This window comes from Balearica regulorum, chromosome 12 (genome assembly GCF_011004875.1).
Source record: "Balearica regulorum gibbericeps isolate bBalReg1 chromosome 12, bBalReg1.pri, whole genome shotgun sequence".
Taxonomy (NCBI): Eukaryota; Metazoa; Chordata; class Aves; order Gruiformes; family Gruidae; genus Balearica; species Balearica regulorum.
The window spans coordinates 10413905-10537125 of record NC_046195.1 but is presented as its reverse complement, the minus strand read 5'-3'; the positions used below and the strand labels follow the sequence as shown (position 1 = coordinate 10537125).

The 123221-nt window shown below is 41.5% G+C and overlaps 4 protein-coding genes across 9 annotated transcripts; 2 read left to right on the top strand and 2 right to left on the bottom strand.

Moving 5' to 3' along the window:
• Positions 1-3887: 3887 nt before the first annotated feature.
• On the bottom strand, positions 3888-16855 carry LYSMD2 (LysM domain containing 2). Its single transcript, XM_075764170.1, is given in 4 exon segments — positions 3888-4656; positions 11044-11381; positions 16506-16789; positions 16792-16855. Coding segments are annotated over 4 exon segments (738 nt in total). The 3' UTR covers positions 3888-4604.
• Positions 16856-40512: 23657 nt separating this feature from the next.
• On the bottom strand, positions 40513-75726 carry LOC104639094 (tropomodulin-2). Its single transcript, XM_075764441.1, has 10 exons — positions 75590-75726; positions 65000-65208; positions 63314-63470; positions 52847-52969; positions 50514-50600; positions 47718-47848; positions 46988-47095; positions 46578-46721; positions 46117-46261; positions 40513-44043 (listed from the first exon to the last, which is right to left on the bottom strand). The coding sequence occupies exons 2-10, from the start codon at positions 65123-65125 to the stop codon at positions 44009-44011; spliced, it is 1056 nt and encodes a 351-aa protein (XP_075620556.1). The 5' UTR covers positions 65126-65208; positions 75590-75726; the 3' UTR covers positions 40513-44008.
• Positions 75727-82452: 6726 nt separating this feature from the next.
• On the top strand, positions 82453-109006 carry TMOD3 (tropomodulin 3). Of its 5 annotated transcripts, XM_075765074.1 has the most exons (11): positions 82469-82530; positions 88359-88519; positions 89782-89968; positions 91433-91589; positions 98747-98869; positions 99474-99563; positions 100089-100219; positions 101315-101422; positions 102886-103029; positions 103379-103523; positions 105918-109006. In XM_075765074.1, exons 3-11 carry the CDS (start codon positions 89843-89845, stop codon positions 105947-105949), a joined length of 1056 nt encoding a protein of 351 aa, XP_075621189.1. In that variant the 5' UTR covers positions 82469-82530; positions 88359-88519; positions 89782-89842; the 3' UTR covers positions 105950-109006. The 5 variants fall into 5 exon arrangements, with proteins under 5 accessions (XP_075621187.1, XP_075621189.1, XP_075621188.1 ...); XM_075765072.1 differs by lacking the exon at positions 88359-88519 and having other exon boundaries at positions 82453-82530; XM_075765073.1 differs by lacking the exons at positions 82469-82530; positions 88359-88519 and adding an exon at positions 82703-82807.
• Positions 109007-109684: 678 nt separating this feature from the next.
• LEO1 (LEO1 component of Paf1/RNA polymerase II complex) lies at positions 109685-121107 on the top strand. 2 transcript variants are annotated; one of them, XM_075764168.1, is made up of 12 exons: positions 109685-109833; positions 110982-111707; positions 111960-112067; positions 112798-112892; positions 113568-113713; positions 115141-115225; positions 115564-115658; positions 115943-116077; positions 116669-116804; positions 117097-117283; positions 117553-117650; positions 120816-121107. In XM_075764168.1, the coding sequence occupies exons 1-12, from the start codon at positions 109776-109778 to the stop codon at positions 120918-120920; spliced, it is 1974 nt and encodes a 657-aa protein (XP_075620283.1). In that variant the 5' UTR covers positions 109685-109775; the 3' UTR covers positions 120921-121107. The 2 variants fall into 2 exon arrangements, with proteins under 2 accessions (XP_075620283.1, XP_075620284.1); XM_075764169.1 differs by having other exon boundaries at positions 120820-121038.
• Positions 121108-123221: the final 2114 nt, after the last annotated feature.

Here is a 123221-nt window from a genome sequence, read left to right as displayed (position 1 = left end):
TAAAGAGAATTTGTCTTTTCTATCTATTGCCCAGCTTTGTGAGGATGTCCTGCACCACAGAGCAATAGGGGTTCACAGCCAATGTCTGCAGGAAGGGGGATGCCCTGCTGAGAACGTTAGACGCAACTACAGCACCTGATGGCTGAGTTAGAGGCACATACGGGGGTTAAGTAGCCTCCAGACACATTGCAAATGAATCCCAAACAAAAACTTTTTATTGTTTATGGCCCACATTCATTTAAAAAGATTCTAGTCCAAGCCTGCCTGGGTTTTGACTTTTGAAGCTTTGATTGAAGAAATATTATAGAATCATAGAATCACAGAATGGCCTGGATTGGAAGGGACCTTAAAGCCCATCTAGTTCCAACCCCCTTGTCATGGGCAGGGACACCCTCCACTAGATCAGGTTGCCCAAAGCCCCATCCAGCCTGGCCTTGAACACTTCCAGGGATGAGGCATCCACAGCTTCTCTGGGCAACCTGTTCCAGTGCCTCACCACCCTCACAGGAAATAATTTCTTCCTAATCTCTAATCTAAATCTCCCCTCCATCAGCTTAAGGCCATTCCCCCTTGTCCTGTCACATGCCCTTGTAAACAGCCCCTTTCTCACCTCCCTCGACCTGCTGGTCACATAGTTCTTTTGATGCAGCCCAGGACATGGTTGGCTTTCTGGGCTACAAGCGCACACTGCCGGCTCATGTTGAGCTTCTCATCAATCAACACCCCCAAGTCCTTCTTCTCAGGGCTGCTTTCAATCCATTCCCTGCCCAACCTATAGCTGTGCTTGGGATTGCGCCGACCCACGTGCAGGACCTTGCACTTGGCCTTGTTGAACTTCATGCGGTTCACACAGGCCCACCTCTGAAGCCTGTCAAGGTCCTTCTGGATGGCATCCCTTCCCTCCAGCGTGTTGACCACACCACACAGCTTGGTGTCGTCAGCAAACTTGCTGAGAGTGCACTCGATCCCACTGTCCATGTCACTGTCAAAGATGTCAAAGAGCGCCGGTCCCAGTACCAACCCCTGAGGAATACCACTCGTCACTGCTCTCCACTTGGACATTGAGCCCTTGACCACAACTCTTTGAGTGAGACCATCCAGCCAATTCCTTGCCCACCGAGTGGTCCATCAGTCAAATCCATGTCTCTCTGATTTAGAGACAAGGATGATGTGCAGGACAGTGTCAAATGCTTTGCACAAGTCCAGGTAGATGACATCAGTTCCTCTTCCCTTACCCACCAATGCCGTAGCCCCATCACAGAAGGGCACCACATTTGTCAGGCACGATTTGCCCTTAGTGAAGCCATGTTGGTTGCCACCAATCACCTCCTTAGTTTCCATGTGCCTGAGCAGTTTCCAGGAGGATCTGCTCCATGATCTTGCTGGGCACAGAGGTGAGATTGTTCTGTAAAATCACAACTACAAACGTGCAGGTTTCCCACCACAGAGTAGCTGCAAAACATGGAATTTTACATGCACTGTGTGCTTCACACCTGCCTGAAATTGCCCTATTCTGGCCCTAAACCGCACCTTGTAGGACTGGTAGAAATATATGAACAAAGAATGAAGTTAAAAGTGTAGGAAGAATAAAGACAGAGTGAGAAGCAAAATATACAAGACAAAGTATAAAAATACATATAAAATATACAGGAAAAACTTATTTTATTGAGTAACAATATGACAATATGGATTAAGATATCAAAACATTAGTTGTTTCAGAGTCTCAGGAACTCCTTTTTTACAGAGTAGGAAAACTCCATCTTGAATTACTCTGAATGTATTATGGACTCGCTATTTCCACGCACCATTTTCTCCCATCTGTCCCGTTTCCCCTGGTGCTGAGCAGAGCCGGGCTGCGTCAGACGCCTGCCGGGACGTGCACAGGGTGTGCAGCCCAGCCGTGCAGCAGCGGTGCGGGGTCACGGGACCTCCGGACAATGCAGGCATGCGAGAAACCCGCAGAGACACAGTAAAGCAATTGTAAAAATATTTTACCTATACGTAAAAATGGGCATTAATTTGCCCTAGGGATTATGAAACACCACAGCTATCTACCTGAAAACCAGGAACAGGCATTAATTAAACACAAAATCTAATTTTTTGTCACACTGCAATAGGCTGCCAGGACAAAGAGAATCCTGTTTAATTAGCGCTCTGATAGAAGCCAGGCTGGCTGCAGCTGCCGCCGGAGCACCTCAGGGCCCAGGTGTGCCTGGAGCTCGTCAGGCCCAGCAGCCCTGCGGCCATAAAGAGCAGCCTCGGCCCAGGGCAGGGGAGAGCTGCTGCTGCTGCTTGTGGTAAACAGGACTGCAGAGCTAAAGGAGGTGGAGGGGAAGCATAAAGCAAGGGGCCTCTCTGGCCTGGGGCCCTGTGAAGTGTCTGGCAATAGGCAAGGAGTGGGGACCTGCGCCAGGGCCAGCAAGGTAGGGCCTTGTACGGGCACCTTTGTTGTGGTTAATGGCGGCATTGAAATCTTCCCTGGGGCTGCTTGTGTGGAACAGGTGGGTTGGGTGTCTCTGCTGGGTTGTGAATGGTTTTGCAAAGGATGCCGTGGTGGTGTGGTGGGCTTCCAGAGATGCTGTGGGTTCACTGAGGTGCTGCGTGCAGTGTGGGTCTCTGCCCAGCCATGTCTCTGGGCTGGCACAGCTGCTTCTTCCCTTGTGCTTCTGTGTGGCTTTCTGAGGAGAAGTAGATGCAAATGGTGTCACCGGTCTTCTGTTGCTTGTCCTGAACGTCCTCCAGCCCAGGAACAAAGCAGTGCCCTTGGGAAGGGGGGAGTGGAACATGGCTGTCAGGGGCTGGGTCAGCTGGTGTGGTGGGCGAAAGCTGTGCAAGGAAAGCTGTGCAAGGAAAGCTGTGCAAGGAAAGCTGTGCAAGGAAAGCTGTGCTCCTGGCCTGCTCAGCACCCCAGCCTCCATTGCCTGGTAGGTGAGACTATTACAGCAGCAGGTCTCTAGTAGAAAAGGATTGAATTTTTCTGTAGGATTATAAAATGTAACTGGGCTTAGAGCTAGGGTTGCGTTCAGAAAAGTAGTTTATTCTGGCTCTGGCAATGTCCTACTGAAATTAACTGACAATAGAAATTACTGTGCTGTAAGGAATAGATACAAATCCCAATTTAAGAAAGATACAAGACCTAAAACTAATTCACCAGTCTTTTCAAGAAAAATCAATGCTTCCTTTTATTCACTCTAAGCTTTCCCTGTTCTTCTTAATTAGTGTGTCACTGCAGACCTCTTTAGAATTGGAGCTAGAGATGATTTGAATGAGCCTGTTGCTCTGAGTTCCTGCAAGCTCTAGGGAAATACCAATTCCTGTCTAGCTTTGAATTTTTATTTCTAGTTTTAGTAAATTAAGATGGAAGCAATATAGAAAGTTACATTAACATACTGCAGAGAGCTTTTGCTTTGAGGGAGCAATAAACTATATAAATGAGTTGATATATAGGAAACAGCATGGGTCACAGTAGGGACCCAGCAATTCTTTACTGACAAGCTTTTTGTGAAGCCCCTTGAATCCTTGAGGAAAAAGTGCAGGATGCTTAACAAGAAGTTGCTAGTATGTTAACTTCAGGGCAAAGAGCAAATGCAGTCTGCACTCCACCTTCCTGAGCTTCAGTGGGGTCCATGTGCAGACTTCAATACTGGCATCTCTCCTCAAAACAGCAAAGGCTTACCAGTGTGGCTCTTATTAATCTTGACGCAGTTTTCTTGAAGGCACAACTAGATCAAGTACTTTTTTTCAGGTCTCATTCAGGAGGATGAGCTATATGGTAAAGGACATTATTTGCCTTGAAATTAGCAGTAATAATAGCTCATGTAACTAGACAAACAGTTCTTCACAAAAACCAGACTAGAACCAAGCTGACTTCATTATGAATGGACACATTGGTATTTTTGTATTTATTAAATTAAAACAACACAAAATATAACTGCACACAAGAACACACATCTGATATTCCAATGTAGTATCTCACAAAGAAAAATCTCTTGCTGTAACTCTTCCCTTTTATTAGCAGGAATTCAAGCTGCAAACAGTTGTTTAACCATAAAGGCTTTAACTAATAAAAACAAGTTGAATTCCCCTTTCTAGGAATACATCATAACCACACACAGAGTTCAGAGGCAAGTTCTACAGCCCTGAAATAGACAAAACCTCCACAGCAAACTTGCCTGTGTTTGCAGAATACGTAAATGTCTTATTATTTTCATACTTTGTCATTTACAAGCAAACTGAATTAATATTTTTAAATACTTAAAACAAATTTCACTTTAACAAGTATTTACAAAATCTTTACTAAAGATCATCTTCCTGCATAAAGGTGACCTCAAGGATATATTGTTGCTACCATGCTACAGTTTGCACAGAAGGGGTATAAAGGCCATTGCTAGTTTTGGAAGGCTTAAACCTGTTGTCGATATAGCACAAGGACGTTAACCTATGGAAGGCAGAAGAGGTCATAATTTCAGTGCAATTACCCATTCACGACTTGTTTTAAGTACATAAAGACAATGAGTCCAAAAGATTTGGGTTTTGAGTTATTGACCATTTAGTTCTTTAAGAACTGATTTCATGGAAAGTTTTCAGGCCATCACATCTGTCTTCTACTGGTGATACGAAGAAGTTGCATAGGGACCTTCCTCATTGTCCTCCTCTCTAAAAAGAAAATGATCATAATCATTAGATCAGGAGCATGCCATGTCTAAATAGTAAAACTGCAATGCAGATAACCAGTTTTCCTAATGAATCAAAGCAGGTAAGACTGACACTGCCATGCAGGAATACTACTTGCAGTATGCTACTGTTCATTATACATCTCTGGAGTTCTCATTATGCTGATGACCAGTAAGGCTTTAAGTTCAACAACACTGGAACATATTTAGAGTTTAATGAACTATTCGTGACACTATAGTGCCAAATCAATTGCTATTGTTAATGCAATGACTGGATAAACCAAAGTAGGGTTGCTATTAAAAATCCTCAGGAAAAACTAGTCTGCCTACTGTGTACTTGACAACATTGCCTTTAAAAAATGGTGGTTATGTAAATCTATTGCAGTGCAGCATCATGTACTAATTCAAGTTCTCCAAAGATCACTGTTTCCTACTACTGTAGCTTCAAAATTATGTTCCTGAGAGCCTATTCTTAAAGCTGCTGACAATTTCAGTGTTTTGGTGAGAATAGAAAGACTGAACAGTTGCTACATTGAGCTTGAAAGGATTTTCAGTACTCTCACATATATGCTCCATACAAAGGTACCATTATTCAAATAGTCTAATAATGGTATAAGGTAAAAACCTATATATTTCAATAGTATCCCAAACTGCAGTCATGTAGACTCCTCCCTACTCACTTCTAAACATGATTAATTCTACAATTTAAACTTCATATAACCTTCTTTAAGGGCAAAGAACCCTATAAACTAACCAAGTAGCTGAGTAACTTGTACGCACTTTCCCAGCCCTTTCCTGTTCTTGGGTAGTCCAGCAAAATTATCTTAAACCAAAGACATTTCTCTTGCCTTGAACCAATTTTGTCAAAAAAAAACCCTAAAAAAACCCAGGTTTTGTGTAAAAGTGGTAGTTATTCACAGATGTGTGCTTACCGTAGTACTGAAAACAGATTTTAGCCTTTCTTACAAATACTACATCTATTTACATTAGTGATCCTACAGACCCAGTACCAAGTATGACTTTAGTATCTTTCCTTGTATCATCAATTTTTTTAGTGCAAAACATGGAATACTATTAATTTGCAGATGCTGTTCATAGTACCTGGCATGACAGTGAAGTCAGGGAGCAAACAATTCATGCTTAGTTGAATAACCACTAAAACACTTTTGATCTGTAAATTGTCTCAAGACAATACAATTTTAAAACTCTTTTTCAGAATTGAAAGCTATCAATGTACTAAGCTTGCAAGACTGGATTGTAGGACAGTAAAATTCAACTGTAACTACTTGGCTGAAGCTAAATATTTCCAAAAGTATATTCCGAAGCTCTGATATATGCCCTTCTGGGGCATTGGGCTTCTAGCCATGTGTGCCTGGAACATCATTGCAAATAGTGATCTCCTGTTAAGTTTGTGAGGATGAAAACTTCTGTATCTTCAGAGCTAGACTGTCCAGTAGGGGAGAAGCTTACTTCATATGCTGTACATTGAAAATAACTGTATTTCTTAGTTGTGTTGTTTCCCCTTTTAGGAGAATAAATGTGGTAGTCACAGCAAAAAGACCTTCCTTCTAATCAGAGGCTGCCAGAATCAGCCTTTCAGTCTTTTCTTGAAAGCCTTAATACAGAAATAACATCTATCATGAGATGACAACAGCCAAACACTGGACTGAAATTAGCTGCAGTTATTGTGGTAAACAGTGGGGGTGAATATGGAGAACCAAAGAGTTGAAATAGTGGTGTTATTACTAGGTCTTCAGACAGCAAAGTAACAAAACAGCTAGTCTAGGGTGTTTGTCTCCATTTCCCTTGTGAAATATGCACCTGGACTATGGGCTTTTGCTTTGGCTCTGTCAGCAAAGGGCAGAAGGCTGGCACCTGAGTCGCAGCCAGCTGTGAGGGGTCTCCCTATGTGGCAGGGGCTTAAGAACTGTGTAGTGGGTCACTACGTTTGAACCTAAGCAAAGCAGTGACTGGCTATAATATGCAAAATAAATTCCTGACCAAGGCTCAGGCATGTTGTAGTTGGCAGTAAAGCCTGGCAAGAACAGCTTCTAACCTTCTGTCCCAAGGTGCAGCACTGGGCTATGTGGTAAGAGCTACACCACTTATTTCCTGGCTGTGGCCTTGTTTTGGAGTATTACTAATCTACATGCTCAGAACTGTACATAGCAAGTACAAGTCTGTTCCAGTGGCTTAAAAGCAAGCTGAGCTTTTTATGAAATAAAATAGTGTAGTAGTAGCTCCAGCCCATGGCACACAAGAAACATGGCAGTGTGTGTATGTTTAATGACCAAACAATTTTCTTCACTTTTAAGATGCTTAAAAGAGCAAAGCGGTAAGTCACTGCAACATTCTCCTTCAGGCAAAGGAAAAGTAACAGCACAGCATTACAATGCTTTGTAGTGCTGTCTCTTCCAGTTTGCTGTTCCTACTTTGCTGAGCTGAAAGACATTTACTGCAAGCTACTGCATGCATCAGGCCACAATGAAAAAGGCTAATAGCCACTTCTGTAACACCAAGTGCACCTGAGTGTGAACAAGTAAACTTGAATCCAATACTTGGATGCTTCTAGAATCCACAATTAAACAAGACAGCAATCTCAGTTCATGAGTTAATTGCTTTTGGAAGTCTGAAAATGGGATTCTCCACAGGCAGCCTCCTTTATTGAGGTATGTGTCTTCTTAGCTGATAGCCCATGATGGTGAACAATTATTGACCAAATTAATTCAATTAGTTACCAGTTTCAAATGCTTCAACACCTTACTCTTTCCTAGGTTCAGGTCAAAGCAACTGAGCAGGTGACAATATATAGTTCTGTTCCAGTGCTGTGGACCAGTTATTATATTGGCTCACATAAGCAACAATAATTAGAGTGGCTCTATTCAATTACAAGGTTTTCAAAATGAGTCACTAAAAGAGAAATGCAGAAGGATGTGACCTGTCCCACAAGCACAGTATATGGCCTCTGTGTTCTAGCCTACCACAGTATCACCCTAAAATATTAAGGACTCTATGAAGACCTTGCATTAGACCTCTGGTGTTCAATTACCTGATATAAAAAGCATCGCTAAACTTAATTTCAGTTTTGGCATTCCAAAACATGCATAGCAGTAGTTTGAGCAAGATGAAGCACTACTGTACTTTCTCAAACTATTACAAGCTGCTTTTCCATGTGTGGATAAAACTAATAATAGGTATTCTTCCCTAATATGCAAATAGATGAGTTTACAACACATGCTACAAACAACTATATTAATACTTTTGCATTTCTTTTGGCCTGTTATAAAAATATTGCTCAAAACAAAAGCAGATCTTATTCTTTAGAGCTGCATCCTGGGCAAATCTGCCTGATTGGTGGATTCATTAACATATGATTTCTTGCTCAATGAAACTCTCCAGTAAAAGTAATACTAATGTAGATCTGGCCATATACTTGCATAAACTCTTATACCGGAAGGCAGCTGGCACAAACTGAGTCGATAACATTCTACAGTTGTTAATGCTTGTCTACTTGCATGGCTATTAAAGTTTAATATCTAGACTAAATCTGCACCTATGTGCTCCTGAATTCTTCTACCTAACAGCAAGGTGCTTTAGCTGGGAAGAAGCTGACTTTAGAGATTAATATGCTTTATTCCTCTGAGTGTGTAAGGAGGTGACTTCAAGAGCTATGATTAAACTATGTAATTTGCCTCAAGCTGGTTTTGTAGCACAGGGCAGTTTCTGACTATGAAACTACCTGTAGTTTGATTGGAACCGGCACATGTATGTGCATGTGTTCTTGGCAACTTTAAGGGAGACCAAAGTAAAGAGCAATTTAAGATGTCAGGATTCTCTCTATCTGTCAAATTGACCCCATAGGTATGGTGAGAAGTTATGACTCTTCAAGTTCTGGAACTGATAATCTGCTTCTGCTTGCAGTTTTCTTAGTTCCAATGTCCCTTTTGGTGGTAGTAGATATAACTCTAGGTGTTCCTTTCTTACACTCAAACAGACACTTAAGTACACTGCTGTGTTGGTGCATGTCACATCCTAAATAGGCCTTGACAAGGCAATCTGAATACAGAAGGCCAGAGTAGCTGGAAACAGCACTCAATTTCATTAATGGCTTTCACTCTAAGAATTGAAAATTCATGAGGCTGGCTTACTATCATGATGGCTGTCCAGTTTTCAAGGTCTCCTGCTCCAAGGAAGGGACAAGAAATGTACAGGCATGAAGGAGAACAGCTGCCTCCTGGGGAGCTGCTGGAGCAGAGTAAGGAATATTGCCACCTCCCAGTGTAGGCCCAGAAATACCATTGATGGTACATCTAAGTGTCTCTATGGGTTTTAACAATGATCTCCCTCTATTCCTGCAAGGAGTAAACATCATGCAAACTCTCTGTAAACATTGACTTTGGTCCTCTGGCACTTCCTGTTAGACTGTAAAGAGGTGAACACAGTTGGAGAAGATAAGGATGGCTTTTGTGTGCCATGACAAAGCCAGAGGCAGTGGGGTGGAAGGTGACATTAAGAAGACATTCAGACATACAGGAAGCTTTTATCTTCAGAAGCTTTGGATAACATCCCACTCAGCAGACAGCCTGCAGCTCTACACTTTGTGATTCCTGTAGCATCATGACCATGCATAACTAACAAAAATACCTGCTAAATCTGAACAGGAGATGGGGAAAAACTCATCCTTCTGTATCCTTTATTCCTTGGGATGAAATTTGGCGCCAGGCCCCCATTTACCAAGTTGCAACTTAAGCAATACAAGAAATAGATATTAGTAGTAGCAGTGTACTATTTGTGTGGTGTCACTCTTACCATATTGGTGCTCATGGTGTAGCAGGGTCTAAGTGAATTTCTTTCTGCAAATTAGCATGTTATTTTGCTGAAGGGATGTTAAAATAATTGGCTTCCTCTGGCAGGGACTGTGGTTTCCTGTCATGCACTTAACCATTGGGTCAACACCTAAACTAATCTGTTAGATACGTATGTCTAATGATCAGAGAGTCAGCAGTGGCACATTTTGATAGATGCTCTGCATTCTTTCAAATATAACAATGCAAGCAAATGAGTTTCACTAGAGAAGGATCCAAGTTCTAACAGCTGTTCTTCTTTCATGTAATCAATTCAAAAGAAACTTATTGACAAGTGTGTTAACAAGATGTGAAAGCATTCCAGCCTTCCCTGAGACAGTACCTATAAACCAGTGTCCTTCTGGCAACGGAGAGTCGTATGTGGAGCGCAATAGGTAATGAATTATCATCTTTAGCTGTCTTGGGGGATATTTCCCCAAATGAGGCTTGTCCAACTGCTAAATGCAATATACTGTTCTCCTCAGATTTTTGTTTATTGAACTAAGATTTTTAAGTTGCTGAAATAATCCCTTAACTTCTTAAAGAAATGGTGGGACTCTATGCTCAATAGATTTGGACTTGAAAGATTACTTTCTTAATGTGAAAAGTATGTTGCTTGCACTCAAAATCAGTGTATGTGAAGTGAACCAGGATGATAGAAGTTTTGCATTAAATAAATTTGCAAAAGCAAAGTACATATCTGCAGGTATAACCTCTCCCCAGCTTTCTGTGGTAAGAGGTGACACCAGTCCCCTGCAGCCATACCTTTTATTGTCATGAAAGGCCACCTTTGCATCAGCCACTGAGGCAATTTCTGCAGAGAATAAACAGGCCAGACAACCAGCCAAAGAGACTGCTTGTGAACAAGCTGAGGAAGCTTGTCCCAAAGACATGGGAAAACAAACACTACTGAAGCCCATTCCTGCTCTCTTTCTGTACTCTCCATGGGATGCCTGTGTATGTGAGGGGATAACCACTGTGGCAGAGGTCAAACAGTGGTGCTTTCTCTGAGTAATGTGTGGGGCAGCTCCTGGTTGTAGAAGAAATACTAAAAAAAGTCTATGCAGGTGGATCCACAAAAGGAGGGACTGCATAGGGAAAGGAGATAGGATAGCTTAACTGAAACTACAGCATGAAGAATACTTACACAATTGAGGCAACAGAGGAAAAAGGCAATTGTGCCTTGCTGTAAGCAGTGAGCTTCAACATAGGCCTTGGCTTAGTACTCTATTGAAAACTATGGCTTTGCTTAGTTGCCCACTTACATAGCAAGACATCTTGGAGAAGACTGGCCTGCTAGCTTTCACAGAATATTATTGCTATTCTACAAACAATGTATTGTGAGGCAGCCTTTGTAACTGCCATATCAAGTCATCTGCTAATGGTGTGATCTGAATGTACCTGGTGCATGATAATAGCATTAAAACTACAGATGCTGTTTGAGATGCCCCACAGAGAGGGTTCAGCTTAGACTAAAAAGTCTTCAGGATGAGATTACGATGCTAAATACTAAAAGTGGCATTTACCTGACATTGTCATCTTTTAGTTTTCTGGCTGCTTGTTTGGATAACTTAATCTGCAAGTCCAACCTCTGTAGGAAATCTTTGGCAGATAGTTCTTCTGGTGCAGTGGGCTGATTGTCAGGCTCTTGAGGACTCGGAGAAGAACTACTTTCTTCCTGAACTGTCACTAGTCCTTCATCACAAGAAGGGGAGCTGTCAACAGTTTCATTCTCAGGAGACTCCAGTGAATTAAGTCCATTGAAAAGTAATGGTTTCTCTGATATAACGGGAATATTCAGGGTTTTCCTCAGAAATATACAGTCATTAGTGAACAGTTTATTTGCCCTCTTTATTTGTTCCATCTGAAAAAGACAGGAAAAATTTATTAGGTTTTGGCAAAATAAAGTACTAACTTTCTGAAGTAGTACAGTAACCTTTAGTTAAAATAAATCTTAAAATAAATCTATACTATCTTTGTAGCGGCAATGACTTCAGGAAAGGATTTCTGTATTCAAAGTGATTTCAGAGTGTATGTTTTGTCTTAGCCTTGTTAACACCCTAGCCTCTTCCTTTTATGTAGACTTAACTCAAATGTTGGTCTTTCTGAAGACTTGTATTACCTAGAGATGCTTTTCTTGAACAGAGTTCCAATCTCTATACAGGTTCACATGAACAACTTGCCAAAGAATACACATTATATTGCAAAAATGCTGATGGTTTGGATTTATATTAGAGTAAGGCTCAGAACTGCTAGCAGCTGCTGTAGATGAACCACTCTGGTAAAAAACATGCATAATATAAAGGGGTGATAAAAGCTGCCTTGAGCTTTTTAGGACATGCTAGTTGTAAACAGTGAGCACCACAAGTCTTGGAAGAGCAGTATATGCCTCACCCATAGCATTTTGCCCTGGCTGATGTAACAAATTCAGGCTTCAGATGAAGTCCCAACTTTCAGTGAGAAGTTGGGCAATGAAAAGAATGGGGACTCTTTAAGCACTTTGTAATCAGCTGCATAGACTAGTGGCTGTATCTGTCCAGTAAACCCAATCTACAGCATGATCAACAGCTACCTTATGTATGTAATAATGCATGGTAACAGGCACTACATAACTCTTAAATACTTTGAATGCAATTTTTACCCAAAGTACTTCTTACAACCTACTCATCAGTACAATTTCATGACAGAAACTGGAAGACCCCATCTTTCTCAGAGTACTAATGCATAAAGACCCACTTATTCTATACTTCATGGAATTTATAATAGCTTCTCAGGGTGCTTTACAGGTGAAGAAAAGCTCCCAGTAAATGTTTATTATTATCTCCCTACTAATAATGTTTAAGCTTTTACTCATCAAAGTTTCCCTTCCAAGTCAACACAAGTTAAGCTAGCTTCCTATTTCTCAATTGTAAGCTTTAAAAAAAGTACAGAAATCAGTATCCATGATCATGTGACTTTAACCTTTAGGTATAACCTGGACTTGTGATTTTATTAGGAAAAGTCCTAAATGAAAGAATTACCATTTTGGTCCCCTGGTGACTGCAATAAGCAGAAATCCCTAATCACTACAGTACTGCAATGATAAATGCACTCTACTTGTTTTCAAGCAGGCTTTATTTAAAGAGAACTGAAAATACCCCTTGCCTGCATTAGAAGTGCTATTCATGTTTATTAAACTAAGTAGAGCTAAACTGAGTACAAATAAAGACTGTAAGTCCTGTAATAATAGGAGTCTTACTGCTAGTATAATAGCCCAGAAAAAGCTGAGTCCTCCAAGCACTAGCCACTCACTACTTCAAAGTCTGAAGTACCTTGAGTTCAGTGCTCAGATGATGAAAAAATTGCTCTGCCATCTTATACTTGTCAGTCTTAAACTCTTAAACTTTGCTCTGCCATTACTTGAGTCCTTCCCAATTGCAGAAGAGAAGACCACTGTTAACAGATACACAGGCATGCTACCCCAGTTAGTTCTTACACTGAACATACTAGCAGGTGAAGCTGTCTAAAACCAAAGGAAAGCAGCAGAGGTGTTTGTCTTATCTGTGCAGGTGTGAGACTGTGTGGCCACTTGCAGAACTAGAATAAACTACTGCATGCAGTGTAGACCTGTACTGTGTGGTAAGAGTATCTGCTGCAGTGCTGTTATAGATCTGGTGTGATGTATTTGCTTGGGTCCTGGAAGCCTCATGAAATCTTTCTCCCTAAAAATATATAGGAGATTCTCTCTAGAAAGGCTAGGTGTATGGGGAAGTAGTGAAAACAGTGCAGTAAAGCTCAACAGTAAGCTACTTACAACCATTAAATATACAAAAATGGTATTCTCTAGTTAAAGACAACCCCAATGTGTTGATGCAGATGGCTATGATGATGAAATGGTTAGATTTAATAATACCTTCCAAAAACTGAATAACTAACATCCAGTGTCAGACAGGAAGCTACTAGTAGTAAAAGAAGCTCATTGCTCTTCAGCTCCTGAAGCCTGGAAACTATTTTTAGTTAGCCTTACACAGTATAGGGTGTAAGTTCTCTCTGAGGCTGAGTACCATCTGAAGGGCATAAAGGAAGCTTCACCTGACTTAGTAGAGACCTGTAGTGGCCATCAGATGCTAGTGTAAACATCAATTGTCAAAATCTCTACAAGTTGTTCGTCTTGATGGGTATCAAAAAATGTTTAAAATGCTAGCTGGAGCTTTTATCTAAAAATACAATACAAAAGCTGAAAACTGAGATCGCTACTACAGGGGAGTTGGAAGGTGATGCTTCAGTAGCTGATAAATAATGCACTGTATTGCTGTTCCCTATCCTACTTGACTGTAATGCTACCTTGGGTTATTTCTTCCTAAAATACCTTTTAAATACCATCCTGTGGCATTTGGAAGACAGTACCTCTGCAGTGAGTAATAATGAAATGGGAAACACTTGGTTCTAAAAAGAACAACCTTCAGCCTTGAGCAGGTTACTTGATATGTGCAATATATACTGCTCCTTCTACAAGCCAGTATGACTCTACATTCATAGGTGTATGGAGAGTGGGATTTAACATTAGTTTTTTAGTGTTAGGAAAACAAAGTAGTTTGTTAGCTACAGACCTATAATAGTGAAAGCATGTCCTAAAGCCTTTCCTAATACTTTAACTGAAGCAGCCCTAATGCATAAACTGGTGCTGAACTGATCCATCAAGATTGCCTCTACTGACAATGAAACAAAGTCCTCTTTTTTTTTTTCTCCCCTCAAAAGGGATACCTTTGTACGATGGAAAACAGCACTCAAACTGAACCACAAATATGACACTAAACATTAATTCCCAGTGTTAATTTACCCAACAGTGTTCAAAGGAAGACCTAATGAACCCAAGCCATACAAGATTAATAGACAGTATGTGGGGGAGAGGCGTGAAGGGTAGAAGATGAGACCAAAGCACTCCGATCTGTTCCCAAACACTGTCATCCATCTTAAACTGCTTATGCTATGTCATGCCAAGGCAGGCACTGGACAGGATGTCTCTTACTGCAAAGTAACTCCCAGTGGGGAAACCACAGGGGGGGAAACTTCTAAAAACAGTAATACTGGAGGCAATGGCAGCCAAAGATAATTCTGATGTTCCCATTACAGCAACTCTCACTTCTAGCCAAGTATACAGGAAGCAGATGTAATGACTCTTCTGAGGAAGTCAGTCCTTGTCACTGTGTGAACACATGAAGAATCTTCATTTTGCTAAAAGTAAACATATTTGCATACATTCCTACCCTGGGCTGAAACCCATTAAAGCAGAAACATAATGGCTGATTCCAGCCAACTTCGGACATTTCATGTCAGTTTCCCAACTGAACTCTGTAATGATGCAGCTCCGGTTTCTTATGCAGAATACTTGTAACACTGAATGACAAATGAGATGTTTAAAAACCCAGTATTTATACTTTAAATGCATCATTGGCACAGCAAAAGCCTACTAAACTCACTATGAGAAAAGTTTATGGTTTATAAGTTAACCTATTTTTTCAGACTGTACATGTTTGATCCACAACTTTAGCTGAAAGGGACTTGTAAACTGTTTAGAAATGCCTTTTTTCTAGAAAACTACTATTTCAGTAATCTGTTTGTATTTTTTACTTATTGCAGTGAGCAAATACACTTAATGAAGAATAACACAGCTAAATCATTTAGGCCAGAGACTTTATCCATTATGGAGAATGCTGTCAAAAATAAATTCATAGAAATCCAATGAGCAGTTAGGTCCCTCTTGGTCCACATTAAAACAAAGTTTTGCTTGCTACAGGGGCCAAGCAATGTAAATCCAAAATGCCATTAGTTCTCTTGTCAACAAGACTTGGTAAAAAGTGGCTTAATATTTCTTAAGGGAAGAGAAATAGACTTTAACTCTCTTCACAACAAAGGCTGAATGTTGTTGAAGTTGCTGGAAGGCTTTAGTAAGTCTGTAAGAACCACAGAAGGAAAGGAACCTATTCTGGTCAGAACCTATTAACTTAGGACTGCATTGTACCTCTTCCGGAAAGAGCCCAATGTAAGGTGCTCTTTGTAGCTGGCATGAAAGTGACACCAACTGTGTTCCTAGTGCCATGCTGTTAGCTAGGCTCATCAGGTGCTTGGCCCCAGATAATTCTGTATGTTGGGACTACTGAAGCTTCATATAAAGATGGGCCCCAAATAAGCTGGAATGAAGGTAGCTCTGCCCTGCAGGGAATGGTAGTGTGTTAGGGCCTGTTAGTAGACCCCACTGGCCTCTGCATGTCTTAAAGGCATAACCCTTTCAACATTTTCCAGAGAAGTAAACTTTTTCCTATAGGAAGGGAGCAGAAAAGCAGCACCACTTTCAAATCAGCTGTAAATCGCTGGTAGGTAGATGACAACAGAAGAATTGTTTGCCATGAAAGTACTGGAAGAAACTCTTTCTTCTTGTCATAGTCTGTGTCAACCTCAAAATAATGATTCTTTAAGGTAAATTTAATTACATTGGTGTTTTTTTTTAATCTGAAGTGAGTGTAGTGGTGAATTGTCATGTGGGCACAGGTTTAGTCTGTGGGAAGAAGTGCACTGGCCAGTCCTGCCAACCCAGCACCTGTCTCTTCAAAGCCTGTGCTGGAAAAGGCCCCGTGCCCTGTCTCAGGCAGTGCCAGCTTCAGCCGTCTACCACCAGAACCGGGTGCTGACCCCTCCAAGCTGGTCCTAAGGTTCAGATGCCAGCATTGTAAATACCGAAACTACATCGATCACAGTATCCACGGTATGAGCTGAATCTCCTGCCCGCTATGGGTAGGAAATGTACCAGGGCACAACTTCTACGGTAATCCCTCGGCTGTTTTTTCACTTCCAGTGCCTCTTCCCCTTCGGCTCCGTTACTTCCCGGGCCTAACAACTGCGTGCCGCTGTTACGGGAGCCAGCCGGCCCTGCAGCCCCAGGGCCGAGCCCCTCCCCGGTGCCCTTCTGGCACCCCGGGCCGGCAGGCCGCCCCGACGGCGCTCGCCTTACCGTGACGCCGTACTTGAGGGCGATGCCCTGCAGCGTGTCCCCGGCGCTGAGCCGGTGCTCTACGTAGCGCTCGGCCAGCGGCGCCGCCACGCTTGCCGTGCTGCCGTATGAGCGGGCCTTGGTGCGGGCCAGACGCTGCGACAGCTCGGCCTCCGACTCCGGCCCGCCCGGCGGCTCCTCCCGCAGCGACTCGGCCATGCTCCCGCCTGGCCTTAGCGACCGCGGCTCCGCGCCGGCTCCGCAGCCGCCGCCGCCCCCCCGGGCATGGGGCGCCGCCCCCGCCCCTCAGGCGCCGCCCGCCCGGCGGCGGCAACGGTGGAGGCTCCGCTCGCGGCAGGCCCGTTGCGCATGCGCCGGCGGCAGCGGGAGAGGCCGCATGCGCGGGGGGGGGGGGGGGGCAGCGCACATGCCCACTGGCGTCCTGACGCCGCGGCTGCGCAGTCGCGGGGCTGCGCGCCCACAGGGCTGGAGGTGGCCGGGCGGTGCCGGCAGGCGCGGCCGGCCTTTACCGCGTCTGGCTGATACTCGGGCCGATAGAATTCACGTTTTCGTAGGAGAAGTTACCAAGCGAAGGTGTTATCTCTTTGCGTGCACGGCGTTTTGTGAGGTGGCTTACCTGCAGACCGTGGGCCTCTGCCTTGTGGTTCCCTAAAACCAGCCCTGCCTCGGCGGTGCGCCTGGGGCCCCCAGGCCCTCACGGCTGGGTTGGGAGTTCGGAGCAGGGGGGAGGCCGTAAACACCGGAGTCTCATCTGTTCATGCGGGTTTGTTAGCCGCTTGCCAAGAAAAAAGGATATGTTTTTTGTGTTGGGTCCCAAAACTGTGTCACTGGAGTAGAGCCTTATGGTCTCTCCTGCCAGTTGCAAAGGAGCAAGCGCAGAACACCAGTGGCTGTTGAGACTTCAACGCGTTTGTCAGCTGGGAGTCTTGGCAATGCACGATTTGTCATTGAGACCAAGAAGCAGTTTTTAAAAAAACCATAAAATTGGGTGTAAGTGCACAAATGTAAAAGTGTAGCAATTATGCCAGATTTACTGGAATAACAGAAGTAGGAAAATGTCTTTGAGGAAAAACTAGTAGATTTCATGACTAATAACTTAGGGTTTAGAATATCTATGTTATTTTTAAATGAATATAATAACTGAGTGTTTTAAGTGAGTACTTACCAAGAAACCTGTGCATAGGCTGCCTCTGAAAGCTGAACCATTATTACTTAACTGGGGCTTTATAACAAAAACTTACGTGTACATGATATGCATCCTGTGCAGGCACAATATGTACCAAAATACCGAGGAGTGTCCAGCGAAGCCTGTGCTAGGAGACTCTGCTTGAGCAGGGGTATTGGACAAGATGCCCTTCAGAGGTCACTTCTAACCTCAGCCATGCTGATTCTGGGAAGTGGTGTATGTGTAACAAACGCCTAGTTTGTTGGGGTTTTGTTTTGGTTTTTTTCCTGAGAAGTCCTAGAAAGATAGACCTCTGGCTTAAACTTAAGCAAGAAAGATAGGGAAGAGACCTTAATTGGTTTATGTGATAACTTCAGCATTCCTCAGCGCATATTCACGTAATTATTTGGAAAACCGAAATACATCAGTTGACATAATATCTAGTTGTGGGTTTTAGATTAATGATGTTCAGTGAGTGGATCATGGAGTCTCTCCAAGGAATACAGCACAAAATTCAAGGCAGATGTGACAAAGGTTGCTAATTTGGCTACAAGTTTCCAGGCATATGTTAGGAAAATGTAAAAGCTGCCCTGCAAGATGCATGAGCTACTGATAAGGAATGACACATCAGCACCCCATCATCACATGAGAGAAGCCAATGTGACAGTCCTAGAGTGTCCATGGAGGAATTGTAGGCAATGAGTAGATAGATCAGAACTGTACAAGACATCATATAAATTGATGGCAAGAAAAGGTTCACTTTAATTTTGTAGTTCTACAGTATATTTGGGAAGTTGGAGGCTCCCCTGGGCATGTCCAATTGAGGTTATACTGGGTGTAGAAAGAGAACACTGAACTGTGACATCTCTGTGCTTTCAATTTCCGTGAAGCCCCTCAATCTGTGGGCTGCATGAGCAAGTCAGCTGTGACCCACCTAGCAAAAGAGATGAACCACAGGTCAGTGTTTATTAAAAACATCTGCTGTGTGTGGAGTCATGGCTCAGCTTCAGCCTCTTAAGGCTCACCATGGAAATCACAAACATCTGGACACTGCCTAGAGCTGGAATTACTCAGACCAGTTCAGCTGAAGTGGTTTTTAGTAAAGGGGAGTTGCAGTTCAATAAAATGGCAGTGTTGTTTAATGTTACTGATACAATGAGCTGAACATACAATATCAATTAGTTTGAAAATGTTTGACAGGTGCACTAATATTAGACAGTATTATTCCTTCTAATGTTATTTTAAACTCTATTTATATGCAAAGTGTGTGCAATACACTTTAAACCAGCTGTCACAACTCTGAGAACAGCAGCAGCAACCCCTGCATTAATATAAAGATACCACAGATACTTTAATGTTGAAAGCTTTATTTTAATAATAAACCTTTTTCAAGGATGTGTATGAGTTTTGTTTCTTCTGGAGTTGCTGGATTATCCTGTCTTTGCATCAGCAATTTGTGGAGATGCTTGTTTTTTTCCGCAAAATCTGTATTATAGCCAGAGGAACATTTGGATCTGGGATGTTGCCAAGATACTTGATCTGATTAGCCGTCTGCCTTTTCTCTGCATAAAGTGAATACCCTCTGAACCAAAAATTGAGTTAAAAATTTGAGCCAGGGCTTAAATTAGGTAACTCATTTTTACCTGTATTTTTAATACGCATTCAAAATGAGTTACAGAAGAAACTAGAAGTGTCTTGCTAATGAGACTTCATTTTTAAGGAAGAAAATTGTGTTAGCAGTGAGACTGTGGTATCCATGCTACTGAAATATCTTCACAGAGTGTTCTATGATCTTGTGAAAGCTAAGGGAAATACCAGCTTGCCTGGGGTTTCTTCATTTTAAGTTTAAGCTGAGAAGCTCTGAGAGGTTGTTACTGGTCTGTCTACCTGTCTGACCTTGGTAGAAGTTGGAGCTCACTTGCTTCACAGTGTCACAGTAACCTGGGCTTGAGTCGGCGCTGTAGTGCGATGTGGCGTTGTGCTTGCAGTGCCTGCCTGTTGGGCTGCCCCAGACCAGCTGACAAGTTCCTCTGGCGGGCTGCAGGAAGGAACAGCTCGCACTGGTTACCTGCCCCTCAAGATGCATGTATTCAGTGTAGGGACGTCAAACTTGCCCCGTTAGAAAGTCCCTGCCATAGCTTTGGAATTCTTGCTTCCCCATAGCAATATTGTCCCTCCTGACCTCTAAACAGCGGCTTATTGACATATGTGGGTATTTCCTGATGGGCAGGGTCTACATGGCAGTTACTTGTAACTTCTGGGTTACTGCCTGATCAGGATGTTCCCTGTTGAGCAAGGGAGTCTTTTGGCACTACTGACTCGACTTCCTTCCTCCCTGTTCTCTTCTGTCCTTCCTGCTTCCCTGTTACTGCTTCTGTGACTTTTCTCCACAACAGCTTCCAGTTCCAAGAAGCTGTACTTGCCCAAACCTGTTTCTTGCATTAAAATCAGGAATTCTTTAGGTAATGCTAGCACTGAAGTCAGGTAACTGGGGATTGGACTTGACACTCTCATCAGACTTACACAGGCAAGAGAAGTTCACTCCTCTGAATCACTGTTCCAAGGCTGGCTGCAGACCTTGTTACATTTATTACTCATTTCACCTCTGGGAGTTTATTGTTGTGACTATAGCAGATAGAAACATAGTTTTAAAAATGAGACTTTGATTTCAGAGACCTCAACTAACCATTGTGGAGTGCCTGCCTGACCTAAGGGTTCCTTAGAGCTGAGTCTGAAGATGGGGAAACCCCTTTCTGCATTTTTTTTTTTTCTCAGGGACATGTTCAGAGCTGGGTAATGCTAGCTTTGCATTCTTACATAAACCCCTTGTACAGGAATTGGATAAGGACAGAAAAGATGTATGGGTGTTAATATTACAATACTTATGAAGCAGTAGTTAAAGGTAATTTTAATGAATCATTTGGTTTAGGAACTGTTGCTGCTTCTGTCTTTCTGAATTTGTTCTGAGGACAAGAGTTTTCTTTTTAGTAGAGCTTCGTGATGAATAAATAACCAACAGTATTTAAGTTTATGCAGTCCATTGACTTCCAGTTAGTAATGGGTACTTAGCTGCAGTTTTATCATTGACGATCATCCATATCTAGATCAGTAAGTGCACAGTGGTCTTGATTTATTTTAAATATTATATAGGTTGACCAACCAATCTTCTAAAATAGAGATCAGTATCAACTGAGTCTAGTTAAGATGGCCCATATGATTTAATGGCAAAGTAAGTAGAGAATGCCTTCTAGCTAGGTAATTGTTCAGCTAATGATCAGATATTCATCAGCTACTTTGTCAGTAAAGAAACCCAAAGTCACTTAGTAAAGGTTAAATGAAACAGCGAGCATTTCCTAACTTTGATGTTTATGATGCAAGCCAGGGACATTACCATTTATAACAGCTGTACTGAGGTAGAACAGGGATGTTTTAATTTCAGGAACAATAAAAAAAACCCTGTCCTTGTGGGCTGTATATGTGGGCAGATTCACAGTAATTAGGACAGAATAGACAGAAAGAAGGTTGCCCCGTGGTAATGAGTGGTGAATCAAGCTATGCCGTCCACCTCTGCTCATGTTGCAACCTCTGATTAAAAAAAAAAAAAGTAATGTAGGACAAAGATCAGAGACAAATCCTGCCTTTTAAGAGTAATAGCCCTGGGTTGTGCAATTAATTGGCAGCAAGGAGAGAGGGTCCTGCATGAATTTCAAAAAGAAAGTAGGTTTGTCTGAATTGATGCACATTACTTAAGCTGTGCACATATTCCTCATCAAAATAAGCCCATTATGTAGCAGTAGCAGCTGTGAGCCATTATTAATATTTAACACTCTTAGCAGGGGTTACTATGAGTTTCTGTAATAAGGTTACAAGACAGTGTTGCAATATCACGTGCTGTGGGTTTGCATTCTCAGAGCTTTTTTGGCTTTGTATGAAGTGCCAGTGAAGTTTTACTTATTCCCCTTTCCTACCATTTGCAGAGGCTGAATATCTTTGTAAGCTGCGTTGTAGTGCATGAATATCCATTCTTCATTGCCTCTAGCTTTACTTATACATCACCTGCGACTTAGTAGTGTCAGTGTTGCAAGTCCCATCCTGGTAGGAGCAGCCTTGCATGAGGAAGGATGCAAATGGTTTGGGTGCCGTGGCAAGGGCTGGCTTGTGCTGTCACAGATGTGTTCTGTTTCCTCCCACTGCGTGGCATTTGGTGCGAGCTGCTGGAGAGTGATGGTGCTGGTCAGCCTCTCCTTCCTAACTATGTCTTTTGACTGATATTTCCTACTTTTGCGTGCGGAAAGGGCAGGCAGTTGTCAGACAATTGAGAGTTGTTTCCACTGAAAATAGGTGGGCTGAACATGCAAGATGGAATCACCATGTTTTGCACATCTGCATCTGAGAGGGGCCCATCCATTAGACCTTGGGCCATGGGGCGGGCAGGCAGTGCACAGCACAGGGACATGGCAGGCAGGGAGTTCCTGCTGCTTGGGAGGAGTGTGGGTCAAGCTGTCCCGTTGCTCTTCAGGGGCAGCCTCTGGCCTTTAGGCTCTCTTTTTGCTTAGGTCTTTTCTTTAGCCTTTTATTGTTTGTTAACTTTTCCTTTAAGACATAAAATCCTTGAAATCAAACTGTTTACAGCTCTGGTTAATAAGTTACAGACAGTGAAGTCAACAGTTCATAAAGAGGAAGCATTTGGAGCAGCAGCATATATAGCCATTAACATAGACTGCACAAAATGCTGCTCTAAACAAAGAATCAATTTTTAGGAAGGTACCCTGGGACAGTATCTGCTGTCCTTCAATCACTTCTGAGTTAAATGTATTCAATTTACAACTGAAACGTCGGGCTATAGCCTTCCTTAAATTCATGCCTTGCTGCTGATCTATGCAGCCTCGAATTATGTGCAGCAGATGGATGTGTGTTGACTAACTTTGTAATGTGTCGATAGCGTGGTCCCTTTTACACTGTTTAGTCAGTGTATTAGTGACAGGAGATACTAGTAACATACTTTTCACCTCCCAGGATGGCTTATAGATTTGCAGGTGGTGGTGCCTTGTGTTGCTTCTCTGTTGCTGTCCATGTAAACCCTGCTGCAAGACAGCGGCAGCACATCATCCCCACTTCAGAAGGGGAGGAGTACAGAGAGGGATGCCAAAAATAGCATTGAAAACACGGAAGTAGAAATGTGTGAAGAACAGGCAACTTTTTGAGTGACTTCTGGACAGCTGACTGTTTATCTTTGGACCTCATGACACCACGTTTGATTTCAATTTCCAAAGTGAAGTCAATGTGAAAATCAGTTATTGCGTATTGCATTAAAATATTAATCATTGCAGAATACTTCTGAGTTTAAGCATTTTTGTTACTTAGCTTCTGTATGTTTCTATTCACACTGCCTCGCCTGTCCCTGCTAACTGCTGCTCCCCACAAGCTTCCTCTGTTTACGTGCACCGGCACCCCAGCTGAGGGGTCCTCAATACTCAGGATCCTCGCCATTATCCCACTCTGCCAGCGCAGCTGAGCCTTCTGGTGCTGAGTTAACAATAATGTCTTCCTTTCCCTGCTGAATTCAAATTCAGTGCAATTAACCCCTGCTTTAGCCTCTTTTAATTAAAAAGCAACGAATGCAATAGATCTGGATGTAATATGATAGTTAATGGCATCTCCACTGATGTGTAAACCCAACAATGAGCATAAGAAAAGACAGCTCTGTCATGTGGGAGAGCTGTGCAAAATAGCCAGCGGGATGATAATAAGGAAGTGTCTTGTCCTCACCCCATTACTTCTGTGAGTGGCTTTTTCACTTTCAACATTCTCGGTTGGAGAACATTTTATTGGAAAACCTTGAGACAGGTGATTCACCACTAGAAATGGTTTATTCATACAGCTATTAAAAAAAACACCTCAATATTCATTTGTCAGTGGGTGGGTTTGAAGTGTCATTATGCACCTCACTTTGCCAAAGTGGTTCCAGTCACAGCTCCTTCTAGAGCCAAAGGGAACTTTCTCAATTAAATGAAGAACCACAGAGGAAAAGACTGCTTTGCTTGTATATGTTATTACAATTCCTTTTTTAAGGCTTATTTTTACCAACAGTTTTGTATAACCTGTTCTAACAGATCAGGAATAATTTGTTTATTTTATACATGCTTTTAGATTTGTTTTAGGTCAGGAAGGCTTAAAAAATAGTAAACAAACAGCCCTTTTAACCCTTCCCTCAACTTAGGGTTCTTTACAGGAGCAATCAACTACTGATTTTAAAGAGGTTTGTCCTTTGTCAAAGTGTACCTCAAACTGCTTCATCAGGGAATCCAAAGAAGCTGTCCAGAAATTTCCCAAGAGCATGAATGAAGGCAGCAGGCATGCAAAAATCCAGATCAAAATATCAAGCTTTTCATCTCTGTGCTATATACTAAACTATGTTTATTCTTTCTTATGCCTGCTCACTGACCCTATTTCTCTTAACTGTCCATCCTCACCCTACATTTCCATCTTTTTGTTGCCCTTTCTCCTTCAGGTTGGATCTGGCTTCAGCTATGGAGCTGAAGTGGTCCAAGACCGAATCTGAATTGCCAGTAGACTTAGTCTGTCCTCTAGACTCGGATTTGCTTCAATCTGTGGAGTCACTTAGGTGATTGAGTGTGACTTTGAAATTCAAGCTGTAGATCTTCAGCTGCCTGCAGATATCCTGACGGTCCCCTGCCTCCTCGAAAGAAGAGCTAGGAGAGGCATACAGATGCTTGCTCTTGCTATGTATGTTTGCAGGCTATAAATCTATCTGGGGAGGAAAAGTGCTGAGGCAGAGCAGCGGTTGAAAATAAAGGGGAGGGGTTCTGTTTGTGATATTTTCCTTCAAGGAAAAACAAAGTGTAACTCTGACCTTGGAAAGAGCAACTCCAATTAGGTTTTTGATGCGAGTCACTTCCAAAATTACCTGTCTTCATTGAGTGCAGAGGATGCCTCAAATTACAGCTTCCCAGGCCTGAAGGTGGCCCTTGTGATGCTCCTCTGAGAGCAGCCTGTCACTGGTAAGAAGGAAAGCAACTCCTTGAATAAGATGACAAAACAGTGACCAGGGTACATTGAAGCTGTGCAGCAAGCTTCTATTCCAAGAGCTCTCTTTGTTCCAGGATGTTTACTAGTGTATAGTTTCTTCCTGTGGGAATATTTTAATTTGGTTTAATTGGCCTTATAGTTCATGTTGTCATTCAGTGTCCAAAACTGGAGTATGTTTTTGGCCTGGGACTGCTTATAGCTGGTGTCAATAGGGCAGTAAACCAGCAGCATTCATGCTTTCTATTACAGGCTTCTCACTTTGTTTTGTATCCTGGCAGCTTCTGGGTGCTGTTCCTTAGCTGTAAGTCACAATTGTACAACAACTTTCTGTGATCTGGTAGAAGATAGCTGATCTGAGTGAGAACTAACTTTCCATCTCCCTTGGGTAAATTGTTTCCGCTGGGGAGGAGGGCGAGAGGCTAGGATGTGGGTGCATCTGCCTTTCCTTCTGGGAGCATATGCAGATTAAAGTGGCCATAGAGTCTCTGCTCTTATTTATCTGGTATTGACCTCTTATTCTTTCATTGCTTACACTTCAGAACTCTGCTTATGTTGCCACCCTGTTTATACAGATACAGAAAGCTCTGAGATCAACCACAAAATCTTCGTGGTCAGCTAAGACAGTGCGGCAGTTTGGTGTCCTTCACTTTTGTTGCCACGTTTTTTACTGAAATGCTGCCCTCGAGTGGCGACCAGCTGATCCATCCCACCCGGGAGCCAGCTGTTGGTGCCGCCTGGCCGGTGCCCTGTGCGCCCCTTTGGGCGGTCAATGTTCCGGCTGCCCAGGGAGCCCCCCCAGCGCAGCGAGGCTCCGGACTCGCGTTCAGCTGAAGCCCGCTGGTCAGCCCGCTCTGCGCAGTAGCTGATGCGAAGTTTCCAGCGATGTTATAGCAGCTTGAACTCCCTGGCACCAAGAGTCCTCAGGTTTTGCAAGAAAATGCACAACTGTAATTCTGAAGGAAATGTCATGATTTGAGATGCTACTCTGACCACAAGCCCTCTAAATTTAATTTATATGAATGCTTCTTCCAGTAACTGTCCGTTGTGCTGTCTCTGGACTTTAGTTCAGGGTTTTAACATAGAAACTGTAACTTTGTAGAGTGATTTTTCTGTGACAGGATAAAGATCTCTGAGTTTGTCTAAGCAGTGCTTCCAGTGTGCTCTCTGGGTCTTCCCATGGTATTTTATAACTTTATGTTAAATTCTGAGCAGGCTTGAGGGAGGCTCTGACAATGTGACACCTATGGAGGAAATGTCATGTAGTGAAGGTCCTGTATGAAGGTAGCCTCTGAGCGAGCTCCAGAGCACCCCAACAGCTTATTAAATCAGAATATGAGATGAAGAGTTAATAAAGGGATAAAGTTGGCTCGTGGGAAAGCAACTTGAGGCATTACTGCTTTCAGTTTTATATTATGCCTCTTTGCCAGAGGTTACAGTCTTCACAGCGGTTTTGCTAGAAGCATTAGGACGCTGGCTCCTCAGTAAGTCATGGCTTAGTGTACTGGTTTAACTTGGAGATGCTTGTTTTTCTGGGCCACTGAAAAGTGTGTCATTATGTGACTTGTTTTGCCTGCAAGTTAAAAAGCAGAAACCAATATAAGAAAGGGTTTTTATGTGAAAGGAGTTATGTCTGTTGGGAGAACCTTGGTTTTGGCGTTCCCAGGGTATTTGAAGAATACTCCATGTTTCCATGCTTCATTGTAGACCAATGAAGACAGAGGATAGTGCTTTTCTTAGGTACAGTAAACTTCTATCATCCTGCACAATGTGCAAATACCATGCTTTCTTTCTGCGTTAACACATCTAATTAGGGATAGGCTTGTTTGTTCAAGCATCAGTATGGTTTGTGGAGTCAGATATAAGATCATCATAATTAGAATAGTTTCCTCCTCAAAGAATTCCAGCTGCAGAGTCCTTCAGGACTAGTTATTTAAGTGCCTGAGTCTTCTCTTCTCTACTTCCCCATTCTTGCTGAACCTTTAGGTGTCAGACTGACTTTTTTTTTTCCAGCTAGTTTCCCCCCTCACTGCTCAGCCCTCACCCCATAAAGAACTTGCTGCAATGACCAGCTAATTCTTGCTCACCGTCCTTTGGGTGATTAGTCTTTGCAATAGTTGTGGCTATGTGTGTATGAATGTCACGTATGAGTACATAAAAGCCTCTGTGTGAAATATCTATGTCAAATATTGCCAGTAATCTCCTTGATGATTTGGCTCAGCTGAAGACTGCCTATACTGAAGAGCGCTCTCAGAAATGATTTACATCTCTATTTCTAGTTGCTGAGAGCTCCTTAATTAAGACTCTGGTACTGGCCATAAAATGTGATTTTTTAAAATTTTTTTTAAGTTATTGTATTGGCACTTCATGTGCTTTTACCCAGCACTATCTGAAGTCCCATAAAAACAGTATATGGGAAGACTGTCTGGGGCATTATTACCACAGGCAAGAATATAGAAAGGAAATGCCCAGAATGTTACGGTAGTAAAGCAGGTACATACTAGTTAATGCTCTGAATTTGCAAACATGAATGGCAGACTTGCACACAGATGTTATGGACAACTAATTCTAGAGCTAAAGTTAGTAAGTTGGAGTGCTTGAGGGAGTGGCTATCTCTAACATTAAACCAGAGATCGGTCAGGGGGTGAATCTCAATGGCTAGGCTGTATGTGTGTGGAGGTTTGGACGATGGTGGTTCCTGGAAGCAGTTAACTTTCACTGGACTTGCAAGTGAAAGTACTTAGCTACCCAGAGCTGCAATGAGAGGAGGCAGATTCTCAGGTAGACTGTACCAGTTAATGGACTTCACATTTGTTTATAATAAATGTAAATACATTTTGATACATTTAATGCATTACTTAAATGTAATTTGATGCATTTAATTTTGATACATTAACATTTTGTGATAAATGTGAATGAATTAAATGTATTCAAATGGAAAGCCAATGCATGAAACAAAAAAAATTAAAGAAAATTTCTTGTCACTATGAGAAGATGCAAAGAATCCCCACTTGTTTCTATTGCCTGGTTCTGTAAAAGAAATGAGATCAAAGAAAATAGTGTTTTGCTTGGTGGGTGGGGTGAATTGGGGATTTTTGTATCAAAGCTTTCTGAAGTGCTTACTCTTTTCTACAGAGTTTAGATGCAGCATGGTGGCTGAAGATTATGTGAAATGGTGAAACCTGAATTGGAATAGGGACCCGTTGATTTGCTTGCTGCTTACACCAAATAATCTTTGCTTCCATTGAATTTCAAATTTGGTTGTGCATCATTTGGTATGGCATCATCTGTGCTAGTGTCTTGTGTCCTTAAAAAGATAACTTGAAAAGAAATGAAGGGGGCAAAATGGAGAACACTAGTAAAAATAGAACATTAGTAAAATAGGAACGCTTGCTCCCTGCAATTCAATGCAGAAAAACATTTTTACTTCCCTTTCCTGGCTAAAATCCTCAATATACTTTTGGCTTTAGTTTCCAAGCTCAGTCCAGCATCCATTTGTTACTGTGCAGCGAGTCTGTGTATGACATTAACTAGATGTGGCAGCTCTTTTCTAAAATAGACTGTTCCAATCTGTCACTTTATTCTTTGGCAGCAGGGATGTTCATTTTCCTGAGATGAACTCCACTGCTGGCCATCCAACCTGGTGGAGTGGAAGAACTGCAGAACAAGCTGCTGCCATCAGCTAATTCACCTGAACAGAGCAGTGTGTGAGACCTACCTCATCCTGTGAGGGTCCTGTCATTCCCAGCAGCTGAACAAATATTTTCAAGATGGCAAGTGAGCCAATGGGAGGAAGTACCTGAAAGAGCCCAAACACTTTGTGCAAACACCTGTGCTGTTCTTAGTCTTATGAGTTTGCTGGAACTTGCCTCCCATCTTTTCCTGTTAGGCGATTCTTTCAAACTGCTCTGAATCATTTCCTAACTTCATGTCATGTGAAGAGCCTGAAAAGGTATCTTCAGTTTCTCAGAATTAGTCTTCTGCTGTTTCCTGGTGAGCATCCCTGGTAGATTTGTTTCATTAGGAAGTAATCATGGAATTTATTAGCACTTAGTATCACGATTGACTTTCTTGTAAAATTATATAAAACCCTTGAGACCTACCAGTCTGTTGCATTGGTTATGGCTGCCAGAATATTTTTCTCCATCAAAAAATGCAGCTTGATCACAAACATTGCACGACTATAATGCCTTTGTTCACTACGTGTATTGTTTGGTATCTTGCCTCTAGAAGAGCATGCCACATAAAAAAAGGAAAGAGAAGGTGAAGGAGATGGAGCAAGGGATAAAGGAATCCATCAGAAGAGCAAAGTGGTCAGGAGCTGTGTCTTGACCTTGCATGTACAAAACATGAAGCTTAATTCTGCAGCTCCATAGCTGGGAACAAAAGCTCAATGGCTTCAAGCACATGTCAGGAGTAAAGTCAGAGCAGAGCTAGTGTCTCTGTAAGGCTGTGTCTGTGCCTCTCCTGTGACACTGTGTCAGGAAAAAAATATTAAACAATGGTTGTATGATACAGTTCTCATCTTGCGCAGAACCTGAGGGATTAGGGTGGCATTGTGGGATGGGTATTCAGACCCTTCTGTTGCTTCTGGCCTCTTCTGCAGCATAATGTGAGATAACAACTTCGCAAAAAGAGCCGACTAGACTTTTTTTGTCCTCACCCTACTTCTGTGTATTTAGTCATATAGATTAAACTCGGCAAGCTGACCACCAGCATTTAATGCATGAATTGAGAAACAAGAAGTACTGAATATATTAATCTCTTAAGTGTTGTGATCTAGTTGCCATCTGCTTTCATTAATTACTGTTTTAATTGTCAGGGTAAGAGGTTAACTTTCCTTCATTAAACGTAGCGTTTCATGGTATTGGTATATTTCTGCTCACTCATATGACTGATTAGTATGAAATGGAAATTGAGTACAAAATATGCGAGGAAAAAACTTTTTTCAAGTAAAGTATTACATATTAATTGCTTTTCTGGTTGAGGGAGAGGTCTGTTCGTGGAATTAGTCCAAGTTAGTGCTGAGAAATACATGAAAAATCCAGAGAGTCTGCTAAAATCATCTTTCTTACAGAAAGATATGACCATGGATATCAAGTGGCTCTGAGGGCATAATTTCTGTGAAGTTGCAGGGTTTTTCACTTCCTATCAAGTGCACTTACTCATCTCAGTGAATATTTGTACAAATGGCTGAAACAGCATGGGAACTCTTATAGTAAACAATTATATGCCTCCTAGGGCAATAATGAGTGCCTCAAAATTAGCAGGCAGAAGGATAATGTTTAGCAGTAGTTCTGAGATGCTGGCTCTGAATTAGATACTAAAATTGCAATCTTATTTCACAGCTTTGGATAGGAAAAAGCTGGGTTTGAAAAAAAAAAAAAACACCCTAGGTTTTTTGTTTTAACTGGCAAAATTAACTTCCTTGAAGGAAAAGGGGTTGTGAACTGCGCTTCAGCTAGCTTGGTTATACAAAGACTCTTCAGCCTGTTCTACTGAAGTAAAATTAAGATGTGTTTAATCGTCCTGTGAATTGGGATCATTATTTTAGTATAGTCATAACTACAAAGGAAAATGTTAATCACTGAGATTGGATTATGCAGTGACCTTTTAAATCCATGGTGTTTGCAGCTATTAGACTTCCTTCAAAGTAGGAGTTGGAAAGCACTTCCAGCAGTGGGCCTTTTGGAAATAGTTGAAATGTTCCTGTCCAAAAAATAACAATTGAATTAAAGAAATGCTACTTTCCAGTTAGTGATTTTTGAATTCTTTATATAATCCACGCTGTGAATACGCATGATGTTCTCCAGTGCCTCAGTGTCCTGAAAAAACAGCAGTTTTCAACTTTTGCTTATACACTTGTAAACTTCTTTTCCTTTTTTTCTTGATGTTTTGGTTTGGTTTTTACATTAAATCTGAAAGTGGAAACAAGAAACCCAAGTTCTTTCAGGCAGATCTTTCTCCCCAGTAGGACTGCAGCTGCTGATGGCACTGGTCACCTGTCTGGGGTTTCTGTGAGAGCAAAAAACAGAGGGTTTCTGTGGAGAGCAGTGGGTAAGGACCAGGAGGTGAGGAGTCCTTGCTCTGCTGCAGAGGCTGAGCAGGGTCCCTGGGCACAGTCGTGCCTGGGCTGGTCCTGCCTGACTGCAGGTGCCTGGGCTTGAGGTCACCAGAGAGCAGAATACGTGAAGGTAAATGCAGCCGGGCTTCTATACGTTAGGCACAATGGAGTCAGACATGTGTTTGTAATTTTGAACTCTAAAATAGAAATAACGAAAATGCTGGTTTAGTTTCTAATCTCTTTGCAATGGTTACTACACTTTTGCTAGATATTTGGGCTCTGCACGACACAATGGGGCCTCCCACTCAGCTGAGGTGGCTGGGTTCTGTAAAACATAAATACCTGTTACAAATGCATATCCAATCTTTAGAGCTAGTTTTGTAGCTTTTCATTGACCCGAGCAATTATCTAAGCTACAGTGAGAGTACTACCTGAGCTGTTCCAGTGTGGGGCTTAGACTCATCTTCTTAAAAGCCTCTTTATGAATCATAACTCTTTCTGTCCTTGAAGAACTTAAAATCTAACAGCATTGCAAATCTTAAGATTAACAGTCCCAACCTCTTAATGAGGGTTAGTTTTGACGCACATCTGAAGAAGAAGGTACAATTACTCATCCTCACTTGGACTATATCCCTACGTCCATTTTGTAACATCCTGTAGTGCTGTTTCTTCATCACTAACTCCTGACCTGGCTCTGTAAAGAGGCAGGCTTCTATTGTTGAATGTTAAATCTGGCAAATGAGTAAATCAAGTACAATGTGTATTCAGAGCTGACATTTCAGAGGTGAAGCCTATGAGGATTAGAGTCGGATTGAATTTATTTTTCCAAAAGTGATTACACTAAAACACTTCAGTGGACAACAGCATGCCATACTGGTAATTCAGTCACTCTTCTAACTACATCCACTAATCAGGAATTCTCTTAGCAAATATTTTTGCTTGCAAGGATTTCTGCTCATTGTCTCTATTGCAAACATATCACCTGTGCACAAAATCTACCTTGGCTTCACTGACAGTCTGTAAAGTTTTGTTTTAAGGTATATCAGCTATTGCATTAGTATATCCACATTGGTCTCCTGAGTTGTCTGTTTTTGCTCAGGCTCTCTAGTCCTTCTCATAAACCCAGATCTCAGCAGAGTAGGAGCATTTCCTTAGAGTGGCTTCTGTCTCCCTCGCTCTTCCCTGCATGTGGCTTTGTTTTGGGTGGCTACATCTGGTTTGGGGATGAGGCTGCTATTGTTTCAGCTGTGCCATTACACAGAACAGCTTAGTTGCTCCTTGTAGCTGAATGGCAGTTACTGTTTACGCTGACTTTCAGGAGACTAAGGCCAGTCTATCACCATGAACAACATCAATTTCTACCTACTTTTATATTTTGTTTCCTAACAAAAGCATGAACTCTGATTAGTCTGTGGTGTGACATACAACAAATTTTTCAAGTCAGGCTGAACTGGGTTCGAATTTAAATCATGATTCTCCCAGTTTGCATATGTACATAGGATGAGATCAAAACAACAAAAGCTCAATGTTCTGTATTACAACTGGACTGTCATTTTGGAAAAATAAGTCTGATCTTCCACGTCTTCCTGGCAACAACTCCTGTAAATAAGTTAGTTCTACCTTGTTGACATCAAACCCCGCTGTGTCTCAGGTATGAAGTGCAGGACAAGAAAATCTCGCCTCATTAGAGAGAACATTTTGTTAGTCATGTTTTTCATCTGCACCCAGACAGGTTTTTCTCTGTAACTCTCATTCAAGAGGAAGTGATGTTCTGGAGAAAGAATGTGTCCCTGCTCCTCCCTGAGCCACAGTAAGTCCTCAGCACTGTAGACTATCCTGAGGAATTTCTTCTGGGCAGTTCAGTCATTTGGCCCTAGTAAGGCAAGTTCAGCAGGAGCCCTGAACCTTGGGCGAGTGTTTTCTGGGAGACAGAGTCAATGGCATCTGGGGAGTGGGGTAGAGGGGTGATTTATGTCACTCTGTGCTGAGATTAAAATAGGGAGCTCTCCACAAGCCAGAGCTTTTAGCTGAAGGCTTGGCTGTATCTGGAGGTGTTTTGTGCTATCTACATTAAGGAAAAAAGCACTTCAGACTTTGAACCTTGAAGTCAATTTGTGAAGTCTTGAAAGAACAGAGCTGTAGTTGTGTCCCCCACACTGCAGATCCTTTCTTGCTGTGGACATCAGGCAATTAGGACAATGCTGGTCTCATTCTCCTGCTTCCTATTGCATACTTTGTATGTATTAGCAGTACCGCTTATTTTTAAACTTATTTTATACATGTAAAGTGGGGATCAACTTGAGTGGTATTAGTTAAAGGGAAAATGGAGATTCTCGATGCAGTGCTATTTACTGCTGCTAGTAGATCTGCAGCCCTTTCCCTAGCAGCATGAGGATGGGAGGAGAATGGACAAACCCTGACCTCTTCCTCCCATGATCAGCAATACAACCAAGGGCACGCGTGCTTGGGAGCTTCTGATTCCAAGTATATCTCCTCCTGCCTTGCTCTGATGCTGAAGGGACTTGCTGAATGTTAGAGGCTGACAGGTGCTGGCAGTGAATCTCAGGTCTTTTAGTGATGAGCACACAGGCTCTAGGCAGATCTGCTTGGTGTCCATCACCTTGGCACTGCCCTTCCTTGCAGCAGTGGTCACGCCAGCAGCTGTACCCAGCCCCGCTTCATCAGTGCTCCTTGAAGCTCAGGGCTTTTTCCCATATGCTGTTTGGACTGGCTGTAGTCTGCTGTGTTTGAAGTCTTTCAGTGGCTTGCCTAGGGAATGCAGTAAATATTACAACTGTGAGAGAAAGGAAGAAGTGAGAATCAAGCCATTAATTAAAGGCTGCCAGTTTTGAGTAACCCAATGGTTAAAGCACAGTTGCCATGACAGCACTGCCCCTGGATGCTCCAGCCTGAGTCATGTTCCTTCTGCTCCCCTCCGCTGCGCCGGGGTGCCCGGCTGCCTGCGTGCAGAGAGAGGGTGACGCTGCTCTCGCGTCTACCCAGACAGTGAGCAAAGGCTTCAGTGACTCACAGCAGAGATCAGAGGGGAAGGAGAAGTATTACTGCAGCCCCAATGAGCTCCATGGGAAGACAAATGCATGACTAATAGATAAATCTTCATTGACAGGGTAGTGCATCAGGCTCTGTAGGGGCTGCTACAGGAAATGTCAAGGGGACTTCTATTTTTAACACTTTGGGTGAATGTGAAAAAAGTATTGAATGTGTCTGTGCCTCAGTTTCCACCTCTGCATTGTGTTAAGGATGCATACAGTACTTGCTGTTTGAGTACTTTTAAATGTTTGCATCAAAACTGTTTGGCAAAATGCAGCAAACTGGTTTATTCATGATTTGAAGATGGTCCAAATATTGAAATGTCACCTTTGCCAGTCAAATGGTGAGTGCAATTGATAGCCACCCCTTCTGAAGCCAGCTTGTTTCTAAGCGTAAAGTTGGCAATGGAGATGTTCTGAGGATCAGTAACCTGAGGTAGCCATTAATGCCCAGTTTAGAAATGTCTAAAGATGCATCATGCCAAAAGTATTTGTGCACTATGTATTCCTTAGCTTTGCAAAGATCTCGGCGCAGCGAGGCCCACGCATTCAGCCCAAATCTAGTCCTGCCTCCCCTCCCTCTTCAGTTAACCATAAGTAACTTGTCTGTCATCCTGTGACTTCTTTGTTACTGGAGGCAAACCTGCTGTACTCTCTGTACCAAGCAGCCGCTGGTACTAACTTACCCAAAGCCACAGCGGGAGAGTGGGGAGCTGTACCGTGCGGGGCACCCCACTGAATGCCAGCACTTTGTTTCGGACCTGGCTTTCTCACTCATGCTGCTTGTAAAACTTGCTGAGGGTAATGTATTTGCCTTTGCAATAAGTTGATGTTAGTTAATAGTAGATGACTGTGGCATTTCCAACAGAGTACATGTGCGTTCCCTGTTAAAAGCCAGTGAACTAAACCCTGCTTTGTGACCATGAGCAGGCAAGGGCGGGCAGTAACTTGCTGCTTGCTTTGGCTTTCCTTCACAGTGTAGGAATACTGTTCATGTCCTATGCAGCAGATAGGAGAGAATTTCCAAATATAGGTCAGCCTAGCAGCAGTGTTTATTCTGAACCCCTCCAAGGTGGCTGCAGTCTGCTTAGGCGCCATCAGCACCCTGATGGTTACTGCAGGTGCTGGGCATGGTGTGAGGGAAAGCAGTTAAAAGGTGCCTGCTGATGTGGGTGGTGATGAGGTTAAGCTCTGGTTGTGCAGTGCTAGATTCCGCAGAGCTGGGATGAGAGTTTTACTGTACGAACCCTTTGTGGTATCTAAATTCTATTGGGGGTAAATGTCTCTTTAATTTCAGAGCAGCTTTACTCAGGGGAGGAGATTCAGTGGGTCATCCAGAGGGCTGATTCATCTTGGCACTGGTTTAACCATTTTCAAGTAAATTAGCCTGCTGAGGTCTCCTTTGTTAAGTTCCAAGCAGAGCGAATGATTGGGCTTAATGTGAACATCCGGAAAAGGATCCAGAAAGTTGGTGCCAATGCTTTTTTAGTATCTCTGGTGGGTCTTGTGTACCAAACTGCTCATGTGTCCAGAGGTAAACTTAATCACCAGCTCTGAGCTGACAGCCCTCCACCCAGCTTAGCTGACAGACCTTCAGCTTTTCACTTCCTCTGTAGCAGGTGGATTTTACTTTGAGCACATGGAAATATCTGCATGAGTATGAATGAGTACCTCATTCATTTTTGCCATTGCATCACTTATTCTCTGGAACACAGTTCTAGTGTCAACTTTTTTCTTTTATTCTAAATGATGCAAGTATTTGACTTGATTAAATTATAGGCTGGGTGCTGGCATGTAATTTAAGGATATCGGACACAGAAGAGGCCTGACTAGGTGGCCCCATAGTCCCTCTTATGGAAAAATGAGACCCAATAGGATCATTATTATAAGTAACAAGCAGTTTCAAAGCAACAGGAGCTGACAGTAACTCATGGGCAGAGCCGTGACCTGTACCACCAGGGTGGTTAAGTGCACAGGTGGCCTTTGCCATAGCTTATCTGACACCGATCTGAGTGGCGTAGCTGGATGCTACAAGGACTGTGTGCATCAGTGGAAAAATGACAAACAAAACCTTTTGGAAGTCTCCTCCTCAGCACCCAGATCTTCTCCTTGGATATTCTTGCAGTGGTTCATTCCGACCCCAAGCTAGCAGGACAGCCTGGCAGGTACTGCACCCAGAGTCTCTGGAGATTGCTGCTCTTCTCAGCACCTGCTGTATGCAGGTTTGAGTCCCAGCTGACTTCAGGGCATGTGGGATCATGCCCCTTCTCCTTGGAAACAGTGTGTTTTCTGTTGTGCAAATAATAAAAGTAACTTGTTCTGACTGGTTCATTTAATTATGGAGTCACTTTGAAAGCTTAGAAGAGCGAAGGGAAATCATATGTCTAATTGGATTTTCTCATTGATATAAAAATAGAATAGTAAATAACTAGAAGATAGTAAGTACAACTGTCTCATTTTAATGAAAAATGTGGTTTTATTTAAACGTCATCACACATCTTTGTTTAAACCTTCTGTCTTTCTCATTGTGGAAATGAGAACTTTCAAACTCTATGAATCTCTAATGCTGGAAGGGAATCCAGCTCTTGGCAGGTGGCATAACTGCTTATGTCCCTGCTGGCTGGGCTTGTCACAGCTGCTGAGCACTTCTGTTCGCTTATGACCATCAAACTTCCATTCCCCTTCTGTCAGGCACTCTGGTTTTTCTCCACAAATGCATATATGAGAAGTACTCTGCAAAAAAGCATGATACGGGGAGCAACTTAAACATGAGGTGACTAAGTTCAGCTTCATAAGTGCTCTTGACCTTATTCCAGGCTCAGAAGAGATGCCATAAACTTCCCTGCGGTGCATTTAAGATGTCACAGTAGCTAACCTGGATCAACCAGCGCACTTGGAGTGTAAAGGTGGGGAGAGCTTAACTGGAGCTTTAATCAGCTGCCACAGAGCAATCAGTTCTGAAGACCAAAATTTAAAGGAGATCATTTTGAGGGGATATCCTTATTTTCTAGTGAGCTTGACACATTTAATGACACTCCCCCCAAAGCAGCCTAAAAGCATGCAGGAAAAAGTACAGACATGGAACAGGGTGACTGTGCCGCCTAGTGGGGCCAGGCAGCTGGGGGGGGCAGGCTGCAGGGGAAGCCTGGCTAGCAGCTCCTGCCAACGTCTTCATTTTTTGTTCCTGAATGCAGAGTTAAGTGAACTGTTATAATGACAACAAAATGGATTCGACCTCTAAGCAACCTAGTTAATGTGGCTGATGAACACCAGTGCATGCAGTGTGCTGACCCTGCTGGAGGACAAACTAAGTGAGGATGCCAGCACCCTGGTTCACCACTTGTACACAGTGATCTCTTTATCCATTATCATCGTCTGAAAGCACGTAATGCTGATTTAGAGAGATAATGAGTATATAACCTTTTCACGGACAAGTGGCAGAACTAATGCAAGATTCTCTGATTTGGGGAGTTCTTTATATGTAGTGTTCACCAACACAGATTGAGAGTCCAGGTGACCTATACCTGTGGTGACAGCTGGGAAACAAACAATTTGCAAGTACGAAACATTGCTTCCAGATTCTGTTCAATATATTATCAATGCAGTCATGATCAGAAAAGATGGAGAGTGAAACAATACATGCAATTGCTTTATGACAGCCTTGTTTTCTCCTCCCTTGCTCACTGAACGAGTCTACCTAATGCCAGACTCAATAAAGTCAGGCAGCTGGCTATAAGAGACAAACAGAGCCTCATTAAGGGAGGCCCCTTGTGCTGCTTTTGTTTGTGCTCATCTGCTTTACTGGAATGGACAAGAAAAGCATGAATATTTAAAGCACTTAACTGTGGTTGGGAACCAGCTGAACACAATTCTGCTGGGCTTTTTTTCCACTCCTGCTCTTCCTCACAAAGGAAACATCAAATGCCACTGATCATTCTGTTCCGTTCAGTCAGACAAATATTTGATATAGCTGAAACAGATTAGAATGACGGATTCCTTGGTGGTGGTGGTTTTTAATGTGCAAATGCTGTCCTGTATTAAAATAGTTAAAAAGTTTATTTGAGCTGCATGGTGTAGTGGTTGCTGTCCAACACGCTCACACCCAGCAGAGTACTCGCCCTGTGGTTTCTCTCTCCAGCAGTCAGTGCTTTCCACGAGCTGCATTTGGATGCTGGCCTTCTGCAGATTTGGCAGCAGCTTCACACTGGGCACGGAGTGCAGAGCTCCTGGCTGCAGCTACAGAAACATGCAGACAGATCAGAGCTACTGCAGTATGGCAGAACACTTAGTCAGCTTGCACCTCTTTCTTTGATCTTGTATTAAAACTCCCTGGAGTCTCTCCAGGGACGTTCTGCGCGGCAGCACCAGGAGGTGGATGGCCAGTGGTAAATGCAGCTTGCTGCAGTTCAGATTGTCGCTCCGTATCATGTTCACAGGGAGACTGACCCAGCATTCCTTGTAGAAAATGAAGCACCTGGGGCTTGCACTGCTGTTGCTCAGGCTTGGGAAAGGAGTGAACAGATTGGAATAGCAAAGACATGAAGATGCATGCTCAGAGACTCTAAGAATAGTATCAGTCCTTTTTTTTTGTAAATGAGTTATTTTTCAACTGTTTGTAAATGAAATCTTCATTCTGCAAAGAAGCAGGTGCAAGGGAAGAAGCTGATACCTAAAACAAAGGTTCAGAATGAGAAGGTGGGATACGGTGTCTGTGTTCCTTGGCATGTGTTGCATTCATAGTCAAAATCCCAAGGGACTTCAACACAACCCCTGTAAAGAAAGGGATGCAGGACCAAAACCAGTCTTTTTGCAAAAGCTATGAAGTATGTAGAAATAAAATCCTATCTTGGAGATAGGAAATGGGGTGTATGACCCCGTAAGCTTCTCTGTGGCTGTATTCTCTGATTCCCTTACAACTGAGGATCTCAGAATTGCACTGCGTAGTTCCCGTGAGTGCTCCTGCTGATGTTGGGCCCTGCAAGTCCCAGCAGAACCATGTCCTGGGACACAGATACCTCTTCTTCTTTCACTATGAGATTTCCTTATTTTCCTAAAGCCTCATTCATTTTTTGGCATGCAACAGAGGAAAAGCAGAAAGATACTGTGAGATTTCAGAGTATTGACGTAAGTAAAGGCAGTTTTTATATGGGTAGGGAAGATGTTTTGTTTCTCTGTGGGCAAACGGAACCTCCCTGGGATTGCAGAGAGCATGTTGTTTGTTGGGAGATGTTCTGAGGGTTTTTCAACTGTCTTTATGCAGGTATAATTATGTGTGTTTTGCAGTGTGTTTTAACATGCAGCATAGGTTCTAAGGGTCAGCTTAACAATTCATTAACTTTGTAGAGTGTCTAAAGGCATAGACTGTGTGCTTGATTCCCTTGAAGCTTAGAGCTGCGTATACCCTGGAAGAAATCAGTGTATGTTCTTTGTGTCAAATTCTAATGAGGTGCCATATGGAAAATTACGGAGACACTGTGTGGAGAAGAGAGGGCAGGAAACAAGTGCCTCTCCACATGATGCGCATGGAAAGCCCACTTTGCAGGCTTTCTGAGTAGAAGCTATCTGAAGGAGGGATAACTTGATATAGTGGTTCTCCTATTTTTTTGATGCAAAATCCTGATCAGAGAATAGTGATTTTATGCATACAACTTCACACAGTTGAATTGGATTCTAAATTTTGCAAAACAGTGAAATCTCTCTTCCCTGAGTTAGTGATAAAGGGAACATAAAATCTAGTCTCTGCAGCTCCAATGGCAGCAACCTTTTATAAATTGACTCATTTTTTACTTAAAAGAACAACAGCCTTCAGAGATCTATTTGCTTTGTCACATAATTTCAGAGCTGTAAAAATTGAAACCGGAGCTAAAGAAAATATTAAGCATTGTAGAATGAGTTCTGCTTTTCTGTTGTCTTTATTTTTTACTCTGCACTTATTTTTAGAGCCATGACACATATTTAAAAAAAAAAAAAAAAAAAAAGAATGCTAGTAATACAATCTAGTCTTGGGATATGGGGCATAATTTTCAAAAGCATGTAAGTTCCCAAAAAGGGGGTTGGGCACCTGGGCCAGATTCTCATGGTATGTAGCTGTCTAAGGACAGGAACCACTGTCTTGTATATCTAACCTTACATTGCAGCTGGTGAGAGCTGGTAGCTGGTCACGCCTGAAAATCCCAGGGGTTTTCATGTGCAGATTTAGATACATCACAGAAATCTGATCCAAAGTATTTCAGATAGTGACACATTTTGAACATGGGAATTTTTAACTTCCCATTTATTTCCTTTAGAGAGATGTGCATTTCTCTATTTCTTGCTGCACCTTCCTCTGAGAATCTGAGTTGCACAAGCATTCACTGAGTTGGGAGGCAGGAAAGTATTGGGTTGATGCCAGAGTTGTGCAAGCCGAGGCATGAACAGGTATGATGAACTTGCTTTAAATCTGGGAGGTCTGTTATACCTGGGAGGAGAATCCAGGCTTCTCTGCTCCCAGTCCTGGTTCTGAGCACCCAGCCATCATTTGCAGAGCTCCAGCCCAGTGCGTGTAATGGGAGGGGAAGAGATAATCCAGAGGAGTGAAAACTGCAAGAGCCACAGTGGAGAAAGCTGCTTAATCTGATGTCAGAGCATCAAGGGGGAGGCTTGATTCAATGCATAAAGCCACAAGAAATTGCAAAAGCCAAATCCTTTATGAAGATTTATTTAGAAAAAACACAATGCTGGGGAGTCACTGGTACATAGCATGGCAATTCCCTTCCTCTTGAGTAATATGCACCACACTGTGCGCATGCAATTACTTTTGTTCCAGAGATAACATCTTCATCTAGTTATACATGTACACATATGGTCCTTAGTGCACGCTACAATTCACATATATGTTAGGACATGCACAAAGTTGAGCTTTTCCATGAAAAAACTGTATAAAAAATACAAACCAAACCGAAGCTGTCAACATGAGAAGCAATGTGCAAAAATTGACAAAGTTACTCCTGAATGTTTGCTTAAGAAAGTCTTCTGTCCCTGTTCCCCATTCAGCATTGCATATGCCAGGTGTTGTTTGAAAGTAGAATTTAAAATAACTAGTCACATCCTGACCCCCTTTCACGTTGGTTGCAGAGACTTTAATCAGCTAAATAATCCTATATTGATATGAAAAATCTGCCTCCAAGCATCACCATTGTGTGCCATTGTTGTATTGAACAGATCCTTGTATTGTTGCAGTGTTTGGCTTGTGATGCTCAAGGCCAGGTGACAACCAAGCCCTTGTGTGGAGCACACAGAGAAGGCAGGACAGAGATGTCCCTGGTCACCGAGCCCCCCGGCAGGGGCTGGAAGCAGCTGCCTGGAGAAAATGGCTGGGGCTTAGGAGTTCTCCTCAGGCATGCTGCAAGGAGCCAGACCTCCCAGGTCCCTGCCACGGGCTGTGCGGCTCCAGGCACTGTCTGCTAGTGCGTGGTGGGGCTGGTGTTTGAGATGACACTCTGGGTGCCTGAGGAATCCTCCCTTCAGAGGAAAGGTGCCTGTGCAAAGAGCGTGGCAGGCACAGGGACAGAGAGCCCACGGCGCATTCCCCAGCCAGGTCCCCTGGTCCATGATGCAAACTGTAGCTGACATGAATGGAGCCACCTGACTGTATAATCACTTGTGTGGCGCTGAGCAAAGCTGTACAGCATGACATGCTGCAGACATCACGAAGCAGCCAGACCAATCCATCCTTGTAAAACTGCTGCATGCAAATACCAACACCTTAAATGGCAATTAAGACTAGAAATGGATTGCACTTGTTTCCCTTAAACTTATATGCGTACCAGCCTTTAAAAAAAAGTAACCAATAAAAAAAAAAATCTTTAAAATACATTAAAAAAAAAAAAAAGATTGATGGTTGGGATTCCCTTGGTTGGATCAAAGGAAAAGAAGAAAATAGGGGCAGTGTGATTCTAACCACTGAAGTTTCAGTAACCATAATCTTCTGGTTTTGGGGATGGGGATTCTTCCTACCCATGAGACTAGATGCTGCAAAGCCCAGTATCCCCCTGGTAATCCACATGTTTTTTAAAGACTGTTTATTTAAGCCCATGCAGAGTTATGACTGTTATAGAACTTGTCAATTTTTTTAATGGGATATCAAAGTTTTTCACAGTAAATCCTGCATGGATCTAGGGAAAAATCTCAGCAAGGCTCCCCTGTGTGTTATGTTTTTTACTTGCAAAGCAAAGGTTTCAGTCTTATTTTGAGGAAGGGAGGGAGAGATGGAAATTGTGAAGACTGAGAGCTCTCTAGGGAAGTAAGCCTGGATACTACACTTTAGATCCCATCTCAGCAGACTACTTTAGCAAACTATTTTAAGTGGGATTTAAGTGTATGTTATTCAGTTTGGACCCCAGTATGAAGACCAGTATCCAAAAGGAAGAGTGTTGCCTTGGACCTACTAATTTCCTTTGTAAAAGGCACAGAGGGAGGGTTCATCCAGTTAGCTTGCACTCCAGCTCTGGTCACGAAAACATCACTCAGGGAAGTATGTCAGACATGTACCGGCTGCTCTGGGGGCTCCCCAGTTTCTAATCCCTGGATGCCCAGCTGCACAGTGGGTCACAGCTCTCCCCCGGGTCAGGAGCATGCTGCAGTGACCATGACCTCCAGCATTGTCCCATCACCTGGGTGAAGGAAGCAGCGCTTCATCCCTGTTGTGCTGAAGGAGCTCTTGGAGGAGAGGCTGGTGTTTCCCAGGTAGCAGTGTTTGCCCCAGGTGTGTTTCTGCAGCTTTCTGAAAGCATTGGTATGCGTGACACACCTAACCTGAGTCTCCCTGAGCTCTCACAGCATGTGTGTGTGCAACCAAAATGAACCTCTGGCTGTTAGAGACAACTGTTGGCAATGATAAAACAGTGGTAGAGAATAGTTTTAGACTGTAATATACACAAAATGAAACCTCAGACCGAATTCTTACTAAAACTTTGGTGCTGTTGAGCATTGGGGTTAGCTGCTTCTTCACAAGTGTTTTCCACTGGGTTAAGATTATGTCCAGTGTCTGAGTTAAGGCCCTGATTTAGCAAAGCTTTTGTGCATATGCTTAAATCTGCCCTTATTCAGCTAAGCACTGACACAAATATCTAAGTGCCTTGTGACACAGGGACAAACCTGAACTGGAGCTTTTAAATGTGAATTATGTAGTTGTCACAACTACTCTTTTAATATGTTTTCCTGGTAGCACAGCTGCTCTCCTGGATTAACTATTTAATTAATCTTTATCTAAAAGGTCCTGAGAACAGTTCTATAATACTACCAAATGTACATAAATACCAGAACTAAAAAGTCAAACACATGGCTCAAAGCAAAACAAATATTGCTCAGAATACTTGTTTAGATTAATAGCTGTAAACTGTGCATTCTAGTAGCAAATCAAAACCTGTTGGCCTAGGAAAAAATCCAAAACATTCAGTCTATAGGATTGGCAGCACTAACATTACAAGGTGGAGTAAGGATAACAAATATCAGTGTAGCATTGCGAAACAATCCACCTAAGCTTATGTAAACAAATAGGCTTTGACAATGTTTATATGTCTAGGCGTGATCCTGCACTTGGACCTGGATGGGTGGAGACCCAAGAAGGTAGAAGGGCGCTGTTCCAGTGTGGGTCCAGGTGCCCAGACCCCACTGCAGGACAGAGGCTCAAAGGTGTGATCCTGCAAACCTCTACTGGCATTACTAGTTCTACTCCTGGGAGCATCCCGGTGCAGGATTCAGTTCGGCAGGACTATAAGTAAGGATTACTCACATAAGGCATTGCAGAACTTGGCCCTAATATTTCTATTTTCAGCAGAGAATCCCTTATCCATACACAAGATCATATTTTAAGATCTCAAAAAGTCTGTAAAATAAGGGTAGGAGTCACTATATGTTATGCTCAGTAACACACTTAAGATTCTGCATATTGACCTCAGATATTGCAAAACATTTTTTTCATTAAAATCAAACCAACTATGAAACTTTCTCATAAAAATTAAATTAACTGCGAAAGTTAAAAATGAACAGGCTATGTTTTCAAGGTTAAAAGGAGACATTAACAGAAATGAGCAACTCCCATTGTAATGGTTTTCCAGTGCATTCCCTTCTGACCAGTGAACACTCTGAGACTGCGGTTGTTGGCTTCCAATCTTGCCTCACATCCTCTGTGGTGTGGCTACTGCCGCTCTCCTTCCACCCGCTTTTTACGAACTAGACCAATAAAATAAGAGAAGAGCAGTCGTTATTGCTTTCCTGAGAGCCTAAGGACTTTTCTCACTGACACACTCCCTTCCCAGTAACATGAATAGGAGGGAAGGAGCTTCTAAGAAATACTCAGCTGGATTATGTCCATAAATGCTGTATTAACACATTTTAATGCTAAATAAAACCATTCTATCAAAACTGTACTTTTCTGTATCACAGACTGTAGAATTTCACCAAGTATTCACATCAATACATTTTCTATAAAAATCAGATTCTGAGCTAAAGGTTTTAGATGATGAAGAAATCACCCTTTCAGTGCTTCCTCCCAATGGTTCCATTTAGATTTTTGTTACAGTTTTATTGTTCTTTTAAAAGGCACTGTGTTCCAGCTAAGTTGACACTGGTCTGCTCTAGTCTGCATGGCAGTGCTCTGCATTATTTAAACATTATGCATCAAAAATTAGTAACTCTTGTAATTGCACAAGTGTATACTATAGATAAGCAATAATCATACCCTTTTAGAAAATAATTTGAAGCACTCTTAAGTAGTGATATCAGTGAGTATTGGCAACAAGGAAAACATTACATTGGACCTTAAATTTGCTGTTTAAACGTCACATGGTCCAATTGCGTCAACCATCTGGTAGTATATTAATTAACTCTGGATTCTCGCTAGAAACCAAGTAGGTTGAAGTTGCCACTTAGCAAAGCAGAGAGTGATGAGCTTTGTGTTATGGGCAGGATTATTTTGACAAGCAGCCCCATGTGAATTTTTACAGCACTTAGGATACGTTACAGCTGGTATAGAGTAGGCTTAGTTGGGCAGCATTTGCTACTCCATACTCTAATAAAAATGTATTGACTCTTCTCGGTCTTGGCCAGAGAGGATTACTGAGGTTCTTCTGTTTGTGTGATACAAAACTTGGGGTTGCATCAAACTCTCATGTCCTGTTTCTGATATTGAACTGCTGAAGTACAGAACAAAAGCAGTAAAACTGGATGGATGAATGAATGCTTTTTACTACAGAAAGTCAATAAAAACAGTATGTTACTATCAGGGGGGTTTACTTCTTAGTGCTTTCTTGGCAAACAGACTGCATTATTCCAAAGCCTACAGTGTAGCATCAGTCATTTGTGTCTGCTTTCAGTGTTTTGTTGCTTCCTTTATTTTATTGAATTCTGTCCTACTAAATCTTGAACAAAACCATGCAATATAAAAGCAGGGAAATGAAGATTAGGTGCAGGACATACGTCTAATGGCAACTGGTTTAAACAGTGGAAAAAAAGCGGTCTTTCTCTCTTTGTTGGTGGGATGTTTCCAATACCATTCTGGGACACTAACAGGTTCAGAACCAATAGTATATCACTGGAATGCTTAGGTACTGCTAAAAATTAAAACTGGAAAAAAAAAGCATGCGTGAAAGAAATAGGTTCTAGCTGAACTTTTATCTTAGTTCTCACAGAGAGAAACCCAAGCTGAAGCCAGCAAAGGCATCGTGGTTTGACACCCCTCTTTGAAGCAGAATTGATTAAAAAACATAGTTAATTTTTTTTCCCTTCTTGCTGTAAACTACTGCCTAATCATCTTCTTGTTCTGTGTATTGAGTGCAGAGCATGTCACACTCAGGTAAAACTTGCAAAGCTTTGTCTTTGCCTGTACTTGGTCACACAGGCAGGAAAGTCTTTTTCTGTTCCCTTGGTCGGGCGGGCTTGGTCTGTCATGGGTAGGGCAAAGAGGCGAGGACTTCTGTGTTCACTGAACAAACAGGATGGGTTTGGCTCTCTATTTACTGGCCAGAACAGCTGACAGGGCAGCCAGAAATCCAGGGTGCTCCATGGAAAGGGCTGAAGTAACTCCCCTTCCCAGGAGTGGGAGAAGGAGAAGAATAATAGTGGCTCCTAATCACAGTAAGATCTTTGCTGTTGTCTACCCTGGAGTCCACGGAGCTGTGCATCACCCCTCACGTATAGCAGATTGAACATTTAGAGTTAAAAGTCAATCTCAGGAAGAGTTGTGTCTAGGAAAGTCAGGGCTTGGCTCGCATAAACAAGTGATGAGTAGATGTAGTAGCATCTTACCCAAATCGTTGTTCTTAGTGATAGCTGCTGCTACCCTGGTTCTTGGACCTTGCTTTGTGAACTGGTATCCAAACTTGAGAATCTTGGAGTTCTCCTCCAGCATCTTGGCAATCTCCATCTCTACAGCTGTCCCAAGCTGCTGCCTCTGTTGGTTATGTGGTGAAATGTCCCCAAAAGAAAAGAAAATATTTGTTTTCATATGAGAGAGAAGTGGTGGTTATATTTCAGTACTGTGCTGCAAACTACAGAGAGAATCCTATCCCTAGAGATTTTGCTCTGGGTTTTATATTTGGCTTTGACTGGGTTTATTTGGAAGTTTTCCACTGTTTGGTTGCACATGAGCTGCAAAACGACTGAGCCACAGAGGCTGCCTTGACTTTGCCAGAGCCCTCTAGGAGAACCCTCTGGGAATCCATATGGAAGGGAAACAAAAGTGGACTCACTCAGTGCTCTCTCTTTACCTGGTTGTCAATTTTAATCTCTGTCAGGGATTCATTCTCTTTCAGTGCATCAATCAGTGCCAAAATACCCGTCCCAGTGATGAAGTTGGATTCTACATTCAGACTCTTCAGTGTTTTGTTCACTTTCAACATATCTGCAAATGCCTGAGGGGTCAGAAAGAGGGAATATGAGACAATGTCTTGAGAGCTTCAGGGAATAACAGAGAAACTGCAAAACATGGCTTAGTACCTACAAAGAAATAAAACACAAATAGGCTTAGAAGAACATAAAGGTAGATCAGAAGAGGTTACACTTCTACTTTGTACATTCACAGGGAAATTCTGCAAGGGAAAATGAAGAATGCATCCTGAAGCGGACATAGACCTATTTAAAATTTGTGGGGGTTTTTCTAAATAGTGTTTAAACTTACAATAGCTACGGGGTCATTGCTTCGAGTGGCTGCAAGGCTGAATGTCTTCACATATGTATTGCTTTCCAAAGCTTTTGCAAATTCCTTCAGTGTTGGAATAGGAATATTCTGCATTAAGAAGATAAAGCCAGTAATTAGGAAAGCCAGTCACATAACTAGACACTGACTTTAATTATTATCAAACTGATTGATTAATAGTCACAATCTATGCAATTTAAACATACCCAGTGCTTTTAAGAGTATCTTGGAATACACAATGCATACTCTGCTCACAGTGGCCTTCAGAGACCCGTGCTAGGATGTGATGTCAGCACTGCCGTTAATTGGGTCAGGCCAATGCAAGCACGTGACCGATCTCTGAGCTACTTTCCTATTTTGCTGCTGGTTGTTCAGTCTCTGCATGCTAGCTCCTCCTCCATTTGCATGTGTGGGCTAATTGAATTTGGCCAGTGATGATTATATAGTGCCCATGAGATATCTTGCTTTACAATCTGCTCAAGGCAGGCAGCCAGAGGGAGTCACCCCTTGGGCTCTTCATTGGCATCTAATTCAGTATCAGGCATTGACAACCTTGGAGCCTCTATAACAGTTCCCTCCACACCCTTCTTCCTGTGTCCCCTGCTTTTTCTGAACGGGAGAGAGAGACAAAATTTGAAGATAAAAGGCAAGGGCTTTGGAAATATTTGAATAAACCCTCCTATGATGACATAAATGAAATCATAGCATCTACCTTTATGTTGTTGAGATTAATTTCTATGAGACTAGGATCGTTTGCTTTTATCCTTTGTAAACTTGCTTCCACGTTGGTCGGATTAGGTGGCTCCTCAAAGATGGGCTTGACTTTTTCACCTTTCACCACATCTGCAACACAAGATCTCATGAAATGTTGATGTGAGGAATAGGCATCATCAGTAACGATCTGGCTTTTCAATTTCCATTTAGGTTTGTACTGTAGCAGTCAAGAAAGGATTTATGAACCACAAAACTTGGAAATAGGAGAATTAGCCCTGTTACCGCTGCCGCGCCCTTTGCACCTTCTGGGCATCCAGAAGTGTCACTGGCTGGAGGCTGCAGTCACAGCGGCTGGGCAGTATCGTCACGAGCAAATTCCTCTTTTCTGTACAGAAGTCCTAGTACAATTAATCTGAGCCAAAGGAGCTTTAAAGACTAATGTATAGGATGTAATATACTCTAAGGGCTGCTTTGTTCTTTGTGTAACACCTGTAAAAGAAGGTGTGCTCAGAACTTGCCCACTACATTAGCGAGAAAATGTCCCTGCACCTGTGTGTAGACTTTGTGAACATAAAGGAATGCCATCAGGAGGTCCCTCAGTTTCCTTCTCTAAGCTGATGCTATCAGCCTTACTATAAATTCAATTAGCTCTTGTAAAATTGCAACATCTGCACTTTCTAAATAATAAAGCTATCAAAGCATGAAAAGCAAGTCTGCCTGCCAGCACCAAGATTTATGAAGTCTTTGAGTATTCATGCTCCAAAGAGATACAGTTTTTAATGTTGGCAGCTACGAGCTATAAATATTCTTAGAGATGCATAAAAATCAAAGTTCAGAACACAATTAGTATTTCTAATTCCCACGCATATAGTTGTGGAGATTAATTTATAAGCCCTGACCACCCAAGCCACTAGAGGCAAGAAAGGAATATGTTACTGACCACAAGTATGTTTTAAACCCTTTTACTTCATGCTGCAGTGAGTTATTTTGAAGATTTGTGCTCAAGTTTCAATGTACTACGCATTTCTGTTCAGTGCAATGGGTAAAGTTCATGCCATATCATAGGCCAAAAGAAAAATATTTTTTAGAACTCGTACTCTTAGCAGAGATGAAGTCATACACAAACCTCGAGCTGGTTTTCACTCTGCTCCCTTTTACCCTGAACTCTTTTTGTTCGCTAATTCCCTGAGAGACCTCACGTATGCCTGAATAACACCCCAGCCTTCCTAGGGAGCAGGAAATTGAAAACTACTGGTAAATGTATATAGAGAATTCACTCGATCTTGGAGGCAAGGATGGAAAGTGAAGGAGAAAAAAAAAAAAGGCAGCAAAGCATTTTTTTCACTTGTGGGGACACCCTGCCAAGCTGGGAGCTAGAGAGAGACTTGCTCCCTGTCCTGAGGTTAGATCCCACAGTATACTCAGTCCAGAGTTAGCAGTATTTTTCACTTTCTACTTCTTGTTGCTTCCCATGAATTTTATCTTGTTTTTTTAATAATGGAGCTGTTTTGCCACATTGATGGGCAATTTTGAGATGTCTCCCTCTTTTACTGAAGCATTTCACTTGGCTAAGAAAAGGTATTGCTTTTGGACCAAAGAAAAAAGTGATGTGACAGTGATTTTCTGGTTCTTAAGTCTGTGATTGGAGCATAGTTTAGCTGACTCACATAGCTGACATTTTGACTCTGTACAACAAAAATAATCTGAAATCTATGTGGATTAGTAATGCATGCAGTTGCCTGTTATGAGATAGATGGCAGCTTGGACAGGGCCCCACTGGGGAGGCTTGCAGAACAGTCTTAATCCTGAGAAAAATGAAGTGACACAGTGTCCTGTCTACTTTCCCACCTCCCCTTTAGTAAAGAAGGATGGAAATGAAAGTCCTCGGTAAAAATAGCTGCTGTTCTTACGGCCTTACAAGAAGAAAACATTTTTTGAGTACTACTTCCCTGGAAAAGAGCATTCCACAATTTTGTCTTAAAAAGCAAAGTTTAGCCCACTTGATATCCCAGAGCTTGGAAGTGATGAACTCTGGATCAAGGCTTGGCAGCTCTCAAGAAAAGCTTGGAATTCAGATGTACTGATTGCCTGCCCCATCCAGCCTCCTGTCGGTTGCTGAGCTAAGACCTGATTCACCAAAGGTCCACTTATTCAGTGCAAACATTTCTGGATTTGTTTTTAATAACTACAGCTGTTTCTGCTGGGGGATTTCCTAAACGATTACTCTTCCCATATACCTAAGGAGCCGTATAACAGACAATGTTTAAACACGCTGCCGCGGGACTAAGCTGGAGGTTGTAGATCAGAGAGAGTAGCCAGGGCAGGAGCACATCCACACGGTCCTTGCGTCGCTGTGAACACGGCTTGATGTGACTCCGCCAGGGATTCTGCCACGTCCAAACCCCGTGGTCAGATGTCGTTCTGTGCTGTGGCCACCTCTTAGCTACAGCTCGCTGCTTTCTGTCCACTGCCTGCACTGAAGTGGGATAAAAATACATATGTCTTGGCTTCTCAAATACTCCTATCTTTTCAAGCACCTCTGCAGAGCCAGATAGATATTGCTCTCCAGGAAAACAAAGGTCCTCAGGAATGATTTATTTGCATAGTGCTGCTGTTATCATACATAATGAATTTTAAGAGTGTATTTACTTTAAAGAGCTCCCCTCATGATTAATTATATCAATCAACACAAGGCCCTGTTACATTACACTAAATTAGACCAATACACCCAACCTATAGGTGTACAAGTCCCTAAAGATGACATATAGCCCACAAGAGAAATCTGCTTGCTTACTTCTCACGGTGCCTTTTCCATCTTTACTGCGGGCTCCTCCTTCATCAAATTTTGGGTTGTTGACCATGTTGTGCACTCCAAGAACAGCTAAAATGTGTAAATACCAGCAACAGGATACAATGTTAATGGTAGGTGCAGACACTGCAGAAAAAAAATCTGCTATGAATTCTAGTTTAGTTCCCCAAACAAAAGCCTCTTTACAAAATGTTAACTCTGAGTCATGCTTGCTTGTAGGGAGAGTCTTTAGAGGCCTAAACACTGCAGATAGACAGTTTTAATATAGGTTTTTGAACAGCTGAATCAATGTAGTATGCATATCACAGAAGTGCCAGCTGGAAGGAACGGCTGCGGGTCATCTTGTCCAGCCTCCCTCTCAAGCAGGAGTGTTGCCAGCATTAACCAGGTCAGCCATGGCTTTGTTCAGCTGGATCCTCAAAACATCCGGGGATGGAAATCCCACGGTCTCTTGGGGTAACTAGTTTCAGTGCTACGCTCCTAATTATTATTATTTTTTTCCCCTAATATACAACCTGAACCTCTTACTGCTCTTTGTTGTATTGTTTGGCATATTCAAGAAGAATTTGACTGTACATGTGGTTAGCTTAATAAATTGGTTTTCACACAGGGGTTTCTTATAGAAGCATATGGATGCTGGTGTGCTTGGAAAATAAAATATATATTCCAGGACTTTAAAATAAATAGTGAGGATATAAACTATTATGAGAGAAATGACAAAAGAAACCAAAACTCCATAAAAGAAGCTGCAAAGTTATCTTTTGTGCAAATGAACTTCCATAGCGTCAGAGAATAAATTGTTCGCTGTATTCGCTGATACTTCTCCCATAAATTATCTAATTGGATTTTATTCTATAGGATCATGCATTAATTAAAAGTTGCTAACTTGATGTAGATTTTTACTTTCAGCATCAGTTTTTTCTTATGGAAAATAGTCTGTTCTTTAAGCAAATGACTCTTTAGCTGCTGTTACAGACTGTTTTCAGAACTCTGGGCAGTAGGTGTGCTACTCGCTGTTTTTCATTAGACTTCGATACCTACAAATTCTGTCATGAATGGCTGGATACTGACCAGAGCTGAGCAAAACTTGGAACCTCATCCCATGAACTTCAGATTTCCTGAGAAGTGCCAGCTGCATTATAACCCTGTGATACACCACATTTCAGTCAGAGCCAAGGCTAATGTATCTAGAAATGGTGGTGTAGCCAAGAATTACAGAAGATAATGGGAAGATCATATCCTTCAATAGGACAATATAGTAGCTACAAGAGTTTTGAGTTTAATGTTGATCTAACCCAGATTCAGATTAATCTAATATGCTGAAATATTTCATTTAGATTTTCCTAGTGAAAACAAAAAAAAATTGTCAATATAGTTGCAATTCTCGTACCAAAAGTTTTGTATACATGAGGGCCCAAAAAGGTAGACCATGGACCTCAGAGAGCCCAGGGTAGGATAGGATCCACTCTGAACTGGGTGGACAAGGCAGGAGATGTCAGCAGTCCCATAGGGAGGTCTCAACACTAGCTTGAGCAGGGTTTTAGGATGAGGACCCATTGACATTAATCTCACTAGCCTGGTTTGCTGGTTCCTAAATTAGGGATTCAGATGATCTTCTACTAGCATAAACATATGACATATCCGTGATACTAACTGCTTGAAAGTCACAGGCAGCTCAAGAACTACAGATTAGTCTTTGTTATGCTGTAGGTTCAAATGTTATTTCTGCAAGTGGGTACTCTTCAAAATGATTTCCTTTGTGCACACTCTAGAACATGAGGTTATACTCTGGATTCAAGGAAAAGAATTAAAAGTGGTGAAGATACCCAGGTCTAATCAGCTGGCAACCAATTTTCTGGTTCAAGGGGTTAGATTCCAAATTTCCTCATGGATGCAGAATCTCCATCCATTGCATCCTGTAGCACATTCATCCTGCCATTTGGGGTGTCAGAGTTGAGGAGGTAGCAATGGTACGCTACAAACAATGCAGATACAGTAAGATGAGTGGTCTCCACTACAATGCAAACACCCCAGCCTGCAGTCTACCATCTACCCTTCCTTTGCCCAAATCATATTAGTGGGTTCAGCTTCTCCCCTTGCCTGCCACATCAATCATAAGTAGATGAGGGAAGTCTAAAACACAGCAGCTGTCGAGTCACACTTGAAGTCATCATGGGCAGTGTGTGGCCCATAGGTAGGCCACCTGTCTGTATAGTGAAATAGCAGGTACTTGAGATGATCGTGAGACACTCCTGGGGGCAGGTCCAGGCAGAGAAGGACTGGATGTGTAGGGGGATCGCAGCTATATGTTAACTAACCTGCAAGGTCATAGAGCTCAGTATCTGAAGCGCTGGCCAGGGCTTCTTCTAGTTCCGGATCCAGGGTCACTTTTTCTTCTGTACGCGTTTCTATGGGCTTTTCTTTAGGGATAAATATTTTTCCTAAGAGAAGAAAAAAGCCACAGTGAGTAATGAATTATTGGAACAACTCCTCTGCCTCCTGGCAGTAGGGGAATAGGTCTGTGACAGTGGAACTGCCTGGAAATACCAAGTGTGTGTTTTCCTCTTTCTTTCTTGATGCTGTCCTCCATACCAGGATCTTAACAGAATTTAAAAATAAAAGGTGCAGACTTCTGCTCTGTGTTGGTGATTGTTAATGTGGAAACAAATTTCCTAAAATAAATCCCCAGGAGCAGTCACAGCTAGAATTTTTCTGAAGTTCCTGTGGCCTTAAATAGGCAGAATCAGGTCTATACAAAAAGCTTGCAGAAATTTCATCCTTTCATTTAAATGAGGTACCAGAAGCAGTTAAAACTATCCTACTGCAGGAACCTCTCAGTTTACCAAATTCCATACCAGAGCCTGAAAGCTCAGCAAACCTGTTCTCTTCCGGTCACTCAGTTTAATTCCCAGCCTCTCCATGAGCGTTTCCCCTCTGTGTCTCCTCACGCTCATTCACATAAATAGCTTTATCCTGATCATCTGAGCAGGCCTGAAAAGTCTGAACTGAACTGAACCAGATGTTCCCCAAGAAAGACTCCTGACCTATTTGTCCCTCCTTGTATACTGCTGTTACATTGGGGTTAGCAGGTGTGTGTTTCCATGCGATATTCCCCAAGACAGATCATCAGCCCTTCTGCTGCAATGAGCAAACTGTAGGATAAATCCAGAAACACCACAAAATGTCCCATTCCTCCTTTAGCCTGCTATTACAGTTACCCTCAGCAGTGTGATGATGTAACTGCAAATGCTTGGAGCAAGAGCCTTGAAATCAGAGCTGGGGCTGCACATCAGTCACCAGCGCTGCTCGGGCTTTTCTCCTGCTCATCACCGTCCTGTACCAAACCCATACAGTCAGTAATATATTAGATGATGCCACATGCAACAGACGGTGTCATTGCTCCAGTAATTCTGTGAATTCCCATCTTGTACTGTCCGCTGCAGACACCTTGTCCCTAACAACTAGTTCTCAAGCAGGCTTTAGTTAATCCCATTGTAATGAAGCTGTGATGACCTTTGGATGCAGGTGGCTTTGGCCCACTGTCAACTTTAAATTGTCTTCTAGTGCAGCTTTGTACACTCTAGATGTAATGCTTGAAGCATCCTGTCGCTTTCTGAAATGTCTCTAAAATAGTTTCATTTTAACTGTATTAGCGGTATTACTTTGTTACCATGAATAAATGCAGTTCTGCTATTTAGTGTTGAACTATAGATGCTTTGCCTCTGGTTTTGCAACACTGTCATCCTTTTGTGGCTTAATTTTTCCCCATTATGGTCCAAAGTATCATTTCCATGTACACAATAATACCCAATTCATTGATCACTTTCATACAAGTTTGCCTACAGCAATTTCTATACTATCAGCTTCCATGAGTGAGGTTACTGAATAAGGTCAGAAAACAATTTTAATGGTAATTTCTGAAACTCTGGCATCGTTTACTAATGCAAGATTTGAATTATTTACTCTAGAGATATTTGTACTAAGGCGAAATAATTTCTGAGTACAAAACTGGACAGAAGGTTATGTAGAAAGACAAAGTAGTATCACATTATGATTCATTTTCCAAGCCTTTGCGGGCCAAAGGTAGGAATCATTTCACTTTCACCATGCACTGGGTGATAGGAATCAGAGACAGCCATCTCAGCAACATCAAACAAAAGTCAAGTTGGAAATGTGGGCTAGAAATACTCTCTGAATATAGATTAGTCACACTCTCCAGATTTCATAACAGGACAGGTGCTAGGATTTCAGACTCTCTCTGTACTACCACCTAATCTGAAGCGTTGGATGGCAACTTCCAGACACCACTGGCCAAGATTTAACTTGATGCCAGCTTGACTGGTAAGGATAACACTTAAGAGAAAAAAATCATGACTATGTTGGAAGCTAGAAGAACAAAATTAATCAGAATATCTCAGTAAACACTCAATAGTGAGGACTACTGTTCATAAAATATTTCCTTTCAGATCACTGGTGATTCCACATGAGTTTCAAGTAATCAGTAGGTCGTCTGAGATCTTGAGGGAATCCTACTTATCTTTAATCCTGACTGATAATACTATCCCCTCACAGCTATACTCCACAGAGCCATAGCTCACACAAAACATCTCCATCAGGCAATGTGTGATTCTTCGCAGACCCAAACCCCAGCCAGACTGTTGACAAATACTGACGGAAGTCTGTACTTTCACGTATAACGTTGTAAGGGTACACAGGACCTGGAGTCTTGTGTAAACTGGACATGCTATGTACTACAGTTGGTCCTTCTCTAGGGACTTTGGATGTGGGTAGGCCAAGTATCTTGTGTAGCAAGAAATCCAGGGGTAATGGAAACCAGTTCAGGCTTATACTTTTTCCGTGCAGTTCACATACATAGGAATACAATTTTTAAGCATTTGTTTCAGGCATATGTAATTCTTGGATGGCAGCCCAAATCTTTTAAAATGTGTATATGACTCCCAATGATAGTTTCATTTAAAACATTCTTGGCAAATGTTGTAGAAAAAAATTCTATTACTGGTTATATGAAATATTTAAAGGAGCAAGGTCATGTCAAAGATGGTAATATATATCTTTAATAAATGTGGGCCTTGCTGTTGTCCAGTGGCATGTTAAAAATATTCTTTTTTTCTGCTATCTAGATAAGAACATTCTTTTGCATTATCCCACTGTGAAGAGATGCTGTAGCATAGCAGATGGAGGTTAGAAGAGCTTATACGTTTAGCACGTTATTAGGAATTTGTTACCTGTCCACCGACAGTAAAACTGTCTGTCTGTACTTACAGATGGCTGTCAACAAGTTTTCCTTCATTATTTTAAGGACAGACTTTAAAGATCCAGGAGCTCCCTCCTAGTCCCCCATCCGTACATTGTGAATTCATTATACAGTGCCATCATGGAATTCACTGACAAAATAAAATATGGGTTGTGGTTTGCTTGTTTCGATGGCCCAGCTTAAATTTAAAATTTATGATTTGGAAGAAGCCTCGGAAGAATAGCGACGTTTTATTACTTTAAAGTGAGATTTATGACGGAAGGCTGCTGCTCTTGGTGTTCTTTATATTCACACTGTATCTTAGAAGGTACTTTATTATAACATTCTACGTGGTATGATTAATGGTGGCTGTGTTACATTTTGCCTCCAGAATATACTAATGTCCTGTGCTAAGTCTTAATAGTAATAGCTTATCTTTCTACCAATGAAAAACAGAGTGACAAAAGTTATGTTTATACATACCATACTTGAGCTACATCAGTGTTAACAACAGTAAGAGAACCACATTTGTGTACACTTGTAATATATTATTGTGTTTAACTGCAAAACAAAATTCAATTCCAGTTAAAAAAATAAGTAACCATTAAAATGTAATGTTATTTTTACACAGGCATATAAACCCAAAATATCTGGAATCCAAAGAGCTTTTTTTTCAACATGAAACTTTAAGTGCAAATCAATGCAATTCTCCCCTTCTTTCTGTCGAACTGGGAAAACTGCCTGGGGTGACCTGGATGACGACCCCGGGGATTTTCTGACTGTGAGTGGAGCGAGTAGAGATTTGTCCAGGCTCAGTCTAACAGCAGACCTACACCTTTTCGCACGCTGCAAAACTGAAAGATGATATGGTTCATCTTTTACTCAAAAGAGGCTCGGGGGGGAAATCCATTGAAAACCAGGGAAGAAGGATTCAGTAAAAAAAGACTACAGAGACACATAGAAATGCAGAGTGAGATAAAAGGAAAGCCAATTCTGTGAGAAAAAGAAATACCCTGGGTACTGTCATGAAAACCATAGACCTAATTTTGCCACTTGGTTTCAGCAAGCTCTGATCTCCTGCATTACGCAAATGCCCCCATTAAAGCAATGTCAAAGTAAAGCAAGGAAATGAGACGTATCACTAACTTCAGCTCCTTACACAAGCATAGTTACCTACATAACCACGTATGCACATCCATAGGAAATGCATTCATTGAGAGGGAACTACTTCAAGTGTATTTTCCTGAAGTAAGTTTATTTGTTTATTGTTATTGGGGGAGGGGGGGAGATTTTAATAGCACAGTTGCTAGGATCTTACTAATGTAGCCAAAACCAGCACACCAATCTAAAAAACATTTTGAGGATTTATCTTCATTTATACTTTACAGCATTTGGAACGTAATTTCTGGTGTGTCTTCTCTCTGTCTTCCTTCTTATGTCATTAGACTTTTGTGAATAAATATAAATTGCCACCATTTTTATTTACTATAAATATTTAGTATTTATTCCCACTTTGTACAAGTCAAAATTGAACAAGCCAAAACTCAACAAAGCACAGAGCAATGGGAAATAAGCCCATTTATACTAGCTGTAAAAATGTCCTTTTATTTAAAAATCAGTTTTATTAAGGATAGTTACTTAATTTTATAATACAAATGCATTTTTTGTCATAATTGTAAAAGAATAACATACTTTCTTTTCCTATAAACTGTAGTTCATACTATTGTACTTTCAAGAAAATATCTGGTTACACTTATTACTTCTTACTTTTCAGTGAATCACTGACTACAGTGAGTGCCTGTTTATTCTCAATTGCAAAATGCTACACTGACCTTAGAAGTGAAATTCAATAATCTTGGAAATCTGCCTTGCATAAATCACAGGCACCTGATTCACTTTTTCCATTTTGCACTACTCTTTTTTTGAAGCTTACTTAAACTTCTCTACAGAGTTCTATGAAAAAGGAGCTAAATTAGTTCTTATCAGGAAGAAATTTGTATTATGAAGAAGAAAACAGGCCAAATTCAAATAAGCGTGAGGCTGAAAGCTAGCAGTAATTAAAATGCAGTATCATAATTGCTGCTGTACTGTTACTCTTGGATTAGTGTCTGCATATTCTATGCCTTAAAAATTATGATAATGGCATAGGAAGGCTGCAGAGTTAAGCTTTCCAAAGTTATTAAATCCATTGTGCGCGTACACAAAGAGCGAAGTTAAATTGCACCAGCATCTTTGGCAGCATGCTGTGATTCTGCCACCTTAGCGATACCCTTTAAAGAATTCTTCTGAAAAGTATACTTTCTCAAATAAAAATAAACAAAAGCCAACCTATAATCTTTAAAACAGAAGGAAGCCCAGAACTTCTTCAGACCCTCACGTGGATTATCACAACAGTTAGGATCCCTGGAGTCCTACAGAGGTCCTCTGGATTGCCACCTGGGCTAACCTGCTTCACCAACAGTAGCAGAAAGCTCTTTCTTCTGTCTGACGTGGAATGGCAGCAGGGGAGAAAGAGGGTCAAGCTGTGCTGCTGGGCTTCAGGTTCTCGGGGACATCAAAGAGCCCTGAAACTTAGGCAGAGCTAGATGCCACACTAGTGCTGTTCCCCTCTGGCCTCTTTTCTCCCATCTCACCTATCCTTCTCCTCTGTTCCTATCCTCATTGCCCCCTGTGCCTTCCTCATCCCCTGTGTCTCCTGGTCCTGTTCATCTTTGAATCCGACCCTTCCCACCACCTCCTTTCCCTCTGCCCTCTCTTCCTTTCCACTGCTCTCTCCTACTACAGCTCCTTTCCCCAGAGCTGCCACATCTAGTCCTTCATCCTGACCATATTCACACAGCTCCTCAACAACAGATCCCTCCACCTCTCTGCCCTAGGCTCTCTGCTGGCCATTTACTCTTTTTTCTCCTTTACAGTGCCCTCACAAAGTGAGGGGGAACACTGTCAGAGCAGGAGAAAGGCTCCCTGCCGTGGTTCTGGTGTGACAGGAATTTCCAAGAGCATCCAGCCCAGCCCACGCACCCTCCAGCCGGCCACGCCAGGTCTCTCCGGGCGCTGCTCTGCTGTCTGCACACGCAGGCGAAGCGCTGAGGACATGACCAATACTCACTGCAGGGGGAATGTTTGGAGAACACTATAACAAACGGGATGTACAAGAAAGTACAATATTTTGAAGATGCCAAATTCAAGTGTATTTCCCTGGGGATTGCAAAAGGCATACGTTTCAAGTCCCCTCTTCAAAGCATGGAGGCACTGCAGCTCATAAAAAAGCAGCTGGAAAAATTTACTTTAGATGGCTAAAACAATGTGTTTTCTCCTAATCTTGTTCTTGGAAACAGCTGAGTCCTTTTTGCTGACACTTTCCAAAAATTCAGCTCGAGGCAGACTCTCAGCATGGGAAATTTCAGTGTGAACTGTGTGAGTTTGGCAAAGTCACGAGCAACTAAAACAGGGTCTTACAAAAGCAAGCAGTGAAAGGCACTGGCTAGAGGCACTGCTGTCAGCAACTGCAGCAGTTTCAATGCTTTGAAAGACAAACATCGGTTCTGAATTTAAGACTTGAAGAACAGGGAGAAGGTGGCAAAAATTTAAACAAACCGTTTCAGCGTTGGAGTGAAAAGACTGCCTTTGTCAATCCAAGAAAGATTCCGTGTCTCTGAACTAACTCTTAACTTTTTTACATAGAGTCAGTTAGAGAAACTGGAATTGGAACTCATTAGCATCTACTCTAATACTCTGACCTTCTGAAAATGACTGTCGTTATTACTAGCGCTGCGTATTGATACTCTGCTTGGCACAGCACAACATGCGAGATAGATGGTCTCTGCCAGAGCAACTGAAAACAGCAGTTTGGCCAAAAGGTCTCTGGTTTAATCATCCTTATTTTCTTTCTTTTCCCTTCTATCAGTTGGCTAAAAATGTTAGCATTTAATCACATACAAGCGTGTTCCCCTTCCCTTTCCAGCCACAAATAATAATAGCCTGGTCCACTGGAGTGTTTCCATGACTTTGATGAGAACTGAATTGGATCCAAAATGAAATGGTTTGGCAAGGAGTGGAAGACCTTGCAGAAAACAGGGATAGTGGTGAAGGGTTGAAACAGCAATCTTTACAGCATTTAAAAATGGCATGGCCAACTTTTCATATTTTACGATATTTTACAACAGAACTTTTTTCAATTATGTTTCATTAATATCGTGTACTTAAGAGAACCACTGCAACAAAGCAGAAACAGAAACGTTGTTAATAGTTTATGTTTGTATTACAGTAGTACTCAGATCTTAACTGAGATCAGAATACGTACCACATTCAGTAAGAGAAAACATGCCCCATTGACGTTGCTCTGTAATATTTTGTACCTGCACTGCCCCTCACTTTCTCCACCTTTTCTTTTTATTTCTGGACCTTTGATGAACTTGAAAATGATACAGAAAAGGCTTCACAGTGATCTAAGCGTGATAACCGGCTGTTCCAGCTACATGTGTTAAATGCAGTGTTACTCAGTCCAAGTAACTTCTGTAGTTCATCAGGTTCTACGTAAGGATTTCTAGAATCTCTGTCCTAAGTAGGAACTAATCCAAAAATACATAAGATAAACACTTACAAACTGCTAATCACTATGGTTACAATTATCAGCCCTAATTCCCTACACCTCATTAATAGCAAACCCTCTGTTTGTGGGAATGGCTGATTAAGAGCCGCGTTGCACAAAGTTCCTGAAAGCCACCAGACTGTTTGCATACCACAATGGGAGCAAACACTCGCCATGGGGACATTCAAACGAAGTACCCACCCCTGACTTGTGTTAGGGGTGAAGAGGTCTGAAAAATCTGCTTGGTGGCCGGTCTGGGTGTGCGCCTCTCAGGCTGTGACCATTCTGGCCCTGGTTCACCACAAAAATTGGGTTTTCGTTGAAATTTGAGAGCTATCCAATCCAGGCTTAAAACCTTCTTTTTGTACAGCAATTAAGGTAGTACGTTAACAAGCTGAAATATGGCAGCAGGTCAAAACCCTAATGCGTGCCATACATTTGGTTGGTTTTGCCCAACGTTTCCAACCTCTCAAAACCACGATTGCAATCAAAACCAAGGCAACTCCCTGCACGACCAGCCCCCTACCTTGAGCTCGTATTTAACACTTCCTGTGTTTTAACCACTCTGAATACCCCCGTCAGCTCTGGAATTTGTTTTGGCTTGTTTTCTAGCACAATCAAAACCTGATGGTTGTGTTCAGCATATAGAGACCAGCGTAGGCAACTGAATCTTGTCCTTCGGCAGCTGTTCGGTATTCCTCTTTAGTCAAGAACTCTCCAATAAAACATTAATGTGAAAAAAGAGAGGCAGAGACACTAGATAAACAATAATGATGTATCATAGACTATTCTGGAAGGAGGATATTTTGAATGCCTCCTTTTCGGCTCATCACTGAATTTTCAAGGCAGTATCAGCTTTGCACGATAAACAAAGCAACTGGTAGAAATGTCACTTAACATTTGGTAGAAGCATCCCACTTCCAAATTTGAAAAAATAAATGCTTTCCCAGTGGCAGAAAAATATCAAAGTACAAAACAGTGACAAAAGCTTAAACTACACTTGACATATTCTAATCCTACTGACACACAAATATTCTCAGGTGGTAAATAGTGCCAAATGGTACACTGACATCAACACCTCCCATTTCTAATTATACACAGCTGGATGCATTTTGGAGCTGCCCCAGAACTTAATTTTTAACTAGCAGAATTAGTGTAAAATTAATTGGGGACTATTTACAGTTTGGCGACATAATAGTGCTGCTATAATGTAAAGAAATCATTTAACAGGCATCTATATAATATAATCATATAAATATTTACCAATCTCTAAATACACCTTAGAGACCACAACATGGTCTCTCTCATAACAGAATTAGCTTTTCCTCAAGAGATATTCTTCTTTAGTTTCTTGCAGGACACATTTTAGAAATGTAAATTATTTATCCTGAACTAATTACTAAGCTTTGGAAGAATACTAATTATCCTCTAATTAAAGTGACTTTAAATCTAGCACGTAGCATCATATCTTGGAAATGTCTTTGCAGGATTGCTTTATTTCCTCGCACAGAAAATATCTCAGTATAAATGAAAATCAAGTCATTAATATTTCAATACAGTCATTCTGTTATTGTCTCTTCAATCGGGTTTGTCAAAATAAGTAATGCCGCAGTTACAAGCACGGATTCTAAGATCCGGAGCCAGCCACGTGTGGCCTTTACGTGACATTCAGCGTGTTTCACCAGATTCACCCAATTAGCAGAATTATCATACAATTCATAGGAAGCTTTCAGTACACGTGGCAGACGGAGATCTCAATCACGTGTTTTCTAAGGCTCAGGTTTTGCACTTTGCAGTGCCGAGCAAGGGGGAAGGAGAGCAAGAAAAGGAGTCAGAGAAGCCCAGTGCTTGAAGTCTGGTCGTCTTTCTGTAGGACTCCTCCTGCCAAGTTGGGGGCAGAAGAGAGACACAAGTACCAATATGGGACCAAGCTCAAAATAAACAGATTCTTTCTCAAAGCCAGTTCCCTTAAAGCAGCACAAAAATGACATTGTGCTGTTCATCCAGTTCTCAATTGTCAAGGTACTGGACCTCATCAGGTGTAAAAGTCTCAGATTAATTCAGTTATTTCTAATATTAACAAAGAAACAAAGGGTATTTTCATGGCATTTGGCCTTTGACTTCAAAGAAAATTTAGTACAATTCTTTTTGTTTAGATTATAATTGTAAACTGACTGCAGAAATCACAGAACATGTGGTGGTTTTCATTGGACTTCATCTGCTAAAGCCGATACTGAAGAATATGTCAGGAACTGGTGTTGTACAAGGAACAGGAGTAACTAAGGGTGCTAAAGGAACATTGTTTGCTTAAAAATATGACTGTTTCTGCCCTACAGTTATCCTACCAATGTTTGAACAATTAGAATTACGTTTTCCTTTTTTTCCGTAGCTGTAGGACAAAGGGAAGCAGAGAGATTGTCTGCATGAATAGCATTGCCAGATGTGCTAGTAAACAAGTGGAAAAATACTTATTTTTTGTAAGTGTATTCCCTGAGCTATTACTTCAGCAATTGTAGGCAATACTTAGAAAGGCATTTAATACGTTTCCTCCTGAACACCTCCCCCACTACAGTACCCTCGCGTGGGCCTAATGCCGAATGGGGGAATAGCCTCAGCGAGGTTAGCGAGGCCACCTTTGTCCATCCCGGGCTGCAAACAGCGGCATTCGCTCATCTGGGAGCTGCCGACTGAGCCCTTTGCGGGACCAGTGTTCGTGCGTTCCCACACCCACCACCGGGCCTGATTAAACACGTAATTATAACTCCAGAGCAGCTTCATCCCCTGCCACAGCAGCTCTACATCTGGCTCCTGAGCTTCCCCCTGCACTGTAACGGTCCCCACCTCTTTTGTCCCAGCGTATTCCAGAAAAAGGCCAGGCAGCGGAGGATGCCCGTGCCCAGGAGGTCCCTTACTCAACACCCACGCGCAGATGGACGGTACCTTTCTTTTCCCCTGTAAACGGTACAAAGTCTTCTCTGTCTTTGTGCTCAAGTGCTTGCTTCTCCAAGTACGAGAGCAGGCGTTCTCTGTCGAAAGGGCCCGTGGCAGGTTTAGTGGTCTGGTCCTTCTGCCGAAATCCTGCTGGGAGCAAGGCGTTCTGTGAAAGAGAGGGAGGCGTGTAAGGGAATACAGCATTCTCGATTTCATTTCAGTGCTGTTGCTTTTTAACTGAAACCATTCTTTGCACGTTACCTTACATAATGCTCTTTGGTGACAGCAATAATGCACGTTACCTAAACATAACCGTTGAAACAGTGTATCTTCCAGGCTTCTCAATTACACTGCTATTCATACTTTTACTAACCATATTTACAATCACAGCACCGAAGAACTGAGCAGGATCAGAGCCCTTTGTGTTACACATATTACAGCCACAGAGTACGCAGTCCAGGTAGATACACCCGGACAAGTTTTCTATACATTTTCTTCTCTTCATTTGCTCTTTTTCCTCCCCATTTTTCTCTTTTCATTTTTCAAAAATTCCTTTCATTCTAATGCAGATGTCTCTTGGACTTCAGAAATGAATGGCATGCATAGAAAGTAATTGGTGAATTATGTGGACTTCAGCTATTCAGAGTATTTGGGAAGCACGCAGATGAAGCCCCACTTCAAACATGTGACCATGTGATTGCATCTGCACCCCATAATAGAGGAAGATGCATCAGGCTCCCACATTTCAGTCTGGGAAATCCCAGAAAGGTATACAGGTACATGGACTTTGCAGTGCATGTGGCCTGTTTGGGGGGGATTTCTTTATATTCTGTGTCTCTATTTGAGATGCTAGATACCTGAAAATACCAGAAAAGGCACTGTAGAAGTGGTAGCAGCAAGGGAAGTGGCAGCGTGGAGGGAGAGAACAGTAAAGCCCACCCTTAATTTCCAGATAAATTTATGCTGTAAAACTAGAAGCTTTAATTTATTGTGATTTTTCAAATTTATGTTGTCTCCAGCGTCAACAGTTTTTATCTGCCAGTTTACCTGCCAGTTTTCAAACTCCTACATCAGTTTGGAAGTTTTTGGGGTAGGTACAGTCAGAATTCCCAACCAGCACGCTTGTGACTGTAACCTCATTGTTGTAGGACCAAGTGGTTCCCAGGCCAGAGATCCTTAAATTCTTTGTGAGAGTGTCTTCAAATATCCAAATTATCCTTGCTCTCTAGAAAAAGACAGTTGTGTAGCTGAATCTTATTTTTCTTAATCATGCCTAAATATATTCTCTTCAGCTAAAAATATCTGTGCTGAATGACATAGCCAGCAGATTTCAGAAGTTCAAAAGACCTGATCTTCACAGACCCACGCTATGTTTGTTTGTTTATTGGTGTGCTCAGAAATAGCAGCCATAAAAAGCTTCTCATCGTGCTGCAGTGTACAAACATGATTAAAGATTTAGATTGCAGACAAGCTCGTGTCTAAATAGACAAGGGATAGAGAAAGGGCACAGTGACTTGTACAAAAGCAAGTAGCACATCACAGCAGGAATAAAACCAAAACGTTCCTAGGTGAGTTGCTCATCCTTTAGAGTACACTGCCTCTACTGTAACAGAATACAAATATAAAATGCTGCCGTACGTGGCATTTCTAATAGGGAGCTTTTGAACTACGATCCCTCCAGCCCCCATTACTAACCTCTGGATCAAGGTCATCGAGAACATGCTCTAGCTGTTTCAGTTCATCCTCTGAGAGTTTGCTGAGTATTTCATCTTCATTGATATTCTTATATTTCTCCAACTCTTTTCGGAAGGGCAGAGACATGGCTCCTGCTGCACTGCTCCACTGGTGCTGCTCTTCAAGATGTCAACCATCCAGGAGTACTGAGCTTCTTGTGGCTTCGCTCACTGTTAACAATAAAGCATTAGGAATATCTCTATTTAGCTGATATAGTCCTAAAGAGCCCGCAATGCTGCGAGTCACATTTACACTTTATTAATGAAAACAAAGCAGCAAGATGTGGTGGCTCAGCGGAGGGGGTGGGAAGCGCTGGGGCTGCCTGTGCAGCAGTCGCCGAGGAATAGCGAGGAAGGGTTGCGGGTGCAGTGGCAAAGAGAACCTTTCAGGCATAGATAAGAAAAAAAACATTGGGATCTTATCATTTTCCATAGAGATAAATCTGGTTTATTTAATTTGCTTAGAAACAGCAGTATCTGCTTGTTCTTTTGGCTAAAGGCAGAGGAAAGCAGTAGTCACAGAAAACAGTCCAATGCTGACAACCAAGAAACAAAATGTTATGCCTCGAGGTATTCTATCTTATCCCAGCTTTGCTGATGGCTGAAAGCTTACCCGCATCGTCTTGACTGGCTTTTTGGTTCATTCTGGTTACCTAAGCAGCTATAAAGTATGCTGGTTGGTACTCTTATTTCAAATTTTTTGGCTACAAATGATAGCACTTATCATCAAAATAATTCTTGCAGTGGCGATATGCTACTTATAGCTCAAAAGATCACCTGTAAATCAGTCTGCTGCATGGGGCACCTGCAGGCATTCAAAACACGGTCATTAAAAAAAATACAGACTTAGTAATTCAGAAACTCCTTAAGTTTTAAAACTTGAATGTGGTTCCTAGATGATCCCAACTGATCAGTAACAAGAAAGCGTCATTTGCGTGGCCCCGGTAGTCACTGTCATGTAATTTGTCATATGATGAAGGACTCTCTGTCTTTTCTCGCTCTTTTTTTCCTGTCCAGAACCAATTCTAGAAGCGGAATCTGCCTGTAAATGGATGGAGTGAAAGAGGATGAATGTCTGATCAGAGACAGCATTAGCTGGGGACTCTAACTGTGCTGCAGGCCCCCCAAGTCTGCCCAGTTCCCCACCCAGCACCGGAGCTCTCTGAATTACACAGCTAGCTGGGCAGTTTTACAGCTCCGTTTCTGCATTCACAAATTTCAAAGTTACGGTTGATATGGAAACCAGCCAACCGGAGCTTACATCTGCCTTATCTATCAGCCAGAACTCAGATTTCCTTTGGCCAGGCCCATAGTGGTCATAGACTAACAAAATCCATGCGAGTTCTATCGTTCTTCATATGAGCTGGAAGCCTGATTTTTATTTTCCTTTTATTCAAAATCTAAATGAAAATGTTGCATTTACTTAAGAGTTTCACTATTAAAATACTAAATATTAAAACATATCTCATTTTTCTATTTATCAAAAAGACCAGAAATCAGCAACCTATAGAAAGGGAAGAGAATAATGAGTAGAATTACAAATTTGAAAAATCTGGAATTCTATGAATGCTGCAAGGCATGATAAGCCTTGACTTGAAACACTTAAGCATGCTATTCCAAGCAAAAACATTATTTCCCTTAAACACTCTCATTTTCTGCTTTGGTACTGCTTTGGTACTGCTTTATTTATTATCCCTGTTTTCATAGCATGACATCCTCGTCAAGCCATTCCAAATGTGATGGTAGAACTCAGCTGTTCTTTAAATTGTCAGTTTCTTTTAGGAAGTCAGTCAGCATCTGATGTTTCACAAAGTTACAGTGGTTGTGAAAAATTCTTATATTATATCAATTCCATCATATGTGATGAGTGTGAAAGATATTTTGGCATAAAAAGTCCTAAAGAGCTAATGGTTTTGTGTACTTGGCACTTAAAGAGAACACTGGTTCTACATACATTTAGTTGACACAATTTGTTACCAAAACAGCTTGTGAAATAATGAAAACATTTTATTTAAAAGTGGTAAGTATATTGGTTCAAACTGTAAAAACCAAATTCAGCTGCAATACAACATTTCTGTACTAAGGCATCAGGCACCTTCTCTAAGTTTCTTTGGATAAACTCATTAAATACGTAACATTTCAGCTAGCAGTCATTAACAGGGCTAAAAAATTTCTTTGAGGGGATTAGAGCTTTCTAAAACTCTTACTGAACAGTTGAAATCGTTATTTTATTAGAGTTTAATCTCATCCCTGGAAAAGACAGAAATGTAATCCCAAGGCTAGGTTAATTAAATATTGTTGGAAAAGTAACTAGTAAGAGTACATAACAGTTTCCCTGGCTGAGGTTCAGCACTTGCGTCGTGCAGGACGGCGGGTAGGAGAACCTCTCCCTCGGCTGTGTGGCGTGGCACGATTCCCACCAGGGGACACGGCTGAGAACTGCTTTACCCATAGCGGCACGCCCATGGGGGTAATGGCTTTTGTGAAAAGGTTTCCAAAGTTGAATCCAGCTGCTAATGGGTAATTACTGCAGAGTATGATTTGTGTGTGTACCGGACATTTTTGATTTCTTTGTAAATTATTTAAGTGCTTAGCCATAAAGGGAAGACATGCCAGGACACGCTTTTCAACACGTGACAGTTTTCAATGCTGCCACTGTTTTCTTCTAATTATTAGGAAGAGAAGATATTTGACCATGTGCAGCAAGGATACCCACAGAGAAATATAAACCCAGATATTAAAGAAGTATCAGTCTAACTCCTCTCGTGGCACGAGCACTATGTTGGATAACCCTTGTTAGATCAGTGGTGCACAGAAGAGCTTGAAATCATGCTTTTCTTGCACGCATACGTTTGCAACAGAAATCCCCTGGACATTTTCCCTTTCACAACTGGCTCCTACTCTTCTGTGACTGCACAAAAGCAAAAGACGCTGCTTAGGGAATTTCTCTGTCCACAATCCCTGTAAGTAGTAAAGCTTTTCTGGAGCTTGCACCCTGCCGTACAGGCTAGTAAAAGCTCCGCTGCAATGCCTATCGTTCATAGCCTGGCTTTATGCTCACTGCTGACCTTTCACCACAATCACATTATCGGAAACCAAGGGAACAAGATAAGTCCAACAATTCAGCATCATTTCAGTCGGGGAAGGAAATGCTGAAGTCTTGAGTTATACACTCTGGAAATTGCTGTCTAAAGTGATGATTACGATCTCCACCTTCCTAATTGGATTTCATACTGTTAACTTTGTGTATGTAAACAGGGCCATATGCTGCCTGTGGTGCTCCTTACTGTGGTTGGACTTTTCTGAGTGTGCACATACCTGCTTACATTTTACAGATTATATCCACTGGATTTTCTTTGTTATGATTCCTATATGAAAGAAACATAGTCCAAACTTTAATTGGTTACAGAAGCAATCATAACCAACCAACAGCCCCGAGCCACTGTTACTGTGAGCAGTGAAGAGCAGATCAGGCGTCACACAGTAGAGAGGAGAGGTTCCATCTAACTGCAGAGGGGACACGCTGTGAATGTTACACTGCAGCAGGGACACCGAGGGAAGCAGAATGAGGGACCACGGGTAAGACTATGGATTTTCCCCATCAAACTTACTGGGAAGAGTGAATAAGGAGAGTAAGGCATAGAGAAGCACAAATGCCATTTGTTTTTTCCATTTAGTTTCAATACGGAGCGCCGCAGTGTACCATGGGCTCAAATACCCCCTGTTAAACAGCAAAGCATGCTGCTAGATGCCCAACGGGTTAAAAACATGCTGATTCAGGATAGTGGAGAACGACGGAAAGTAGCATTTCTGCTAACCATGTGCTACTTTTAAACCTTTGTGGAGCACAGATGTTTTGCAGTGAGCTTCAAAGACTCCATTGCTATATTTTTATCATTGATTACATCTAAATTAAGAAATACATACTTCTGTTTTATTTGGGGCAGCTTTTTCACCCATGCTTGTCAACATCAGGATTCAAAATACATTTTCAATGACAAAAAGGGCGTCATTAGTCAGCCTGCATAAAATCATTACTGCTCTATATAGTCAACACCTGCTGCACTATATAACTCCTCTATACTTTGCTCGTTCCGTATGTACTTTTTGGTTATAATCCTTAGACGCTACTGAAAGGGTTTTCTAGAGTAGCTAGGCTGTAGTTGCTGCTGATACCATAATACTGTTGTAATTCTCTACTGCTGATACAGATATTTCTTTCTGAGAAGGAATCAGTCCTCTGCTGCATTAATGTCAGATGTCAGAGAGGTCCCACTTGCATTGGCTTGGATCCCTTGAGAGGTTTTGGAATAACCTGACCTGTAGGACCTTCTATGGACCAGCAGCTACAAAGGCACATCGGGTCACTCACGCTGTTTAAAACACAGGCTATACACCTAGAAAAACAGAATCTCTCCGAGGTCCTGTAGAGATGAGAATACTATGATACAGATGATTTGAATTTCTAGCTCTTGATAGTAGTGCAAGCTAAGAAGCTGCATGGCAACGTGCATTTATTATGTAAAGAGAGGTACTGGAGGGGAAATAATCCAACAGTCTGCATTTTTATAGAAAAAATCTTTTTTTATAATCAGAATAAAGAAATTGTTCTCGCTCTTGCAAATCATGGCAACTGATTTTTAGAAAGGAAATCCTGATGCACAATCTATTTTAAACTATCTCCATATCCACAGAGTGGTGGATATTCATGTTTTGAAAAATAGCTGTGAAACTGGTCTGTAAATGTGGAAAAATTCTTCCCTTTCTTTAAATAGTATCAAGTAGCTAAACATGAAAATAAGAAACAGGTGGAATAAATCCCAAGTTAAATTGATACTGGACCAAATAAATAGGATTGGGGCCATTATGATTAAGAGCAGTGTTTGTGCAACACAAGCAGATGCTCAGTGGGAAGGTGATTGTCCTCACCATCCAGGCAATGGAGGGCTCCCAACAATAGACTTAATCCAGTGCCAGACAGGGGACCTCTCTGATGTCCAGGAACTGCTATGAAAAATAAGGCTGGGCTGTTGAAAGCTCAAACTTTAAAACAAACAAACAAACAAAAGTATCTATAAATACTCCATTATTTGACATATAAATAAGGTTCCTTTTTTATTTTTATACTTGAAAAGCAAGACCAATATGTATTTTCTAACCATGAACATATGGGAGATCATGTTTTGTGGTATAAAATTTCTTGGTTTTGAACTAGGAGGTTCCGAAATCTCAGAAGAGCTAGAAAGGATGCATTAGGGCCAGCACAGCACAGAAGTAGAATAGGAACACAGAGTGAAACATTATGAAACCGATTTTTTGTGTGTGTGTGATGAAAACAGTATTAGCTACAGGTCCTGATGTAGATAGAGACAGTAGACACATAAAAGAAACTCACATAGGTACAAAATGGAAGAGAGATCTGTAGAAAAGGATTTGGTCTTCTAGAATCCCCCAACTTTTTTGCCTGTTTCCCCCAAAAAACTTCTGAAGAGCTCACAACACAAGGAGCCCTGAACTGCTCCAGTTTAGTCACCTTTTCTAACTCTTTCCATCCAGGACACAGCATGATCGCTGGGTGGGTCAAAGCGACTAACCTGTTTAGGGATTTGCAGAACCGGGTCCATGGAGAGGGTGTCTCTGGGGTGGCGGGCAGCGCTCTCAGGGCAGGCTCTGGGCAAGTAACGATGTGGCCAAACCTCTTCTATTCCCAGCCCAGTTTGCCATCTTTTGTCATACTGTAGCAAAGAATTCGCGAAAATCCCTGTATATTTATTTATTATATCCCTGTATCTTTTTCTCCAGGGCTAATGTAGGGTTATTTCATGTTCTGTTCCTATGGTTTAGTCCCATATAGAGACTGGCAAATAACAAACAATTATGTTGTCCTAATATTAGACTAGGCCTGAACCTATAAATAATCATTTAGTGATCAGAAACTCCACTTCATAATTGGATGAGCCTTTCTGAAACTCAGTAATGCTTATGCCACACTGTAGTTTACATTACAGTTGGCTTCTTCACTGAGAGATTGACAATTCCAATGCAAATAAAATGTGAGACATCAATTCACTTTCATGGGAGTTCGACCATGCCCTTTGTAAGAAAATAACCATCATGTATATTGCAAAATCATCCACATGAATGTACCGTTATTTATAGATGATATAAAGGGGTGACCTCCCTTTGATTCAGATAACATAAAAGGCTCTTCACTGGCAATTAAAGAAAGATGAAACATTAATGCTTCTCCCACTGATGCAGACTAGAATAATTATATAATAACTAATTTCTGATTGTTTGCTAAAATAACATTAGTAGTATTATTCATAACCATTCAAAACATGAAACTAAGTCCTGGGAAGGAAGTAGATTTCTTTACAATGCCTGATGAATTTATAACCTGTTTCTGGGTATCGTCATATTTTTAGATCATAACCACTAGAACTGTTTCCATACAAAAATTATGACTCATTATACAGTGACCATATGATGATTTAAGCCAGTCTTACTTAAAAAAAGCAACTTTTAAATTGCTCAGTTCCTACCTACGGGAAGAGAATGACAGAACAAACCTAAGCGTTACAGATATTAGTGGGACTGCGTGTGGTGCTCTGACACTCCAGTGATGCATCAAGTATGGGAAATGGAAAAGAGCAGAAAGACCTGTCCATCTGTCGTGTCTCCTGCAGGGACAGACACCCCTTGCTTTTAGAGGGGTAAAGTTTAGTTATAAAATAATGAAGCAACCATCTTCTATTTCTGCTCATTGCAACTGGTCACTTTGTGGAACTGGAAGGTAGGTTTCTTCCTTCTTTAGAACTTAAACAATTATTTGAAAATCCATGCAAGGTTAATTAGCTTTTCTAAAATAAAAACATGACATAGTTCCTGTCTGAAACTGAGGGCGGTGTGAAGTGCTAGGCTGAAAATCCTGGAGAGCAGAGTCTTTTTATGCAGACAAAATGGACTATGAAATGGCAGCTCCACCCACAATTTGTCATCTGCAAGCTTCAGGTCTGACGTGAACAGAAACACCCTGCTGCTGAGCTCTACAAGTGCTGGTTGACTGTGGCCACTGGGATAAGACTTAATATGACGATTGACTGAGATTATCGGTAATGATGCTGATCAGTGTTACAAGAGACAGTGTAAGAGTGTAAGTGCCAATCTGATAGCAACTGGAAGAAAACAGCCTCATTATTTTCTGTGGTGCACCAATGATATTTTAACTTCTTTTGATAACTACCAGACTCAGCAGGTTTGCTTCTGCAGTAGATAGGTGCTGATTTGCCTTGGAACAAGAGGTTGTACGTCCCCTGGCGAGCACTGCCCCGGAGCGTACATGCTCTCAGTCTTGTGACTTTGTGGTCCCCAGATGAACATGGATGAATCAGTTCCTATATCATGCACATTACAGTAACAGCTGTGATGTTTACACAAGGGCGTCTTCATCCAGTTCAGTCTCCCAGATTTTGTGTTGTGTAAAGAATTGTAGTTCTTGTCATCAGCACATCTACCATGAATGCAAAGCAAAGCGTACATTGGGGTATAAATTTTCTGCAGCTTTGTTCAAAGGCATCCTCAGAAGCCAAAGGCAGGTCCTGGTATCCTCATGGATCAATCATGTCTACACGGAACCAACTACGGTAGTGCCTTCAACACCACCAACCACACAAGAGCCTCTTCATTTCACTGTCCTGTCAGAGGAAAGAAATGCCTTGTTTGAGGTCAAACAGAAAGTCTGTGGCAAGACAAAAAATTGAACGATCTTCCAAGTATTGAACAGCTTTTCCTTTGGCTATAGGTCCCTTCTTCCTTGGACAGTCTCGTTCATTTAAGTGGATCTTTTAAATGAACCATATACGCCAAGTGAAAGCACAGCAGAGATAGAACCAAAGGCTGGGTTAAGAGCATATACTACTGATTGCAGAACTATGATCATTAATAATGATCACTGTTAGATAACTTCTAAAACCCTCTCTTTTTGCATCTTTCCTAAGCTGTTTTTTCTCTTTACAGCGTGCAGAGACATTGTAACTACCTGGTTTTTGCATTTTAGCTGTAAACCAAAGCCAGAAACCATCCATGATAAGCACATCCTGATAGCTGAAACAATAAATAGGAGAAGGAATTGTACCTGGAAAGAGACTTATTATTTTCACAACAAAATAGATCAGACCAGCCCTGGAAAAGACAACACTAGTCTGTTTTTCACATGTTGGAAACATCAATAGGAAAAAAGGACACTGGCAATGTTAACAAAAGCATTGTTCCACCTGTGCTGCCAACAGATAGCAAACAGCGTGCTACCTTTTTGTCACTGCTCTGCTCAGATTTCCCTATTTTAGAACAGCAGCTGGACCTTCACACCCAGCTGTTCCTTGAAATCATCCTAATAAAGAAGGATTTAAAAAATAAGTGTACAGATTCCTGCGGCACCAAATAATGATGACCAAACTCCACTGTTAAACACAAGCCACTGCTACACTTGCGTGTTACGGGCAGTAAACAGAACACATGCATTCACCCCGGTATTAACCTGCACGTGCAAATACACGTGGCTACAGGATGCTACCTGGCGCCTCTCAATGCAAAACCCTGCATAGCTATCACACCCCCGGTCCAAAGGCTACTCAGTCACAGGAAGACATCAAACTATGGGATTCAATAACTTAGGAATGCTACAGAAAAACCCTAGAGCAGATTAATAACTGCAGAAATGCATAAACATAGAATGATAGAATACCATAGAATACCAGGTTGGAAGGGACCTCAAGGATCATCTGGTCCAGAAGTTGTAAAATACTGGAAATAATAACAAATAATAAAAATGTGGGGAAGGAAGAAAAGTTATGCAACGAGAGAGCGAAGCGCACCATTTTGAACAAAATTACTTGGATTACAAGAGAGGCTACTGGCTAAGTACAGACAAATCCAACCAAGCTAGATGAATGGGAGAAAAGATACATATGGAATTTGGGTTGGCAAAGTCACTGAAATGACTCCCATAACTTTCTTCATTTTTTACATAGTGGTAAAAATTTAAATATATACATACAGAGTGGAAGCCAGTTAAGAGCTATCTACCACACAGCACCACAGCAAGGGCAGACAGCCTGTTAGATAGCAAATGGGTGCAGAATAATGTAGAAAAAGATCGTAATATCGTTAGTATAATTCAGTGAGACACCTCCATACATCCCTGAGTTTAAATTCATTTTTCTAATAATTGTATCCCTTGCGAGGAATTAGAAGATGTGATGCCTGCAGTATTAGGCCAGTTGGTCCCAGGTGTTTCTTTCCCATTACATGTTCCTATCTCCAGAAGCAGAGGGCAGAACAGAGGAAGTTCAAGGACAATTTCTGAGAATAATCAGTTCAAGGAAAGCTTTCATATGATAAGAAATTGAAAGACTGCATCTATGTACTACAAGTACGCAGCTCGATATCTTACTGAGGGCTTCCGCTACTAAACGTTTTCAGAACTATAGATCTACACAGTGTATCATTCATGGTATAAAAATATTATCACTTCTTCCAATTATTTTTAAATTTTATTTGATATTATTACATTTCTGAATTTATTTCATCATTAATGATGTTACAATGGGTTTTTTTCATAAGTTTATGTTACTCCTAAGCTCAGGGTGGTCACATGAATCTAACCAGTTTTCATTTATTTTTTGGTGTTATAGTCCTCAGATTTCTCTACACGTTTCTCATTGATCAACTGTGGAATTCTACTCTGGCAAAAGAAATTCCCTCAAAGCTTCCATCAAAGCAAAAACCCTTGAGTTAGCGGAGGGCCACCCTGATAATTCTGTAATCGGAAGATGACAAAATAGAGCACGTGTGATATCTAATGCCAATGTGCAGGTTTTGAGGACACATTGTGCTCATCAAGAGCTTGGAAATGCTACTAAATGTTACTAAACCCACATCCTGTTCCTGAAGCTGTCAGTGGCACGTTTATTCTGACCTGCTCCACGGCAGCGGAGCATAACCACCTTCCATCAGTCCTGCTGTATTTCTGAGATACAAAAGGCAGGAGATCTCTAAGGAGAGATGGCTCGTCTTCATTTACAAACCTTTTTTTCATATTTTACTACATTGCTTTGCCTATTTTTCGTCAGTTAACGCCCGATATAAAGGATGCGAGCACATCGGAATAAATATATACGCATTGCCTTGTCAAACGCGCTAGTAAAACCAAAAAAAGGCAGGAAGGGGAAAGGCTCTCGGCTCCCCGCGGGAGCCTCGGACATTTCGGGGCCGCCCGGCCGAGCCCCGCGGGTTTTCACACGCCGAGGAGGATTTCTAGCGGCGTTCCTGCCCGGCCGCCGGGGTGGGGTCGGAGCCGGCCGGCGCCCCGCGCCCCTCCCGGGGATGCTCCGCCACCCGCCCCGCCGCCCCTCTCGCCCCGCACCGCCCCTCTCGCCCCGCACCGCCCCGCACCGCAGTGCGCGGAGCCCCGCGGAGCCGCCGCCCGCCCGGGGCCCGCGGGCGATGCCCCGGCGTCCCGCCCGGCCCCGGCCCCGGCCCGCCGCCTTACCCCGCCGTGGGGCCGGCCCTCGCCGGCAGCCGCCTGCGCGCCCCTCCGCGCCCCGAGCCCAGCGCCGCCCGCCGGCTCCGCGCCCCTCCGCGCCCCGAGCCCAGCGCCGGCGGCGGCAGGTGGGTGCCCGGCGCGGCGGCTGCGCAGCGCGGCCCCTGCCCTGCCGGGCACGCTGGGACTCGTAGTCCGGCAGCCGCCGCGGGGTCCGCGGGCACCGGCAGCAGCACCGCCACCAGCGCTGCCGGCCCCGGCCAGCGCCCTCCCCGCCAGCAAGCGGTACCGGCCCGACCAGCAGCAGCTCCGCCAGCAGCATCCCTCCCGCCCTCACCTGAGCGGGTTCTCCCCAGGGCCCCCCCATCCTCCCTCACCCCTTTCCATCTCTTTCTACCCCAAGCCTGCAGGTGAAGTCCCACCTAACTCACGTCCAGACCGCGTTTATTCCCTCTCGCCTTTGACTTGGCCTGATTTAGTCTCAGCCTTACCCCTCCCCTGTGTGGCCCCTTTCTATGGAAACCACGAAAATAGCTGTGGATGCTCTGCTGGCTGCAGCCGTCGCCCCTGCCCTGTGCGCATCTCTAAGCAGTTGAGCACGTACTCATTGCATGTGGATGCACAGCCTTGGCAGATGTGCTGGACAGTTCTGGGTGCACATGTAGGCAGCTGACCCTAAAGAGTACGGTTTGCTCCTCTCACACACCCTCTGCAAACTGGCCAGCAGCTGAACCAGCCAAACAGGTCCTGCAGCAGAAGCAAGCTGGCCCTCACCCTGCACCAAGATATGTTGCCCCAGGGAGGCAGTTCTGGAGTGGAGAATGCTGGCTTCTGCCCAAAGCCAGCCTGCCCGGGCTGCAGCCAGGGTGCAGGACACAGGCTAGAGGAGAAGGACTCTGTAACAACTGATCCTCCATCTCCATAAGGATTCAGAGGGATCTCTGTGGGTCTCATCTGGAGGCATAAAGGACAGGAGCATCTCAGGGTGCCCCTCTCCATGTGAGAAGGACAAGTCACTACCCTGGCACTTCCTAAAAGCTTGGTGGGTCTTTTCAAGGAGACTGCTGGCTGTATCATAATACAGTGAGGTTACGGTGTTACAGTGAGGTCGAAACGTCTCAGAAGAACATGTTGATCTTAACAAAGGACATAGGAAGAGACCATTGTGATGCTTTTCCTCTCTTCTTTTAATTAGTTTTGACAATTCAGTTTATATTTGTGTGTTTATTCTATACTAAAGTTAACCGTTGGTTGAGATTGTATATAATAGGTAATAAATTTGAATGTACCCCCTGTAATCAGGTATGTCCATAATTTAATTTATCAGATTCCATTCACTAGATACTGCATTTTAGCTGAACTGAGGCCCTTGGTTCTGAGCACTAAGTTAAGAGTCACTAGCAGTAGAAAAGCTATTCCCATGGTTAAAATGTCTTTAAGTTTCATGACATGTTGGCAGGAAAACAAGACATTGCCTTGTTAAGAAGCAGATGCTGCACCAGAGATGAATTTTCATATGGAAGAAAAAGTGCAACTAGGAAATACAATGCCTTCAGCTTCACTACCCTGCCAAACACCTCAGGCATCTGTAGCAAGACCTACAGCAGAAAACGCAGACTAATGTCAGGGACTGAAGGGTTACCTCGGGCATTTGGCCACTGCTGCTCCGGAAAACACCTGTATCCACAATAACGTGCAGTATGCACAAAGATGCCCTCAAACTGCAATTATCTACTTGGAGCCTACTTGCCTCAAACTTCTTATGAAATAGGATGTTCAGCCATAAGATAACAAAGCTTTTGCCAAAAATCCAAAATGTTATCGGATGAACAGAAATTGAAAAGAAACAGATCCTTTTATTCCACAGTCTTCCCCCCCCTCTCTTTCTGCCTTGAAGCGTTCAGAGGAAACAGGGTGCATCCACGGTTTTGTTTGTTCCGTACCAGAAGCGTCAGGGAAGCTGAACTGAATCGCTTTGAAATCTGCTGCTCGGCAACTTGGTGGCTCAGGCTGAAGATGAATCTGTTGCTTTGGTGTTGGGGTTGAAGCTTCACTGCAAACAGGGCTGATTCAGACATGAGACAGAGGAATGTGGATTTAATTCTTAATATGGATTAAACTCCCTTTTGGTGTTTAATCTTGGTCTGTAGGATCAGGAGTTGAATGAGTTACTCAAATTATAATTACACAAATACTGGGAAAGGGAACAAACAAAGAGAGAAAGTTAACTTTGGGATGTTTGCTTTGTGATAAACTTCTGCAAGTTTTTCACTCAGATTTTCCTGTCACGCCTTAAAACATATTTGTTAAGTTGAAACTCTTTGTCAGTCAAAATGAATGGGAAGAGCCCCTCCCATGCTGACTTTTCCATGTGCAGTTGCCTTGTATCTGGTGACAAACTCACTTCACACCAGTTTCTGTTAGAAATGTAACAATCTAAGACCTCTGCAGGGAGCGCAGAGTTTGGCTGGAGTCAAGGTTCTGCTCTTCTTTGGCTGTGGTTTCGTGTTTCTTCCTTTTACCTCATGGACAGAATTTGCAATCAAAAAGTTAGAAACATGATCAGTCTTTGTCTAAGAAAAGATACAGGTCACCTGTATTCATGAGACATACAGACAAAAATGTACATGATAAATATATTAAATGCAGATGTACACAAGAGTATACCCACACATATAGGAGTAACATTCTCCTTAAATCACAGCATACAAAGTAAACCGTATCAGACTTCACTGAGTCTGCCTAAGCTGAGCTTACTGCCAGCAGGTTGCACCGGGAAATCTTTCACTGGGGGACCCAAAAGCAAGTTTTATTTCACTGAATGATTTGTGGCCAAAATGTGGTCAGTTGTTTCAAATTGTTTGTTTGGGGTTTTTTTTAATTAAAAAAAAGCAGAGGGGCTGTTGTGATCTTTTCATCTGTTTCCCTTATAACACAGCCTGTAAGACTTTGCTTAATTAATTCCTGCTTGAGCTGGAGCTTGTCCTTTAGACAAACATCTGGTCTTGATTACTGTGCTGTGCATGATTTGATCCCTTCCCTTAAAGACCAGCTGTTGATCAATTCAGTGACCTGTATATAAAACCCCTTGGTTCAATGCCTGATCAGCAAATTTCAGACCTAGGGTAGAGATAACATTTGATTCTTGTTCACATGTAAAATTACTGAGTTGTGGTGACACTTGCTGAAATGGTTTTGAAAGAGAACCAAGGTGTGTAGTCAGCCCCAGTTCATGAGAGCCTGGTAGTTCAGCCCTTAAAATGCTGGCCAGCAGCGGCTCAAGTGGTCAAACCCCAACCATGTTTAGACTGGAATTTTTTAATTGCATTGGTTTGACAGATAATAGGATTTTCTTGGACTGCTTTACAAGGCAGAGTACAGAAATACACTAAATAACACTAACTTCAAGTCATCTGTTGTTTCACCCAGACTTGATTTCTGTGAACCCTTCTATATCCACAGTACTCTAAATCCTGAAGAAATGCACTTAGATTTGGACACTGCACTTGCCATGGTAGTAATAGTAATAACAAATACCTCATCTGTACCAATTAATTTGTGGCAGCAGATCTCCAATTGAATCACCATTTCCATTTTGCAGGTGTGGAAAGTGAGACCCAGAACAGATGGTTATTTTAAGTCCAGGCGCTCTGCAGCTGACCAATATGCACTGGGGATGCACTCTTAGCACATGTTTCTTTTATACTGCCAGTTTACAGTGAATTGGATCATTTTAGATATGTCTAAACTCTCCTAACGGTACACTCGAGAAACAAAACCCGGTGCAGCGTGGTCCCAGATTCTGGGCAGAGAGCACGTGAGACAACATGTGGGCTCCTACAGATTGGGCTTCGGATGCCGCGAGTCTGACATTCACTGCTTCAGCTTTGTCTGCAGACGTGTCTCGGCAGGCTGGCCCTGGGCTGGCCGCAAGGCAGCCATCTGCCAGAAAAGGGAAAAATTCCAAAACACGTGTAGGTAGCTATCCCTGTGGCCTCCTACCAAGGGCTGCGTAAGCCCGCCTGCTCATGGGGATGTGCTCCTCTTAACCCTTCCTGTCAGAACATAACACTCTCAAAGTATTAGGGCAGTGTCTTGAAAAAAACCAGGACTGAACCATGTCCTTCTTTGCTGCCACTGGAAGGAATATGATTTCCTCACTCATAATTTGTTTCTATCTGAGTTTGGCCACTTTCATAAAAAAAAATTATATAGAATAGAGGGTCCAGAAATCACTTTTTATTATCATCTAGTTTACGGACAGTATCCATCCTGTCTATATCCTGTGTGAACTTCCCAGCCAGGCAGGTATTTCTGTCTCAGGACATCTACATTGAACCCATGTTCTTCAGTTGTACCACATCGGCATTGTAGAAAGTAAATATATTATGATTTAATCAGTTTAGGATTATGTCTGAGGCTTTGGATGTTCCTTCCCTGCCGTGCACAGCTCAGCTCAGAGCAGTGAGGATGCGTCATGTTGTATCTGCTCTTGCTTTGCATGTGCATCGTTTCAGCACTACTGGAAGTTTCACTGCTGTCCAGGTCTTCTATGTCCTTTAAGGTTTTGTATCTGCAACACTTCCCTCACCCATGTATGATTTTCTTAAATTACATTGCGGCCTTTGAAAAAGAAATCCCTCTACTAATCCTTTTGAGAACATTACGTTTGCCCTCTGATACATGCATTGGTCTGCCAGCTTGGGAAACACCAGCCTTCTAATGACCGGAGGATTATGAATCCATTGCTGAGCATTTGCAGAAGTGCTCTTGTGGTTATAAGTGTGTCTCTCCATTCGCCCACGGGCTCGGTGCCAGAAGGGCTCAGCATGGCTTTGTGGGTCTCTCGCCTCCCGCGTTGAACGAGGGAGAATCTCGCAGCGATCCAAAGCCCAGCTCCATCACCCGCTGGCTGCTCCCAGCCTCCTCCTTTGCACGCACTGGGGGTTTCTTTCTTTGAAGTGAAGCACTCTTAGAGGGTTCAGCCCAACACATCGGACCGTTCCATTTTAAGTTTGCACAATTTTGATTTTAATATAATTTATCGGATGAATTTCTATCTCAGTTAAAGTTAATATGAGCCTCACTAATTACATCAGCACAGCCAGGACTTTGCAAAATAGCTTTAATTAATGTATTGGTCATAAGTTACTAGAATGTTACATATTTTAAATAAACTCCATATTAAATAAGATGGATTATGTAAGTTGCCTTACACTCTATATATCTTACAGAGCTTACAGGCACTACTGGAGCAGACGGCAGAACTGACACTGACGCCAGTGGGGCCAACATTTCACCCCATTTCTTTTCCCAAATCTGCCAAGAGCTTCCACTGACTCTGAACAAATCAGCGTCTCAGTATTACCTACTCCGTAAGCCTCAGAATCATTTTTCTCTAGGTCACAGCGGTATTGTAGGGCCCTTGATATCTGGAAAATGCCTCAAGGTTCGAACTCCTATAGCTGTACTAATGATTGCTGGTTATTATTTTCCTGCTACAAATGCCTTATCCTCAAAGCAGAAATGGCAATGTCTGCTAGGAAGGCTACTCAACAGTCTCTATTTTAAAACTGTATTTTCCGTTATTTTATGTTGCCAAAACTTGGCCATTCAAATTAAATGGCACATGCCAGCCAACTGCCTTAATTTTAATTGGGTTTTTTATTTTGAGGTGTGGAAAGTTTAACAGTTTCCAACATCAAGGTAAGAAGAAAGTAAACCCATGGTACAAAAACAACTTCTGAAGACTGCTGTCTTTGAGCAGCTCCAGCTTTCACGTACGCTGAAATCTGACAGAGCACATACTAAATCAGGTAAGATCTTTTATTGTTTTCAAGACAATTTGTTGAGATTGCTTTCACATTACAAAGCTTTAAAAAGACGGTACATAGTAATGTTTACTAGCACATGACGTTTGGTAGCTGAAACATCCAAAAATTCACGCTCCTCAAGCACAGGCCAGCCCTTAAGAGGGCACATTGGTGTTTGGACTCCTCCCGCCTCATGCCCATGGGAGGGAGTGCTCAGGGTGCTCTTGGCCCAGGGCTTTGTGAGAGGTGCCGCCATTTCCCTGTAATTGTGGCTTTTGTCGGGTCAGCGGGGGACGGGGCGCTGAACCCAAGGGACTGGTGCTCTGCCTGGCAGCCCAGAGGAGGAAGCTGCATGTTTTGAATACAGAGAAAACGTAGGCAGAGGTGAAGCCTGGGGAGGCCCCAGGAAAAATGGAAGGAGCTACCAAGAGACCTGCAAGGACGCAGAGAGCTGTGAAGGAACACAGGAGTTCCCCAGACACCCCCGGTCTGGCAGGGCGAGTGGGGCCCGGCCACTTTGACCTGCTGGCAGCACACCCGTCGTGCCTGTCCGGGAGGAGCTGGCACACGCACATGGGCTGCAGCGCGATCCCGGCTCCTTCACTGCATTCACCCGCCCTCCGGCTGGGACCCGCCAGCCTCCCTGCCCAAGCACCCAGCGGGGCGCCCCAGAGGCACTCTGGTACTGCACGTCAACGCCAGCTCTCCCTCAACCAGACGCAATTTCGGGGGTGCTGGGGGGCAGAAGCCGTGAGGCCGGGAGCCTTCGAGGAGCCACACCATGAAGGCCGCCCATGGCCAGGGCGGCTGTGGAGCAGGGCCAGGCGGGAAGCAGAGGCGCACAGCGCGGCCTGGGGACACGTTTCGGCCCCTCCGGGGCTCGTTTGGGTCCCTCAGGGCCCGAGGCCGCCCTGTGATTCATGCGACAGCAGGAACCAGTCCCTCGCACACTGCACAGCACTACAGGCCGCCCGGCCTCCACTGCTCAGCAGCGGCACCGCCCCGCCGGCGCAGGCGCGGTGTCTGGCCGGCTCCCCGCGGCCGGACTACATCTCCCGTCATGCTCGGGGGCGGCGCGCAGGCGCGGCTGGAGTTGCTGGTCGCGGCTGAAGGAGCTGGGTCGTTGCCGCCGCCCGGGTGAGTGGGGAGCGGCTGCCGCGGGCAAGGGTCGCGGGCCGGAGCGTGGCCGCGGCCGCTCGGGCTGTGCGGGGCAGTCTTCGCCGGGGTGCTGGGGAGGGTACGGGGTGGGGGGTGGCGGGCGCAGCCCTCCGTCCGCTGCTACAGTGCGGCGGGAGGGGCCGCGGCGGCGGGAGGAGGAAGAAGAAGAAGGGGCTGAGGCAGCGCCCGCCCGCCCCGGACCCCAGTGGCTCACCGGGGCCCCCCGAAGCCTCGGTTGGCTTTCCGGAGCGGGAAGGTCAGGGCTTCGTTAGTGCGGAGCTGGCGGGCGCGGGGCGGGGTTTTCCTGTCTGCGTTGGGAAATAGGCTCTCCGGCAGTGGGGCTCTGCCGGGGGCAGTTGAAGGGGTTTTGGGGGCTCCGGGGCTGAGGGGAGCGGGGCGGGTGTCTGCTGGTGGGCGTTCAGGTAGGGGGTATTAGCTACTTAGCCAGCACCCAACTTTGCTGTGAAACCCGAAAGCTAATTTTAAAAACTTTGCCTGTAGATCTGTTTAGCATAATTCTTTCAACTTGCTATGTATGTTTTCTACAATGTATAAAGCATGCCAGTTAATGACACTTAATTACGGAAGAACGCTTTTCCGGTGGTGGGTGGCAGAGAGCTTGTCCTCTGCAGCACTGACACCAGGTTTCCGCTGCTGGGGGCTCCCGCCGAGGCCGCACCCCAGCACGGAGTGGGCCCCCAGCAAGGGGTGGGGGTGCAGCCGAGGCCCAGGAGGCTCCTGTGCCCCTCTGCACACCCGGCTGTCTGTATTTCTGGAGAATTTTGCACCTACGTTCCCAGTAGGAGCCTCTGAAAGCTGTCTGCCTGTTTCTTTGCAGGTAGGTGCAAGTTGTGTTAAAAGTAAGTGCTGTTCTAGAGAGGTTGCTGTATGCTTTAAATTTGTTGTAATGTATTGAGTGTCTCCTCAAGACTATGTTATGGTACTGTGTCAGGTGCACGGAGCTTGGAAGGCAGCCTGTGATGTAGGGGAGAACCTGAAATGGGCTACTACTCAGAAGTTTTCCCCAAGCAATGTAATGTGAATAAAGTGAATTTCTTCTGTCCCATTCTAGGATTGTAAGTTTCATCACTTTTCTGTAATGGCTACAGATACCTGAATGTTTCTATAATCATTCAATAGCTTGCATCTAATGTTTCTTTTTGACTGAAATGCCTGTAGGCACTTCTTCCAGGAGGAGATACTGTGTATCGGGGTCTATCTCTATTGAAGAAAATCCAGGCATTGTCTGAAAAAAAACCCCCATCCATAAATGCCAAAACATCCCTTATCCTGGGCAGTCAGTAACTCCCAAATGCAGTGGTGCTGCCCTGCACGTTGGAAGAGGGAATGGAGACCTGGAGTGGTGATTTCTCCCAGAGGAACTTCTCAGGGCGGGCAGTACCTGTGGTAACTGGGATTTTTAGCTTACCCCAGCACTGTATTTATTTGGGATCATAACACCTGCCCTGCAGCTAGTTTGATGAGCGTGCCTGGAAGTGTCGTGGAGATGGGTGTGCTGAAACGCTGCCTCCCGCACTGCCGAGGCTGCCACTTCCGTGCCCTGTGCAGTTTGCCAAATGTGCGCTTTGGGGCTCCTGGTTCCGTCGCCTCTGCTACAGCCTGGGCTGGATGGGTACGTCCATAGAGCCCTGCAGTGTGGGTGACTGGCTGTCAAGAACAGGCACGCAGGAGTAAGTTTTTACGGGACAACGCCAACTTGGCAGCTTAGTCATCACTCAGAGCACCCTGCCTGCAATACGGCTGTGTCCTGGTTCTGTGTAGTTGTATACAGGATATATAAAAGAGCAAAGTGAGCTTTGTCTGGTTCCAAGTGCCCTCTGATACAGAGGAGGAGCTGGCAGGAACTGGAAATACAGGTGTTTTCTGATTTCCTTCATCATGGAAGAATCTTCATGGTCCATGTAGTTACTCTGCAGTAGCTGTCTGTTCCCCTCCACTCCTCAGGACACTGTATGGACAAATGCGAGGTTGGAGAAGCTCAGTTTGCCGTGTATAAAACTTACTGAATTGTTACTTTGAACAGAATGAAGCCTCAGGCTTGCTTTTGTAGGAAAATAGCCCAGAATAGCTATTCCTTACTGCCTGGAAAACACAATTTACCCGGACAAAAAGTGTAGGCAAAGATGAGCTGCCACCTGCTGGCTCCGTCCAGCTTTGGGCCAGGGAATGGCTGCTGGTTCCCTCGGCAGGAGAACTTGGCTCATGGACCCTACCCCAGGCTAGGGATTCGGAAGGCTCAGATGGGTTTTTGAGAGCTTTCTGCTAAGGAAAGCAGCATTGGGCTGTTGAGCAGAGTTATTGTAAGGCATTACAAAAACATCCTAAAGAACCTGCTGGGCTTATGGTAATATTTATATTTACTCATTTTTCTTCTAGTTTTGGTAACTACAGATAACTCTTTCAAGTGTGGCACATTCTTCAGAAACAGTTCTGTATAATCTTGCACACTGGAAAATAAAATTGTTGCCATTGTAGGGGTTCCCTGGGGAAATGCTTGGATTAGGCTTCTCCAAGCAGCTGGGATGGTCTGGGGCCCTGAGTGGTGCAGGAATGCCGAAAACCCTGCGGAACCCCTGCTCCAGAACCCCCCCTGCTCCGGGCTGGGTTCACACAGAGGCTGGGTGGAAGGAGGCTCCAAAGGAACAAATGAGATTAAAGTGAACTCTGTCAACATGCTGGCCAAAACCGGCTTGGTTTGTTTTTCATGATGTCACTTCTATTTTAAAATGTAAGTTATGGAAACCATTTATAGTGGACTTTAACAAGATTGTAGTTTCCTGTGGGCAAGATATTTCTAAAGAGTTACTCCTGTTAGTCCCAAGAAATTGTGTTCTTAAGTATAATAGAAATTTCTGGGGGGTGATTTTTTGGAAAGAAAATTTAAAGCTAGCTATTTTTAGAATCTTTTGGTTTTTAAAAATACTCTGTCAGAGAAGAGAAAAGAAAAATATTTTAACTTGTGGATAAGTGTGTGAAAGTTGCTTGACAGTCTTTCAGGGGGTGATTCAGGTAGTTTTAAAATGGCCTGAATCACAGAATGGCCTGGGTTGGAAGGGACCTTAAAGCCCATCTAGTTCCAACCCCCTTGCCATGGGCAGGGACACCCTCCACTAGACCAGGTTGCCCAAAGCCCCATCCAACCTGGCCTTGAACTCCTCCAGGGATGGGGCATCCACAGCTTCTCTGGGCAACCTGTTCCAGTGCCTCACCACCCTCATAGAAGACAATTTCTTCCTAATCTCTAATCTAAATCTCCCCTCCTTCAGCTTAAGCCTTCTCTTCTCCAGGCTGAACCACCCCAACTCTCAGCCTGTCCTCATAGGAGAGGTGCTCCAGGCCTCTGATCATCTTTGGGGCCTCCTCTGGGCTCGCTCCAACAGGTCCATGCCCTTATGTTGGGGACCTTCCCTCCAGCATGTCGACCCCACCACACAGCTTGGTGTTGTCAGCAAGCTTGCTGAGGGTGCACTCGACCCCACTGTCCATGTCGCTGACAAAGACGTTAAACAGTGCCAGTCCCAATACCAACCCCTGAGGAACGCCACCCATCACTGGTCTCTGATTGGACATTGAGCCCTTGACCACAACTCTTTGAGTGCGACCATCCAGCCAATTCCTTGTCCACTGAGTGGTCCATCCATCAAATCCATGTCACTCCGATTTAGAGACAAGGATGATGTGCGGGACAGTGTCAAATGCCTTGCACAAGTCCAGCTAAACTAAAGTTACTGCTATCTTCTAGTTTCTTTAGTTGTTCTTTGATTTCTCAGGTAAAGGAACAGTGGTAAGATTTTTGCGTCTGTGGTGCCCAGCAGAATATCTTCACTTCTGATTTTTCAACTTCTGCTTAACGGAGAATTGAAATTTGATTGATTGGAAGTGATGGCTTTGTTTCTGTTTCCTTAAATGTTTCTTATGCAACTATGAAGTTGCTAGAGTGAAGAACTTACTTTAACTTACAGTTATATATCTGAAAAAAGAGTACTAGCCCTTTTGACTTTTAAGATATGTAATGTTTTCATGGTAAAGCTAAGAAAGATACTTAGACGAAAAGTAGCTCCGCTTGTCAAAAAAGTGCAAAGTATTTGCAAAGCCAAAATTGACGGTTACAGTTTTGCCTATGATTTTGCAGTAAGATGTGCCACAAATATTCAGAGTCTAAATAACTGCTCCTTCTAAAATCTTGTAATTTGTTATGCATTTATCTTTATGTTGCACTACTACAGTGAGTGATGGAAAGCAAATAGAGTACCAGTTGTGTTTAATGGGAGGTGAGGGGGCTTGTTTGATTAGATTAGGGCTTCAGCCGGCCTTTATGCCCTTTTTAGGCAATGAGAATTCCTGATACCATGTTTTAAAACCTGATTTTTAGCACATTATATATTAGTGTCATATATGCTGTGGTTTCTGCCGTAGGGATGTTTCTGAAAGTCGTTACCAAGCAATCTCTGTGTAGTACAGACATGCTAATCAGTGCTACCATCATAACCTTTTTTAAAGGTGTCTCACGTTAAGTATGCTTGCATATTTAAAAATATAATTTTGATTGATAGGTATTAGAAAATATATCCCAAACTCTTTAAATTTAAATTTGCCAGGCCACATGTGATTCTATTCCTCTTGCTTAAGTGAAGACTCAGTTACAGAAAGAGTGGGGCTTTTTCTCTGCTGCTTTATTTTTCACTCTTTTTGTGTGTATGAACATTGTAGCTCACAATTAGAAATGGCTACTTTGATCATATTATAGAAACAAGTGAGACTAAGGGCTATGACCTGAACATTAATTAATGTATTATAAAGGATGAGTAGTTTTCCAATGTAAAACATAGAAATGCAGTAAATAAAAGGTAATTAATTCTGGATGACAGCGTTTTACAGTGATTCATGGGGACAAAATATAGCCTATGTGAATGTAATGTATGGTTATGCAGTGCTACTCTCCATCAGAGTAAGGGGAGCATTATTCTGCAGTACGCTAACTATTCTGCACCTTATAATTACCCCTTAAAACTACACCTTTTAATATTTGAATGCAAATGGACATGCAGAAATGGGTTAAATAGCAGCATGTTGATGCAGGATTCAGATGGTGCAGCCTGGTCACAAACAATGCTGTGTAATCAGCTGCAGGAAATGTTTTTCTCTTATGATAGTGTGTAATGGCTTAAGCGGTAAGGAAGGGCAAAACATTAAGACTCTAGGAATGAGAAGTTTGCATGCAGATTGTGTGGCATCTGCTGCAGCTGTCAGCTAAGTGTCCTTCAGTTGTTGTGCACCTAGAGAAACAAATACCACAAGACTATGAAAACTGTAGGAGGTGGCACACTGGACCATAGTTACTCCTTTAGTTACTTTTGGAATGCAGCTTTGAAAAACATAGGTGTGCTACCCTCAGCATTTTCGGCAGCCATTAAACTTGGATGTTCTCAGCTCTGTGTCCTCTTGCAAAAGGTCCAAGCTCTTCCAACATGATTGATTTTAGTTCAGAGGAAGCCAGACGCTGTTCTTCTGACGTAATTTACCATTAAATTGAGAATTCCTCCTGTTTTTTGTTATGTTTGAGATAATTCCAAAGCTGAAATACCAACTTAGATAAAGTTATGTCCTATTGATGTCAACAGTGGCTTACAAGTAGGCTCTAGTGTTTATATCAGTAACATTTTTTTTAAAAGCAGACATCCTGAAATAGCTGTAAATATATTCTTTTTTCAGGTGTAGACGTTGGTAGGAAATGAGAATTTGCTGTTCTTGCAAGAGCAATTGTTAAAACCAGACCTACTTTACAGGTAAACTTGACCGAATGACGTGGATGAACCTTTATGTGCTCATGTCTGTTCAGTGTCTCTGAATTAAAATATCACCGTGCATAACACTGACAGCCAGGGAGACCTTTCTTGATGTAAACAACTGAGGTGAAGGAATCCTGTAAGCAGGATTCCATGGTACAGTATGTATGTAAGGCTCTTCCTTCTTTTTACTTAAGAGGCAATAACTTTAAATTGATCTGGTTTTGAAGAACAGTGTGAGTGCAGGTTTGACATAATGCAGTTAGTGTATGTGGTGTGAGCATCTGAACCGGAATGTGGACTACTGGAGAACCATTAACACTTGCTGTATGTCTGATCTGTGTTGAGTATTTTTATAGAGCCGAGAAAGGAGTTTGGGAGGCTAATGAGCCTGAATATATGGATCTAGCTTTTGCTCCTCACATCCATTATGGACACTCTTGCTCACTTAGTCATTCAAGTTACCTTTTTTGCATGTGTGCTCAACTGGAAGCAAAAGGAGAATCCTAGAACTCCTTACAGAAAAATCTGAGAAACCAACTGGTCTGCTTCAACACTGTCGTGACTGTTTGTTTTTTCCAAGCCAAAAGCTCAAAAATTGTGACTGTTAGAAAAAAGGTTCCCTGTGCTTTCTTTGTCAGTGAGAAGTACTATATAGACTGTACATTTTTGAAGGAGCCCAATTTCCTCTATGTATAATATTTAGCGAGCAGATATGCAGTTAGTGAATCTGTTCTGTATTTTTAATCTTTTTTTGGTGGTAGGATTGACTGGAGTGCTGCTACTTAGGAGCTGTATTCCCTAAGCCTTTCATCAAGGTATTTTAATTTTCCTCTGATAGAACAGAATGTTATTTCAATGGTAGTGCTATAATTAACTCGGAGACAAGCTTCCTTTGTTCCCTCTGTAGGTAACACACAGGGATATGAGTCAGTAATAACCAATTAGCTTGTTTGTAGTGAAGTTCTCATTTACTGCCCTCAAATGGCAACAGCAGCAGCAACAATCAATCTTAACTCTTCTTTTGATTGCAGCATCTGTAACAACCGATGGCATTAAGCCGGACTCATACATACTGGGTATAGTTGGTATGTCCTCCCTCCTACCCCACAGCCTGCCCTGCTCTGTGGGAATTATGGCCTTGGAGTTCTCATTGAGAAAACCGGGTACTGGCATTCATCTGAAAATATGTGTAGCTTAGTTACTGATGGAAAAGGGCATGGCAGGATGGGATTCTTGTCAGTGAAGCAGCAAGGTGTAGACAGCTTCCAAGTGCTCTTTGTTTGTTGTAGAATAACAGATAGATATGAATACTGGATGAAAAAACCTTTAATTTCAAAGATGTGTTTGTAGGTTGAAGATGCTTTGTAGTTGGGATATTTACCTTAACTATGGTTATTTCTTTTTAAAACTTTTTTTATAGATCTGGTTAAGAATAAGACTTGGGTTTTGAAGTGTTTGAGCAACTTGCTCCTGCCCAAGTCATGACACTCCCATTTCGAAAGGACTTGGACAAGTACAAAGATCTCGATGAGGATGAAATTCTTGGCAAACTTTCGGAAGAAGAACTGAAACAACTGGAAACTGTTTTGGATGATCTTGACCCTGATGTAGGTATTAGCCAAGAGAAGTTTTAGTTTTTCATTTGTTCAGAAACTAGTTTGAAATAAATTGAGACCTTTTTTTTTTTTTTTTTTTTTTACTTGTACCATATACTTCTGGACAGAGTTGTTTCCTAGTCTGGTAATGATCTTATTTACAGATATATACACATACATAATGTTTCAACTGTTTATTTCCTGTTTGCAATGTGAATGCAACTGCAGTAAACTGCAAGGGATTGTCAGGAAGAGCTTTCTGGGATTTATTTATAAATAAAAATTGCTCTTAGTCATCTTCTTGAAAAGCAAGTTTATTTGGAAAGGCCTGTTTAACTTTGCTGTTTCCAGTGTTGTCTGGTAAACAGTCCTTTTGCATCCATTTTTATTTTGTTATTTCTACCGTGGGAGTTTGGGAGAGGGAGAGTGCTAACCTCTTCTAAAGATTCCTGGTCCTGTATCTGGTGGCCTGTATCTATTCCTGTCCTTGTGCTGACTTTGCAAAGAGGAGGCAAATAATTACTCAGCTCCTGAATGATTATGTCAGCATGGGGTATTGAATAAGGAATATTTTAACTTTCTGTTAAAGAGCTGAATTATGTCCTCTACTGATACTGGATACTGCAGCTAATGTCAGAGTCCAAGACTTGTGTTTTCACCTCCTGATTCTCTGTTCCCGCTTTAGTAGTAACAGGAGTAAGGTTTAATCTTGATGTTCAGGGATCGCTTAAGAATATTATGATCACCTATTTTGTTGCACTGCAAAATATTCTTGATATTTTAATTGGCTTTGGCTTTATAGACATTTTAACAGAGGAGAACTGGCAAAAGTGATTGGTTGTCTTTTATGGCAGTCTGAATTTCTATATGTTCTGTTCTTTCCATACTGATATCCTCCATTTTTTTCTGGTTTTTGTTTGTTTGTTTTCTTTAGCTGAAATATGTTGATGATGGCAATAAAACACCCCACCCTGAGTCAAGTCAAAAGTAGAAATACCCTGCGTTAAAGCCAGACAATAGTATAGGCAGTTGTCTGAAAGACTTAGAAACATGGATGTAAGTGATGGAGGAAGTAGTCTCTTGCTGAATGTCTAAACTGTAAATAGCTGAGTTTTATTTACTACTAGTCATTTAAACAGTGTTCATTTTAGAAAAGAAATGCAAAGTAACTTTTTAAAAAAAAAAGTAACTAGCAAGTCTAGTGCTGGGAGGTATTGTGCTTAAAGAATTGCTTCAGTCTTATTTAGAGTGCAGTGTGCTCTATTTCTGATTATATTCTTGGTATCTAAAGAATAGATTACCTTGTGGCCTCCCCTGCACCAAAAGATGGAAGTTGGCAGGGGATCAAAGATTGCCTAAAAAGGATGACATACCCAGTTTGAACCTTGGGGAGAGGGAGAAAGAGGGAAGTGAAACTAAACAAGTGTTCACTCAGACTTGCTAAGCTGTACTTATTTGCTCTATTTTGTTTTGCAGAATGCGCTTCTGCCTGCAGGATTCCGACAGAAAGACCAGACTGCTAAAAAGGCTTCAGGCCCCTTCGACAGGGAACGACTCCTTGCATATTTAGAGAAGCAGGCTCTTGAGCACAAAGACAGGGAAGACTATGTGCCTTTTACAAGAGAAAAGAAAGGTAACACAACCCTATCTGGTGTAAGTGGTTATGAAATCTCTGAAGTGGACTAGCCAGAACTACCATGAACCAAAGTTTATTGAAGCACTGGCAGCTGTAATGCTTTTTAACTTACAGCGTTTCCAAATGAGTGCTACTGTGCAGAGGCGGGATGCTTCCTGTTCAAGCATTTTGTGGTGCTGGGGCTGGCGTGCTGTTTGCATGTAGCACAGGAAGGAAATAAGACTCAAAATTTTTATCAGATACTGCAAAGTTCTGATGGGGATGGTATCCTCGAAGTGAGAGCTACCCCTGATTTGTGCCAATAATAACAAATTCTGTCATTGTGCCTGTGGCTTATGCCTTGTGATGCTGAGTACAGGCGGTAACTTTTGTAATACTACACTGAATTTAAAAAATAGCAGTAGAATGATGTCGTGGTAGATACTCTGTAATGTTCAAAGAAGCAGGCTGACAAGGCCAGGCAAGTGGTGTATGCAATCATGTTGTCCTTCTAGTATCCTTACTGAGAGGTTTAATAAGATTGCATAGTTATTATTAACTATTTATGTCATCAACATTGCAAGAAGCCTTGAAATCTGGCAGTAGTTTGTGGTCTAAAAACCACGGAAACACTGATCCAATGAGTGGGCACGTTATTAAAGCCTGGGATTTTAAATCTTTGTTTTGGATCTAGTCTTCTTGTTGACTCGATGGGAAGCATTCTCCTTTTCAGGAGAAAATTAAAAACTAATATGCATCTTAAATACTGTAAGAATAGATTTATTTTTTTTTTCCCCCTCCACAAAACAAGAGTTCCCACATTTGTTGTGCCTTACTAAGCATTATTGTTAGGGACAGAAACTGCCAGTCCTGTGCTGGGCACACATGCACAGGAGGAGGCTTTTAGCTGTCTCCACAGGGTTTGTGTACTGCTTGTGAATCCCAGCTCATCTGAACCTTCCCCAGCAGCAGGGCAGATCTGCTGCAGTAAGACTTCAGTAAATTGTTTGCTAAGTTGTATTCCAACAGGCTCCTCTCTTAAGGGTTTGAAACCCTGGGCATGGAACATTTGCTCTAGTTGGTATTTATTTTTCTACTGACTACTAGTGCTTCATTCAGATAGGTGGTTCTTTAAAGTCAGCTTACATATGCATGCACACGGCAAAACTATTTGTTTGGGTAGATAAAATCTGTGAGAATCATGTAGAAAAACAGAAGGGTCCAGCTGTAATGCAGATCTTGGTTAAGAAAGATCAAATGTCATTTCCTTTATGTAATGAAGTATTACTAAATAGCAGTCTGTCTGGTTGTTGCAATATGTCATACCAGTTTAGTTAGTAAAATTTCCTGTACCTCTTAAGAAAAAAAAAAAAGTTGCTCTTTAATAACTTTTTCTACCATTTATTTTAGTACCATAGAAGATGAGATAATATGAAAAAATGAAATGTAGCTTACTTTTATTAAAACTAAAAATGTGGAAACAAATGTTCGGTATGGAAATTCATGCTCTGTTAAATGGGCAGGAGGAGGCAAGAGCCTAAGCTCATTGTGTAGTAGGTGAGGGATAACTTTTTCTTTTCCCCTCATGAAAATGTTATGGGTCAGCTTTGACTTGTTGCCATGTTTGTAGCCCTTTTGCACAAAAATGGCAAACCTATACAACAATATTTTAAATCAAGAAATCATGATTGTTATCTAGATGTAAAACTTGGAAAGGGAGTGGAGCAAAACTTAAGTAGGATGTTTTTTATCTAGAGGGAGCTCTTATCTAACGTGCTTTTCTTTAATGTTAAAAAACCAAACAAACAAGTACGCTGGCTTATAAGATTTCTCTTTGGCTAGATAAATATATTATGGAGAAATGCTAACAAATTGTGGAATAGGGATAGGTGAAAATCTTGCTTGATTATCCTGTTAATTCAGAAGAAAACTGACAATCGTAACCTTCAGATCCAGAGGTTTTGCAGGGGGAGAGAGGGATTGGAGTTGCAGCTATTTTCTTGATGCCATTTTTGTGGGTCAGGCTTTGCTAAGATATTTCTGTGTGCCTAGCTGGTCTCATTGCTCTTAGTCTAATTATTAATTTAATGGAGTAAGAAGAAGAAAATCTATCCTCTTTCTCTTTCCTTTTCCAATTTTAGTAGAACTGCCGTCTTGCGTGGTGATTTGACCTGCAGGTTTATCAAAGGAACTTACCCTAGGTTAATTTTAAACATTCTGGCTTGCTACTGATTCTGGGAACCTTGTTTCCCTACTGCAATAGAAAGGAAAATCCTCTCTTCCAGTTGTCCTAAGTACCTTGTTTTAGGGTAACATGTTATTAAAAAAATGGTGCGTGTGTCTCACTAATAGATGATGTGATTTCTCCAAATCTTTGGAACCTCTTTTGCTGTGTGCTATGAAGATCTTCCACAATGGAAAGTGCCCTGATGTAGTGAGATGAACAGTGCTAAAGAAATGTGAAGCTTAACAATCCCTAAATTAGATTCCATTGCATTTTTCCAGTGTCTGATTTTGTTTCTAAAAGCATCCTTAAAAAACATACTTTGTTTTTAAACACGATTTAATGACTTAAGTCACATTCTGTTCCAATTAAGTGTTGAACCATACAGTAAACCATTGTTCAGGAGATTCATGAGAGCTATGTGGTAATAATTTCAACAAAACTAGCTTTGTCTCAGTCTGTATATGTCATAAAGATTTTACAAGGCATACTGCAAGGAGAAGGATCTCTCATCTAAACGTCGAAGTGAGGCTTCAGCGCTGGAGTCTGCTGCCCTCGAGTGTGTTCCATGCATCCGACCAAGTCTGACCAATGCTCCTCATTTCTCTTGGAACAGCAAAAGATGAAAATTATTGCACCTGAGATAAACATATCTAACATCAGTAATGTACTTTGTGCTGTATAGTGCGAGGCACTGGCAAATTATTATGTAAACTAAGCTTCGCATTTCTAGCCTTTGCACTCTCTGAATCATGGCTTTTCCTTCCAACTCTTCTGCTGCATTCCCACTGGGGTATGTTTGTTCTGTGTAGATTTGCATTTCATGTAACTTCTGCTTTAATGCTGTTTTGTTTTTGTTTTCCCTGCTCTATCACCCAGAAAATATTGTTAGGCTGAAACTGTAGTCACCTGGCTCAAGGTATTTTGTTGCTGCCCTGCTCAGTTGTTGCTCTAGATCATAATTTGTTTCTGTTGCAGCAGGATTTGGGATGCTGTGTTCTCTGCCTTTCAATCACTGGTCTGTAAAGGAAATTTGTTACATGTAGTAAAACAAAGCTAATATCCTGTAGGAGCTTTGAGGAAACAACTTGTGGAATTGACATTCTCCATACAAGACCACTAGAACAAAATAACATGTGATACTCTAGCCTTAATGTCAAACAGTTTTCTAACTCACTTCTATGTGCTCTGTAATCAGATAACAAATAAGTGTTGTTTCTGCAGTAAGACTTACTGAGGAAGACACTTGTAAGCACAATTTAATACTAATTATTTTAATTCAACTTACAAGTGAACTGATGAACCTAAGTCTGTCACATGGTAGGAATTGGTGATTGATGAACTGTGGATTATATCAATTTCTGGATTGATGAAACTTTAAGGAACGTAAGATGTAAGGAATATATCAGATGTTGCTCACTCTTCTTCATGAAATCACTTATGAGACATGCTTGTATTCAGTTGTCCTCAGGTGACACTTGATTCCTTTTCTGCAAACAGAGTACTGCAAAGTGAATTTTAGACTTTCTTCTCATCTGCAAGTTGTGGTCACTTGCCTACTAGCATGGGGGTAGGACTGCAGGATACGTGAGAATAGTTCCAGCAATATGCAGTGCATGGCCACACTGAACAGACCAGATTTCTGCAAGATTTTTCAGTCCCACCTTAGATCCTGTGAGTCTGTGTATGAAATGTTTAGGGCACTTCAACAGACATCATCCAGCATTTCTGCCCTTTGAGCAATATGACTGTGTGGAATTTGGAAGTGAAAGTTCATTCTGTAGCAAAGAAAGCCTGTGAATTAATCCTGGGACATGCATGGTTTAACATGTTAGCTAAAGGCATAGAAGACTTGAATGTGTAATTATTACAGAAATTATGTGAACATCTCTGAAATTTTCCTTTTTGTATTGCTTAATCTTTGCACTATCCTTGTTGGCTGAAAAGGAGGATGTCATGTTCCTTCATGTGATCAAATCCCTGCTTTTTTGGAAATGTTCCACGTGAGGGCTGAGAAAGCTATTCACCTCATGGGTTGCACAGATGTGTAGTGTTTTCTTGTGGGGGTTTTTTTGGTTGTATTTTTTAAGCTTACATTAGTAAGGGGGGAAGGGAATTGCTAAACTGTCTTGGCAGCAGGCCTTGAGTTAGATCATCGTCCCCAGAGACACAGGGGTCTTACCCTTTTTGAAGTACATTCATTACTAGAAGTGAGGAGTGGGGAAGGACCTGTTTTCGTACGTGCATTGCAAACCTCTGAACTCTGGGCTAGGATGAAACGAAGCCGATGAATGAGAGATTATATACACAAGGGTGTGACCTGTTTTATAACAAAAACTGCTCCCGACCCAGTTCATGTGCCTGGAGTTGGCTGCAGTGAACATTTCTGGAGGGGAGCGGCTTTGAACACTTTTGCTTTAATGAAAGCTGAATATGCTTCTCTCTCTCTTTAGGTTATCTTAAGAGTCAGGCATATATGGATAAACTTAGTCTTACTTTTTGGAAACAAGTGTTTAGAACCAGAAGTTCCTAACCTATGAGTTACTTAAAGTAACATGAGGAAAAGTAGTTCCTTTTTGTGAGTGCTGTGTGATGGACCAGACAGGAGGCTCACCTAGGTTGAAATACGTTTTTACGAAGTTGCTTTTAATGGAGATCAGTTTCCTTCTCCCGCTTGCTGCCTGCTGCACTGATGCTGCAAACAGGATGACATGAACAAAGGCTCAGGTGCTCAGATCACACTTTACTTCTCTTCTCCTTCCTTGTACTCCGAAATCCTCACTTTTTTTACTAGTCTGTATTATTGAGAGAAAATAATGCAAACATAGCTAATGTAAGGCTTTAGATCATGTGTATGCTGTTCAGAGTGTTTCATGGATTAAGGAAAACCTTCTCAAACATTCTCATATCTCTTGTGAAAATTACAATATAAGTTGAAAGTTATTCTCTCCCCAGTAGGTGATGCTGGTAAAATAAAATGGAGGTAGAAATGCACTGTATCAATTATATCGAAATAATCTTAAACATTAAGCCTTCAATTTATGAAGGTTTTCTTTTAATCCTGGATCACTGCAAACATAGTTTCTTTTGTACTGTCCATCAAACCTGAGGTATGGTTAGTAATACATGTCAGCTGCTTTCAGCTACTGTTTGTAGTCAGTACAGTTATGTAAGCAGATTTATTTTCTGCTTCTAAATATGGATAATGACCATTTATACAACTTTCCAAAGAGATAGCAACCCAGGAACAAAAATACTGTGTTGCTAGCAACAGATCTTGGTCATCAGACTGTTGTCAGAGAAAAACCTGGTACACTTCTTTGTAATCTGTGCTAGTGGCAATGCATTAAAAAGAAAATGAGCCACAAACTATTGTAATCTAGGATGGGAATTTGGAGAGAAAGAAATGTGGATGGGTGTTGTGATGCCTGTGTCGGTTGTGGGACACAGGAGCTGACTTCACGCATTGCTTCCCAGAAGTGGTGACGCCAAAATCCCGCTTTGTTGGAATTTCCCAGAAATAAAAGTGAAACATCCCTATAAAGCTTCCTGTCACTGGGAGGTATTTAAAAATGCTAAACTTAGTCTTAGTCCAAACATGTAACAAGATACGCTTGTATGCAGTATGAAGAAAAAAAATCGTAGGCTTCTGGCTTTTGCCCAGCTGGTCTGATTCTGGTGCCTGGTGGGTTTCCATCGTGTAAGTGGGCTGAGCTAGTGTGATTTGTGTGTGGAAATGGTTTTTAGCTATCAATATGGAAGAGGGTGGATTCTTGAATTAGTACTGAGTCTTTATAGGAAGTTTATCAACACCGCTTCCTACCCTGGGAAGTAACTAAAGGAAGATGGAACCCCTTTCCCACAGCTCGCTCTGCTGATAGCTCAGGCAACTTGGAAAGTTTGAAAAACTTCGAATAACTGTTAAGATTAGATTTGTGGTTTTCTATTTGTGAATTACTTCTGTCAAATGCATCAGTTTTGTTCTCTCATACAGTACCAGAGCTTTTATTTACCACGTTAATTTGTCCTGAACCTAAGCACCCCTTACCTCTCCTGTCTTTACCCAGTGGTAGACTTCTTTGTTCTGAAAAGCCAATTCTAAATCATTCAAATCCAAACTGTTTTCAGAATAACTGTTAGAACAGCTTTCTCATATTCTGATTTCTTACCCTAACTTTTCAGCTGAAGATATAAGCAGGAATTGTGCTAACTATACAGACCACTATTTATAACGCATGTCTCCTAAAATAACTTTTCCCATTACTTGTCTGTAGTGACTAAAATGTTGGTGCAGAATGTGAAATGACTACTGCTTCTTTTCCTGTTGAATCTTGTGACCTTTCTAAGTATCATTTTAGAAAATAGTGTCATTGGCAGAGAAATCAATTATCCTGTTTTGTGCTGTTCACAAACCACGTTTTTTTCAAACAGCTCAGATATTTCCTTTTTTGCTTCAAAACTGAGTTAACATCTGAAATCAGAAATACCGTGTATGCTGTAAAACTGCAGTAAATGCTCAGGTTCACGATTTCAGGTGATTCTTTGATATTCTATTGCTCTGCCACATTCAGATTACAGTTCCGCCTGGGTGCCTTTTTCTGGCCATTGTTCTCTAACGATACTAAGTTTTCCCTACAGGCACTTTTTCTAGGCTGTTTAAAATGTATAATGGAGGCTTATACTTTACTTTCTAATCCTTTGGATTAGAACAAATAAGTTTGGAGTCATGATACGTGAAAATTTGGAATAAGAAGTGTTATATTCCTGCTTATGCTTTTTCTCATCTCTGACTTTCAAGAACACAAAAGAAACCTTATTCCTTTATGTTGTCCTTGGTGCTGCTCTTAGGATTTACTAAGTGTAATATGTATTCCTTAAGTACAGAAAAGTTTAAAGATAAGTAGCTATATAATACAAAGTAACATCAGACTTTTCATTTTCATTACTCCAGGGAAAATATTTATCCCAAAGCAAAAGCCTGTACAGTCTTATACAGAAGAAAAATTCTCTCTTGATCCGGAACTGGAGGAAGCCTTGACCAGTGCCACAGACACAGAATTGGGTGACCTTGCAGGTTAGAGGGTTTTTTGAAGTATGAATTGGGCTGGTGTGTATTTAGAAAGATCTATAATTAATGTGGTAGTTTATGTGTTATCTGGAATGTGACTATAGGAAGTTGTAGTTGTGATAGAAACTGGATTCTGTTATATGCCGGTTTGCTTGTAGCATATCAAGTTTGTTGATTTCTGATAATTTATAGGAAGGTAGATTATTTTGGCCTGCAAAAGATATCTGATTTTCCAACTCAAAACCTTTATGGTCATTCCTCAGACTAGCTGTTTTTTGTTGTGTAAACTACCGCTTTTTCTTGCATAAAATATTATGTTGCTATGTGCCCGTAGTCCTAAAGCTTCAATCAAGAATTTTGTGACTGAACTGCACTTTTAACTTTGATGCTTGAATCTGGTGAGGTCAAATTTTTAAGATGTGAAAGCCAACTAAAAAGTCTATAATTATTTTTTTCTACTTTTCTTTAAATTATTAAGAGGTAGAATGGCTTATTGTACTGATAACTGGGTGTTTTGCAAGCATTAGTTATTATTTACAGGAACTCTGAGCTGAATTATTCAGGAAGAGTAAAACTCATTTTTTGCTTTTTCTTTTTTTTCATTTTGCAGCTATACTGGGAATGTCCAACTTGATAACAAACAATCAGTTCTGTGACGTAGTAGGAAGCAGTAATGGGATTGACAAAGACAGCTTCTCAAGTAAGTGTGTACACAAGTGCTAGAAAAATGAGTTCTTTATACTGCACACAGTTACTATAGCATTAACTATTTTCTGTTGCACTAGCATTCTTTATAGACTATTCAGTCTTGAACTGGAAATATGCATGTCTATGACATTGCTAATTGAGTTCTGGTAAGAGTGGAATTAAAATATGTACACTAAAATCTATTCTGCAGTTAATTCACTCTTGGGGAAATAAAAGACACAAACATGCGTTTGTGTGTGTTAGTTTTTAGGTTTCATGTTTGTGTTTGTAATTCAACTCCCACATGCTTTCTGAAAGAAGCTCATGTGCAAGAAAAGCAGAAAGGCTGTGAGGACCTTTAGAAAATAATTGAACTTTAATGAAAATATGGTCAGGAGAGGATGGTATGCTTTTTGGGTGGGGGAGAGATGAAAAGGCTGATGAAGTGATCTTTAAATACAGTAAATATTTAGTTGAGTATCATTTATTCACAGTGAATGTACCTGACCTGTTTAATTACAATTGAATGCCTTTTCAGATATAGTAAAAGGTGAAAAAATGTTGCCTGTTTTTGATGAACCACCAAATCCCACAAATGTGGAGGAGACACTGCAAAGGATTAAAGATAATGATTCCCGTCTTGTTGAAGTTAATCTAAATAACATTAAGGTAATTACCTGAAGTCTGCAGTAAACATGCTGCTTTTTCTCAGCAGAAGACACTTTAAGCCGTAAAACTCTACGAGAGAGCATGGTAGGCTTATTTTAAGTACAGCAGCCTTTCTGCAACATTTATGTTGCAGTGTGTGTAATCTCAGAAACCTGGAGCTAAACCGATAAGCCATCTCGGTTTCTTTTGCCAAATGTGTATTTAAAAAGTCTTAGATTTTCGTAATGCTAGCCCAGATTTCTGTTGCTGCCAAGTTGGCAACAGTTCCAGGAGTTGGCCATCCTGGAGTTAACTACTACTTTGAATCCTTTGTCTTGATGAAGCAATGTGCTCTCCGTTACTGCTATTGCAAACAAAGTGATAGTTGTACCTGACATCCTTCTGATTCTTGTACAAAAGAGCTGTCGGCAATTAGGGCCGCTTCTGCTCCTAAGCGTAACAGTTGTGTTTTTAAATATGACTAAAACTTTTGTATATTTGCATGAGAGAAAACAGAACTATAGCACTCTGACTTACTGTGCAGACAGCGGTGACGGGCTGCCAGCTGCAGCCTCGCTAGCAACCTAGGCTATTTGTTGCCCTTACTAAAGGAAGAAAATGAAATACGTGGTTTAAGAATATTGTACAGTAGAGAAATGCTAGCCAAAATAAATGCCTAAAAAGGCAACAGAGCAAAACTGCTGATATAATAAACTGAGAAATTTGCTACCCTAATTAATTATCTAAAATTATTTCTTTTACACTTGGCTGCAACTACACAGCAAAAATTATCAAACTATAAATTGGCAAATTCTGGAATTATTCTTAATAGAACACAGAGAATGAAATGCTAATGGTTTCACCAGTTCAAAGCTCTAAATCTTTTTATATTTGTGAAAGGTTAATTTGATGCTGATAGCAGAATGTTCAGTTCATGTAAATTTTGCTCAGTAACAGTTCCAAGTCAGCTAAGTATTTTTTAACACTTCTGGAGAGCAGCGATAGTTAATATTATAGCATGATTTGCTGTAAAGAGAATAAGATAATGGAAGAAGTTGGGAGGGAGGGGATAAACTTGTGTATCTCAAGAGAGTGAAATGCTATTTTTAATTCAAGAACATACCAATTCCAACGCTGAAAGAATTTGCAAAAGCCTTAGAAACCAACACGCATGTGCAGAATTTCAGCCTTGCAGCCACCCGAAGCAATGATCCTGTTGCTGTTGTAAGTACTCTTGCTAACCTGCTCAAGTGTGGGGCAAGGGAAGTTAGGATGGAAAGACACGGTAAGGGATTAAATTGAATCCTGTTTAAATAATTTGGGATGAAAATTATTAAATTCAGTTATACTGTAAAGTATGTTTTCTTTAACAAACCTTTGTTGTACTGAAGTTGGTAAATGATTACTAGTTGACTAATATGCAGCAATGTGCCAGATGTATGAGATGAACAAGAATTATTTTTTCCCCAGTCTCTTCTCCCTGACTTTTCATTTTGCTAACCTCCTTCCTGCTTTTCTTTCTTTCCTCATTGTTTAGTTCCTGATGTTCATTCCACAAGCCAATAGTATATTCAAAATTAACTGTAAAAGAAGCGCATTTGAGGACTGAAAAAGTTCATAATCTTTTTCAACTAACTAGAGTTTTAGTTAAATAAAGTTGTAAAATACCGGTTTCTCTGATCTCCCTGCTGGAGATTTTGGATTAAAGCATTGGCATATAAAGCATAATATTAGTCAACTAGTATCTAGTTTGACACAATTGAAACCTAAGTATTTATCACCTGGTCCTGTTTTTCCTATGTCGAATCAAAAGCAGTACCTTATTTGTTTACAAATAAAGAGGTAAGAAAATGGCACTGACTGTTGTGCCAGGACAATCCTTTGTTTTAATTTCAAATTAGGAAAAAACCTAGTTTGAAACACTCCGTTAAATGAACATTTGAAAGCTATGGTTTGGGTCGATTAAAAAGTTCCTTTTCAGTAGAACTGAAACATTTGTAATAAAAATCTATAGAGGCTTGTTCTCTCGGGTGCGGTTCTGTTGGGGATTTTTTTTTTGCATTATGACTTGACACAAAAGAACTTAAAGGTTATGATTTTTATGATAATAAACCTCAGCAGTTACCTATTCTTGTTTTCTTATTTTCTCAGAAATAAGATCAGGTGTAAGCCATTTCTATAAGTGCTTTTAGCTACATGCTGGAACTGTGCTTAGAGCTTTGCATTTCACTGCTTCCTACCAAATCTGTAGACACAAGCATTTTGAAAGTCAGATCTCCTGTTTACAAATTAACCATATCTAATTCTCTTTTCAGTTGACTAACGCCCTTTCTTTGGCCTTTACTTAGCAGCTTGCATTACTCGTTGTATTCTGTGAAGGCTTACGAAATGGAATTGGTCCAATATGCTAATTTCAGACAATTTATATTCTGTGTAGCTTTTTAGTTTGTAACATGAGAAAGGCAGGCCTTCTCTTGACTAAATACTATTCAAAAAGGGAATGTAGATAATGCCTGGTTGAAGACTCACTTCAGTCTCACATAATGAGTGAAAACTTGCAAAGTTACACCATGAGTCTGTGAACTTGTTGCTCCTATTGAACTAGTTAGTGGAAATGGTTATCACTGTGTCCTGTGAGGTACTGTTGCAAAATTCAAAAGTTTAATGATGCTTTCTTTCATTCAAAGGCTCTTGCAGATATGTTGAGAGTAAACACAAAATTAAAAAGTTTAAACATAGAATCAAACTTCATCACTGGAGTTGGAATTTTGGCACTGGTCGATGCACTGAAAGACAATGAAACATTGACAGAAATCAAAATTGATAATCAGGTAAGTGAGGTGGTGGTAATATCATAATTAAAATCACTCTGTCCTAGTTGACTGAATATTTTTAGAAGGCAGCTTGTGATAAACTTTCCGAAACATTTTACTTTTTAAATATCTTCACCCCATGAATGATTGTCCCTAAGATTCTCAGAAGCATCCAGTTGAAGTTGATTCCTGGTCACTTCTGCACTTGGTTGTGCTTTAAAGTGCATAATTGTGTCTTATGACCTTCTGCCTTTTAGATTAATCAAAATGAAACTGTTTATTGACTAATATGATGAAAGTATTCTGATCTCTTTTAGGCTGAAGAGACATAAGCTCTGTTGTCTTTGTGTACTTTTTGTTTTAACAGAGGCAGCAGCTGGGCACAGTTGCAGAAGTAGAAATTGCCAAGATGCTTGAAGAAAACACCAAGATCCTCAAATTTGGATACCACTTCACACAACAGGGACCTCGAGCCAGGGCAGCTGCAGCTATCACGAAAAATAATGATTTGGGTAAGACCTGTCAGTAGAGAGTGACTATTAAATGGATGTGCGTGGCAGAGGTTTTAAAGGTGTCTGTTTTTCTGCTTTTTTGTTGACATAACCAAAATATGAGTAGATCAGTTTCAGGTTTGTCCTGTGCTTTACTCCTACTCTCACTCTTCTGTTGCTACTTGATGTTCTCCTTTTATTTTGTTGCAAGGTGTTCAGGTGTATGAGTCAAGGATTTTTAGCGTAGTTTAGAACAAGTACATTCAAATTCCATGAGTTGTGGCAAAGCGAGGGAAAATAATACTTTTGATCAGTTTTATTCAGATAAGATTCACTGTTTAAAAGCAGTACTTGAAATTGATAGTGCAGGATGCCCTCTTCAGTGCCAGCACACCCAGTCTCATTTGGATTGCTTGAGCCTGGAAACTTAAAGGTAGCTGCCAGCAGTGGCATTTTTATTTGTTGCAGTAAGTTTTGTTGGAGCTCATCTGTTAGAATCCTAACTAAATGGACTAGCAGAAAATTGGCTAATGATATAACACATGAATGGAAGTACTTTGTATAATAATGTCAAATACTTGAAGCTCACAACTACAAGAAGATAATGTGGTCCATCTATTTAAATAGAATTACATTTTAAAACTCCATTTAATTAAACTTTTTGGCTTTAGGTGCTTTGTGGTAAGGATTACACATCTCACCAGCATGAAAATAGGCCAAGCAGTTTAGTAGTAGTGGCAGTAGTTCAGGAATACATTAGAGGGAATGACATAGGAAATTGGAATTTGATTTAAAGATCTGCTTCCCCTCTGAGTAAAGTTTAAAATGGAGAAGAACAGCTCTGAAAAAATGGAGTAGTAAAATAGAGCATTGAGAGAAAAGAAAGGCACTCAGACGCTGCATAATTGTTTCTCAAAATAGATTCTAAACCAGTTGTTCTTATTTTTTCATTATAATGCTTCAGGTGTGTGTTTACTTTCCTTTAAGGTTTCTCTTTTCACTAGTTCTCATTTTAGTATTTGACTGTTGGAAATCTATGTTTCTATTGATACCTTGCCTTTTTTTCTTTGCTTTCTTAGTCTGGAGTATGCAAGTAAAAGTTTCTGCAAATACCTTTTCATCTCTCCAGCGCTGAAGCTACAGAGACAGGTTACTCTGAATACCCAGTTGGGTATTGAGCACTGAAAACTGAGATGTTCAAAGTCTTTTACTTCTGTCTTCGTATGTTTCTTCTAAACAAACCAGTCTACCTCTTCTTTCTCCCTTGTTTACACTGTGTTGTACCACTTCCCTTTTCCTTGTCTGAAACTGTGTACATGCTGCTTTTAGCTGCACGATTGCAGAAAGCTAAGGTTGGAAACTCTTCCATATGTTCTTGCAACTTGATGAAAGCAGGTATGCATAACTTCTGTCACTGGTGAAAATTATTTGGATTCAAATGGAGATAAGTCTATGGGTTACTCCCAAAGTGAGCAATACATTGGCTTTGTAAAGAGTAAAATTCTAGTGTGATCCTATTCTGAGTGTTTCTTTAGACTGTATGTAAAGCACTTCTTGAGACAGGAAGAGGGATGGGAAACAAAACCACTTTCCCTCTGCTATTTTGATCTGAAGGTAAAGAAAATCAACTCAAATTGCAAAGATCTGTAAAACGACATAATTTCCAATTGGTGGATTTGAGAACAGAATCACTTTCTTCTTATATAGATGCGCTTGCTCCACTTTTTTAAACAATGGAGAGATGCCCTATATAATTTCTAAGACGCTTAGCTTCATTTGTTTTGTCTGCACAGAAAAGGAAAACACAATTTGATAGGGGAAAAATAAAAATATCAATTAAAAATACTACAAATATTGAGCAAAACTCCAGTTATTCAGTCAATCTTGTGAATTCTTAAGTCTAAACAGCATGTGAGCTTTAGTGATCTTATTAACAAATTTTTGTTGCTCTTGTATTTTCTGACAAATGAATATTTTTTTAATTAATGGAATGATTTAGGCTATTGAATGTAACTTCATTTTTTTCAAAGTGTATAAATCTTATTGTATACACTATGAAACTCTTGTACTGTTTCCTTTGAAGCCACGTAAGCTTAATTTTCCACCACTAGAAAACTGCAATGTAGAAAGAGTACTGGCTAAATCCACATACCAAACATAAAATATTTTTTCCCACAAGTCTGTCTCACAAATATTTGAAGCTGTTCAAGAAGAACACAGTAAGCACTGCAAAAGCATAAGCTTAAAATAATGGGTGATACTAAGTGTTAATTACCTTAAGTTGTACTATGTGAAACCATGTGACAAAGTAGGGAATCACTAGTATGGTTCCCTTAACTGTTGATGATGTAGAAATACAAAAAGTAGTTATAATGATAAAATAGTAAAAGATTTTTTTTTTCTCTCTTGTTACAGTTCGCAAGAGAAGGGTTGAAGGAGACAATTAGTAGATCCTGTTGTCAAAACAGTGTGGAGAATTCAAGGGTCGTCAAGGCACGCTCATCACCGTGGGCTTTGGCAATCTTGGACTACATTTACCTGGGTTAGAAGGGAAAAGACTGGAAACTCCATTCCTTTTAAAGCAAAGCTATATTGATAATCTGCTGGTATGCATCATGTTTTTTCAGATTGAGACACAGTAACTGCACCAGTCTCTGTACCATAGTTTTTGGTTGTTTTTTAAGAATTTTTTTGTATTTCAAGACTTCGGCTGTGCTTTCTACTAAAAATGTAATTGCAAATCAATGGTATAATTGTCTGTAGTCAAAGAATGGGACATACAAGATCATTGGGCAGATAATGACCCAATTGAAATGTTTGTTAGAAAATCCAGGGGTGCTTATTTACATGGAGGCGTGTGTATATTCTTGAAAACAATGCGTTAGTGATAAGGGATTCTTCACACAACAGTTGGACTTATTGTGTAGAGCTGTTCAGCCTTGTTCATATGCACTGAAGAGAAATCTTTCACAGCTATCTTACTTGTAATTCTTCTTTTTTATTTTTGGTTAGTTCTTGATACTGTAATTAAGTTTAAAGGCATCCCTTTAAATGAAACAAAAATAAATTGGCTAAGGTCTTCTCCCAAGAGATTTGTGGGACTAATAAAAAAGTGGAAGCCTTAAGCAAAAAAAAAAAAAAGTAGGAGCCTTGCAAAGTGACAGTTTTTCTATTACACATAAATCCTTAAAGTCTTTTTCAAAAGGTCCCGTAACTGTATCTTGCTCGGTGTCTAAACTGGATATGTTTTTAGACTGATTTCATGTGTTCATCAGCATTATTTAGTTTATAGTCTTTGTTTAAAAATCCTTATCTACATTCATAAGTATCAATTTCTCTAGAAGTAGTGGACATGCATTTGTTAAATTCTGCATAATTCTGTACAGGAAAAGCAGTCTTATCTGTAAAACCAGTGTCCTAAGTTGCTGGCAAATGGGAAAAATCCTTTTTTTTTTTTTTTTTTTTTTTCCCAAGCTGTTGCATTAAGCTATTAGTACTTCTTATAAATCAATCCTTTTTTTAATAGAGCAATGAGGTAACACTTCTTTAAGAAAGGATTTTTCTATTGTACATACGTCTTGATGTTGAAACACTACATAAGACATGCAGAAATTAACCAATATGCAGCGTCAAATCAGTATGGCATAGTAGTTATTAAAGTATTTAAAGTTCTTTAAGCAAACTAATAAGGCAACAAGAATCACTTCAACTTCTGTACATAATCACAGTAGACTTCCTTGAAATAATATGAAAAATCTAGCGGCTTTTTGGTGTAGGTCTGTTTGGACTGTACTGTATTAGTTTGCTCAATGTTGTCTTGAGATCATAAACTCACAAAAATGTTCTAAAGGAGCGCTCAGCTATGCTTATAGCAACAGAGAATTCAACTGACAACTGTTTCCATCAAAGGATCATAATATGGTGAGCATTTTATGTATAGCAAACATATTGGACTGAGGTTTTTGCATCAGGTTGTTTGTACTGTAAAAACTTAACAGAGCAACTCTCTGACACTGTGCCCATGTTGTAATTTGCTGCAAATCTTGTTTTGCATCTTTAAAGACAGACTTTGAATTTTACTGCAACTGTACAGAGAATTTTAAACTATAGTGCCTTCAGTGAGGATGTACATAACTGGTTTATACTTGTGGAAGAACATTTTTTTTCTCCTATTTCAAAATCAGCCTTTTATTATAACTACAAATAAATGCGTACTCTGAAAAGCAAGTCGGAATTAATTCTGTTAACACCAAAGACTATACATACTATAACCTCAAAACAATGAGAAGTAATCTGACTAGTAATAAAAAGGGCTTCTTTTTGTTTTGGCTTTTGTACATTTTCAAGAACTTTTTAGATTTTGAAATTTAAGTTCTTGTATAGTATGCACAAAGTCACAATTTATGTGTCTTTTTGCAGACAGTGCTGTATAAACATGGCCAACGCATGTCATGTGCTGAGTTGCCTAAAGCTGTACTTTTTATTTGCTAGGCACCATAATCATTTTGTGTCAAAAAACCAGGCTGTAATGTCTTCCTTCATTTCTTGAAGGGCTGCAAGCTCATGAAATCTGTTCACGTATTGTGATTCCGTGATGATTTATTTTACCATTATCTAACAGGATTAGGCAGTTATCTCCTGCTTGAGGAGAAAAATGGAAGGCTGGATTATGGAAACGATAGCCCAAATCCCTTCCTTACTTTATTAAATCAAGTTTAGCTGCTTAATGATTTGTATTCCAATCAAAGGCAGGGGCTTTTAGGCTCCAACTCTCAGGTGTCCTGTCACAGACAATAGTAGTGGACCTTAATAATTGGTTTGGCTCTGTGGACAGCAGCTAAGTATTTGACTGCTTGTGGGCACTTTCAGGACAGATATCTGACAGGCTGGGCTTAGAAAACTAGGGGTTTTTTTAACCAGAGGAGTTTGGCCCTCCAAATTGTTGCAAGACACTTGGCATCGTGCATGGAACAGTTACAACAATCACTTTTGTGCCTACTATGTATATCCTTTATGGAATAAATGAAGGAATTCAGTCTGTAGTCAGGAATTGTAAACCAAAGTCTAATTTTGCTATCAAGTGTAGTGAGATCTTGTGTATGACTTAATTTTTCTTGAGTGCAAAAGTGGTATTACTTTGATAACCAGCTACCATAAACACATGGTCTTTTTTCCAAGAGAGGCGATACTTTTTTCCTTCTTGATTATTTTGCAGGCTTAAAGCATAAGTCAAACGACCCCACGTTGTTGATTCTGTTGGTTCCAAACTAAGCACAGAAACATAGCCTATATTCCAAAGCAATTATCTATTTACTGTTGTATTTTAAAGAAATAGCCTCATTCTCTCTACAGCTTGAGTAATACTGTTTGTAAGCTACAAACGAGCAAGTGTTCAATTTCCATTGAGGAAACATGAATTGAGTGTTTTAGCATATCAGCACTATATGCTGTCAGACTGTAAACCAGTACAAGTTTTGGATTATTAAAGTACTGTATTCTTTTGTGGCTGGTTTGTTTGGGTTTTTTGCTTGGTGGGTTGTTTTTTTTTTCGTGTACAAAGTTGACCCCCACGTTTACATCAAACCATCACCTTCTCTTCTGCAGCAGGCAGAAGAGGTGACTTCTCTTCCTTCTCAGAAGGAAGCTTCTACTTCTGGAAGTAAAGGGCTGCCGCCGGGGAAGTCGTTTCTCGCGCGGCAGGCGGCAGAAGGACGTGCGGGAGCCCGTGAACAGAGCGGCGGTGTCCCGTCACGCCTGTTCGGTCCATCCGAGCGAGTGGCGCGCGGGGGTGGCGGGGCGTCAGGCCGCGGGCCGTGGTGCGCGGAGGGACGGCGGGTGCGGGCCCGGGAGGCGGCTCTGACAGGAGCGTGGGCCCCGGGCCTGGCGCCGGCGGCTGGAGCCGGGTGACGGCAAGTCCGAGCGCGCGTGCCCACGGGGTCGTGCGGCGCCTGGCCGTGGCCACGTCCGCCCTCGCTCTACTCGCAACGCCGCTCGCTCTCTGCCTTCGTAAACGGTTCCCGTTCCGGAGCGGTTGCGGTCACCGCCCGGCCGGCTGTCGCCGACAGGCGCGTATCGCGGATGCCAACCGAGCCCGCTGCCGTCGGGCATCGCCGTGGAGCGCGGCCCCTTTAAGAGCGGTCACCGCCTCCTCCTTCCCGGGCGCAGCCGGCGGCGGCGGGGCCGTGCGGCGCTCCGTAGTTGCGTCACTGAGCGGCGCCGCGGTGTGGCCGCGGGCGCGCGGCCGTTGTGCGGCGGCGGGCGGGTGCCGCGGCCATGGCCGACATGGAGGATCTCTTCGGCAGCGACGCCGACTCGGAGGCCGAGCAGAAAGGTGCGGGGGCGCCGCGCTCCCCCGTCCCTCCCCGCTCGGTGGCGGGCCTGGCGGGGCCCCGCGCCCGCCCTCGTCTCGTCCCCCTCCCGCAGCCCTCAGCGGAGGGGAGACAGGGGGCGGCGGGCGGGGAGGGGAGGGAGCGGGAGCGGGAGCCGGGCGGGCGGTGCTGCCCCGGGGCTCGGCCGTTAACGAGCCTCCTCCCGGCCGCGTCGCTCGGGCAGCGGGCGTTGCCCCGGGCTCCTTGGCGCACCTGCTCTTCGGGCCAAAGCGCGGCCCAGCGGCTGCCCGCCCGCGAAAGCCGCCCGGCTGCGGCGAGGCTCTGCCCGCTGCGAGGGACGGGCCCTGCCCTGGCAGCTGGGGCGGCGCGGGGAGCGGTTTGTAGCGGCTCTTCCATCGCCTCGGCCGTGGAACACGCGGGACGCGGAACAAAAGCCAAGCGCGCTTCGGCTTTGGGAACGGTTCGTGGCGCGTTGGCTCCGCGCTGCCGGGATTTGAGGCGGTAAAGAACCAGGCGCGGTTCCTGTTCGCCCCACGCTGTCTGGAAAAGTTGTACGTGTCATCGGCACCTAAAGAAAAATGATGGAACACCTCCCGATTTAAGTAATTTCTGCATTTTTAAAATGCCCGTCTCAGTTGCTGTAAGTGACTTTTCAAGGCAGATGTTCCTTTTTCACTGCTTGCAGCGGCATTCCCCAACCTCGGCATTCCCGAGTAGCTCCGTTGTAACGAACGTGCCAGGGCACATAAGGCAGCTAACGTGGATTAAAGACGCGATGATGGTTTTAGATCTGTAGGATCTCATAAGCTGTATATATGCATTTACTTAATTTAAGCCCTCGCTGTTTCAGATGTTATTTTCTTTTGTGTAATTGCTTATTCTCTCTACAGCTTTAGAATCTTAGATAATAGCTTGTGGTTTGAAACTTTTATGTGGAATCCATCATTTTTCATTGTGTCTTTCATTGGCTGTGCCTTTATTAGTAAACACTTTATTGTTCTAGGTGACTTTCATAGTTCTTTCTTATGGTTGTCTGTAGGTTCTTTTCTGGGTTTGGTTTTGGTTTTTTTTTTTAAAGCAATGCCCATCATCTTATGTGCATTCTTGTAGGGACATTTTAACTCCTGAAAGGGTGATGTTTGTTTTGCAGATTCTGATTCTGGATCTGATTCTGATTCCGATCAGGAGAATGCTGGTTCTGGTAGTAATGCTTCTGGAAGCGACAGTGACCAGGATGACGACAGAGAGGCAATAAAACCTAGTAATAAGGAGTTATTTGGAGACGATAGTGAGGATGAAGGGGCATCCCATCACACAGGGAGTGACAACCACTCTGAAAGATCCTACAATCGCTCTGAAGGTTCAGGCCATTCTGAGCATGAAGATAACGATCAGTCAGATGTGGACCAGCACAGTGTTTCAGAAGCTGCTCATGACGATGAGGAGGATGATCGCAGGCATGGCTCAGATGAAGGCAGCCATCATTCAGAGGGAGATGGTTCTGAAAAAGCACATTCAGAGGATGAGAAGTGGGGCAAGGAGGACAAAAGCGATCAGTCAGACGATGAGGAGAGACAGCAGAACTCTGACGATGAGGAAAGACAACAGAACTCTGACGATGAGGAGAAGGCGCAGAACTCTGATGAAGATGAAAGGCCACAGATATCTGATGATGAGGAGAGACTACAGAACTCAGACGAGGACAAGATGCAGAACTCTGATGATGAGGAGAGGCCCCAGGTCTCAGATGAGGAGAAGATGCAGAACTCGGATGATGATGAAAGGGCCCAGCATTCTGATGAGGAGAAGATACAGAACTCTGACGATGACGAAAGGGCCCAGCACTCTGATGAAGAGGACCAAGAGCATAAATCTGGTAGGACTGAATACAGTAGTCATGATTTGCCTCTGGTTTAATCTCTTTAGTGTTTCATTTCTATTGGCCTGAAAAGATTTAGTCTTCAATGTAAAGGCATTAATCACGTAGCTTTCAACTGTAGTCATCTTTGTAATGGCTTTTTATGCAGCACTTTTAAATTCCTTTTCATCTGAATCCACTTATTAATGTAAAGGAATATGAAAATATGTGGAACAAAATTTTTAATTTGCTGAGAATTATGCTCCTTAGGAGAGTCTGCAAGGGGCAGTGATAGCGAAGATGAAGTTCTGCGAATGAAGCGAAAGAAACCAATTGCATCAGATTCAGAAGCAGACAGCGATACAGAAGGACAGAAAGGTAAATGGTGGCGTTGTTTTGTGGGGTTTTGGTTCGTTTAATCCTCACGCCATTCATCTGTAACAGAACTTGATAAAGTTGATAGTCCTTGCTATGTGGTGTAACTGTAGTGCCATGGACATAACAAAACAGCACAGCAAGAATTCTGTGTGGGGAAGTACACGCTATATTTCTGCTGATTAGTTAGCGCTCTCAGGTTTTCAATTTCCTCTATGAGAGACAGAGCTTTTTTTTTGCGCATGTTTCACACATTTCTACTGAAAGATGCTAAGAAATGGTGCCTCTCATCAGAGCAGCCTAGAGAACCTGTTTTTGGTTTTTGGGATGTTTAGCTGGCTGAGAAAGTGGTGTTGATTCTTCTGAGAAATAAAACCTCCAGAATGTGTAATGAAGTTGTTGTTTGCATATATTTAAGTTGTTTACTTGAGTAAGGGATGATTTTACATTCTCAATTCTTCTCTTGCCATTTTTCAACTAGATTCTTATTTGATAGAGTCTTTCCAGGAAAACATACCTTGAATCCTTAGCTTAAAAATACATGGGAAAACTTTTTCAGATAAAAGAACGTGTGCTTCGTAAACATTCACAATTTTTAACCTTTGTAGGTGTTTTTAAGTGGTAATAAAAGTGAATAATGTGTTAATCTTTTTATCTGTGAGTGTGCTTGCATGTGGGGGGGGTGCGCATATGTGTGTGTGTGTATTTTAAAATAGTAATTTTTCTGCTCAAGAGCATGCAGATGTCATGGATCTGTTTGGAGGTGCAGATGACATTTCCTCAGGGAGCGACGGAGAAGACAAGCCACCAACTCCAGGACAGCCCATTGTGAGTAGACTTGCCTTTTGAAATAATTAACATGCCATTCCACTCTGAAATGTAGGACACTGAATGAGTTTGATAATATTTTAGTGAAAAAAAAAGAGTAATAGCACTAAGTAAGCATTGCGGATAATTTTGCCCTGTCTAAAAGAATTATTAAAATTTTATACATAACAGTATGAGATGGATTCATTTATGCCTCCCCCCATCCCTGCTCTACTTTTTGTACTTGAAAGAAATATAATGAGTAGTTCTGATTGTTATCAAGGAAAATACAAAATCATAACTGTCTTTGGTACCTTAGTACAGCTATTTGAAAAGTATTTTCATTTTAGGTCTTGATGATAATAGATAAAAATATTTTTTTTATCTGGGGAAAGTTGTCGCCTGTTTACTCTCCAGTGCTTCGCTGAAAACTCTGTCAGCTCCTTTGCTGTTTCCTTACTGTCTTTGGTCTCTTCAGTTTTGCACTGGTATTTGAAATCACTTTAAGTGGCGTATGAAAATGCTGAGTTCAATTGGTTTCATTGAAAACGTGCAAGTTCGTTTACCCAAAGCTTCCTGATCTCCCTCTGTGCACACGGAAGACATTCCTTTAAGCAAAATGTAAGTACTTATTAAAGCAATGGTAGCCAGATAGACTTTTTCACTTATGCTTCTATTCTCCCGTTTTTTCATTAGGATGAGAATGGATTGAGTCAAGAACAGCAGGAAGAAGAACCTATTCCAGAAACTAGAATAGAGGTAGAAATACCAAAAGTAAACACAGACTTGGGTAATGATTTGTACTTTGTGAAGCTGCCCAACTTCCTTAGCGTGGAGCCCAGGTAGTTGCACATTAAATACGTGATTGATAAGTTTTTTTACTGTTTCCCTATATTGCTTTTGTTTTAGTTACACGATGAAATATGTTGGCCGTATTTAAAATGGTTGACATCAAGATGCACGCTTTTTGTTGTGATCAGTCAATAGTAATATGTCTTGTTGTTATCTAATCGAGTGCTGAGTAATTTTCTTGTGAGCTTGGATTTCAGCTTGATTGAATAACTTTTTGTCTGTAAAAAAACAAACAAAAATGAGATTTAATTGAAAGCACATGCTGTCAGTTGAATTTTAAACATAGTTTCAGGCTCTCAGAGATGTGAAAGCCAAATGCACAGGATCTTTATGCTCTTTTGAGTGATAAAAGCATAATTTTGAATTTGAGAATAAGCCCTTTTTTAGTTGTGTGTGGTAAATATACTGTTTAACTATGAAGAGGCTGGTTACTCATTTTCCTGTTTACCTAACCTAAGCTAAAGAAATTTCCTGGAATTCATAAGGGGAAACAAAATAAATTATTAGAGTTGTTTGTGATGTTAGATTTGGCCCTAAAGCCCACCTTCACCACTTCTAGCAAATTGCTGTTAAATCCAGCTCTTCGAGTGTTTTGTTAAGCAACTTTATTGCATTGTTTAAGAGGTGTCTCGTTAGCTGGCAGTGTAGCATTGTTTCTGTTGTACATTAGTTAAATCATTCTTCCTGGCTTCCATGCTATAGACTGTTTCAGGACTGTTAAGAATCTGGTTCGTGTAGTCAATAAGAGAAGTCCTGGGGATCTTTGCGGGTCAGGCAGGACTGAAAACAGAATTGTACAGTAGCAGAGTCTGTTTATCGCTTCTTTCCCTCACAGCAGCTTGGCAACTATTTAGGAAGGAGCTAGGGAATGGCCTTCCCCCTCTCACTCCCACCCCAGTCGTCAGGTTTTTTTGAAGGAAGGGGGGGAAAAAAAAAAATCTCATCTTCCTTTCCCATTGGTTGGGTTTGAGATTCAAATAAAAAAATTACAAAGATTGTACTGTTAGAAAATCCCTAATTCACCACATTTATAAGATGATATTTTTTCTTTTTATTTTTCTCTGTACAATACTGTATATATTTTGTTCCAGACTTAACCCTGAGCTCATCATGCTGATACTGAGGAAACAGTCAGTATTTTCTGAGGCAGACTTGCTTTCTTTAGCTAGAGCCGTTGAGAGGGCCTGAATGTTAAAGTGGCTGTAACTGATGGCAGTGAGGACACTTGGCCTCCTGTGGGGTAGAATCGGTGCAGTAAATTACATTACTGCAGAAATGGCTGTCTCACAGCTGCAGTGCCTGCTGTTGTGTGCATGTATAATTTAAACCTTTCCATCACCTGTTATTTTGCACAACTCTAGAATAATCTGGATTAATTTCTAGAAGAATAAAGACTGTATTGTGTAATTTATTACAGACCTTTTGATCCCCAGTATTATGAAGATGAATTTGAAGATGAGGAGATGCTTGATGAAGAGGGTAGAACTAGGTTAAAACTCAAGGTATAATGTTAATTTTCCTTTTCTCTTTTAGCTTCATCTAGCCACATTTCTCCAAAGTCTATTTCAGATATTTTAGAATGGTGTCTTGAGTTATGGTCAGATTGTGAAAGGATGGACCGGTCCAGCACCAAGGAAAGCTGATCCATTTAGTAATAAATTAAAAAAAAACTTGAGAGCTGCATTTCACCTGTAAAAGCAATACCCTTCACCTTCATTTCTTTGCATCGTGCAGCAAATTACCTAGTCTCTCTAAGTGTGATCCTTGACCTATATAGTATATTTTACCACAGTATTCCTTACTGTGAGTTGGAAAAAGTGTTTTGGTTTTTTCCCCACAGGTAGAAAACACAATACGATGGCGGATGCGACGAGATGAGGAAGGGAATGAGATCAGAGAAAGCAATGCACGGATAGTCAAATGGTCAGATGGAAGGTTAGTTTGGGCTTTTTGCTATTGAAGGAATACAGTTGTTCTTACAGTGAAATGCCATGGTGTGCAAAATTGGAAAGTCAACGAACTTTGATGTCAGTTCTGCTCAGCAGAAATTATTTTAGTCTCGGTGCTTTGAAAATTTTCTGCTCTGCCTAGTTTGGATTGAAATATAATTATTTGCTGTATATAAGAAGGAAGCATGAAGGCTTTCTCCATTTATAAATGAGGCAAAAAATAGACTGTAGTGACTTTATCAAATAACAGATACGTGCATCTCTTTCAAGCATGTCTCTCCACCTGGGCAATGAGGTCTTTGACGTGTACAAGGCGCCACTGCAGGGAGATCACAACCATTTGTTTATCAGACAAGGGACAGGTCTACAAGGACAGGCTGTTTTCAAGACAAAGTTAACCTTCAGGTAAACATGCTATTCTATAGAAAAAGTTGATGCTCTTTTGCAATTAAGTGTTGTAAACTAGTATATAAAAATGAGAAACATCAGTTTGTAAACCTTCGGAGCTTAACTGTTTAATAAGAATGTGCTGTTTTCCAAAGTCAGTGTTTTTATAAGATTCTTCCTAAATTAGGTGTCCCAGTTTGAAAGATTAATATGCTATTCACTGCAATATGTAGGCTACATGTATTTTTAATACATATTTTTTATTTTGCATTTTTAAGTGCAAGTCCTCATATGAATGAGAAAAAATATTAATATTCCCTGAAATTAACCTTTCTTCTGATGCACAATTGCTATCGAGATGACGATTATGTCTTGGGATATTGATGCAAAATGTGAGGATGATTGTTTAGGCTGGTAATGGACTGCAGATGGATTGCTGGGAGAGGAATTGATGTTTCCAGTGGCTGTTATGATGCACATAGATAAAGGATGATGCTTTTACTTTTGTGCAGGTGAACCTTTGAAATCTTAAGCATACTGGCTCTACCATTGTCCTTAAAAAATTGCTAGTTAAATACTTCTTAAAGGAATGTATCCATTTTTAAACAGGCCACACTCTACGGACAGCGCCACTCACAGGAAGATGACTCTGTCTCTGGCAGATAGATGTTCAAAGACCCAGAAAATTCGTATTTTGCCAATGGCAGGTCGTGATCCAGAGTCTCAGCGCACAGAAATGATTAAGGTATTGTGGCATGGAACTCTCTTATCTGCTGATTTAATCTAAAAAAATCACAACTGGAATATAGCTGAACATTTATGAATGTTTTATGACTTTACGAGTGTATTTTGGAGTTACAGGCAAAGGCTGTTAGTCATGGGTGCAGTTTGCTTAACCTTACAGATTACAAAACAATCAGAATATGTACAGTCTTTACTGTGAAATTATTTCAAAAGCTACAGTAGAATACAAGGTGCTCTTCAGTACTTTTATTTTTCTTCCTCAGTCTTTATATATTGCTTCTTTCTTTGGACAGAAAGAAGAGGAGAGATTAAGAGCTTCCATTCGTAGAGAATCTCAGCAGCGAAGAATGCGGGAAAAGCAGCATCAGCGTGGTCTGAGTGCAAATTATTTAGAACCTGATCGCTATGATGAAGAGGATGAGGGAGATGATGCAATCAGTCTAGCAGCTATCAAAAACAGATACAAAGGTGGCATCAGAGGTAATAATAAACCTTACCAGCTCCTAAGTAAGACCTGTGTGATTCAGATGGATTAATTTCACAGGAGAATCCTGGTAAGGTTGTATTTTTGCCAGCTCATTTGATACGTGAGGAGACATGAATTCAGTTCATGTTAGTTTATTTTGTTTACTCTGGAGTTAGATTCTGCTAGCTTTTTGTGGGACTAAATGTAAGAGCGTTAGTTTTAGTATTCTCTCTTCCTCACCAATTTCAGCTAAAGATACTTCTCTTTTCATTTTTCTCTGTAGAGGAACGTGCTAGAATCTACTCTTCTGACAGTGATGAGGGCTCAGATGAAGATAAAACACAAAGGCTACTCAAGGCAAAGAAACTTACTAGTGATGAGGTAAGAAAAGGATTTTGTTCTTAAGCTACTCATTTTCAGTCAGGAACATTTCCTGCATTAAATTTAGTTTACAAAGCTGAGACTTTTGTAGTTTCATTTATGCTATGATGAATGGATTATGTGACTTTACATGCTTTCTGTGGTAATTAATCACCAATTTCCTATGCACTGCATATAGTTCATAGACATCAGTGATTCCCAGAGAGGTCACTATGGTTATTGCTGATTTAACGATGGAAAAATTTATGCGGACTTATGTAAAATGACTTTACCAAACTTATGCAAGGAGTAAGAAGACTTAATATTGGAATCCTAGTGCAGTGTTGTCTCCTAAGATACATGGTCCTCTCCTGTTTATTATGGAATTAGCAGAAGCATTTTCACATAGTATTTCTACCCTTTTTAAATAGGAGATTAAAAACTGAGTTAAAAAGAGTTAAGGTCTGTTGCTAAATAGACATTATCCATCACCCAAATATCATCCTAAACCATGAGGCCATGATCAAGTTAACTACAGCAGTAGTGCTGTTTCCTCTTCTAAAATCTTGTTTTATTGGTTTGCAATTTATCACTGCTGGGTATAGGCAAATGAATCTTTGTGTATATCACGTCTTGAGGTTTAGTTCATTTCAAGTAATGTCACTTCTTCTGATACAGCACTGCCATGTAACACTTCTCAAAATTGACAGATACCAGTTCTGAGGTTAAAACTTAACTATTTTCATCCAGTGGTAGAAGTGGAACAAGGAAGTATATGGACTCTGTCCTATATCAGCTGTACCTGTGTAGTCTATTTTCCTGACCCTTGTTCCTCATTCTGAAACGCTTCGGTGGCAAAGAGCCCTAGGAGATTTACTGTGTACCTTGGGAAGCTGAAAGACGAGGGGATTTTGGAATTCACGACAAAGGACAATTGACGCTGGCTCCCTGGCTTCCCGCTGCCCTGTTCAAGAGGGAATTGGGTTGGGTCAGTGTTTGGCCTACTTGGTTCTAGTAGCCCCTCAGTTTGCTTTCTTTTAGACATCACCGGTTCTGTATTGCTGTAATCAACATAGCGCGGCTCCGGGTTGCAGCCGTGCTTGCATTTTTCTTGAGCCAAGCGTGGCTTAGGAGTGGTAGTTTGGACACACCTGAGCTCTGCCGATAGTCACCTTCACTTATCTGGCAGAATAATAAATACAAAGTAACTCAGCTTAATAGGTTTTTATTACTACCTTGTAGGTTATGAGAGATGCTTTTACACTGGCATGCTAGTCTGATGAATCTTCCTGTCCTGTTTTACTGTAAATTATATTTTATTTAAATGTTTATGTGTAGAATATCATGCAGAAGCTTAAAAAAAAAAAAAAGGAAGGTTGAGTAGGTCAGTGTGAGCTTAGGGAATATTTTTTAATACCTTATATCACCATTTCTTTTAAGAGATTATTTTAACTGTTTATTTATTTGTTTATTTAATTGTGTTAAATTGTTTCGATTTATTTGTAAGACACTCCTAGTTGCTAGTTCATGAACTAGCAATGTCAGGACTTTGCAATTCCAGTCTCTCAGAAGAAAAGATCTAGTCAACAGCATTTCTCCGCTGCTTGAGGAACGATAGCCTCCATTTTGAAATTGCATGGCTTAGAGGCACTATTCCCATCAGGGCCACGGAGGGGTGCTACAGTATTACAAAAGCACCCCAGTGGTGCACAACTACTTACTTTCAGTCACCACGGAGGAAGTATAGTATTTGTAATATGTGTCCACATATGTGAAACACAGACTTCCTTGTACACAGACTTGCTTTTATGTGCTGTCAGTCAGCAACACAGCACAAATCTTTGTCCTGATAACAATTCGATACCATTACTGAAAACGTCAGTCCATTTATTAATACGCTTTATCACCACATGGCAAGTAGTTTTACTGTTACTGTAGTTAACAGGGATATTCTGCTAAACAGGAAGATGAATCATTTAGCAATAGCCTAGATAGATTACAAGAGAAGGCTTGTTCTGAGGAAGAAGCTATCATTGCGATTCCCACCCCTACTAATTTCTGTTTTCCATTCTTAATATTCCTTCCTGAGATTTGCACTGTACTTAATATGTTAATATAGAATAAAATGCTTTGAATAAAAAAAAAAAAAATCATCAGAGTTCTGAAACTCTAATAATTCATTGAAGTTCTGAAACTCAATCTTTGCTACTGCTTAAAATCCAGGTAATGTGTTGCTTCTTAAAAAAAACCCAACCAAACAAAAGAAAACCCAAAACCAACAAATGGAAAAAGGGATGAGGTTACTTAGACCTGAGGGTATTTTTAAAGATACTCTTCTTTTTAAACAATAATTGAGTTACCACTTGTTTTTCATGTCAAAATTGATGAGTTTTGCATTAACAACTAGTGGTTTGTAGTTTGATTAAATGTTTTCATAGCATTCTGATTTAAAATGTTGTTTGGAAGGATGATTTAAACTGAAGTGGTGTAAATGCACGTGGAATAGAAATCAACCCGTTGACTCTATATTTAGGTACTGAAAATTGGGCATCCAGCCTATAAAAGTTATATTAACACAATGATTTGAGTTCATTTGACCAGCTCTTTGAAGCTTCCTAAACTGTTCTATTTCTTGAACTGTGGTGTTGAATCTCAGTACTAGTGGTTTCTCATCAGTCTTTTTCCTTTATGCCAGAGGTATGGGGTTTTTTAAATGAACAAACAAACAAAATGCCTACCTACCTACTGAATTTCTTCTTTGCTTCAGTAGCTATAATTTAAGGTATACAAGTGTCACTAGTCTGAAAACTTAGCAAAGCTTCACAGGCTGCCTGAAGGGAAAGTTCTGCATATTTAAAAATTCACTAGAAATCCTGGGAATTAACTGTGCTCATAAGACTTGCTGAGAATGATACCGCACATGCCATAAATCCAGATTATAAATGTTGCTGCAGCTGTATTATGGACCCTCTCAGGCTGGGGTTTAAGACTGGTAGAACTGTTGACGGAACTTAAAAGTACCAATACGTAAGCAGTCCTGCAGCACAGTAGCACAAAAGGGAAAAACTAGAAGTAATAATTTTGCTTTCTTACAAGAAAAACTTTGAGGTCTTTTTGTTGTTCTTCTGAATTTTTTTATTTTAGCTTGAAGTACGTTGGTTTATTGTTGTCCTTTTTTGCCTTTAGGAAGGAGAACCGTCTGGGAAGAGAAAAGCAGAGGATGATGACAAAGCAAGTAAGAAGCATAAGAAATATGTGATCAGCGATGAAGAGGAAGATGATGATGATTAATATTAAGGAAGCAGAAAAGTTGATTTTTTTTTTTTTTAATTTTATATATATTTATATATATATTGTACAGTTCTCTTACAGCAAAGATGTAAGTAACCATAACGGGGTTATTTTGATAAAGGAGAATTCCATTGAAGTCTGCATTTCTGGTATGAATAAAGTTTTTTGACTTCCTTTTACTTTTTAAGATTTTTCTCTTATTGCAGCAAATGTTGCACCAGGGATCATCACAGTGCCAGTTTTATCTTGCACAGTACATTTCAGTTTTGGGAACTGCAGTAACTGGTAATCCAAGTGAATCAATCAGTCATTTTTACTGACTTCATTAGGAGAAACCATTCTAATCTTTATAGAATGCTTAAATTATAAATTTGCCGGACAAGGGGATGGCAATTTAGTTCACTGTTTTTATGGAAGAGTTGGAAGAGCACAGGAGCAGTACAGTACAATTCTGGTTTTTTCCTAGACATTCCTTGTTTCCTGTTGACTGTGGACAGTACATTACTATGCTGGCTTATTTTGATAACTTAAAATGTTTCATATCATGTTTGAGTAAATTGCGACATTTCTGCAGTTAGAATAGTTAACTGATCACAGAAGATAATTATTTTTTATGCATTGAAGCCCAGAATGAAAATCCACGTCTTGCCTGAGTGTTAATAATAACAACAATACTAATTGGCGCATGCTAGTGATGCAAATGTCAGTAAAAACACTTATTTAAACAAAACTAAGAAATTTCTGCAAGCAGAGATGAAAGTCTCCTTTAAAAGGTGAGGTGAACCACAGTGCAAAAACATATCCTAATAATAGTGTCTCATAATCTCATCTAATCCTTATGGTGTGATTTCCTATTGGTCCTGGTTGGTTTTATAAATAGGTTTGTTTAGCTGGGAAGTCACTGGAGGAGAATGTTCTGGACAAAATCATTGCTGCTTTTACACTATTTCTAAACACCTTATTTGACGATGCAATACCAGCTGTAAAGTGGGGAAAGGCTAGAAGAAATACCTGAACTTTTGCACGCTTTCTTTCCAAGATGAAATAACCCATGTGTAGTTTCTCTCGTCGGTGAGAGAGCATTCAGATGTTGTCTGTGTTGCTTTTTTTAACTGACTTTGCGCAGGCCTGCAGAATTTGGATGCAACTTGAAAAGGGTAACAGGAAGAAACCAGAACAAGCTTATTGCCTCTTTAAACAAACCCACTGACTGGTGCTGTGAAAAGTTTGATGTGGATTTGTGCATTGTAAGATGAAATAAAATAGCTGATAGTTATATAAGAAGGACTGTTACCCATCTCTCTCCTGCCCAAATGCTTTTTTATAAAACAGTAGAAGGGTGCAAGTGCCTCATAGTGAGCGTTTTGCTCTCATGACGTTCCCTGGTTCTTTGAGATACAACTTTCAACCTGGACATGTTGCTTTTGTCATCTTTAATTAGCCTAGTAGTTTGTCAGAATACTCCTGCCTGGAAGGTACGAGAAGTGTTCTAGCTGCAGGAGGACGGAGCTCTGCATGTGGTAATATGTTCTGCCAAGCAGCTGACTGCAGCGTAGACATTTGCAAGTATGAAAACAAAGTGAAAAATTTCAACTCCGAAGTCTGAGTGCCTGAGAAACTGTTCCTTTTCTCTATAATTAAATTGTTACCTAAGAGTTCCTGTGCCTCTTTAATGTGCAGATAAACCCTTTCTCCATCTGCTGGAATTTTGACCCTGTAATCCTCTTAGTTTAGACCTTTGCTGGGAGACTGGGTCCTTACATGAGGTTACCCGCTTTCCCTTTGTAACCTTCTGGGGAAGCCGCCAGCTGTTCAGACTCGTTCTATATGGATGTAACATGCTGTACTTTCATGTAAAAGCCTCCCAGGTACCTCCTAAACAGCAAATTTGGCGTATGGAAACACACCACCATTTCACTGGTGATGTGTTTGCTTTTCTGTCAGTTTAATTGAAGTGTCAGCTGTTTTTATTTTTACTATGCTCCTAACAGTGAAAATGTTTTAATCACTTTCATAGGTTTGATGCTGACTAAGCCTTTCCTAAGTAAATGGTCCACTTTAGCTTCCAAAATGAGGCTTTTTGTGGATTACAAAGATGAAAAGAAGTAATTTTTTACACTATCTTCTTTTGTAAATTGCTCTTCTAAAGTCTTACTTAAATGTGGAATTTAGAAAGTGTGTTCTCAGCTTAAATTGGTTTAACAATCATCTTGTAATTAAAGTCACTTGAATGAACTTGGCCTTATCCACAGTATTTTTGTAGTTGTGAGTCTAATGTATAGTTTTATTTAACTCGAAGAC

Coding starts and splice junctions, on each gene's coding strand:
- LOC104639094 (XM_075764441.1), bottom strand. CDS start 65,125: ATGTCTCTGCCCTTCCGAAAAGAGTTGGAGAAATATAAGAATATCAAT. Junction 47,849..50,513: donor TGGAAAAGGCACCGTGAGAA/GTAAGCAAGCAG, acceptor CTTGTGTTGCAG/ATGTGGTGAAAGGTGAAAAA. Junction 44,044..46,116: donor CACTAAGAACAACGATTTGG/GTAAGATGCTAC, acceptor TTATTGGTCTAG/TTCGTAAAAAGCGGGTGGAA.
- TMOD3 (XM_075765072.1), top strand. CDS start 89,843: ATGACACTCCCATTTCGAAAGGACTTGGACAAGTACAAAGATCTCGAT. Junction 98,870..99,473: donor AGAATTGGGTGACCTTGCAG/GTTAGAGGGTTT, acceptor TTCATTTTGCAG/CTATACTGGGAATGTCCAAC. Junction 99,564..100,088: donor TGACAAAGACAGCTTCTCAA/GTAAGTGTGTAC, acceptor ATGCCTTTTCAG/ATATAGTAAAAGGTGAAAAA.
- LEO1 (XM_075764168.1), top strand. CDS start 109,776: ATGGCCGACATGGAGGATCTCTTCGGCAGCGACGCCGACTCGGAGGCC. Junction 112,068..112,797: donor CGATACAGAAGGACAGAAAG/GTAAATGGTGGC, acceptor TTTCTGCTCAAG/AGCATGCAGATGTCATGGAT. Junction 116,078..116,668: donor AAGACAAAGTTAACCTTCAG/GTAAACATGCTA, acceptor ATTTTTAAACAG/GCCACACTCTACGGACAGCG.